At 41.6% G+C, this 144,179-nt stretch overlaps 2 protein-coding genes across 2 annotated transcripts; both read left to right on the top strand.

Annotated features, from left to right (window-relative positions):
- The first annotated feature begins 9,998 nt into the window (after positions 1-9,998).
- Positions 9,999-97,904, top strand: RFX4 (regulatory factor X4). Its single transcript, XM_066183978.1, has 18 exons — positions 9,999-10,065; positions 29,310-29,396; positions 36,132-36,192; positions 42,208-42,331; positions 53,378-53,439; positions 58,819-59,032; positions 59,881-59,958; positions 61,801-61,964; positions 63,953-64,053; positions 65,911-65,969; positions 67,513-67,657; positions 70,943-71,037; positions 72,473-72,590; positions 77,246-77,365; positions 78,634-78,795; positions 84,912-85,074; positions 87,500-87,638; positions 96,519-97,904. The coding sequence occupies exons 1-18, from the start codon at positions 10,023-10,025 to the stop codon at positions 96,789-96,791; spliced, it is 2,208 nt and encodes a 735-aa protein (XP_066040075.1). The 5' UTR covers positions 9,999-10,022; the 3' UTR covers positions 96,792-97,904.
- A 3,226-nt stretch (positions 97,905-101,130) lies between these two features.
- Positions 101,131-133,141, top strand: RIC8B (RIC8 guanine nucleotide exchange factor B). Its single transcript, XM_066183979.1, has 10 exons — positions 101,131-101,263; positions 104,387-104,434; positions 112,099-112,707; positions 115,215-115,309; positions 119,826-119,979; positions 120,301-120,396; positions 122,821-122,965; positions 123,116-123,260; positions 125,053-125,172; positions 132,073-133,141. The coding sequence occupies exons 1-10, from the start codon at positions 101,138-101,140 to the stop codon at positions 132,182-132,184; spliced, it is 1,650 nt and encodes a 549-aa protein (XP_066040076.1). The 5' UTR covers positions 101,131-101,137; the 3' UTR covers positions 132,185-133,141.
- The last annotated feature ends 11,038 nt before the right edge of the window (positions 133,142-144,179 follow it).

Here is a 144,179-nt window from a genome sequence, read left to right on the forward strand (position 1 = left end):
GGACCCTAGAACTTTTTTAAAATACGAAAATAACCAAAGCATTTTAAAAACAAAACAAAACCTATGAAGAACAACAAATCCTTCACTGACAGTGAAGCAGGTTTGAATGACCTGAAAGGATTTAGAAAGGGAATAGCTGGATTTTTTCATGAGGTCTGAAGCCTAGAACTAAAGCAGTGGATGAACTAAGAATCATTTAGTACCCTAAACTAATGAGCTCTTACTCAGCAAAGCATGCAGTTAACTTTTTAAACGAAGGACATCAACACGCGCAGACTTCATCTATCCTTCAGTGAAGAGCAGCACTCTGGGTCAGCAAGGATACAGAACACTGCCTATGGTGTGGAAGTCCTGAGATGCTCTTTGGCTCCTCATATGGCTGAACTTTATGTACTGATCCTGACACTGCTCATGCTGCTGTTCTCTTAGCTCTGAGCACAGATGAGTATCAGCCTGAGTAGATTTCTTTTTAGCCTTCCACAAAATGCTTAAAATAATACTTCTCTGTTTGGGCTTAAAAACCAATCCTGAAGAAATAGATTCTACTTTCCTTCTCTTTTTTTTTCCCCCTTTTTCTTGTAATTGGACTGGTGACAACACGGATGTCAACACAGCACAGCTGGATTAGAAAACCTTTTGAAGCACCTCTTCCAGGATCCAAACAGTTCAGGGTTACTTACAAGAGAGTTTTAAGAGAGTGAGAGAGTGACGTCCTCCACACTGGAGGAAGAGGTTAACCAAAAGCCTCCACCGAATGAACAACCTTTGCTTTGGTGCCTGAGTTGGCCCAGCTGCAGCTCAGGAACACCAGCAGAGGGAGTGAGCCTCTAAGGCTACGGCTGCTGGGGGACACCAAGGAAACCCGCTGAGGATAAGGGTCCTTGCTCCCTAGTTCTCTCCTAGGTGGTCTCCTAGGTTGGGTGGTCAGAGCTGCAGGACATGAAGACTAAGAAATGTGGAAATTGCACACGTGGAAATTGAAGCAGTTACAGGAGAGATGGAGAAGCAACAAAGAATGTGCTCATGAGTAACCTCATTGTGAAAAAAGGTCTGTGTGCAGCCCTCAGGAGGAACCTTGTAGCTCGTTCACCTCAAGCTGATGAAAGCATGGGGAGGAATGAGTTTTTGAGGGTGAAGGATATCCTGTAGTAGCTGAAGTTTAGGAAGGGAGGAGCAGCCTTAAGAATGATGGATCCAGTAAAGCCTAGAAACTAGACATGTCTGGCAGTAAGTGAGGGTCACCCACTATCAGCTGCTCTGGTGATACCTACATCAGCTGTATTTACACATCACTGCTGCCTGTCCTAAGCCTGTGCCTACACTGGAGGCTTATTTGAGTGCAGATCTGGGTTGAAACTCTGATACTTACTTACTGTGTCTCTAAGAGGCTGTCTATGTTCCATCATAATTGACACCTGCAAGTAATCTCTTGGCAATGGAATAAGCATTACAAAACCACCAGCAGAAACAGAACAAATGGCTATGGATTCCTGGAATATGATTGGTCAAAGTGGCAATTCATGGAAGGAATCTTACTGCAGTCAGGAAAAAATTGTCATGCATGGACTGATGAGGTAAAATACAGAACCCCAGAGCTGTCACATTACTTTCCTCTGGTGAGCCTCATCCTTGCAGCTGTTTGAATTATCTTCCCAGACAACCTCCCTTCCCCCCTTTTTATACTGTGAATGCTTTCAGAAAAAAGGTCTTATGTCAGCTCATGGCTGTACTGCTGGAGCTAGTCTTGCCCAGATCAACCCTGCCATCACTATCTAACTGCTGAATTAGATACCATATCCTGAACAACACCTGAGAAAATCTGAAGGCTTTAGCACTAGGAGCTGTGTCTAGAAAACTACCATAAGGTTTTCATTCCATTGCAACTTCTTTATTCTTTGTATATAATGCCCAGGAGAAGCTTTCTAGAATTGCTGTTTGGCAGGAAGGTCTTGAGCATCAGTCCCAGCTGAAGTGCCAGATGCAATCCATTTTCTGATACGAGCTAGACATGTGTGCTGCTGTTGGAAAAGATACCTAACTCCATGTAGTATAAGTTGCCACTTGCTTTGCAGATAAAGGGTTAAGTGCTATGTATCCTGATGAATACTGGACATGTCCAGCCCTACTGTTTGGTTGTGAGAAACAGAATGAAGTCAGGGCTGAGCTGCAGAATGCTATGGGGTAGAGAGCAAAGCACGGGGCTTCTGGCCAGTTCTGGAGCTGAGAGCAACACAGGTCACTAGAGTTCAGAAAACCAGCTTCACTTCAAATCATTTACATAACCCTTACAGGTATTTATTTATTTATTTTTTTAAGTAAATGTATCCAAACATGTAAATAAGAAAAACAAACTATAAAGAAAAATGAAACCAGACTGGCCAATTTTGGCATTCAAAGAGGATATATTATGAAATAAAGCATACTGAGATGTAATAATTTTAAGATGAAAGTAAAGGAAGGGCTCCCACTAAGCAGAATTGGTTTTGTTTGTAATGCCCATATCTCATTAAGGGTTTTCCTTACAAAGAAGCTTCAATGTGCAGCAAAGAGAGCTTTTTAATTCATTGAACTCCTTATTTCTTGTTTAAACAGGGAGGAAAACCATTGAAAAACATAGACTCATGATGATGAGAAATTACTGTGTCTTTTCTTTTGTTTTCTAATGGTAACTAAAAAAAATCTGTGGTTTGTAGCAAAATGGGAGTACATCAAAATTAAAAGCTATAAAGACTGAAGAATATTTCACTGGTTAGTGGTAACAAAGGGCAAACTAATGAAAAGTGCTGTGCACCTGACGAAACCTGAGGGATTTGCAAGCCCTCGTCTGGCCACCTGTAAAGCATGACAGTAACTGGTGTCACACAGCTGCAAAACCAAACCAGAGGGGCTAAAAATCTGTCTGTACTTTGCCCCAAGGCTCTTGAGGATGAGGATGGCCCTAGTGAGGGGGAGCATAGGCCTTGAAACAAGGTTGCTGGCTTGCAGCCCTCCCACAGTGACCCACAGGAGCCCTCCTCAGCCGTGTCTTAGCACAAGCACCTCTGGAGTTGTGGCAGGGAGCTGGCTTAGCACTGCTGAGAGCCCCTCCAGCCGGCCTCTCCTCCCGTTGGAGCTGAGGATTGTTTTACAGCCCTTTGCCATTTCAGCAGGGCCATGGGGCACTTGATGAATTCCCTCTTCGGAAGAGGACGTGACTTGCCCAGGGCCACAGAAAGACTGTGCCAGAACTGGGATCAGGCCTCCACAGTCCCCAGGTGCCAGACACGTGCTTGCCTTAAAACTGAGCACTTCATCAAACCGTAAAATCCAGCCAGATGGTGACTCTTTGCTATTATCTGGACCAGTGCTGGGAGGCTTAACGTGTGCAAGGCACGGTGAGGATCCGGATTCCAGTTTCTGTGTCTAAGGCTTAGAAGCCCAGAAGTGGATCCATGTTTTAGACCTAAATGCTGCTAGAAACTTTGAACCAAGTTCTGACTTCAGTCCATACTTCTCATGAAATATTTCCATCTCAGCATGGGCCCACCAGTTTCAGTAGAGGAGTTCTTTCTTTGGGAAGGGGTAGAAAGGTGCAAGAGTAAAGACAACTGCTTTTGTCATTCTATTCTGCCCTGGATATGTGGCCTTTAGTCAGACTCTCTGCTTTCAGGTAGCCAGGACTGCATGAATCAGTTTTGCCTCTCTGCAATCTTTTAAGAAATCACCTTATGAGCCTGGGAGGCAAATACAGCCCCTCTGCCTTTCTTACGTACAAACTTTCATCCCAAAACACCGGGACTGTCAGTTAAACTCTCCAAACCCAGGTCAGAGCTAATACAGAGAATTTTTTGAGCTTGGCTTTTTAAAAAAAGCAGTCTATATGGCTTTATTCTCTTTTTGTCCCAAAAATCAACAGCAAATATTTTTGTTGTCTACCCAGCAAATAGACTTAGGCCTTTGATCCATCTTCCAAAAAATTCTTCCAAGCTCGTGAGCTACCCACTGCTCTGCATCTCACCGCCGGGAAGAAAAACAACAATATGTATTTCTCCTAACTGCAGTTACCCTTTTATTTCTGTATTTCCTGAGGCAGGTAACTGAGGTGGTTCCAGTGACCATGTATTTTTTCCAATAACTTTGTTGTGCATGTCCTTTTGTCCCCTCCTCCCAGCCAGTATATAAACAGCATGTTAGATCCAAATCAAAAGCAATTCCCTGCTGCTAACTGCAGCAGAGTCTTTGTCTTTCACTAGCCTGAGTTTTGGGGAGCTCCTTGACCTATGCATATGCTTTACCATTCCAGATGGTGCATGGTAGTTATTGTCTACTTGACAGTAAAACATAAACTGAGAAATAGCTCAAGAACTAAGAAAGAAGTTGGTGTGCTTAACAGTGAAGTTCTAATTTCTTGCTAAAATCATGTTCTAATAATGGCAACAGTTTTCCCTTGAACTCCTGGTGAATTGGAAACTTAAACTCTGCATTCAAGCCTCCCCCTGCCAGTCAGAGTCAGGCACTGAAGGTAATTCTCTATGCTCCAGGCAGATCAAAAGAAGCTCATTATCAGTCGATCATCTAAAAGGATATGACAGCTTCACATCCAGTTGTTCGGCAGCTGAGATGCAGTCTGGAATGGATCTTTTCTGTGTCTGTTGTCTATAATAGTTTTTAGGGCTGGCTCTTCTTCCAACACACAGTACAAATCCTCTGGTAACTAGTACCAGCTACACACAACAAAAGCCGGCTAAATCTGGTGTAAGCTCGGAAATCGATGACTGCTTGCCCTTTTCTCAAGCTCAAGTCAGCAAGTGTCTCCCAGGCTGAGCGTTCTGGGCAGCAGCCCTGGGGCCAGTGGGTCGTCTCAACTCCTACAATGATGATACTGCACAGGAGAGTGAATTCCCTTCCTCCATACAGACTGACCAGTGACCAATGTGAACCAGATATTTCCACTGTTCTCTTCTGGCAACACTGTCACTGCACTACTTTATAAGCAGAAGAGAGCTTGGGCTGAGCAAAATTCCTTTCACAGACATTAATAAGAGAAGATCATCTAAGGCTGCTGTGCTCATCTTCAACAAAACTTGGCTTCAGAAATGTCTAGTTAAAGCATGCCAGCTGCAATTCATGTTACTTTTCTTTCCAGCTAAAAGGAAGGTGCCCCCTGCCCCATGTGTGTGCAATCCATCATTTGCATGCCTCTGCTCTTCTGCTCATTTTCTACCTGATACCTGCATCTGTGCCTGCCCTAGCCACTTCGTCGTGGTGCTTGTGTCAATTAAAGGCTTTTGAAGGAATTGGTGCACTTGTTTACCTAGGCAGCCTTTTGATGTTCCTCTCCCAGATCTTGCATCTGTCAGCATCATGTTCCCCAAGCACAGACACAGAGTTGATTCCAGAAGTCATCTGTCAGCTTACTCTATATCCTGTCCTTCACCTATACGTATAGCTTCCTCAGGGGTGTTAATATATGTAAAATAAGGTTAACATTTCCTGTTCTGGTAATAAAGATGAGTAAGTGGGAAAGAGAAGCCAGTACAGAAACAAGATCCTTCTCTGTTTCGTCCATGGGATTTGCCCAGTAGATGAACATAGCAGAAACAGGAATGGAGCTGGGAAGGAGGGTTGACGGAAGCATGGGTTCATACTGAGAGAAGGAGGCTGTGGCTCAGGCAGGAAAATATGGAACCACTCACAGACTGCAGGCCACTGCTAAAATAATGAAGTGTCACTGTGTGTTTGGCTGTTGCCAGCAGTCTTACTGCCTTCACAGAGATACATCCAGAAGGATCCCCTGAGTCACTGAACTCAGATCCCTGGTATTGCAAAGAGCTGTCTCATGTAACTCCTTTCACAAGCAATTTCCATCCATTCCTAAAAGTAATGCAGGCCAGTGTCCCTGATAATCTATGGGAAAAGTTCTGTACAACTTCAGCCTAAAGTTGCCTTTTAGTAGAATTAGCTAAATTAATAGATAACAGTTTATTTTTAGGGGTTGCTTTGCTTTGCTTTGGGGTTTTTTTTTTTCTTTTTCTTTTTTTTTTTTTTTTCCCTGTGCCAGTAGTTTTGTTGAAAATGCTTTTCTTGGAGTTTCCCCCCAAAATATTTGTTAGAGTTCAGTGCAGATGCTCAGAGTGTAGTACCAGCATAAGCAGCATAAGGAGCTTTTTATGTCAAAAAAGGTGTGGTCACAGCCTACTGGCACAGACAGTTGCAGAGTAAAAGACAGTCCTAGAAATGTGTTTTTCTGAAAGATCTCAAAATACCTGGATGATAAGTTGATACAAGCTATCATACTTCCACTCTGCCTCTGTTTTGCTAAACCATCAAAAGAAACTCGTTATCTGTTGGTCACCTAAAATGGTGTGTCAGCTTTGCATCCAGTTGTTCAGCAGCCTGGAATTTGCCTTCTCTTGATGATCTTGCTCTCCCTTCCTGCACCAACAAAAGTTTGTATTCTTTCTTGAATAAAGGTGGCATTCTTTTCACAGTAACAGCAGAATCCCTCTGCACTAAAAATGCATCATCTGATGCAGCGTAGGGTTAATCTCTGTATATTCTATGGCTTGTAGATGATCTGCATAGGCAAGAACTTGGAGTGAAAATTCCCGGTTGTGTATACTTGCATCCTTGCTGAGACCTGTCTACTGTATCAAAACAAAAACTGTAGCTAGTGACTTGTACTTCTTTCATCTGAAAATTGCCAGCCTGTGGCACAGGAGATGCTCTGTGCTTTCAGGAGGATAAAGTACTTCAGTAAGTGTCATGTGGGATATCCAGAAGCATGAGATTCTGTTTAAATACGTAAGCAAAACCCAAACAAGAAATAATAATGGGAGCTATGAAGTACACTGGGGTGATCTGAGATACTTGAGGGAGGATTAGGTGAGAGGGAAAGCAACAGCATTGACATATTCCACAGGAATGTGGGGACAGGAACTAACCTGGAGAGGCAGGGAGGAAACACATTGCAGCAGGTACCTCTGGTCTCTAACAAAAGTGCTGCTGTTGATCCTGCCCACACATCATCCTCCACAGAGAACGTGCACCCTTGCATCCTGTCAAAGAGCAACCCAAGCCTCTAGACATCCAGGCCGTGCTAAATCCCATCCATCCTTCTCATCGCTCCCAGAAGGAGCATATCCCTATGTTCACAAATCCTGTATTTTCATTTTGCTTATCTCTGGAATACCAGCAACACGAGAGCATCTCTGAAGCTTTCCACCGGTGAAGGTGAAATTTCTACAAGCGCGGGGTGCCCGCGATGGATCCCCTGCGGCTGCCACGGCAGGTGTTCCACGTTTCCAGAAGCCAGGCCCTGCCTGCGGGCAGCTCCGCGGAGCGATGGATGGCGAGAGCCCGCGGGCTTGTGCCGGCCCGGAGCCGGGCGCCTCCGCCCCGGGGCTGCCGAGGGCTGTGACCGCCCGCTGGAAGCCGTGCGGGCACCGGGTAACTCGGCGCCAACGGCCGGCGGCATCTCCTGGGTTCTAAAGTTAACGCGGGTTTCAAAACCCCGTGAAGAACGAGCCCTGCTCAGAGACAAAAATGTCCCTGAGGTTTCTGGGGAGCTGTGTCACCCGCACGGGGCCCGGGGCTCTCCCGAAAAGAGCAGACTGGCCCTCAGAAGCCCTCACCCACGGCCTTCCCCCGGGCTCCCCTCAGGGCTTGCATCATGCACGGTAAAGCCCTGAGGAAAAAGAAAGTGGGAAAACCACCATAAAAGGTGGGGAAATGTCACCGTTTTGGCGGTGACAATCAAAACCCACCCGCACGGCCCGCAGGGGCGTTCAGCGGCGGGGCTAAGCGTGTTCCCTCGCTGTGAGCGGGGGACGCTCCCCGATACGGGCGGTGCGGGGAAGGCCAGAGCTCCGCAGGGGCGGCAGCCGGTGGCCGGGCAGCCCCGAGGAGGCCGGGGCGGGGGTGATGGATTCTGTGGGCAAGGCCGGGGCGGCGGCAGCAGCCGCCGGCCGCGCCGTCGAGGGGAGGCGGTGGCACAGAGCCGGCCGTGCCCGCCCCGTCGGGGCCCCGGTGCGGTTGCCGCCCGGAGCAGAGCCAGCCCGGCGGCACCCGCTGTACGGGGAACGGAGAGATGGAAGTTCCTCGTCGGGATTACCATGGCCATCGGGAAAGAGTAGAGCCCTTGCGTTGAGTTGGAGTTGTTTTTTGCTGGGGTAGAGGGCAGAGAGAGAAGCAGCATCAGCCTCCCCGGGCCCTGCTCCCGCCTCGCTGGACACGTCCCCGCGGCGGGCAGAGCCGGCCGGCGTCCCTGCCGTCACCGCGAAGGTTTCTCCGCCGGCTGCAGACTCTGGTTTTGAACTGTGTCTCTTTGGTATTATTTTTACTTCGTGCACACTGGAGGCTCCCCACGCCAAAATTCGGCCTTATGGGGGTGCGCATCAGCCCCCCCGGTGCCCGCCCGGCCCGCAGGGGCCGAGATGCCCCGCCGGCTCCCCTGCCGCCGGCCCGCCTGGAGATGCGAAAGCTCCGCGGAGCTTCCTCTTTAGCAACCTCGCCGCTTGTTTTGCTGTGTGGGGTTGGTGGTTTTGTTGGTTTTTGGTTTTTTGGGGTTTTTTTTTTGTTGTTGTTGTGGTTTTTTTTTTTTTTCCCCGACGGGGAGAGGGAAGGGGGGTAGTCTGTGTGTAGGGAGGGGAGAGGGGGAGAAGAGTGGAAAACGTTGGCTCTGTCCATGGTCAAAGTAATTCAGCTATAATCCCCCTTTCTCTTCCTCTCCTGGAGCTCTATTCATATTCTAATCACAGCTTTTCCTTCCCTAAACCAGCCACTTTTATCAGAGCCCTAGCTTTGCACTTTTACTTCCACTTCCAGCACATACAACCGCATGCAGAATAAGCAACTTTTTCCAACCTCTGTCCTGCCCCACTCTCCCCCCGCAATCCTCTAACCCGTAAAGGGATCCTTGCATCCTCGGACTAAAGCTGGGACGCAAACAGCAGTTCGAAAATGCACCCCGTTTGGTTCTTCATTTCTCTTGGCAATCGGGTTCTCCCACCCCCCTGCTTTCAGCCTGTCCCATGGAAAGCTCTCCGGGTCAGCCGCTCTCCGCTGCCAGACAAGCCGGTGGCGAGCGGCCCCCACCGCCTTGCCCTCTCTCCCCGAGGCCCGGGGAGACGCACGGGAGTCCCTGCCGCAGGTCTGCAGTGCCAGCATCGCTTGCCGAGATACTGGCAACTTCTCTATTCTCACACCCCCCCTTTCCTACCCACACACATCGCCTTTTTTTTTTTTTTCCCCTCTCTCTTTTTTTTTTTTTTTTTTTTTTTTTTTTTTTTTTAATTCTCCAATAAACTAAGCTTACAAGATATTTGGGAAGCTGTGCAACTTCCAATGCCATGTGCCCGCGAAGGATCCCAACCCAGAGCCCACCGGGAGGAGGAGAAAAAGGAGGAGGAGGAGGAGGGGAGCTCGGCCGCGCTGCATGCACACCCGGCAGCCCCAAAGAGCACAACCCCAAACCTACTGCCCGTTTGAAGATCTAAGCCAATTTTGATCTCGGTCTGTAATGAGCCAAGGACCTTGGGTGGGGGCTGGGGGAGGGAAGGGAGGAGTGGAAAGACCGCTGGAACTTTAAATAAGAAAAACGTTTCTAATGCTCTAATAGAAGAGGGAAGTCGAAGTGTTGGGATTGCGTAGATCTAAGGCCCCCCTTTTTGGAGGAAAGCTTTTCTTATTCAAAACAGCATCACAATGGGCTTCACATTGAGCCTTGCCACATCCCCATCTGAGTAGCAGCCATTCATCAGGCTGGCTGGCCTATCAATGACATTTCTCCCATCAGGGCTTCTATAAAATGATGCTTTTTCCCATGAAACATCCGCAAACATTTTGACGGGTCTGGCTTTGCCCTGCTGGATTACGGAGTGTCCCTCTCTCCCGCTCTACACCCCCCTTCCCCAACTATCTGCCTCTGTCCTCTCTCCCTACCCCCTCGCTGCCACCCTGCTCCCTCTCCCCCGCGCATCTCTGAGATAGAGACTCTGCACACCCCGGGACCTTGGGGCTCCCGTCCCGTCCATGGGAAGAGCATGCATTGCGGGTTGCTGGAGGAACCCGATATGGACTCCACAGGTAAGTTTCCCCCCCCCGCAGGCAGCGGGCTCCTTTCGCCCGTCAGGGAGGACTTTTCAACTTGACCGTGGCGGCGGGGGCAGCGCGGGGAGCCGCCGCCGCACCGGCCTCGCAGGCAAATGAGCCCGGGCGTGTGCGGGGGAGCGGGGTGCGGGGGCCGCGGAGGGGGAGCTCTCGCTCCCGGGCTGGAGGAGCCCTACGGTTCCACTTGCAGATACGACAGAGCAGAGGGTGTTTTTTCTTTTTTTTGTTTCTTCTTTTTTTTTTTTTTTTTTTTTTTCGCTCTTCATCATAGGCTACTGGCCAGCAAACTAATTGCCTCTCCGCTTCTAGTTTTAGGCGCTCACTTCGGTTAGAGCAGCAACGAGGCGAGAAAACTAGGTTTACTAGGGAAGATGGTTGGTGGGTTAAGGGCAAACCCAGCAGCGAGGCAATCCTGTCCCTCGGGCAAAGTCGGGGCTGGGCCGATTCGGAGAGAAGGAAGTTTGGGGAAGGGCAGGGTTGGGTCTCTCTCTCCGCACCTCCAAAAGATGCCCTGGCCGGTCCTGTAACCGGTCGGGAGAACGGCGGCCGAAGTACCACCAGCGGGCGCCGCCAGCGGGGAGAAGCCCCGGCGGGAAGGGTCAGGGACGGTGGCAGAGGCGAGGCCGCCCGCCCCGAGAGCCGCAGCCCGCGCACCACCATCCGACGGCGCCTCTGCCGCCCGGCCTGGGGGCGGCGGCGAGGGGCGTGAGGCAGGGCCCAGGCCTAGGTCTTCCCGCTGTCAGCCGGCAGCCTCTCGAAACGGCGGCCCCTGCCCTCCCGCTCCCTCCCGCCGCCCTGCCCGCGCTCCCGCGGTTTCCACCCGCCGCAGCCCCTGCGCTCTGAGCGGAGCGCAGCCCCTGGGCTTCCGGGAGCAGAGGAGGGCGGGCGGCCGCCACAGTCACCTCTGAAATTTTCATTTATTTTATTAGCACATGAGAACTCCCGCTCCCTCTCCCCTCCCTCCCTGCCTGCCCGCCCAGGCGTGCCCTAGGCGGACAGATCGCAGGTTAGGCAGGGCTCAGCCGGGGGACGGCCCCTGATCTGTCCCGTCCCCTCCGGCAGCCGCTGCGCCGGCTGTGACCGCCGTGCCCGGCGGCGAGGTGGCGGCGAAGCTGAGCTGCCCGCAGCGGGATCGGGTCCCCTCCGCGCCTCCCGATGGCTTCGGCGGGCCGCGTTCCTCCGCTCCCTCGGGGCCTCGCACCTCCGTCCCGGCTCCTCCAGGGCTGCCGGCGCTGTGCCCGTGCGGGTGCACACGGGGTAAGGGGCGATAGGGAGAGGCAGTCCCGCCTCGGAACCGCTTCGCTGAGTGCCGCCACAAACCCGCGAAGGTCCTTCTCATCCCTCGTTCCCAATGCGGCCGAAGGGTGTTTTGTAAAATTTAAATATTGATTAAAAACAAGGGAGAAAAGAGAGAAGGGGAGGCGTGTTGCCCGACCCCGCTCGGCTGTTCCTGCCCCGGTCCCGGCGCGGGGCGCTCGATGTATCAGGCTGGCTCCGGCCCTCGCCGGCCACCGGCGACACCGGCCGGGTTTGGGCCACATTTATTGCTGGGTCCCCAGGATAAAACCCAGGCGGGCTTTTCCGGGGAGAAAGATCGTCGGGGAAGGAATCGTTGAGTTCGGGTCAGAGCGTGTGCAGGAGCTAAGAGGGTGTTAGAGAAAGTTGTCTTCCTGTCCGGCAGCACTGCCGAGGCGGGATTGAGGGGACTGCCGGCAACATCTCGTTGTCGAGAGGAACGGGTCTTTAAGGAAAGAAAAAACCCAAACCTAACAAAAAAAGCCCCCCGTTTTCTGTCCCTCCTATAAGAATTGTCTTTTCTTGGACTTGGCCTCCGTACTATTCGTTTCTTATTTTCAGTAAGGCTGTAATAAGTGGCAGCATGATTGATTAAGATAATATTAATCAGAAAACACTTTAGTCTTGCTAAGCAGATGGCAAGAGAAGTGGAGCTTTGCAGTTGTTTCATTCAGACACCTTAACCTCCCTTTCACAGGACTTAATCCAATTAGCTTTTCTCCTGAGTTTCAGTTGTTATGTAAAGATCCCCTTGCATTGTGGAGAAATATGGCTTCATTGAAAAAAATCAGTCATGTTTTAATTCATCTTCAGCAGATTTTCCCTAAACCACCGGGATTAAAAAAAAAAAACCAACAACAAAAAATCACCCGCGATTCAAATTTTAAGGTAGGGGAACGGTTTGGTTCCTTCACCTTCGGCCAACAGTGCCGGGTGCTTCCATCGAGTTTAGTTCCCGTCCCTCTAACCTGTAGAGTGACCCTGGAGAGCTGTCACCAAGGCCAAAGGGCTTCCTGGTCGCCTGGGCTCCCGGAGAGCCCCCAACCGCAGGTGTCCGGCGGGACAGCGGCAACTCACCCGCAGCAGCGCCCAGCCCCGACGGCCCAGCCCAGGCAAGGCGCGGCGGCGCTTGGCGAGGAGCTGCCCTTGGAGTTCTCCCGCCGCCCTCGGGGCTCTCCCGCAGCCGCGGAGTGGGGCACCCACACAGTAGGGCCATACGCCCTTTTCGCTGGACATGCGGGTATCTTTCATCGCGTCGTTTCGCCGCCGCCTTTAACCCCGTCAGGCGGCCGCCCGCCCCCGGGTGTAATTTCTCAAGCTCGTAACTCCCCCGAGCCGGGCCCGGCGCCGTCGAGCCGCCGGGAGAGTGTGCAGCCTCCGCCGGACTCCCCCGCCGCTCCGCTGTGGGACACTAAGGGATGTAAGGGATGATTCCGGGGGGCTGTATCTGGCTTTTGGGGCTTGCCCTTCATCCCTCAGCCCCGCCGGCATCCAACAGCTCCGGGGGACCGGGGACAGCGGCACCGTGCCCCATCTCACCTCGGAGCAGTCGGGGCTGGCGAGAGGGCGGTGGCAGGCCGGGTGCTCGGGGCCAGCGCCCGGGGCCCCCCGAGGGGCGGCTGGGGCGGGCGGGGGAAGCTTTGCGGGCGACCCCGGGCGCTCACAGCGGCTTTCCTCAGCCGCAGCCCCCCCTAGTGACATCGGCGCGGTGAGTACGGGGCGCCGCCGGCGGGGCACAGCCCTCGCCCCGCTGCCCGGTCCCCGTGCCGCCCGCAGGGGCTGTCCCACGCAGGAGGATGCCGCCCGCTCGGGAGCGGCGTGCGGGGACGCGGGGCGCCGTGGATTTCCCGGGGGGCTGCCGAACTCCCTGCCCCGCCGCACCCCCGGGGAAGCCCCCGCCGCTCCGCTCAGGGCGCAGAACACCAAGGAAACAGTGATGCGTTCTTGGAGCGCAACTTTACCGCACAACTCAGTAAATATCCCTCTTCATTTCAGTGTTGGAGCCAGGCAAAACCTCCGCTGGTTTTCAGGCACTAGATAGATGAGATCCTTGGGACTTGAAGCTGAGACTTAGGAGCTGATCCAAAGCCCATTAAAATGAGCAGAAAGCCTTTCAGTGCTGTCAAGGACGTTGGGATTAGGCCCTTAAAGCAGTTTGTTTGAACCACGAAAAGCTGCTTCCACTGCCTGGGTTGAAAACTTTGTGGCAGTGGCCAGATTTTAGTCTATCTTCTTATCAACATAAACAGGTGTTGCAGCAGTGGTGGGTGACCTTTGCTACGAGCTTGCCATTTAAAAAGCATCTAGCATATTAAGCACTGATTGAAGACAATTAATGGCTTTCATATCGTGGTTCAATTAATGAAATTACCAGTATTGATAATAAATACTTGAATGCTAGTTGGGAATGGAGCTGTGATGTTTCAGAATGTATGTGTGATGCTAAAGTGTGCAATCTTAGGTCCCGATCTGTTAAATCCAAACGAATGGTTGATTTTGCTTCTGAAAACTCTTTGTTTTGCTTATTACAACACAGTAAAGAGGAAACTTGCTATTGGCTTTTCCCTCTTACTTTCCTGGAGTATTTTCCATACTTTTTTTATTCCAATAAAGGAAAAAAAGAGTATTGTTTTAGAACTTGTGTTTATAAAGGCTCTAACCTACTGAGCAGTTACGATGATCCTACAATCCTTTTGAATCCTAAATTTGATTTGATATGGAGATGCAGAAGAAATACCACTGGTCCTTTATATAGTTGAACCTGAATATTTGTCCTGTGTAACTTTGTATCTTACAGGATTTTGCAAATGAAAGAAATGGAGCAGGGGAGGGAAAAACAAAAGTTTTCTTTCCTGCGAGCTGCAGAGTTTGTGCGGGCAATGCCTGCACGGCAGGACCCGATTCCTGGCAGCTCCCTCTGCCTTCAGCAGCAGCAGTAGAACAAGGGTCTAAACCCAGTTCCTGTCACTGGAGCGGGTTCATTCCTGAGGGGGGTTTAATAACTTTGTAAAATCTGTTGGGATTTTTTAGAGGTTTTAAAATGTGGTGAAAATTGCCTCGACCTAAGAAGTTAATCTTTTGAGTCTGACTCCGAGAAAATAATGATTTTATTTTTTATTTGTCTGCTAATTAATTAGCTATAAAATTCTTAGGGAGAGGCAATTGTGGTATTTCTCCCTGCTCTGCAATATTTACCTGCAGCTAGGATCTTTAAAAGGATGGAAAGAAAAAAGAACTAAAACAGGGTTTTGCATAAGAAGAGCCATAGAACTGTAGGAAATTGTTTCATTTATTTAAGTTGCAGTTTATGGTTTACAGTCTTCAAGATTTTTTTTTTTTTGTTTGGTTTTGGTTTTGGTTTTTTGTTTGTTTGTTTTTTGGTTTTTTGAGTGCAATCCTCATTACAAAAGGGACTCTGGATTCTGACAGACAAAACTTTTGGATGTGGACGGTAAAGAAACCTGTAGCCTCAACTGATCCATTTCAGGTGCACCTTTACTATAGTAAACATATATTGAGCAAAAGACCCTCTCAAAATTAGAAGGGACCATTTTGTGCTAAGACGCTTGTGATGCTGCTACAGCTGTCCAACAGAAAGTCATGAGAAGAGTATCCTGCTTCCATCAGGGTTGTTGGCTTGCTTGCCTTTAGGGAGTAAGGCTGGTTTTCAGCCGGCAATGCAGGGTCTGTGCAGGCAAGGAAGTTAGTGTAGTTGTAAAATCTGCAGTGTCTCTGAATGTAAACATCTTTGCATTTTGCTAGCTAATTTGCAGCTGGTTTGCAAGTTAGGACAGTCAAAAAGAGGTGCATCCTCTGGAATACTATTTCCATACATAGGATTTCAGCACAGCAAACTAAAGATCAAATCGTGGGATCACTGAAGTCTGTGTGGTGATGATATGTTAGCACCTCTTCAGATCAAGACTTTCGAAGAGGTGGCCTTCAATACAGCTGGGGCTTGATGGTTCATAACAATGCCTTGAGAGCAGTGGTGGGCTGTCATGTAACTAATACAAATATAAGGTCAGTCCTTTGGGGATACTGGATGTGACAATGGAGTCCAAATAATGATCTCACAATTCTGTGGGTGCTGAGGTTTGTGAATTTCTCAAGTTCACCTACTCGTCTGTTCCCCTGCATCTGTGCTGGATTTTCTATTTGTTTCATTGTGTGTGAAAATGAATATCTGGTACGATCCAACCCTGCTGGAGCCCAGAGTCCCGGCAGCCAAGGGGATTTGATTGCTGACATACTGGTTAGGAAGATGGATAGTGTAAAGGATATTTGATGGCTGAGTGATCCCATAGATAACGAGTGTAGGAAGGAAGAGTGTGTGGTGATGATTAAGGCAGTGGAGGCCTGTGTGGGTTTTTTAGGATATCTGGGCCGCTGGCATGTTTACACACATCTTTTAGATCCTGTGGAATTGAGTATATGTGCCAGGGAGTTTCTGGGAACTTTTAGAACTAATACGATTTGCTGTTAAAGATGGGTTCTGATCCTGCAGTGGCTCCACAAGGGAAACACCTGTTGAAGTCCATGTGTGTGCCTGAGAGAGGGCAGATGCTCAGGGTTAACGTGTAATGATCCCTCCCCACAGCTGGAAATGCATAATAACTTAATTGTGGCTATTTTACATGCATAACTAGCACTACTGGCTTGCCTTCATTTATGTTTATTTTCTCTCAGGAGATTTGCAGCAAAAGTAGTTTATTAGCTATTAAATACTAGACAGTGTTAGAAATGGTGCGTAAAGTTGGTATCAGAGTCTTTCTTGCTTACTGCAAGAGCTGTAGTTTCATTCTCTCCATATAAACACATCTTGGATTAAATGTTTTCAATGATTCTTCCCTTTCTGATAAATTTGAAATCAGGAAAAAGTGGAGGGGGTTAAATAGAGCCTTGGCTCTTGACTGCACCCAGTAACAGAAAGCTCATTTGAAGCTTAGTTTGCCTCAAGCCTGAAATGTGAAATGTAGGGCTCGGTGCTGTCTTGTTTCCTTCACTTCAGCTACAGTTAAGCACCTTGTTTTCTTTTATTGGTAATTGAACTTAATTTCTCTGAGATGGAAGTTGTTGCAGGAACGAAGGAGTTGATTCACAGCTATGAACGATGTATTCATAATTAATTGTGCAGGACACCAAATATTATCATCAGAGCAAACAATATATTTTAGATAGCCAGAACATGCTCTGAATGACAGATTGCCTGAAACTTACAGCCCTGGGAATTAGAGGCATTCATTTCAGAGTAGTAGGCTGGGGACAAATGCTGGGATTTCATCTCTCTTGGCTGGATGTAGTCACAGTCGGATGCTGCGATCATCACTCTGATCGACTTCACATTGGAGCTTTGGGTGTTCATGAACCCCATGGCAGGGACTGAAACAATCAAAACCACAAAATCCTCTTCCCTAGGGGCTTTCATTTCCTTGCTGAGATTGTGTCTAGAAAAAAACCTGATATTTGCCTGGAAGAAAGGACTACAAGTTTCAAGCTTTAAAATTACTGCTTTTTTTTTTTTTTTTTTTTTTTTTTTAATTAAGGGATACCGTTGCTAGAAGTTGAAATACTTGTTGTCATTCACCTTCTCTTCTCTCGCTTTTTAAACTTCCATTCCTTAGAATTATACTATCAGACTTGTTTCTTCAGCTGGTTTGGCTACTTGGGGCAAGACTTACAGATGCTCATATTAGTCAGGCAAAATTCATTATATGAAAAAAAGTCTTATACACAAATATAAGTTTGCAAATGAGATCTACAGGTCAAAAAAGAAAAAAAAAAAAGGACAGGAGCTCTCTGTTCTTGTATAGGTCTGTATGTTCCGATCTAGCTTGTGCTATACTTGTAAAGCAGTAAAATACCAGAAATGCAGTGACAAGGGAAGTTTAGAAGTAGTGAGAAAACCCAAAAAGTAGAGGTACCATTAAATGCAATGTTAGAAAGGCTAACACCCTTTTTTTTTTTTTTTTTTTAAATCCCTTCTAGACCACTTTTAATCGCTAAACTATTTCAGAAGTGTTTGGACTACCTCAGTTATAGCTGAGGAAAGGAAATACGGAGGGAGAGCCCCGTTCGTTAGTAGGGTCTCATGAGTGGTCATCCAGTGCTGTGTGGAATCTCCTGTGTTTCAGAGGTGCTTCACCCCCATGGTGGCAGCAATGCACACCTGAATCAAAAGACCCCACAGAACATCCTTTTACAACTAAGGACACTTAAGCACCCTATGACAAAGGTGCAAACTGCTGCAAGAGACCAACAACTGTGTCAGAGGCCAAGTAGGAAAGGCTGTATGCTTTCCTAATATTCTAGGATCTCGCTGAAACAGACCACTTGTTGATTCAAATTCATAGATGGTTGTAGGAAGTAGACAAAATGCTACCCTTCAAAGGGGGAAAAAGTCCTCAACAACTTGACTTGTGTGGTTCTCATCCTCATCTGACATTCAGTTTAACCATGAGCATGTGGCAGGATGTTCTAATTAAGCAAATGAGTACTTGATGTCATTAGCTTCTAGGTACCCTACTCCTGTGTGTTGCCATCTCTGATGCTCAGAGGAAAGTAAAATCCTTCCTGCTCCTTTACTCCTTAAGAAACTTAAGCAACATGGGGAAACAAAAATTCCTTGCTGGTCCTTAAGGTAACAGGGGCCTGATAGACACTGTAAAAAAACAAAACAAAACAAAACAAAAAAAAAGGTGCAAGGCACTATAAAACAGAGACTTGGTCCCAAATGCTGTGTGTCAGGGTGCAGCAGATCTGTGCTGTTCTGTGATGAGAGATGCCTGCTCCTGCAATGTGTTTTCCTGGGTGCACGGGCTTGTGTGATGGTGGAGGGACTCACCCACCCCTCAGCACAGCCCTTCAGCTCCAGGTCTCTGTCTGCCAGACCAGGCTAAGCAGCAGGACAGAGATTTGCTGGCTAACAAGCTTGGCACCTCAGGGCCAGCAGGAAAGGAGCTGTGCCCAGTGCTGTGCGTGAGACAGAGGTCTCACTGGGGGCAACATGATGCAAGAGACAGAGCAGGAATTCCCTGCATGACAGGTCTGAAAAATGTGCCTTGTGTAACCAAAAAGCTGTTTCTTTTGGGTCTCTTGGGGTTAAGGGTAGAATGAGCTATGTTTTTGTTATCCAGGGAAATTTGGCCTGATGAGAGGCAGAGTGCAAATTTGCTAAATGGTGTGTTGTGTTTACACACCAACCTCTGTTCCAGCTTGGTTTCCTGGGTGTTCACTGTGTGACACCAAAATGTCCTACCTCAGAGGAGGAGAGCTTAAGAGACTTCCAAGGTCGATGGCAGAACAAGGCAGCTGCCAGGTGAGATTTACTCCATGTGTTGTGCAGGCTGAAAGCAGGGACTGTTCTCTGCTGGCTGCTGTGCTTCTCTGTAAACTGTGCCTGTGCTTGCTTTTTCCCAAGCAGTGGCAGTAACACATCCTGCTGGTTGGACTGCTGGGCTAGCAAAGGTTTTCCAGAGCTGGAATTCACATTCCTATCCTAAATGTAGAGTCACGGTGACAATACTGATGTAGGGGCCCCTCTAATGCAAACATTTTTTGAAAGTGAGTTGTGGTAGGGGCAGCAAATGGCCTCCATTGTAATGAGGTGGGGAGGACTGCATTTACAGAGCAGTTTAATCACACGGATGGAGCAGTGCGTTCACCTCTCCTCCTTGCTGGGTCATTTCCACTTTGAGCTCTGCAAACAGACCGTCTATTGAGCAGTTAGTATTCAGTGTTGAATATTCAATACTAGACTCTTGTTTTGGTGAGTCTTGGGCAAAAAAAGAAGGAGGAAAGAAGACTTCTCTTTTTTCTCATGTTCCCTCCCTGAGTTTGCTTTGCGTATTGTTCAGAGGAGACTGGAGTCTTCTCAGAAGAGCCAGGCTCCTAGTTTTAAAAGCACTGGTCTACTTTCACAGTACTTTCTAAAGGAAGGGAAGACAGTTTGGAAGGGACTAAATTCATACAAGCTTTACAAATCTGTAAGTCTGGGCACATCAAGACTTAGAGATGTCTTTTTGTCAACCATATTTACACTGTAAAGCCGACAGCATGAAATGCTAGTTCTATATACACAAATTAGTTCTTGGGGGGTTCGAGTCTTTGAGGGTGGGGGAGTGTTACAGTGGTTTGTTAATGTCCTCTCTGCTAGTTTTGGTAGGCAGATACTCTCTGTGTTTATTCTGAGAGAAACTGTGTTCATTTGTTTCTGTCTGGTGTGCCATATTTATCCACAAAATGGGTGTGAATGATACGATGGCTGTGTCCTTTGACAGTAGGGAGCAACATCTAGATTTGGAATAGATATCCATAAAGGGGGGAAAAGGGGCCACCATCTGAGTAGATGTAGTATCTCTATCCTCTGGTGCACGCTCTTTTTCAGTCAAGTGATTGTTTCTTTCCTACTGCTACAATTATGTCCTAACACCTGACTCATGTATTCTGTGCACATTTGGGCCTGTCTTCTCATGTTCTTTCAGCCTGCTCAACTGGATGCTGTTTCTAATGAGAAATATTTACTGTAGCCTCATTCCTTTGGGAGCTGACCTCTTTTCTCCTGATCAAAAAAAAAAAAAAAGTCTCTATAGTTACTTTTCCTTCTATCCTTTATTTCTGATCATGCCCTTTTCTTTCTCATTCATTCTTTTGTTTCCTTTCCCTTTCTTTCTCACCTCCTTTCCAACAACCAGCCTTGTCCCTCCTCTCTCTCCCCCCTGAGCCCCCCAACCAGTGTTTTGTGTATCCCCCACCCATATCTCACATCTTTTCATTTTGTCATCTTTGTGGGCCTGTCTTACTGATGTACTACCATCTCTGTGCCAAATTGGCCTGTCTACTGGATTCATCAGCTTCTGAGGCAGAGGGAAGCATTTCATGGGTACTCGATGCAAATTCTGTTTCTTGAGCCACAGCTCTCCTGCTCAGCCAAATGATTCCAGCCCTGTGTAATAACAAAGCAGAGCTGAACTAAGGATTTGAGGACTCCATGTCTTCTCACACACGCTGGTGAGCCAAGGGGCCATGGCAGCAGCTGGGAATTTCCAATCCAGAAGTTAGGGAGCAGAGACTACTGCAGGGTGTAAGAGATGGGAGAGGTACCCAGAATTTAAGGCTCTATGAGCTCACTTGTGTGTCTCACATTAATTCTAGAACATAAGAAGTTAGTGGAATATGGGGCAAAAAGGGTATGAATAGACTCTGAGCTTTATTCTGGGGAAGAATAGGTCTGGCAATGATCAAGAGGTGTGTGTGTATTTCCTTGGAAGGAAGCATTGCAGTTAAATTGGAGACAACGATAGCCTTTCCACTGAGTCATGCAGCAGACCCTAAAGGACTCAGGAGCCATAACCCATCCCATTGTGGAAGCATGAGGGTACACTTTGCTGCCTGCAGGGTTGGTGCTTGGAAGGCACAGGATGTGGGTGATGGTCTTACTGGTGAAAAGATTGGCTGTATGCAGCACAGCCATGTAAAGTTCAGCCCTGGGGGAGCTGAATTGGTCAGGTACCGGTGTCACTAAGGGGATGTGAGGAAATGTCACCACACTGAAATTGGACCAAGTGAACTTTGCTTTGCTGCTGAAGGAGGAATGGCCTTGATGAAGCAAAAGCCAAGTGGCCATTTAGTGGTCTGGTGAAACTTACTTTTCAAAATGAAACAGTAGATAGCATCTGTGTGTGACTGGGAGAGGGAAAGGGCTACTCCTAATTAACACACATACGGAGTTGGAAATGCAATAGCAGTATGCTATGTGATTCCAGAGAAGGGGGCAGATAGGAGTTCCTTGTCCAATCCAGGATAGAGGTTTCCCTAAACACCAGAATCAATATGCAGATGTATCTTGTATTATAGGGCTTCTGAAGCTGTTTTATACATTTGGGATGCACTTTTTCAACAAGGAATATTGTTGACAGACTACTTAAATGAAAGCATCACATTGAGATGAACTTCTGCACAGTGCACAGCATAAGAACAGCATAAATTCCAGCTTTTCTGCCCAAGTATTCTGGAGGAGTTAAAAAATTATTAACTCTGGTGCTTTTTGTTATTAGTTTAAGCATGACATGTCAATTTTTAATACATTTTATCAAATAGTCTAGTAGAAAATCAATCCTAGGTGTGAAGATCTGGCTAAAAAAACCAAAAGAGCTCTCTCACACTCAAGAGAGCTATTCTTTGCATTCTTATGTTATCATGGTGAATCTTCACAATGGTTTACCAGAATCATGAGTCAAAGAAAAAGAACAAAAACATTCCTGCCAACATCTACAAAGTGCCCTGGACCAATGTCCATTAACCCTGAAGTAGTTCCAATAGAATTGTATGCCAAGAAACGAGAACAAAAGAAAGGACTGCAACAAGAGTGCCTGACATTTCCCCCTGTTGGAAATGAAATAAAAAGTTAGATTAGCAAACAAAACACTGAGGTATCTGGCAGCTTGTCAGGGTAGTGGCTCTGCCATCTGCACCAAGGCCATGTGTCACTGTCATCCCTGAGGAGCAGGTCTCTTGGAAGAACAGAAGATGGCTATGCAGGACCAAAGAGGACACTGGCATGATTTCCTGTGGAGCTTGAGGATGTTCCTGACAGCTCGCACACACTGACTGAAGGGTGTGTGCCTTGCCAGCTCTGAATGAGGCAGCAAGGAGCAAAACCAGGCTCTGTGTGGCAGGTCCTCCACACGGTTAGAGAGAGGCTGGTTTGTGAACTAGGAATGTCTGTGTGCTGAAGCAGTCACAGGGAACAGCAGCTGGACAGTGACCCTTATATGGTCTCACAAACCTTTAAGTTGGCAGTGGAAAGGAGGGACATTTTGATTACATCACCTCTGAAAACCTAAATCTTAGAAAATTGTTGTGTGATTGGCTGTCCCACGTAGCTTGTTCTGCTTGATTTTAGTTAATTTTGGTAAGTTCAATGCCCTCAATGGGAGCCAGTGACTGCCAAGCCCTGTCATGTCTCAGACACAGTTGTTCATAACAATGTTCAGACCCTAAGCAAGGTCTTGTTTATATGTCTTACTTTTGCAGAAGACTGAGGCTTTGTAGAAAAAGTGGGGTTTTTTTTCCTTTCTTTCAAGCAGTGTGGTTCTTCAAAAGCTTTAAATGTGCCAAACCTGTAAACAACCTGCACAGCACTCCTGCAGCATTACACTTCTCAGGTGGCAGATGTGCCTGTAGCCAGCAGTGCTGTGCTGCAAGGTGTGAGAGGGATACAGAACATGAATCCTTGCTTCTACTCAGACCAGATGTTGTATACAGCAGGTACTAGAATAGGTCTCTATTAATTTGATCGTCAGACTTCAGGTTTATCTCCTAATCGTTACTCCTGAGAGAAAGGGATCGTCTCTTTTGCCTCTAAGGGACTGTTCTAAACTAGTAATTTGTCTTACAAGCTGATATGACCAATTGCCCTAAGACATTGAAGTGTTAGTAGTCTTCACTTGCATTCATCAAAATATTACATGCACTGGTTCATTTTTCCTTACCTTCATTCAGATAGCATTTAGAAATTAGATTTGCAGCACTAATTTAGAATCTAAATGTCTAATTTAGAAATTAGATTTGCACGGATTTGCAGCTAAGGGATGGCCAAAGCAGGCAGGCTGCTCAGACATTATGAATTTAACAGCTGTAGAGGTTAAAAGTTGTCTGTTCACAGTAATGGTGTAACATGGAGAGCATGAACAGAGAGTTTTTGGGGTGCTGGCATGTGTCAGGCCATGTTCAGCAACATCAGCTCTGCAGAGAAAAGCTCAGTGGGTTGTGCAAACCTCAGCACTTACTCTGAGACAGACAACAGAAGAAGCTGTCAGGGCAGTGATGGTTTCCTTAATAAGAAAAGACTCTCCTGTTGGTACTATGGGCTTTCAAAATGGAAATGGGAGGTTCCAAGACCTTCAGTCAGCCTCTTGAGCTTTTGAGTTACTGCATTTACCTGCTAAATCGGCTGTTAGAAACCATTTTCTCTTGGCCTCACAGATCAGATGAGCAGCTAGACAGTGTTGCTGGCCAGCTTGGTACTGAGACACTTGGCAAAGAGATGCTGCAGGAAGAGATGAGTAACTCTTCCCCCTGAGAACATTGAACAAATAACTCATAGGGGTGTTAAGACTCCATATGCATGAGAGGAGTTCCTCCTCTGTCACTGGAACTGTAAAATTAAGTCTGTCCTCACTGCTAAATATTCATTTTTCTGGTAGGACCTCTTATAAACCCACTAAAATTTGGTAGTTTCTTTATTATTTGCATTATCTACTTTTAGATAACTTTGCTCACAGTTACTTACAAGTTTGGTTTTTTTTAATTTGCCTTGAGAAGCTGGGCCAAAAAATTACAAGAGCAATCATGAATAAAGATAAGGAGCTGGGCTATTGCAGCTGTGCCATCCAAGTTAGTATGTAGCTCAGGCAGTGGTTTGGGTCCTAGCAAACCTCACATTCCTTTTCCAGTGATAACTCTGTTTCAGTGATGAGCAAACTTATGTGGAAGAAGGGCTGGTCTGTGTGTAGCTCCCAAAGTAAATTGTCATGCTTGTTTGTGACTTTAAAGTTTGAATATGAGAGTCAATCTAGAGCTGAAAGCACGAGAGGGTTTTTCATGAAATTGCTATGGCTTTGGTGAAAGAGATGGTGGTGCAAATATTGTCATTACCAAAGCCTTGGCTATCTCTCTAGGACGTGGGGATTCTCATCTCATACACTTTCACAAAAATAGCGATTGCCAAGATAAGACCTCAGATGGATCAGAGGATATGGCATAACTGTGGAAACCCAGTACTGTTTGTACTGCTGTAGGGAATGAGGTGAGCAAAATGCAGCTCAGATTAGATGACCACAGAGCTTTATTCTGCTCTTAAAACCTCTTAATCTCCCTTCAGGACACACACACACATACTCACAGGGCTGTAGCCAGCAGCTCTGGGTACACTGCGTTCTAAGCTGTGTGGCAGGTCCTCCAGCAGCTGTGGCCACAGTGGCTCACAAAGGCCAGAAGAGGCTGTGATTACAGGTGGTGCTGTTACTGCAGCTACTCTTGACCCTCCTGGCAGGACAGCAGGAACAGAAGCCACTGTGGCTGTGATCAGACCCGTCTCCTCTTCTCTGCAGAGAGGAGCCTGAGTGGCTCTTGCTACAGTACGCCCATGTGTGAGTAATGAGTGCTTTGGGCTGCAAATATACTTAGCTAATAACCATTGCACAAACAGGCAGTAATTATTTCATTAACTGTACTGGCAGCACACAGGCTCCTCTGCTGTATCACCTCAACTTAGGCTCTGGAGGGAGAAGCCTTTCAAAGATGTCTTCTAGAAGCAAGGCTTTCCTTCGGAAGGAGAAAACATGTCAAAATAATTTGTCAAAGTATATTTAAAGCACATTTCTGCTTCTCATTTCTGATAGTTCATGTAAGTTCCTGCCCTTGAACAGCTCTTGTGTGTCTCTGTCTCGGAACTCCCAGGCCTGCCCCCCCAGCTCAATCTTTGAAACACCATGCAAAAAAATTATGCTGCTTGTTGAAAAGAAGTGGCTTGGTCGGGATAGGGTGAAGCTTCACAGGCTCTACCCAGTTTTGAAGACAGGTTCAGTGGAAACTTCTCTTGGTAAAGGTGTAGTGGGCACATGGAATGGAAGTGAAATACTCTGCTGCTTGAGTCTTGGTGTTCGGGATCAAAAAGAGAAGAGGAAAAATTAGGGCCAGAAATAGTTCCATAGATATTTTAAATTCATCTTTCAGCATTTAATTTGGAATTTTTTTTTTTTTTTTTTTTTTTTTTTTTTGTGGTGGTGGTGGTGTAGTAAATTATTCTGTCAGAGAATTTACACTGGAAAAATTATTGTAATTTGAATAATGACCTTCTTTCCCTCATGTAGGAATCCCGCAGCAGATAGAGTGTATTTATATTTAGTGGTATGGAGAATTAGATAACAAAAATTTTAAAGCTGAGGAACACAGTTCTGTCTTTCACTACGGTTCTCTCTCGACCTGTGTGAAATTAAATAGTTGCTATGATATTTGAAAATTAATCTTCAAGATGTCATTAAAAACATTATTTTCTTTCTTTGCGGGTAAGACTATGATAGCTTCTGTACTATGTCACAGTTATGAGTAAGTGACTATACTACATTTTACTACTGGCTGTTCCTAATCTGTTTTTTCGCTTTTTCACTAGTGCTGATCCTTGTTGTTTCAGTACAATTGAGGGTACAGTTTGCTGCAATTCCTGATAGGAAGGAGTCCTAGAGGGGAAGAGGAAATGCCTTAAGACTTGATACACTAAAAACACAGCGAGTAAAAATACAGCCTGTATTAGGATGTAGTTCCTTTTGTTCCCACAATAACTTCCCATTAGAAATTTGGGGGTTCTCATGTTGTGTTAATGATTCAACATTGTTATCAGGCCTGATGTGCTCTTCTGCTTAGTCACTGCCTGAACTCTCCACCATTCTGTGAGTTTTCCTGCTGTGAAATCTTGCCTGTGAAAACTTTGTAAGGTCTAAATGCAATAATTAAACTTTAATCACAAAAGAATTTCCATCCCACATGACTCAATGCATGTTTAGAACAGTGGTGTGATGTGGTTGGTGCCAGCCTTGGGATGGAACCACAGCTTGGAGACACCAGGGGTTCCCCATGGCCCTTTTCTTGCAGCCCTGCCTGGGACAGGCACACCCACGTGTCATGAGAACAAGAGCGCCCAACATGTAGAGGGCTCTACCCAGTGGGTTCCTTAGGCCTGGAACAAGATCTAATGCTATTAACTTTGAAAGAGCTTCTAAAAGTCAAACTAATTTTGACTTTTGACTTTGTTTTCTCTGCCTCTTTCTCCTTTTGTTTTATTTTGGGCAGGTGTTACCATGTCTGGGCTCCGTGGGCTCACGATGAGAATATTTAAAATTTTAGCAAAACTGTAGTTGTGTTTTTTCTTAATATCTGGAGACACTGTTATTAATATTGGGAATTTAAAGCCTTGTAAGAATGTTTTTCTTTATACAAACTGTGGAAAAATAGCTACTTATTAAATGAAGTTACATATTAGAATATTTATTAATTTATTTATACTTGCATAATTTGGTTTATGAGATAATACAACTTTTAAATAGTTAGTTGGTTTTATCACATTTTGACATCTGCCAAAATAATTTGATAAATTTGCCACAAGCTCCCTGATATTTTTGCTCAAAAGAGTTAGTTTTCTTCATTCTTTGCTGCCAGACAGGTCATGTATCTCTTCAGGCCTGAAGAATTTCTATCAGCTATTTAAATGCAAGGCCACAAAGAGAAAGCCAGACTCAGGCTGCAGCAGGCTGAGCCGGGGTGATTCAGGACCAAAGGAGCTGCAGCACATAATTAAACAGTAACTGCACCCTGCTCCAGGCTTTATGTGTGGCAGTGTAAACTGGCTGCTTTTCCCGTCAGAAAGGGGAATGTGCGGTTATCCGAGACACTGCGCGAACAAGGGCGATGAAAATGGTTATTGAGTGACGCTTTAAAAGTTGGAGTTTTTTTCTACTACTTAGGCAGGGAATTTGCCTAAAGATGGCTGCTGCCAGTTCCCTGCTGCCGAGGGAAGAGGATGCATCCCAGCTTCCCAGCTCTCAGTGCCGGCAGGAAAAGAAAGGGCAGAGCTGGGCATCGGTCTCCCCTTGGCGCTAATGGCAGCCGCCTTTGCTTGTACTCCCTGCAGCTGGGCTCAGAGCCAAGGGAATTATATACAGCCATGGCTGTGTGCTGAAAGGAGGAGGAGGATGTAGGGTAATCTTTCCCAGGGCTTCTTGCACCTCTCTCTGATGTTGCCCTCGGCAGAAACTTTCTCTTCACCTGTAAGACAGCTCTCAGTGCTAAAACGGGACTGGAGAGCTCATTTTTAGGGCAGTTAAAGAAATCTGGCACAAAGCAGCCATATCCTTCTCTTGGCCCTTAGACAAGGAGGTGATACATCCCCACCCCATGCAGCTGAGCAGCACAAGCAGGAAAAGCCTCCGAATTGGAGTCACCACCGGCTTGTCGGTTTGTAACTGAGCGGGGGCTGATCTCACAGCACGGGCCCTGCTGGCAGGTTTTACATCGTGGTGTCAGCAGCCTTACAGTGATTTTTAAACAAGGCTGTGTTGAATTTGATGGGAGGAGAAATATCCTTTAAAAATCTACTGCCAACAAGTGGGGTTTTTGATTGTTTTCAGAGAAGTACCTCAAAGGAGCAGGCTGTGTGGCTGTGAGGCTTCTTAGGCACAAGTGTGATGATGATTGAGGAAGATGCACACAGGAACGTACTTATATTGATGAAGACAGCACTGCAGCATGTTCCTACTGTGAATACGTGGGGAGGAGAATAGTCTGGAGCTGCCACAACACTGCCTGAAAACCACAAGCACACCAAGCAACGGTACCTGGAGTCTTGTGGCAGGGCCTGCGAATCAGCTCTGGAGGGCTCTCAGCACATCCTTTCTGAGGTTCTGCATAGGTGCCTTTGCCCTTTTGTTCACATGGCAGTGGAGGGGCTGTGTACAGAGGAATATGCACAAGTTTAGGCAGCTGCCTCGGTCTAAAAAGCGTTTTTCCTGCAGGATGTATTTGGCCATGACTATTCGTTTGTTTATTGGCATCTAGTGCTGAAGTGAAGTCAAACCAACTTTTATCCTCTATAAACCAGAGGGGTACCTTTCCCAAGACACTGGGTTCCTGCTTTCCCTTCAAGCCTGCTGCTTGAAGGGCTTTTGCCCTTTGTGATGGGCTTTTGCTGGCTGGCAGACTTAGCCTGGTGTCTGGTGGGGGGGGCTTATGGAAAGGAATCTGGAGCCATTTCCATGTCTTTGAAGGTGTTTCTGGCTCTGGCAGTTTGCTGACAGCAAGGCCTGTTTCCCCTTATTTCTTGTGCATCTCTTCACTCAGTGGGGTTGTTTCCTGTTGTAACTTGCAGAGCTGCCTTGCAACCTTCCCATCTATCCCTTCCTTTTCTTGCTTTGACCACAGGGAGCTCTCTGATCATAAACTCATTTCTGCACATGTTCACGCCCTTGAAAAATAGTCTTATGGAGGACGTCAGTTTATTGTAGCAATACCCAGGGATTTAGGCAAACTCAAGAACTCATATTTCATACTTTGTCCAAGGAAACACATAAGAAGGTGTAACTTTTGCCCTGAAGACCTGTAACAGTATATTCTGCTGAGCCTGATGCATCCTCTAAAGTCATCAGGGGATGTAAGTTATAGTTTCCAGAGGAACAGGGGATTCAAATCAATGTAATGCTGTAGGTAACTCATCTGACTGGCGGGAATGAATTGAAAACCAGGGAGGAACAGGAGTGGTTGCATTTGCACTGTGGGGTGACAAAGGTTTGAGCAGCTCAGTGGCTGCTGACTTGCTACGTTAGACTTGTACCAGTGAGGAAAAGATCTCAGTAGTGCCTGGGACTCCACCAGTATGAACGAGATTGTAGGACTGGGCTTCACAGCACTGTTTGATCCTCGATTTAACCAAAATTCACATGAATGATTGATTTTATACCCATTAAGATTTCTTCCAAAACCAGCGGGAATACTCGAGGATGTAAGCCTTTGCCAGACTAAGACTTGGAAACTAGTGCAATTTCCATGTTTCACTTGATTTTTATGTTTTAATGTATCGTGTGATGAGGGACAGAATACCCTGAGGACCTTTGTTTTGTACACAGACGTGTTTCAGCCTCTGTAGTTTAAAAGCAATGCCCCCCCACAAAATGAAACAAGAAAGCAACAGTTAAGTTGGAAAGCAAGGAAGGATTTTCTTGCTAAATATCCTCAGACCAAGCACATTTTAATAGAAATGTGAAAGATCACTATCTGTTGATTGCTGGCACTTTAGATTTATCTGTTGCAAGTTTATATTTTATGCAAAGGCAAACAAACAAAAAGGTTTGTGGGTTTTTTGGTTTTTTTTGCAGAGAGTTGGATTGAACGATGTCTCAATGAAAGTGAAAACAAACGTTATTCCAGTCACACCTCTCTGGGGAACGTTTCTAACGATGAAAGTAAGTAACTTGTCATTCATTTAAAGTGAGTGTGAACATGTCCAAGTGCTCATTTCCTGCTGTGTATGTTGCTACAGCTCGATTAAATTTTTAGTACTGTGTATCTTAGAGTCAACTCACTTGACATATTCAATAGTTTTTCAAATTTTTTTTCTGGAATATTTAATTTTTTTTAAAGGAAATAATACTGTTTTTTGGTTAAAACAATCAGAAGAATTTGTGTGTCACTGAGTAAAGTTTGGATGACCACTAAAATGTGCTGTTAGTATCAGCTTAGAAGAAAAACCACCTGTTTTGCTTTTCACTGGCGAACACCATGTGGTCAAACATAGGAAAAATGTGCTGTTTTCCAACACTACTATATCAAAACATAAATGAAAAAAAAACTTTCCTAAAGAATTAAACAATCATGAGATTAAAAAATCACTTACTCATGATATTGCTTTCTTTTTTAGTGAAAGAGAGAAAACAATTATTAATCTGATTTTAAAATAACTTTTTTTTTCTTTTCTAGTGATAGTAATTTTAGAGCTTGATTTTTAACAATAGCAGGAAATCAAAATGACTTCAAAGTAGATTAAAATAATGAACTTGTTTATTTTTTAAATTTCAAGACAATTTCTAGCTTACCATTTAGTTTTCCCTGTTTATGCAATTTCTGTTCTGCTTAATTTGGCTAAAGCAAAATATTCTTTGTGCTACTTTTCCTCTCAGGACTTCATATATTCACATTACAAGACATTAATGCAGATTGAATTCTTTAATTCAGTAACTAGTAATTTACATTTCATAAATATGTGTTTAGAAACTGTATTTTAAATAACTTCAATGCTGCAATTCCCTTTTACATTTTTTCCACTTTAAGAGAATTATTTATTTTGACGTCACGGTAAAATTACATGCCTTGTAGCACAATGTTGTAATGGATCAAGAAATTTGCTGTATTGGGGTCTTACTCTCATTTGTCTAAGGATATATTTTGAGGGAATATTTCTGAAGGAGAAGGAAGATGTTAGTAGAAAATGATATTTATTCATGACTCCCAAGCTAAGAACAGTGGACAAGAACCTTTAAAGATAGACAACAAAACTGGGAGAGGGCTTTTCTGTTTTTAAAAAATAAGGAATAGAAATTAATTTATCTTTAAAAAATTGTAGTGGATTGTAGTGAAAATACAAACAACAGCTTGTTAATTTGAATTTCATGAGAACCTGTGAGATATATAAAGTTCATCTCACTCTGACGCTACTGAGAAAGTGATGGAAGAAGTCTGTAATGAATGAGATGTGTCTTCAGACTCTTAATAGGGTCAGAATTCAGGATTGCTAAATGTGCTTTAAATATGAGCGTGAGGAACTTCCACGTAGCTGGGGCTAGTAAAATGAGGACCTGTGGGGTTAATAGGAGCAGGTGTTTCAGACAGTGGCATTGAGGAGATGGGATGGTGGCTCATTCTGTTTTCTGGTTCTGGAATTAAGGGCCAAGGAATGATAATGAAAGGCAGTGAATTTAGAACGGATAAAACAAATACATAAATGAATTTGTTCCACTATTCGTGTGCAGAAGACATTGTCACAGCATATAATGGAAACCCAAATGAGAGGCAGAGCTGATTTTATCTAGCTTCCTTCTTAATAGCCAGTTCTTCCAGATGCTTCCTTTGCACAGATTACCAGCATTTCTGCAGTGCAGATAAGAGAATTAATCCACCTGAAAAGTCATCCCTGTTCTGAGGGGGAGGTGAGGGAGGGGAGAAGGTGAAGAGCAAGAAGCAGGAAAGCAAAATAAGCCACCGCAATAACCTGTGAAATCCAGAGCAAACTAGAAGTTTCACTGTAGAAATCATTGTCCTCCATGCTCCTTTCTAGACTTCCAGTTCTTTCTAACATTTTTCTATTACTTCCCAAACACCAATGAAGAAATTTCCAAACCACTGTGTCATTCTCTGTCCAGCCTCTGTCATACAGTTACAAACAAAGCAGGAGGCAAAATGTTTTGAGAAAACCCACATAAGCCTATTTGAATTCTTCAGAACGGTGATCAAATTGCTGTTGTCAGTATAGGTCCAATTTTCATCTGCAACCAAAAAAAAAGTTTAATCCACCTTCCTCTTGACTAGCTTTTTGTCTCTACATACATGAGATAGCTGTTGGCTGAACTACCAGAGAAAATGTGGGTCTGGTTTTCAGTTGGGGTGAGCTTTTTTTTGGTCTTGGCTCTACTGAAGATTATGAGAACTTGTGCTGTGAACCGATAAAGTTCTTACTGGGCATAATGCTTGCTCTTGTGACCATTTTTTTTCCTGGATGATTTTAGAGTTCATAGGGTTTTAGGACAGGAATAGTAGTTTTGTTGGTCTCCTTTTCTACAGCTGCAGTATGCTACAGAGCCACACTTGAGGCCACAGGGGTCCTTTGCAATCTTCCATTCTTACCCAGCTATCCTCTTGAACTTGCATTACACTGGGAAAGGAAGTAATGACTCATGTGCACGGATTCACATCATCTCTGTGCTTCCTGGGGTGCTTCTTACCCTTTTGGAACATTTTATGACCTCTTCCAAACCACAACTTTTACATTCTGAGATAAAAATTATCACTAAATTTTATTTCACTTTCCAGCTTTTAAAACGTTTTTCCTGCTGCCACTTCCACATTCCATGTTAGTCGAAAGATTCACAGGAAAAGGGAATGGTACAACCTTGTAGCCAATAATTAAAAAAACCAACTCTGTAACATTTTCTGAGTACTGTGCATTGAACCATATTATCCAAATTGAAATAGAGGTCTGGAAGAACACAAATACACATTTACGAAAGTTTCAACTTCTGTTTCCTGGGGAAGGAGTCATGATGTTTCTTGATGAAGTGGAAGGCTTGCTTGTCCAAATTTTCACGCTTGTTTGGAAATGTGAATGTGTAGACTTCCTATGAAATAAAAGAACATATTCAGACTACTTTTTGTGCTTCAAAAGTGGTGCTCAAAATCCATGTTCATACTGGCTGTAATGGACTTACCCAGCAGCTTTGTTTTTTGTTTGAACTAAACCTCTTATTCTTCAATTTAAAAAAAATGTTTAAAAAAGAGCTACTTGTTTTCACTGAAACTTTCCCTGGAGAAAATTCTTTCTTTTTCAGTCATACCTACTCAGTGAGAATTATGCCCCCATGTTTCTCAGAGGATTTTAAAAAAATTCCACTGTTCTAAAAGGATGGAATACATGCTAATGAGCCTGAATCTCATTTATGGCTACATGTAAGTAAGAGACAAGGTAGCTTTGTACTATAATTTAATTTTGGCTAAGGCCTAGTCACTTCTGAGAACAGTCAGAATCTGACCTGCAGGAGGTACCGAGGAAGAGGATATTCTTCTGAAAAATGTGCAGCTACCTGAACTAAGGGATGGATTTTATCTATATAAAGACACTTACAGCATGTTAGCTCCTCAGTGCTTTTGAGTAACATGCAGACAGCACTGGAACATAGAGGGCTCTCCAAATACCTCCACAGTGGAAAGAAGAACTTAGCTCCATTTTAGTTATGATGAACAGACTAACACCAGCACTTTACAAAAAAGGTGTGTCTTTGCTTTGGGTTGTTCCACTCTCTGTGTTGAAGGCAGCGGGCTCAAAGCTGCTGAGCACAGCTCCTGTTGTCTCCGTGTCTTGCACCAAGAAGTAAGAAATCCCTCAAGCTGTACCTAGAATCAGACAGCAAATATTAGAGGATACCACTGAGAGCTCTGGGAAGATACAAACATGCACAAGATACAAACTGGACTCTACTTGAGTGACTTTGAAACAAAATTTTGGAAGTAAGATGGAGCGGGTAGCAGAGAAACTTCCATGGAGTTTGGGACAAAAGGATTTTCTGATATCTCTGGGAGCCAACAAATACTGTTTTTTTCTAAAACATTGTTAATTCTAGGTTTTATGATGTTTGAATGTGCCTTCTCTGCTGAGAGTTTCACTTGCAGTTGTCTAAGATATTATCTGCATTCAGTTTGGGATGAATACCAGGTTTTCCACCTAACCAGGTACCTTGAAGACCTCTTTCCTTGGAATGCTGGTAGTCCTCCTACTAGCAGCAGAGTGAGCACGCTAGATGGTTTTCTCCCTGAGGTGCTGTGTGGGAACACCTGCAACTGTGAATTAGGAACAAGATTTTTCCTTGTGACTTCAAGCCCTTTTGGATTTGGCACAGTAGAATTGTCATGTCTCTTCTTTGACAGTGCCTCGAAGCAGGACTTCTTTTCAGTGGCTTTATTTACTTTTCCTACAAAATAGGTCGGATTTTAAAAGTACTGAATTTTAAAAGGTATGGCTTTATTTTAATCTACAGTGTTGTTTTGATTTGAATTGATAAAATGACAGGCCAAAAAGTAAAAAATGCTTTTTTCCCTTTCCTCTTTCATTCTAGACAAAGCGATCTGCTCTCAGACCTGAGTCAAGAGTTAAATATTCTCTACTTGATATGGACACCATTAGGTGCCCTGCTGCCAGCTAAAATATAAAGTGTAGGGATATTTAACATTTTCTGCTAGTCAATTATCTGATGAGATTATATTGTTAAAATAGACAAGGTAGAATTAAGAGCTTGTACATGTAATACTGAAAATCTGCATTTCTAGGTCCCATCTATTCCCGTACCATCTGCAATGCTTTCCATCTTTTCAATAGAAAAAGTGAAAGTTTGGCTGGCAGTTGATGCATTGGCACAGAGCAAAGTTGCACTATTTTCTTGTACAGGGATTTGATTTTGGGGTGACAAGCGCTAACTCTGAAAAATTTAGCTTTGTTGAAAATCCAGTTGTTCAATGGAAATTAATGCTTAAAGAAATTTTCCGAGTTACAGTTGAAGTTCGTCCTTCTCCTTTTTGGTTTTAAGGGACAGTTATGGGAGGATGCTGAGGAGTTTTGAAGGATCCCCAGGAAACAAAGATATCTGAGGAAGGAGACATAAATTGCAGTTTATGGCCTAATTGTCAGTTTGTGTTGTTAAAACAATTCCTTAGGTGGGAGGAGCAGAGTAGGGCTGGCGTGAAGTGTGTCTGAGCGCAGGTCAGGTGCAGCACCGGCTCACAGGAGCTCGCTCTTGATGGAAGTGAAAAACAGCCGCGGGGGGGAACGGAAGGGGTGTAGAGAAATTGTGTGACTTCCATATTGACTTGATGTTTGATGTCTGCCACGTATCCAGAGGGGAATTCAGCCACGCTGGCACAGGTGGAAGCCGTGCCGTGACAGGTCCTTGTGCGGGCGGGGCGGCAGCCACGGCCGCTCGGCATTCAGGCTCCGTGTGCTGCACGCCGGCCGCCTGCTTAGGAAAAACAAACGAAACCCACAATTTAGAAGCGATTTGAGATGTGTGTGTTGGTCCTGTGCGCTGAATAAAAGCGGGCCCTGAAAGGCAGGGAGGGAGTGTGCGGCCCAATAATTAGAGGCCCATTGTCATGCAGATGCAGGAGGGGGGCTGCGCTGGGGGTCCGCGGGGAGCAGCGGGATGGGATTTCCTGGCGCTCAGGGGAGCGGCCGCAGGATAAAGGAGGTTCGGCTGGCACAGCTTCCGTGGGTAAGGCAAGAAATCCTGGGGGACGAGGGCTGCACGCAGAGCCGTCCAAGCTGGGACGCGTTATTTGTTATTTATTTGTGTGCGTGGGTTCCCGGGACGGCACAAAAGGCCTCCCAAGAGGGTCTGATGTTCAGAGGAGATAGCCCGGCTCCCGTAAGATCCAGAATTCTAAAGGCTCGCTTAAATAACTTCTGAAAGTTAATTACATGGAGCAATGCGACTTGCAGCGTGGTGTACAGGTTTACCTCATTGTTTAGGTATCAAAGCCATCTATGCTGAATGCTTTCAGCGGGGACAAAGCTGTTAAAATCTCAAAATGTGTTGGATACAACACTGTTTCCCAAAGAATACCCTTCTGGAGCTGCTGACCGTGCTCCACTCAGCTTTCACCCAGGAATGTTCCATATGTTTAACAAAACACGATTTAGTTGGAATTATTCTATAGGTATTTCTAAATTGTTTCAAAAGAATAAATGCAAACTAGAAAGAATCTAATATTTGAAGTTTTATTCTAATTACCTTTTTCTTTATCCATCTTTTATCGAAATTTTTGGAAAGTCAGCAAATCAGAGTTGCATTGGAAGTAGCTAATGGGGAAAATGGTCAGAGAAATCACCTGAAAAGGAATAAAGTATATTACAGGATATACACTTCTTCTCATTCAGAATTAATCTCTGTAAATTTACAAACATCTAATATTTACCTTATGGTAGGATCAAACAATGGGTGCACCCCATTATTTTAAAAGCCTTATCCAATATAAAACTTCTGGAAGGCAACAGTTGCCTTTTAGCGAGTGAAACTGTTTACATGTTCTGGCATGCTGGAAAAGATCTAAAAGTTGCTCTTTTTCTATATTAATTTATCCTTTTTAGTGTCAATAGTCCTAGGCACCATTCTGCTCCTGCTATCAGTGAGATTTGCAGGGTTTAGTGCCTTAAGCAGTGTCTACAGATGGTAGTTTAGGGAACATATTTCCATATTTACCAACATTTCCAAAATTTTGAGAAAGCTTTGGCACTTGAGCACATTTAATTTTTTTAAAAAAATATTTTAATTAGTTTTAAAAAATCTTACCATTCAAAATCATTTCTTTTTATAAAACAGTTTATGAATTCCTGAGCAATTCCTGATGAAATTACATAGCTCTTTTTGTTTGTTTCTTAACAGATGAGGAAAAAGAAAATAATAGAGCATCAAAACCGCATTCAACTCCAGCTACACTGCAATGGTAAGATGCCTTTTAAAAAAATCAAGGAAACCTATTAGCATTTTTTTTCTTATATGTGTTCCAGATGAGGGAATAGACTCTTGGCCACCTTAGAGTTCTAAAGATACTTTCACTGTAAGTGTTTAATGTGCCCGTTTGTACCCTGTACAGCATTTCTCAACAAAGGTCTCACAGGGTTTGTTTGAACAGAGGAAACTTCTGATACAATTTAGAAAATCTACTTAACATATTTATTTGCCACCGTGCCAGCTGATTGTTTTTGGTTTGTCATCATTGTTACATTTACTACAAAAATAAAACTGGTACTGAGGGTTTTCTTTTTCAAGACTCACATTTGTTTCCGTGTCTGATGAAGGTCATCCTTACCAACTGTTTTACTGACACGAGATCTCTGTAATTTAGTGTAGAAGACAAAAAGAAAGAGTTTGAGGTTTGATTAATTTATCAAAATCCCCTTGCTAAGTTAGCGAGGAGAAAAAAAAGGAAGGGTAATTAGAAAGAGAGAGAGGATAGTTTGATGGTTATTCTACAGTGCTATAAAAAATAAACAAGTGCTGTTCCCTGTGATTTGCAGCAGTGTTAGCAGTGTTCCAGTCTGCATGTTCTGTAATGTGTTCCTATAATTCTGACATCCTTTGCTGTAAGTCATCTCTTAGATTTTTGTTGACTTTTGCCTCAGTTAAGGTTTTTAATTCGTCTTTAGATTTCTTAATACTGTAAGTGATCAAGTATCTTTCGAGAGTTTCCGTGTATCTGGCAGAAGACAGCTGTTACAGCAAAGCCTCTGAGCACACTTATCTGAAATCCCATAGTTTTTAGCTTGTCTTAAGCCTTTTTAAAGAAAGGCCTTTACTTTATCCATAAGTACCTGAAGTACTTCTTGTACTTTCTGGATGAAAACATAAGATTATTGGTAAAAAAATGTGACTTTTTAAAAGTAAAATGTTAGCAAACTTCTTTCTCTGCTTCTGTCAGTCTTTTGGGAGATTTCACTGAAAAAAAAAAAAACAGAAGAAAATTCATTCAGTGTGTTTTACTCCATTTTTTCTGCCTGTGAAATGACATGATTCTGTGAAATATACATAAAAATTATTTGGGTTATTTCTTCTATATTTGATTTTTAAAGTTGATTGGTGAGGTTTTTAGACCAAAAAAAATGACCTGGTTTTGAATAGGTTGCTGCCGGTATTCAGAAACTTACATACACTTTCAGTGCAAATAATGAGATGGGCAAATATAAATAAAGGCATTTAGTTTGGAGCTATTGTTTCTTTGAACCTATTTGTATCACGAAAGTCCTGTTTTTCAGAAGTTCAAGAAAAGTGAATGACTTTTCCTTAACAGACACTCAAGAAAGGGAGTAACTACAGATAGAGGGAAAATTATTAAAATAATAATGAAACGTCATAGTGGTATTTTATTATTTTTCATGATTCATTCCCACAGCTTCAATGCAGTTCAAACAGGATAATAAAGAACTATCTAGCTAGAATAAAATAGCAAGTAGGTCTCACCAGTCCCAGATTCAGAGCAGTGTTTATTTTGCAGTGAAGTCAGTTAAGAGCCTTTTCCACGGATCAAATAATGTCGTGGCCAAGAAGCCAGCATTAATTAGAGCATCCAGCGATACTGATCCCAACAGAAAACATGCAAATACAGTAAACAGTCTTTTTTTGCCAAATGCTTTCAAGCTTCATCAGTCATAAAGGTTAGTAAATCCCTAAACTCCTGGGATATTGAGCCCTGCTGGAATGTAGTGTGCACACTAATGCTCATTCAGCAGTGTTTGCAGTAGAATCCTAGAATTTTGGTTCTGAAAAGGCTGCTCCCAACTTCTTCCCTTCTCTCTTACAAGTGTACTAGTTTTCTAGCTGTCTGTTTTATTATGTTTCTTACACGTTGTGGTAGGTCAAATATTCTTCCCTTTGAGTTCTGTGGAGCATTTGCAATTTCCTCCATTCACCTTCCACCCCAAGTGCCATGAGTTAACAGAATGCAGTTTCACGTTTAAACTCTTCAGCTGGTGTCAAATTGAATTATACAGTTGGCTGAATTTATCAACAGGCATGTAGGTAAACGGTTTCCCAGCTTACTAGTCATACCTACAGAACAGTTTTCTGGTAGTTTCTGTATGTTTTTCAACGTATGTGCTGCAGCTTTGAATTGGTATTTCCTGGAGAAATTGATATACTAAATAAAATGAGAAGCTCAAAAGTTAGGGTCAAACTGCTAAAGTAGCAAGCTTATTTTGAGTGAAGATGTGCAGTTTCCAGTGTTCTGGAAAGTCAGACATTAGTGTTGGGTTATTTGTACTGCAGTAGCATCCAGGAACGCAGGGGTTGGTAAACTGTTGTGATCAGCACTGTAGGATTGCTGCACAGAGAACTTCCCGGAGGAAATTCTTTACATGTTGGACATGGCTTTATATGTTAGACAGTTTTGCTTGCTCAGGTGTGGTAGTTAAACTTCAGCCAACAAGTAAGTGCCACACAGCTGCTCACTCCTTCCCCTTCCCTGCTCTCATTGGGATGGGGAGGAGAGTTGGAAAAAGGTAAAATCCACAGGCTGAGATAAGGGCAGATGAATAATTAAAGTAAAATAAGATAATAATAGTAGTAGTGTTAATGAAAAGGTAAAAGAGTAATAAAACCCAGGAAAGAACAAGTGATGCACAGTGCAGCTGCTCACCACCCGCTGACCAAGGCCCAGCCTATCCCTGAGCAGTGATGGGCACCTCACAGCCAACCCAGACTATTTACTGGGTATGATGTCCTGTGGTATGGAATATTCCTTTGGCCTGTTTGGGTCAGCTGCTCTGGTTGTGGGCACCACCAGCTTCTTGTGCAGCTCCTCTCTGGCACAATGTGGGAGTCTGGAGAGTTCTTGACTTGGGGTAAGCACAACTTAGCAACACCTGAAAATGTTATCAACATTATTCTCATACTAAACCCAAAACACAGCACAGTGCCAGCCACTAGGAAAAAAAAACCTCCTTCCCAGACGAAAGCAGAGCATCAGGCCTCACGCCAAGTATTTGCACACTCAGGGAAGACTAAAAAATGTATCTGAGTGTTCCTTGGGCAAGCATGGGTCGTGTCTTCTGGATTCAAGAGGTGGAATTGGTGGGGTGAATTATTGACCAGTTTTGAGGATACAGTGCCAAACTGCCCTTGTTCTAGCAAATGGAAGCCTCACAATTGTCTGCAGCATCTGGTGTTTGCCAGGTTGAAACTGGTCATGTTTTTATTGTTAGATGCTACAACCGTTTAGAGCAAGTGAAGGTGACAGTGTCCAAAAACAGAAACAGAGGAAATGTCAGGTGGTACAAAAAAGAGGAAGAAAGGAGTACAGAAAGCATAGCAAAGACATAAGGGAAATATGTACATTTTGCCACAGGGTTCATATTGCCATCAGCTTTATTAGTTATTCCTTGTCTGGAATCTTGCTGTAAAGAGCAAATTATATCAACCCCATGGGGAGATATCCTTAATGTTTGTGCCTTTCCAAAGCTGAAATGTGTTGAACATTTTAAATGTGGATGATGAAAAATAGCTGAAGAAGCCAAGAATCGTGTCTGGATGACTGTCAGCCTGGCTAAATTGCCTTTTTCTGGAAACAGGAATGATGCTTTTGTTTTGTTTCCTTGATGATACAAAATGAAGTGAAAGGCCTGGTAAATGTAGCTTTACTGCCAAATACATCATAATTGAGGAAACTGCCAAATACATCATAATTTGGGAAACTACACAAGCTTGAATGTAACTGTTAAGGCATGAATATAGCAATACCTGGTATTCTGTGCTTATCCCAAGTTCCTGTGCTCATTATCATCTGTAAAGCTACAGCTTGGCTCTAAAGTGTTCATGTTTATTTCAGTGGTGAACTGGTTGACCAAGGTGTTTATTTTACTTCATTTTGGGGTGTGTGTGTTTACTTCCCCAAACACAGAACTATTCGAAGTACAGACAACCTATCCCATGCAGTTTGCTGGCTTATAGTGTAGGTACTCTGAATAATAGCAGTATTGTGAAGCTGAAGTCAACAAAACTATTCTATTTTCTGCAACATTTATAAAAAGTCTTTAAAAAGAGGAGGGTAAAGCATAGCTAGGGAGTGGATTCTTCCCAGATTCGTACTTCCTTATATGTTGTTATAGTCCATCAAAATTAATCTATTCTAGAATCTTCTAAATGATTAACAGTGGTTACCATCACAGTTGTTCTGTGGTCTTGAGATATAAAAATAAATCTGTAACAACACTACGGCCATGAGTCTGGTATGGAAAAATCTCATTTAATCTAGAACTATGTAAGTGTATATGGAGGGAAGCAGTAATAGGGACAGATAAAATTGTCATTCCTGTCATTCCTGTGGAAGTATTAGGGGCTTTATTCCTATACTGTAGTGGTACAAAAGGTTTCAATGTGAACTACTGGATTTCACATGACTTTATTACAATACTATATAAAATGTTTATATATATATGTATATTTTATAACTGGTAATCATTTGCTAGGTAGGAGACTGCATTCATTATTTTTCTACAATACTGTAGAATGAACCTGGATTCAAAATATGATAAAGTTGTTAAATAAAAGACAGGAAAATAAAAGAAGTGGTGCAAGATGGGGTTTTGATCATTAAAAAAAAAGTTCAGGTATAATGGGGCATTGTTCAGTGTCAGACTAATGACTCTCTGTGAAAGAGAAGAGAAAAAGAGAAAAATTCATCAGATATGAAGAGAAATAATTAACTGCTTTTCTTTCTGTCCTGTCTTGGTCACGGAAGCTGACATTCCAATTAGCAGCTATAGTATACAAACGAACTCTCCAGGTTTTGAAAGGAGGTTTTGTTACAGCACTATGAAATTGAGGAAAGATGCCATGATGATATTTCTGTAGAAATCAGGGAAGAATAGATGTTGCCCATACAAACCAATTCCATTCATCTAGCCAGATATCTTATTAAAATAGTTTGCAATCACAAATGATCACAATAACTGAAATGGGAGGTAGGTAGGTCCTGAAAAAGGCAATGAAGGAGAGAAATAGGATATTTGGAAGGTTTTCTACAGCTATGAAATGGCAGGGGATATTTTGATGTATAACTGGAGTTTTTTGAGAATGCATATTTATTTTTCAATACAATTAAGAAGAAGTTACACCTAACTTCTTCCCTTACCCAGCAAGGCAGACAAGCACACGTGTGACTGTAGATGCTTATGACTGACACCATAAATGACAAGATTAATTATGGTTTAATGTTAAGTGTGTATGTAAATATCTCTTGAGCATTTTTGGGTCAGCAATCATAAAAATGGCATTTCAAAGGAATGTTTCTTCTAATCTACAGATTTATAATGAGACCAGTTTCAAGCTTTAAAGATGAAGCATATACCTGCTCATATATTTGACGTATAATTTAAGATTTTATAGTCGTATATTTCTAAAAGGTAGAAGAGGATGTTATTTCACTGGGGGTTTTTCAGCATTGTATTCAGATTGTGGTTTCTTTTTGTTTTTTCACTTTGCTCATAAACAATAGCAAGAAAATATTGCACAATAAGATTTTGTGGACACTTTTGAGTATTAGCAAATTACTTGCTTTTGCCACACCTGCTTCCTCAAGGTAAGCAATTTTGCAGCTGGACAGGTGTGAATAGAGTGTCAGAAACCAAAGGTGATGTGTTCTGTAAAGGAGAGAATGCTTCCCCTCAGCAAATATTTCTGGTTTCATAGTTGCACATGTATTTGTTCACTGCAGGATGCTATTAGGGTATAACAGATTGCTGGGAACTCACAGCCTGTGATTCTTGTAGCAAGTGTGAACCAAATGAAGCAAGTAAGTATTATGGGAATTAATTGGAAGGAGCACTTAGGAATAATAGCATACAAAATTTCATAGACAAGAGGAATCGGAACATATGGTCTTAAAAGGTGAAGTTTTTTGTACTGTTTACCATGCAGGACATCCAACATACTTGCAGTTCTCTCTGTTTGATATTTGCTTTTTAAGGCTGGAGGAGAACTATGAGATTGCAGAAGGTGTTTGCATTCCTCGAAGTGCTCTCTACATGCATTACTTGGACTTCTGTGAGAAAAATGACACACAACCTGTTAATGCTGCCAGCTTTGGGAAGGTAAGTCTAAACTGCAGTATGACACCTTAAAATGTCACCCGCTTCAGGTGAATTTGTATTATTGAAAATAATTGAATCTTTTACTGTTAGAGCCAGAAGTGTATGAATGAAATCTCTTGTGTATTCAAGTTATTGGACAAAGGCTAAGTTTATAAATATTTTGATGGTTGAAATAATTTCTAAACATGGCTAGGCTCCAGAGTACATCAGTCTCCAGCCTAGCTGATGGTGACATGGTCACCCCAGCTGATGGTACAAAAAACTGACAGTGAAAGTTGAATACAAGTCAGTGTAAACACATCTGCATTATGACCTGCACTGCTTAAACAGATGTATAATTTTTAAAATCAGAAGGGTAAAATTGAATTCTGGAGCATGTCTGTGCCGTTCTTGTAAGCATGATATGGAGATCCCTGAATAAATGATATCAAATGATGTGGCAAATTCACATGGTGGAGTGCAACGCCTCCAGATGTAAAAGGTCCAGAAAACTGCTTTTGTGTGCACTGCAGGTACAAACTACCAAACTATCCAAGTTATCTTTTCACTGTGATTTCTCATGCTTCCCTTTCCAATCCTGTTCCAGTAAGAGCCACTCTGGTTATACCTCCAGATTCACAGTGGAGATGCACTCCGAGCACAGCTGTGCATCATCTGGGAGTGAGCAGCAAAGCTCTGCACTAGTAGCAGATGTTAATAGCTGGCTAGAAGGTTACATAAAGTTCGTATTTTGGATTTGCTGGCCAGGTGATATTTTCCTCTCAGTGAAAAACAGGATGATATTTAAGACTGAAATTTTACCATAGAATGCGACACAGGCCTTTAAAACCTGTAGGCTGTGAAAAAAACTAAGTGTAGAGTTTGCTACTGTTTTTGAAATGCTTGCAAGCATGAATCTGAAGCCCATTGTCCCGCAAGTTGTTCTCTTTTAGTGTTTGCAACATTTGTTCTATAGAAGTTCTGGGTATTTAAAGAAGGAAAAATGTTTCTAGGGTAAGTGCCTGTGTAAAGAGTAGGCGAATGATGTATTTAATGAGGTGGCATTTTCTATAGCCCATCTTTAGTCAGGCAGTTTGGCAAGGAAAATAAAGTGTACTTTGTTGTAACATTATTATGTTTGTTGTGTCTTGAAGACCAGCATAACTCAGTAGATTCTCATCACTCAGTAATGTCAGGTTTCTGTTTAAATACACTGCAGAATTGTGAATGAAGTTGTTCATTGTACATATTATTGCTACCAAGTGATAAGTATAGTGGCAACTTGTAATTTAAGAACAGTGAAAATAAGAAACAGATTTCATGCAGGCTCACACATTTGGAACATGGCTCAAATTTATACAATGCTACTTCTGCTGTCGCTAAAAACTTCTGCTAATTGTAAGGTGTAAATATTCCAGAATTATTCCATCAGAACATAAATTTACCAGGGATTTCACCATTTATCAGTACGTGGCAGTTTTGTTACACTGTTCGATACTTCATTCCCCTTCTCTTCTGCCTCTCATACATAGACTTGTTCATTGGTAGGAGTCTCTTGACCTAGCAGGACAGGTACTATGACTTCCATCCAAAAATCACGGCATCCCAATGTGTTTTTCATGTGCTGTGGTCCAAGTGGTTTCCTCTCTGTAGCAAAAGAGTTCGGAAGGAGTGTTGCATGAAAATTTTTACCTTTATTGTGGAGAGGAAGGAAGCCAAACGCAATCATCATGGTACTGTTTCACACTAGTACTTTGGGTGGTCATAACTTCTGCATCTGGGAACTGGCACTTCTGCACTGGTATGTCCAGAAACTTCAGACAACAGGGGGGCAAATATTGAAGTGAAACCAGCCTCTCCATCTGCAGAACCTGAGCAGGTCTTTCCAGGATTCTTTCCATCCTGTTACTGCTAACTAAATGTACTGCACAGGTATAAAGATCTGCAAGGCACATCTGCATTCTCTCAATAGCTTGCAGTCAGGTCCTCCTTTGGAGCACATACATGTATGAAGTTTTAGCCAACATTTGTTATCATGTGACTTAAATACAATATTGGCAAGGTGAGTTGCATAAATACCTTGGAGGCAGTTGAAGCAGTGAAGTGAAATAGGTTCTCTTTAAGGTGTTCTGCACTGAGCTGCTGCAACAGAGACCCTGGACATGTTTGTCCTCATTGGGAAACATCAGAAGCCCTGCAGCTGTCATCTCCTCCACAGAAAGGAGTTAGTTGTTCTGTGAAATTTTAGACAGTTTGCCTTTCAGTAGACCACATTGAATTTATAATTCATATCTGGACTTCAGCTCTGTGGGTAATGTTAAATATTAAGGCTTTTTCTTTAACAAACTGGTAGTTTTTAGAAAGAGATGTGGAGTTCAGCGCATTAAAACAAACTGTAATAAGTAACAGCATTTTCTGTTAAACTTCTAGAATGTGGACTGGACCTCAGACACTTGGTAATAGTGCATTAATGATACCAGAACTGGTCTGGGGAGTAGGAAGATTATCAGAGAGACAGTAACATGGACTGGTTTTTGAGGAAACCAAGCTAATAGCAATTAAAGGAACAAGAAGAGCAAAGAACGGAAACACTGCACAAATAAACACCTTTAAAAAAGCAACCTGTACTCCTAAGCCACATAAAGAATAAGTAAAATCAGGAATACTCTAACATGGCTATTAATATTATATTTCTTACATGACAAAGGGAGCTATAACTTTGTAAGTCAAGATTTTAGTGTTTTACTCACTCGTTTAACATGCAAAAAATACAGGCAGTTTTATCTATACCAGCATTTGCCAATCTGCTATGCTACCTAGTCTGTCATCACAGTACTTTTTATTGTCTGCTAGAGACAGGACCCAGCATTCTTTTCTATATCTTAATTAAATTGTAATTAGGGAGGGCTCTGTAATTTGCTGGTTAGAGCTCAGCATCAAGTGCAGAGTCCAGCGTTAAACTCCTGCTCTTACTGTAGACAGCCATGCATATTGTATTTTGATTTTGTGCAAAAGTGAGGCAGAAAAGGTAAAGATGTTCCATGGAAGTAATGAGGAGGCAGGGAGGTACAGTGAGGCAGGGCAGGTGTGTCACTGAGTTATTAACAATTACATGTTGCATATGAGAACAAGCTCTCTCACAGGGAACGTGTTTGGACTGTGAATCAGTCTGCAGGCAGAAGGAGTGAAAGCCCTGCTGCTGAGGTCACTTAAAAAGGACGGCAGCCTTGTGCCCCTCGGCCCTGTGCTGCAAATGCCTTGGGCTCTGCTCTGGGACCTGGGGGCTCCTGAGAGCAGTTTAAGGTGTTTCCAGCTGAAAGTTCTGCACTGCCTGCTGCAGGGAAGGTTGTGAAGATGTATGTTTGTTTTGGGTTTTATCTGAGTAACATCTTACCATAAAATGCTGGTGATTGTTAACACACTGCAAAGAATTATGGTGGATGAGGACTCTGACTTCTCATTCTTACTGGGTTGAATTGCAAGAACTAAATCATTCTGTAAAGGCCTTCACCAAATCAAAAAGCAGGAATGTTTTGAGCCTTTCCAAAGCCCCCAGTAGCTATTGTGTGGGGGTGGCTGCCGTAAGGCTCTCCTGGCTCTACCATTCTGCACAGCTGTTAGCTGGGTTGGCAGGTTTTTGAGCTTCTCTTTCACTTTTATTTCCAACACTGATTTTTGTTCTTGTTTCTTTAGTGACTCTGTATGCACACTTTATTTAGTCAGGACCCTAGAAGATGTAGTCTTCCCCATCTGCAGGGATCTCTCCCATCCTCCGTGCCCTCAGTTCCTCGCTTTAAATTTACTGGGCAATGCTAATTCCCGTGCCGTGCCCTGCCATAGCTCTCACCGCAGAAGCGCGGTGAAACCGCTTTGCATCCTCACGAAGCCGAGCCCTTCCCAACTCCCATGTGCCCCCTGGAGGATAAATACTTTCCTCGTCTGGGTGGGTGGTGTGGTTTTTTTGGTGTTTTTAGTTTTGTTTTGTTTTGGTTTTGGGTTTTTTTTTTGGGGGGGGGGAGGTCCCCGTTTTGGGGCTTTCCTCCCATGTCTTTTGACAAGCGATAACAATATTTGAAAAGGAAGGCGAAGGTTGCTGACACTTCTCAGGGTGGTTCTCCCCCAGTCTGAGGACCCTTTACATAATTTTGGCATCTTAAAGAGGTTTAATATGGACGCATGCTCACGCAGATTTTGTTGCTCCCTGGCTGGCTTTGCTGTAAGTGAAAATTATATTCCAGTGAATACATTTCATTAGATAAAGGGCAAAGTCCACAAGAGACTCGGAATATTGGTTAGGAAAGAACGTTTTTTCCCCGGTAGTTTACTTTGCTCCAGGGAAGTACAAGCTGTACCAGCCAGATTCCTTTTTCATCATGATGCACTGTCTCTACACCCAGAAGTTTTGCTTGCAGGACTCTTCCTCCAAGTATGACCAAGATAAACAAGATTTAAAGTTTCTTGCTGTCATATTAAATGATTTTAAAGTTTGAAAAGGGCAGAAAAGACCTTTATTGAAGCCTCTTTGATAACGATATTGTGATGTGATTGCATTCTGATTTGTCTTTGTATTGAAATGCACATATCAGGAAATTGCCTGCTGTTGCTCATAAGGAGATACTTCTCCTGAAGATGTGTTTTTTATTTCTTTACTCTTGATTTGCTCTTAAGTAGCCTCAATAGTAACTGGTATAGCAAAGCCAAATTTACTCTTGGTGCTCTCTTCTGATAAATTAAAACAGCACTTGCTCTTTTATGAGCAATTTCTACAACACTGAATGCAAAAATAGAGCTGGGGAAAAAAATCAACATAAATGTGAGGATGTGGTGACTGTTATTGCACCGAATCAGTCTATCAGTGCTATCTGAGCAGTCTCTGGTTTTCCTTCATCCCTTTTGAACAGCTAGGGTTTCTGACTGAAGAACAGTTACTACCAGTATGAGTGTTCTTTCCAATTCTGAATCTTCTAGGCCAAGTTCCTCTGATGAGACCATAATAACACAAGTCCTGCAGAAGCAAGCAGTCATGCTGGTGTGGGGAATGGTGATCCTGCAGTGTAGCTGGAAAGGTCTTTGGTCCCTTGGCTCTGCTTAGCTGATTCTTGTATTATTGCAGGTTGCTGACTATTGCCTTTTTCTCCTTGAGCTTGAGGAGTAAGAAAACCAGTGAGGACACCTCAGTTTCTCTGGAGTGACTTTTCCTTTCTCAATGCCCTTACAGCTATGGGATTTTTAGTGTCTTTGCCACTTCAAGCATCTGGCTTCCAGTTGGGCCTTAAGCATGGAGTGACCCCAGGGCGGCTTTACCTCACGCCTTGTCTACACATCCCAGAGGCTGTGCTTACAGCACGGGGTCTGCCAGAGTGCAGGGATCCTGGCGCTCAGCCTTTTCCCACAGATAGGCTGGGTGATGGCAGGCAGTGTGCTGGCACCAGTACAGAGCAGGGCGAGTTGTGCAGGGTTTTAGTTCTGCTTGGCTTCAGCAAGTCAGCACCAAAAGTGGCTGCAGCTCAGCTAAGGATCTGAGGGAGAGCACTCAGTGTTTGCAGCTTTGTTGGGATGCAGTAATCTGTTTGATCATGCCTTAGACTGAATTCTATCTGGCCAGAGGAACTGCTGAAGGAGGATGTGGTTTTACAAGGATGAATTTGAGGAGAGGTATCACGAGCTCCATTGCAGTGTCCAGTTCAGTTGGACTCTCTCAAAGAATCTAATCTCCATAGCAGGCAAAGTTGGGCACAGACATTAGAGAAAAGGCCAGCAGGTTTTTCTGCCTTGCTTTGCAGTATCAGTTGAGCCGTATCAGTGCTAGAAACAAGTTCTAATCCTAGAGCTAGGCCATGTCCTATTCCAAAACTTAGGAAAATAAGTGGAAAGAAATGGGAAGGTTATTGAATCTTAACAGACAACAGATCTGCGGTCAAGAGTACTGAGCCTGTACATTGCAGCCTTCCCTCCTGGCCACGCAAGTAAACAAGCAGAGGGTAGAGAAGGTATAGACACAGTCATGCCTCTTCTCCTTTTGTTTACATAGTTTGGGGGATTTGAGAGAGAAAAATGGTGTTTTGGACTGCTTTGATTATGCTCCTTCCTATCAGTGGATGTGTCTTGGTGCAAATTTTCTTGACAATTTTTTCAGGACTGTATGATGTTGAATAAACTCCAAGCCATTTTGAGCTGAAAGGAGCCTCTTAACACAGGTGTTAAGAATAACACCTGTCTCAGAGCAGGGTTCTGAAAATCACTGAAGCAGATGGGGAAACTCTGGAACAACCCAGCTGGAACAGTACTGGGTCAAAGACAAACGAGCCAAAAACCCTTCACGTGTAAGATTGAGGACATCAGTATTGCTTGTGTTTCACAGCCATGAGAATTAGGAAAGCACAGCACTGTGAGAATACAGCTATGTTTGATATCCATGACTTTTTTGCTGCTGCCATGGCAAAGAATATTAAGATTGAAACACCACAATAGAAGTTGGTAAATAAACATACATCTTTTATACCTGACTTCCTAAAAGAAAAGCATGCTGTCTAGATATGGCACCTGAAACCTGAATTGAGAGAAACAGAACCAGGCCCTGTTGTGAAGAATTGTTATGGGAGGAAAGAGAATTTACTCCATAGTATGTAGAAATTCTCCAGATTCTCACAGCGCTAGGGAGTGCAGAGCCTGGAATCCATTTCTCATTCTAGCAGTGTGAAATTGCTGGGTTGAAACCTAATTTCATACTATTTCTCTACTTTGTGAAGTTCTAGAAGCAAGGCTAGAATTATGTCAAATAGAAAGGAACATGAGTAATGAAGAATAACATCCCTCTAGATCAGGTGCACTAACAAAATGATCATGCCTTTTGAAAAGCAGAAATTTAAATTATTCTAGCAAAAAGACTTCTAAAAGCCATCCTCTGCCTCTTGCCCCAGAGGAAAACTCGATATTTTGACAAAGGAGGGAGGAAAAAAGTTACTTCAGAAGTTTCCAGATATCTCTGGTTTCTTCCATCCTTATTTGTTTGCAACAGACACATAACATGGTTTATAAGATTTCTTTTCCCTGGGTAGTTTTGACATATCATAGACGATTTTAGATGGAATAATCAGGAAACACAGACTTCACAGTTTGATAGTGAATGCGATGAGGAGTGATGGGTCACAGCATAGCGGTGAAAGCAGAATGTCCATGCCCATAGCAGAGTGTTTGGAATAAGGTGATCTTTAAGGTCCCTCCCAACTTAAGCCATTCTGTGATTCTGTAATTCCTCATTTTAATGCTGAGCCTGGATCTGCTTTCATTGTAATGTTGCAGTACTGGAAAGAGGCAGCGGCAGAAATGACAGCTGGCAGTAATCAGGTTGAAGGAATGCACCCTTGAAGCCATTTGTGGGTAACAGAGCAGCTCCTGCAGTTAGCAGTGCCTAAGGTTAACAGATTGTGCAGTCTCTAATATAGACACTTACCGAAGAATTTTTCTAGTTGTTGCTTATAAAGTTCCCTGTGTTTTACACAGCTGCTCAAGTAACCCATTTAATTTTTAGAATGACCAAAAATACAAATGACTAGATATTTAATTCAAGTTTATTCAGACACCTCTGCTATGTTAAAAAAGCTGAAGTGGGATAAAAAAAAATCCTATTATCTTCCTAGATGATCTACCTGCACAGACATCCCAAAAACCATTTGTCAGGATCGTCTGCAGCAATATTAAACAAATCCTGACCTGGATATACTAGTCCCCTGAAAATGGTGATCTATATGTTGTTTTATAATGTAATGACTTCTATCTTCATCTTATATATGCAGTAGGCACTCACCAGAAGATAAAGCAGTTCCTAATATTATTGTTTTTAATCAAGAAAGGCATAAAAGATCTTCTGTAGGCAGAAGGCGAGATCATGTCTTTAGCAGAGTACAGAGAAAAGAGAGGGAGAACACACTGAAGTTCAGGAACTGAGAAAGAAATTGCAGGAACTTTTTTATTTCTGAGGCTGACGTAGCAGGAATGGAAGATATTTCCATGTGAAATTTCTGGTCTACATCTGTTTCAAAACCAAAAGGACTGGTAGCCTAAAATAATGCCCAAAGTCAAAAGTGCCATGTAACTTAGGTGAAATTTTACTTGGAAAATGTAAAACCTATACCTTTTTACTCAGCAGATCTCACAGGGCAGCTGGAATTATGGTCACTTTGGAGAAGTGTGAGATGAAATTTTAGCTCCACTGAAGGACAATGGTAAAAGATCCGTTCACTCCAAAATTCCCTTGGATACCACCCATGAGATCTTTTTACCACTGTTTCTGTTGAGAAGCCAGAGCTGCTGTGAGAACAGGGACTTTCCATTCAGAAAGCAGCTCAGACTGCATGGTCTGGTCATGATTCATTTGCTTGTGCAAACCTCACTGCAGTGATGGGAGGAAAATGATCCAACTTGGTTTTCAGATCCAAACCTGGATTTTCATGTCTGACAATTAGAACCCACTTCCCTCCCCGTTGTAAAATTAACACATTTTGTCTATAGGTCTTTAAACATTAATAAACATTAAACCAACTGTGACATATTTGTGCAGCGATTTTTCAGGTTGACAATGATCTAAATTTTTAAAAACCACATATTGGGTTCTCTGCTTTTTCCACTGATTTCAGCACACTGTGAACTCCACTTTGTCCTGCCTGATCTGACGACTTCTCCCCTTTCAGGGTAATCTTCCTGCCTTTACCAGTATCATTGCACAGACATTTGCATAAGCAAATAGCTGAATACAAACATTTATATGAACAGAGAGTTCTTTTAGTACTTGACTTGTTTTATTTCAAACACAGACGTTAAAAACCACGCATACGTGTACAAGCACCTAGGTGTAAGTATACCATGTTATATGTTATATATGCAGCATTAGATTAAAAAGCCCTGACTTTTGTTCCAAAGCTTTTCTTGATTATTCTCTTTTTTTTTGTTATGTTTTGTTTTGTAAATTACCGGGAAATAGTGTTTTAAGTGATGCATACCTTTAAGATACATTCTGAGGGATGTATCTTATTTCAAATGTGCTGCATTTGAAAAAGAAAGAAAGAAAAGAACTGATCAACTGCTTCATTATTATTCTCTTTTCCTGCTCACCTCTGCCCTGGTATGTAGAAATTGGCTGATTTATTTAAATCCCAGTAACTCCCACGGCATATGGTTCATAAAGTAGCATTTACAGTGTGCATTGTAACACTTCACTGCTACTAGAAAGACTTGAAAGTAATATGGTTTGATGCTGTTCCAAAAGGGAAAATAAAGTAAAACTCTCTCTAACATTAAGTCAACTGCTGTAAGAGCAGCTTTTGGAGAGGGATGGTATTTTCTGAATGACAACTGACACAAAAAAACCTCCCATAAAACCAATCGAGAAACGAACACAACCAACCTTAAAAAAAATCCCCTAGCCCAAAAAAACATCCTCAGAAAGTAGTTCTTCAACACTGCCTTTTTTCCCACAGCCTTGTGGAGCCCCCAACCCTGTCTGCAGAAAATGAAAGAGAGAGGGGTGGGATTAATGTGTAATTAAAGGGAATTTGGAAGGCTGAGATGTTGCGGAATGTTAGATCAGTAGCTGGAACAGCATGTGGTGTTCTTTAGGCAGGCTTCATTGAATCCATACAAAAAAAGAAAGAAGGACTGCTTGCCTGTCTGCTCATTTATCAAACAGCTAGGCTGAACTTTCACAGCTCCACAAAAGTGTTTTACTGTTTGCTGAAGTTTTGCTCCAGAAATTAAAGCTGAACAACCTAGCGACTCTGAGTCCTTGCTGCATTTTTGACATCAGCCACGTTGTGCAAAGCTCTTGGAAACCAACACAGGTCAATTTTTACATTATACTGAGGGAAGATGGTTGTACCTTTGCTCACTCCCCCCAAAAAATACAGAAGAAATGGACAAATATGTGACATTGCAATGTCTTTATTTATATAGCACTTTTTGATCTAAATAAGTGTTCCAAAGCTTTCAGTCATCAATCAGGATTAAATATTTATCATGGTGGGAAAATGGCTAACGGAGAAAAAAAAAATCTATATTATTTGATCAATTAAAATTGACTTTGTTCTTAGTTGAACAGTTATAGTCCATCTTGCAGGCTTGTCTTCCTTTAATATTAGTTGGTGTTACCCCCCCAAAGAGGAAGCATTGAGCAATTTATGTAACAAAAACATAATTTAAATGGAGTACAAATTTTAAAAGGAAGTAAGTCCTTCGCAAGTAAATTCCTCGAGGTTTACTGCAGTTTTTGTTGCACGCTTGTTCTCGCAGAAAACTTTTCCTCCTACTGAAGACCCCAGTGAGAATCTGGTTCAATCCTGTGAGGTGCCGAGCATCTCCTTTCTAGCAACAAGAGCAAAACTTTTTCATCAGGATTAGCCTGGTTGATAGAGGCTCTGATGACTTAAGGCACAATCTACATTCATTGATTTATCTCCTTAAATGCAACTAGTGCTGAAGAAATGTTGTTTTAATGTCTGCTGACACACTAGACTTTGGATTCTTTGTGACATCCTGCTGTTTCTGAGATCCACTTATTTTCCATAGAGGATAAATTGATTATGAGGTATCTTTACAAACGCCATGATGAGTTTTCCTTGGTAGAAATGATGCCCCAGTCAAATATCAAGATCTTTTCAGAGAATCATCTTTTAGAAAAAGAAGGGTTTCATGGCAGGTTTGTGAAGGTCTGTAGAGAACTTTGTTGATCCTAAAAAGTGACATAAATAAGTATTTGGTCAATTCTAATCATGGTCCTCCTTAGCTTAAAAGCAGGACTGATCTTAGATTTTTAAAGAAATGTTATACTCCGGTAACTTCCGAAAGTATTTAAATTAATGGTAGTTAATGGAATTATAGTGAAGTTTAAAGTCTCTTTCCCATCTTTCAGTAATGGAAAAATTCAAGAGCTTTGTTTCCAGTTTCTCATATCACGTATTTTATTGACATCACTGTACAGTTTTTCTGCTTTTCTGTCTTATAAGTCCATATTAAATTGGGTGTTGGTAAACGTGCTTTTCCATTTGTCTTAATATCAGTTCTATTTATTTACAGATAATAAGGCAACAGTTTCCACAACTAACAACAAGAAGACTTGGAACCAGAGGCCAATCAAAGTAAGCAGTGTATGGTATTATCATCTCTGACAGGGCCCCATCTGGCTCTGCCTTTACTGAATGGGGAATGAGAACAGGAATGAGAACAATTTGTGCAGTTGGGAACTTAAAAACAGCTTTGATGGAGGTTCTATTGTAGTCTTGACATTATCTTATATATTCAGCAGTGATCCTGCAAAGGTGGTCTAATGGAGCCCCCTTACTGAATTGCTTAGTAAAAACAATATTTTCCATATTGTTTTTCATCTCAACTCACTTTACACTATGTAAAGGACATTCACACACAGGATTGTGTAGAGCTACAGTTGGAGGCTGGGAAATAACAACTGGTTAGCATCATGTTTTAGGCTAGAGAACAAGTGTTAGGATGCTCTTTAGAATTTAGGTAGGAACATGCATTGACCTAAACTGAAACTGTCCACAAACCTGTATTTAACCACCATTTTTCCCATCTAATGAAATCCAACATACCTTTAGGTGATTGAAGAATTCACTTATTGCCTTGCCCAAAAGACAGTATTTTCTGAAAACAGTTCATCCTAATTCCAGACTGAGAAACTGATTTAGAATTAAGTATGTGCTTCCTGGGGTATTTGACATTTTCCTATTGTTGATAAGATGTGATTCTCCCAATTTATGTAGAGGACACAGGGATGTTTTTACACTTTTTTCTGCTTGTGGACTCCAAGAAATTTTTCTGGAGAGCTTTGAAACTTTTTGTGGCAAGCATAAAGCCCCTCACATAATAAAATCTGCTTTTCTTGATTAGCTTTCACAGAATCCTACAGAGTAGCAAAAGTGTAGTGTCTTGGATCACGAGTGAAAAATTGTGGAAGAGGAAACAAAAATGTGAGATGGTGTGTTTGCAAAATTTTGTTGGTAAAGCTTCTCTTTCAAAGCCTGAAAAACACAATATGGCTAAATGCTGAGAATGAAACATGCTATTAGGATTGAACTTACATACTAAAGAATGACCTTAAAAAAAAAAAAAGCTAAAAGTAATGCCATTAAAGACCGATTTACTGTGCTCTTTTAGTAAGTGGTCCATACCAAGCAGTATTTCTTTGATGGGACAAAATGCTCTACCCCCATCTTGATATTTTCTTAGTTTTTATAACTAAGTTTTCTTTTTCTAGAGCAGACATATTTAAGCAGTTATTTGAAGATTTGATTTTGGGAATGGTCCCAAATGCAAATTCAGAGTTGCCATAACATCACTCATCAAAGCCACCAGAAATCTCTCAAGTGGAAATTCTGAGCTAGCCCAACAGTATACTAGGAAAGCATGATAGGACCGTAATCAGAGAGTCAGGATTTGGTTTCGAGTACAAGTTTTGCGAAGGCTCATAAAGATGAGTGAAAGTGTGTTGTAGTGGTTTGAAAGCAAAACCAGTGAGACACTCCAAGTCAGAAATACAATTTAATAGGAAGAGAAAATGAAGAAGTAAAATAAAATAAAATAAATGCAATAATACAAAAGACCGCTGACAGAGTCAGAATACAATCTGACACCCTGTTAGTCAGGGTGTTGGAAACAGTCCAAAAGTAAGCCCTCCTGGAGTGGAAGATGTGGTCCTGTTGGAAGCAGAGATGGTCCTGTAGAGCAAAGGGTCCAGAGATGGGTATAGTCTTCCTTCGGGAGTCCTGTGGGAACACTGGATGTCTGGTGACACTTGTGGCTCCTTTTTTTCTAGGTGGAAATGGTTTGGCTCCTCCTCCCTGGGTAGAGCATCTCACAGTGGGATGATGTAATGTGTCATGTCATTGGTGAGCTTTAATGGCCCATTAACAGAAGATATCCCCACGGAGGGAATGGGAGGGTGAGCAGAGATAAGAAACAATGCCCCACTCGGTTTTAACAGCTGGCTTGGGAGGTAGTGGAAGATTGAACAAAGATAAGAAACAACGCCCCACCCAGTCTTTAACAGCTGGCTTGTTATCAGAGAAGGCGGTTACCCCCTCCCTTCTGGAGTTACAACAAAGAAAAAAACACCTCCCCAGCTGGGTTTCAACAGATGGAATAGGATAAACTTTTTTTTTTTTTTTGGTTACAAAACCCAAGACGTGTACAAGTTGTTTTGTGGAAACATTCACGTGAGTACCCCATATTGGCCACCAAATCATTCTGGCATCAGCTACAACTTTTGTTACTTGTCCTTCCATTTAATGTAAGGGATGAGTGCTGCTTTATTTCCAAACTGGAGCTCCTCTCACTGCTCCAGGAGCCTCTCTTCAGGAGAGGGCAAGATGCTCTTGATCTGCTGACTAGGGGTGTGTTGCACCTCCAAAAGCTGTCTCTTTACTCTCACTGAGACTTAATATTTCTTGCACAATTTCCCTCTAACCTGCCTGCCTGTCCGAGCAGCTTTCAGGTCACATACACCTTTCATGCACTTGTGCAATAGTTCTGCTCCGTATCTAGCAAATAAGGGGTTTCTGTCGTACACACAGAGACTACCTGCATACTTAAGATAAACACACTTCTTGGTAGACCCAACACAGCTGTAACTGAGCTCCGGTTTTGTTTTCAGGAACATCTGACTGCATTCCAGTTAAGTGTTATGTAAAGAAATTACTTCAGGCATTAACACTTCAGTCCCTTTATCACCAACTGTGCTGACCGGTTGCTGGCAGTATTATTTTCGTTCCGCTTCCCTACTACTGCCAAAGGAAATTCAGCCATAGAAGTGGTTAAGATTTTCTGACTTCACACTGTTCTGCCTTCAGTCTTTTTATAGCACGGCTGCCTTGTAGCATTACAAAGTTCAGAGCTACAATGGTGCTGTACTCTTGCTCATCAGTTGTGAGCTTTCTGTTTTGCAGCTGGTTTATTGATGTGAGCATGCAGCTGTTCTCTGTTGCACTGAGCTTAAAAACAGTTCCACCACAGGTGAGCCGTGAGAAGGCAGCTGAACATAAAAGCCAATTTCTTTCTGTACTGTAGTCTGAAACTCTTCGATTTGGTACACAAGGTGTGAATTAAACCAGTGGAAGCTACATGGTGTGAAGGGAATTTTGCTTCTTTCTTTAAAGAAGGGCTGAATATAACAGATCGATGAGAATAAAAAGTATTTCACTTTAACATAAAAACGATTTTGTTGTCTGCATATTATTCTTCAACATATCAAAATTTCAAGCCCTGTTTATTTTGCTAAGTTGATTTTATTTCTGATAGAAATAGAAAAAATAATTGGAAAAGAATCTGTGTAAACTACTCCAGTGAGTTTTTGCCCTTTGGGATAGTAAAATTACTGAAAGAAGAAGCTATGCAGAAAAATTTTGGAGTTAATTTTGCTGCTGCTGTCTATATGATTTTGAAGCTACATAGAAACCTCTTCTATGCATTTTGCTACTATGTGAAATATACCAGGACTTAAGCACTGCACAGTGAAATTCTACTACATTTCCCAGGTTTGCTTTTTTTTTCTTCACTGATTTAAGACAAAACTTGATACAAGGCTGACCCCAAGTTTAAATTATACAAGACCTTTCAATCCTGCTTGCTCTGACTTTTTTCATCTTCCTGCCTTTCCCTGAGCAATTTGTGCTGCTTGCTCCCTCGAGCATTTCCTTTTGGGTTCCCCCACCCCAAGTGTAGCACACAGTTTATGTGTGAGTTTTATGGCTCTTACATGCAGTGCTTGCCTGGCAGCTGCCAAGGACTAAACTGGGCACTAAAACCAAGAGCTGGAGGTGTTACCACTCAAGCTAAAAAAAAAAAAAAAAAGCCAAACATCTACAGCTGGTGTTGTAACCCCTTGCCATTAGTTAACTGTAACAGGTTAGGAACAATCTGGAGCATGGTTTCTTGTATAGAGTGCATATTTTGACCTGAGCTCTGATGGGAAAATTTGGAGCCAATACTATTGCTTTCTCAGGTATTGAAGCTAGGAAATTTCATTCATACCATGTCAGTGTAATGTTTTAAGATATGTCACTCGGATTATTCAATGTTAAGTTCAAGATAGCTTTTATTTTTAATGGAAAATAGGGAATGTCCTCGGTGGGTATGACCAGGAGTCATGTACTAGAAATTTGCCACAACACCCCAGGCCTCCTCTCAGCCCATGTCTGCTGATAGAAAAGTTTGGGCTTCCGGCTCTTTGCCACTATTTTCTGCTGGGGATTATGACACGCACTGGTCTATGGGTGAATGACTGTGAGTGGGAAAAGGGAAAAGTCACTGGTTAGTTTAAACTACCATCACTTACAAGCTACTCTTTAATTAATTTGATTGATGACCTTTGTAAAACTGGCTCAAGTGAATTTGTGTCTATTTGAATGAACACATGTCATGGAGAGCTCTGGAATTGTAACTGGCTGAAGAGTCAAAGAAGCATCCAGAGATGGAAACTTTTTGTGCCATCATAGTGGGATCCAGAAGACAGAGTTTCATGATGATCTGATAGACTTTTGATAGGCTATAAGGAGAGAAGTGGAGGATCATTGAAAAGTCTGTGTAGGATTTGGCTGAAGCAAAAGTATACCAGCAATGCAATCTTGTGATGCCTTTTGTAATCACTGCTAATTTAGCTGATGGGTTGGGTGTCTGCAGCTGAGAAACTGAAATAAAAGTTAGGAAATTACAGAAGGGCTAAGAAAAAATCTCTGCTGCTTTGTTGCAAGAGTTTTTCTTGATAACCAGCACTTCCACCAGCACCTATTATGATGCTGACAGCTTTGAAGAGGGGTAGCACAAACTTGTGCCACAAGGCTACTGATCTATTTCTATGTCACAGCCACACTGTAATTCCCAATGTGGCCTCACAGACAGAGTTAGTGTCCTATCCCTTGCTGAACAAAGCCCAGTGCTGCTGTTAGGGTGTGAAGCAAATAACTGGAACTGTACATTTCCTGTTCTTCATTGCTTTCCAGCACAAGCCTTTTCCTCCCCCTCTTTCCCTTGAAGGGTTTTCAATTTTTGAAACGTTTCTGATCAACTCATTTGCAATAAAGACTTATGCTTTTCAGGGACCAAACCAGCCCTCAACAGCCTGAGAATCAGGGAGCTGAAATAACAACAGTAGGGCCAGTCCAGAGGGTCTGTACCTCTGCTTATTGCTGAACTAAAGGAGCAGCTGCAGAGCAGAGCTCTGCCAACAAGTAGCTTTAGGATTTTTTTTTTTAATTAAGAAGTGGAAGCAGATCATTTTCCTGCCCTACAACAGTCACCTTACTTTTACCACAAGGAATGAAAACTTGAAGTTCAATATATTAAGACAGTATTCTGCTGCTGAATCAATGCTCGTTAATAATGTATAAACTATTGCTCCATTTTGCTGTAGAAATCATTCGCATTATCAGTTTCCTTTGCCTCTCTGTATTTTTCTTTAGATTTAAAACAATCTGCTTTATAAAATATACATCTCTATGTATCAGGTACCATTATTATGGAATTGCAGTGAAAGAAAACTCCCAGTATTATGATGTGATGTATTCTAAAAAAGGAGCAGCCTGGGTCAACGAAACAGGAAAAAAAGAAGTAACCAAACAGACAGTGGCGTATTCACCACGATCCAAACTGGGAACATTGCTGCCAGAGTTTCCAAATGTCAAAGATCTAAATCTGCCAGCCAGTCTGCCAGAGGAGAAGGTAACACTTTGGAAATCTTTTCTCAGCTTGTCTCAGCTTTTTTTTTTTTCCTCTGCTCTGGATGAAAGCTTTGTCTAATATATAAAGACTTTAAACTAGAGTAAGTTTAATAATGCTTTGACTTGATTTATGGGGAGCTGAATTACTTGATCTAGTAGGAAGAAATATCTTCCCTTAAAAAGGGGAGCTGACACTATCAGCTGTACAATATTTCTAATGCCCGTGCACATTTTTGTAGAAGTTACATTACATACAGCAGGGCAGCTTTTCGAATTATGTGATGTTTGAGGGCAACTTTTAAAATATATTACAGCCTTGTAATCTGTGAACACACTTGATGGCAAACTGACAAACAGTTCTAATTCTTTCTTGAGCAGAAAGGGACTTGGTGCATTTCTTGTTCCTCTAGAGCAGAAATTCAGAGAATCCTATCAGCACATATGACAAAAATGCTCTGGCTCCTCTTGGCTGAGCTTGCTAGGTTTCTGGTTCTATTCACATGTGCAGTATCAATGTGAAGGGGACAAAAGAATAGGGTTTTTTAGTTCTTTATGTCCTAATTAGGGCCACATTCTCGTCTTTGATCTCACTGAGGCTTTTTGCTCCTCTTACATTTGAAGAATCCTATTGACAGAAAAATCCATGAATTCAAAGGGAGAATTTACTTTTGGGAAGAAAACTCATTTTACAGCTAATCTGCATACACTTTAACTGATTTCATTATTTTTGCAGTTCTGCATATATAAGATAAGGAAAAAACTTTTTTCTGTGTTCTGTATTCTGATATTTTAGAAGTGGATTTCTTAAAGTAGAATGATCTTTTGTGTGTCTCCCTCATTCTTTTTCAGGTTTCTACCTTTATTATGATGTACAGGACTCACTGTCAGAGGATACTAGACACTGTAATAAGAGCAAACTTTGATGAGGTATGGTTAGAAACTGCAGTTGCAGTTTAATGATATGTAAGGTATCAATGGATTTGAGACCTTATTTCGTACGTTATATTACAGACTTAGGGGTTTGTGGTGCTCAGTGCTTTTCAGGAGCAAGGAACAATAGCTGCACTTGGGTATCTAATATGTGACCGACAGCACTAAATCTCACTTATAACACTGGGTGAGTTGGAGGAACAAAAACAATGAGAATTTTTTGCCCTCTATTCTCCAGCAGGATTAAGGTAGCAATATCCTCTTACAAGAAGTTGGACAATCCAGTTCTTACAACTCGAAAAGTGTGTTCACCACAAGTTTTCAAAGTTTTATGTTGGGACTGAGCTGTCTGAAGGAATTCCTCTGAGTGCTCAGCAGAGCCAGGGCAGGTGTCACAGCAACAACAGTGAGCTCTGCTGGTCTGTTAACAACAATGCAGAGTGGCGGGGGGATTACAGCCTCCCAGATATCCCAGAGAGCCATAGCTAAAGTCTCCAGTTGCTCAGTTGTACTGCAGTGCAGCTAGGAACACACACACTCTGCTCAGCAGTTAATACCATCTCTTAGAGATGGGTAAGGCTTGTACCTGGTCATATCTGACTGAACCTCAGGGATTTCTGGCAGTGCATGCAAACAACTCTACAATTAGAGCTGAAAAATAAAATGTTACTGGAATGTGAGCAGGTTTATATTACATGGGAGGATGGCTTCTTATCTAGGATAACAAATTTGGCTATAGAGATACTGTATGATATTCAGATCCTGAGGGGAAAAAAAATCAAAGGAAATGGGTCTTTTGACTCTGTCTTCTGAACAATGGGAAAAATTCCTTACTTTTCTTCTTCTTACTGTTTAATTCTCACACTCTTCTGGTTTAAAGCTGGTTTTGCACCATTGTATTGAGTCTAGAAGTTTCCATGTGAGAAAAATACCTGACACATCCAGGAAATTTAGCTGGGTGAGTCTCAGAATAGTTTCTTAAGAGCAAGACGCTGTATTTTATCAGGCTTATCAGGATCTATGGTAGGGAAGGGGCTGAGCAGCAACAATATATAAATGGCAAATACTCTTTGGTACATGTGGTGTGGTTGCATACTTCACTACAGATTGCATGCAGAAAGTTATCATTTGTGAGTGCTGGTGCTCTGACCCCTGTGGAACTGATCATGTCATTCTCTGAATTACACCATTATTTCCTACATTTAGATGTTCAGAGGTATATTTTGCTGCATCTGAAATCTCTCCCCTATTTTCTATTTTTTTTTGCCTTTTGGCAATTTTTCTCCATTTTCCTTCATAGTGAAGAAAAGATAAAATCCAAAAGTGTAGTGTTTCTTTCCAAAGCAAAGACAGAAAATGGTATATTGACCCTTGTAAGCCATTTGCTATCCCCTCCCTCCCTCCCTCCCTCCCTCCCTCCCTCCCTCCCTCCCTCCCTCCCTCCCCCAAGGCCTAGATTGTATTCCTTTGTACACAGGGACAGAGTGCAAAGAGAGAGAAAAAGGCTTGACATGTGGAAGCCAAAGAGTTAAACTCATCAGCCACTGATGGAAGGTAAAAATATAGTGATTTCCATGAGCGTCTCTTCTGTAGTGCCACAAAGACTCCCTGTCACCAGCCCCGAGTGTCTCCTCACCCTTTGGTTGATTATCCCACTGTGTGCTGCGTTACAGTACAAGCCTGTCTAGTTAAGGAACATGCCTTGCCTGTGTTGCAACCCATTAGCCCAGCTCTGGGACTAAAACAAATGCTGTGTAAGCAGGATCATTTAAAGAGAATGGTATTTGTGGCCTTTGATTATTTTAATTTTAACATTCCTGCTTCTTCTCGTGATTGCAGGTTCAAAGTTTTCTTCTGCACTTTTGGCAAGGGATGCCTCCTCATATGCTGCCCGTACTGGGCTCTTCAACTGTAGTGAATATAGTGGGAGTTTGTGACTCAATTCTGTACAAGGCAATTTCTGGAGTTTTGATGCCAACGGTACTACAAGCCTTACCTGACAGGTAACTGATCCCCTCTGGCTCTGCTCTCTTTGTTATATTTCTTTTCTTCAAGAATGACACCAGTTCTCAGAGAGATGCTGGCTGCCACCCATTTTCTGACTTTAAATCACAGTGCCATTTGAAAGGAGTTGATGAGCTTACATGCTCCCGAAAGGATGTCCAGATTTTAACAAGACTTGTATTATGAAAAAATTGTAGAGTTGAGGGGTTGTATGTGATGAGGGATACCACCTTCTTCTTGGTTTCTTAAAGTTCAGCTAAACCCAAACTAAATTCACTTTTCCAATCCATGCGGTAAATTTCAGCTGGTCCCTTCCTAGCTGGTGTTCATGTGAGTCCAAGAATTCTTGTTCATACAGGTAAAGCAGGACAGAGATTAACAATCCACAGCAAAAAGTGTAATCACTGAGTGCAGTCAACATGTTTTCCCCTCTGGTTTCACATGCATGCACTTAAGGAAGCCATCTTTTTCTAAAGAGTCTTGTACACCTTTAATATTATTTGACTGATGTGTTCTTGACATTGAGTAATTTGTTAAGAATATTGCTCTAGGAGTTTTTTACTGGTACTAGGTATTTAGCCCTTAAGATTTTAAAGTGTCTCTAATCAAGGCAAATGTCATCACAATGTTGTTGTGCTTTCTTACTTGCTTTTCATGACTGCTAAAGTGAAAGTATTTTACACAAGAAATCAGTATGGGCCGTTCTTGATAAGACATGTACATTTTTACAGGCTTTGCCCCTCATCCCCCCCCCCCCCCCCCCCAATCTATTTCATTGGAAGGATTAAACAGAACAGCAGTCCTTTTCTCAAGCTGCTTAGTTCTTTCATAGCAAATAAGGAGAGACTTGAGTGTGAATATAGACTTTTGTAATGCATATAAAGGGCCAGATTGTGGCTATTAAGCCATAGCCTGCACTGGAGGGGGTGAAGAAGGGTCTCATTGCAATGGAAGCTCCTGAAGGAAATGTTGCTGACTCAGCCAGAATCCTCTGAGATACTTCCTGGGAACAAATTCTGGCTATCCAGAAAAGGCACTTTTTAGTGAGCTCAGCAGTTGTCATCCATCCCCCTGTTCTCTTTGGGTGTTTTTGTGGAGCAGAGCAGGACGATGGCCATATTTATTTTAGCACCTCTGTTGTCCATGCAGTGTGCTAGGAGTACAAACAGAAAAGATTCTTGGGTGAAAGGGGGAAGTTCCTTGTATCTTTTCTCTCTCATTTGTGCACCTCTAGCATTGCTACAGGCAGTGCAGCATTGTCTGTCAGAACCAACTCTTAGGATCCTCTGCACAACCCTTCGCAACTGTTCCTGGGAACTGTCATCTTTTACTGAGGATTCCAACGAGAAGGGCAGAATGAGCTGCCTACTGAGTTTCACAGGAAATGATGGAACCATCAGGAAAGGATAGCAAGCAAGAAAAAAAGAATGGAGAAATTTCACTTGTCTGGGAAAGTTCCAGTCCTGTGCAGAGCTAAGCAGGCAGGTCCTGCTCCACCTCCAGTTCCCCCACCTGTGTGGGCTTGGCCTGAAAATTCCTCCCCACCACCATCATCACTCACTATCTGGCTCTGTCCTGCAGCAGAGTCGGTTGTTGCTCCACTTGAGTATCCCCTTGTACATCTGTATAAATGTGAACACAGCTGAGCTGAAATCTGAAGCTTGATTTATTATCTTCTTTAAATGGTTGTGAATTCATATTTATAGAGAGTGGGAATGATTTTATGTAAAGTAAAAATACTGTTTGTAAGTATCAAAACAATGCCATACTGAGATGTAAGGTTTTGAACATGGTGATTTTGCTCTTCTTGCAAAAGTTGTCAGAAATTTCAGAGGTTTCTCTTCATGCTTACAAACAGAAAGATGTTAGCAACTCTGCATAATAATGAGTTGTAAATAAATGACTCATGGTCTTCACACGTTCACAGCTTTTATAGTACAATTCACAGAGTAAACATGATGCAATGTTGTGATTCCTTTTTTTTCAGTTTGACACAGGTGATCCGAAAGTTTGCAAAGCAACTGGATGAGTGGCTGAAAGTAGCTCTTCATGATTTACCAGAAAACCTACGAAATATCAAATTCGAGTGTATGTATTGCCCAATCTCTCTCCTGTTAAACTGGGATGGACAATGTTTATTGATTACAAATTAATTGGAAGTGAGACTAGTGCTCTTTTACGAATTAAAACCTGTCATCATTGTAAATCTTGCATTCACATAGAATCTCCACTTGTTCATGAGAACCAATCTCATTTAGTGAAATGAGTCACCGCTCAAAATGAGAATTTCTTTTCCTTTCTTGTGGATTCTGATAAGAAATTAATTTTGTTGATAGTAAGCAAACATTAAGGATGATATTAGGCAAAGAAAATTATTAAACAAACCTTTAGGCTAGCAGAATTTGAATACAGCTTGAGGCCCTTTCTCAAAAAAGTGCCAGAGTTAGAAATGAAGGAGATCAAATTACCCTGTCACCACAGGAAAGGGCACTAGTCCTTTTCAGACGTGCTTTGTAGATGCCTGCAGTGCACATCACCTATTGATAAAGCCTGCTTTATTTCACAGCTCTCAATTCTTTGCCTTTCATGAGCACTAAATTCCACACCACAAAGTTAAAGGGAAAAAAAAAACTAATTTAGGAGAAGGATTAACTATTTTGATCAGCGTGGAAAATTAGGTGTATATGTTACTGAGAACAGTCAGGATGGAAGTTGGAACAACTAATTTCAGGGTGGTTTGAATTGTTTACTTATTTATTTTAAAAATTAAAGTCTGAACTGAAAATATGCTTTACCACACCTTTTTTTTCAGTTCAAAAATATCGAGAATCTTCAACAGCAAAATCTTTGCCAATCTTACAGGCAGACAGAAAGAGGTGCACAGTGCGCTCTCTAGTCATTCTCAGTCTATACTTTTTAACTACCTTTATGTACAGTATGGAGGGAAAGCTCATTCTGTGACCACATCTAACATCTCTTTGGATAGATCTGAAAATCTGGTCCTTTTGATATAAGGAAAATATAGTGCGCACCCTGCCTTTTACATGAGCCTTTGTTGCTTCTGCAGCTGTTTCCTCCTCATAAGAATTTGTGATAGGGTACACACCCAGTGGAGGTACTGACAGGAGGAACTGCAAGCTTTGGTCATTTTTGCAGTTCCCAAGTCACTGACTTCAGACAAAAAAAAGAAAAAAAAAAAAGAAAAAAAAAAAGGAGAAAAAAAAGGGAAAAAAAAAGAAAAAAAGCACAATACAACATTTTAAAAGCTCATTTTCCAAGAAAAGGAAATATCTTAATACAAGGGCCATACCACTTGCAAAGAGCTAAACTGGGAACAGACGACTGACGAGAACCTCTTGGACCATTTCAGCCCATAATGCATTAGTATGTCGTGCAATTGCTTTCAGAAACTCTGATCAAATTCTACCTGAAACTGGGTCAGAGTTTAGCCCTTACTAGTCCAGTCACAAGACTCCACCAAAACTTGATTGCACAAAGATTTAGCAACCTTTTCTCATTTCCACACATAATGTAGCTATTGTTATTTTATGCGCACTTATTCTTGCACCAACATTTTTCTTTCTATTAAATAGCTCTTTCCGTTCTCCAGTTCCTTTGTGTAGCAAGAGAAAATTTGCTATGCTGAACAAGCAAAGCTTTTCTATTGTCCTCTGTTTCTCTTGTCATCTCATTATTCACAGCATCTATAAATAATTGCTTGTAATATGCCTCTGTAAAATTGATTGAGCATCCAGATTTAGGGGTTTAGGTCAAGGTTTAAATTAAGTTAGAACTGGGCTATTTGAGTACATTTTATGTAGTGACAATTTTGTATAGGAAACTGGATATAGTTTTTTGTTGTTGTTCTTGTTTAATTTAATACTTTCTGAAGTAATTATCCTTATTTAGCACCATATGTACATCTGTATCTCTTCTTTCCTGCAGTGTCCAGAAGATTCTCACAAATACTGCGGCGACAGACGTCCCTAAATCATCTCTGCCAAGTAAGTATTTTGGTTACCCAAGTTTAATGAATGACATTTTTACTGACTTTTCAAATAATTTTATGAATTGACAGGTTGGACTTTATTCAGAGGAGGAGATCACATTAGCAATTTGTCTCCAATATTTGTTGTGGCCACCTCTACAAAATCAAAAAGTAATCACTGAAAAAAGCTTTTCTAGACAACTGATGACCCCTGATCATTAAATTTAGCAGGGTACTTTCATGAAACAAAATTATTATTTGATTTGAAGAGATGGTTCATTTCCAGGAAATAAATGAGAGACATTCCATTACTTTGATAGCAGTTTGTATTAGGCCAATTGCAAAGCAAGAAAAATTTCTACATGCCCAACAATACATTCCAAGTCTAATTGTATATTATAAATCAAATGCAAATTAGTTTAGATAGAAGTGTTCCTGTAACCATAGCAAGTGAATATAGAAGCTGCTCCAAAGAGTTTGGTTTTCACCAGTTTACATCAGGATTACCTGTAAAAAGTCATGAAGCCAAATTCTGTATAGTATAAAAAGGGAGGAAATGCATTGAATTCATTCACGTTTCATCTTTATGTTGGAGGGGATAGGTTTTTTTCCCTGTCACCTGAAAGCTCCACTTTTGGAAGGTGTATCCAAAATCCCAGGTTAACCCAGTGAGGGGTGAATCCCACAGAAAGAAGCTCTAGGGAAATAAGAAAACACTCCTGTGAGGAATTTTTGGTAGGTTTCTTCATTTCATTCCACCATTATTTTAGTGGTATAGACAGAGATACCTGTGCTACCTTTCCCCAAATACCATAGATCATCACTGTACTCTGGAGGTCCATGGCAATTCAGACAACATCAAGATAAAGAAACCACAACCTTTTGCATCAAACCTGGGATCAAATCTCTTAGGTGAAGGACTCTTTAAGTGCATCACTCCCTTGGGGAAGCTGATAACCTTGGTGTGTGTTATCATCTCTGCTTAACTTACAGAGATCTGTGTACATGACCATGGCCTTGTGTTGCTTCCTTTACTCTCAGTCCATCCCCCCCATTACCAACAGCAGATTCCCATCTCAACCAGCCAAGACACGGATCTGATGAGGAGGCCAAGGAGTTTTAACCTTTTCATGTGGCTGAGGGAAGAATAAGAGTCTTCATAGACTGGGAGAGGGGAGGGTGCAAACCTGAGTGGGGTTTGTTTTTTTGGTGTTGGTTTTTCTTGTTGCTTTTCTGTTCTGAACTGAAGCTTGAAATGAAAACCAGCAGAGCTGTTAGAGATTGAGGGTCTATCAATGGCAGCATCAGATTAGTGTTGCTCCTTAGGGTTTGTGGTGGATGCAGTCAAAATACTTGCAGTTGATTAAAGTAGGCAAACTGACTGAAGAGTTCCCTTGTTAGAGGACCCTGTAATATCCATAAGACATCAAGCTGGTGGGTGGGGGTCCATGAGGAGAATCAGCTTAGTTGAGCCCAGCTAAGGAAGCGTAAAAGGGGATAAAGCCTATTTTTTAACCTAATAAAGCATGAACTAATGAATAGATTGGATTGGATTACAGGCATCAAGAACAGTGATCCACAGTGCAGACATCACATTTCAAATGCTGGAGGACTGGAGGAATGTGGATCTGAATAGCATTACCAAACAAACCCTCTATACTATGGAGGACTCACGGGAGGAACACAGAAAGCTCATCATACAATGTAAGAGCAGAATCTTCAAACAAAGCCAGGTGAACTTGGCTTCCTGCTGCAAACAAAGCTCAGAGAATGTAGTGCTGGTTTAGCAGCCATTGGTTTGCTTGGAGGTTTAAGATAAATACAGAGACATTTACCAAAATGTCAGGCACAGCCCTGTCAAGGTCTTATGTTTGGGGCATAGATCTGGGCACCGTTCCTTGACGCGTTCCTTTCTAGTACCCAGAACAGCCAGTGGCACAAAACTTGCACCCAAATTCAGGAGGATTTTTTCCATGAACCTGAGCAAACTAAATCTGAGTTAACCATTGAATGTGTGAAAGTCCAATCTTTCCTGCTGTAGAATTGCAGAATTGTCTTTTGAATGTCTTTGACACTTAAGCTGCTGTGTATTTGAGTCCCTTTTAAACTCGATTATAAAAAAGCTCCTTTTTACACAGTGCTTTCATGACCAAGAGCATTCGGTGGGATAAACTTTTGCCCTGAACTTTTATGATTAAGTAGAAGTCCCTTATCTGACAAGCTCATTGGCTAATTTAGCTTCTGTCTAGTATAGTGAAAGGTATGGACTTGAAAGGCACTTTGGAGATATTCGCAAATACTATTAAAGATCTTTTGCAAATACAAAATATTCCTTCCACCATCCAGCAAGTATTGCATAGTTATAAGCTCAAGTGTAACCTGAAGCACACTGAGTTTTGTTGTTTTGGGGCAACAGATCTTTGTCTTTAACATCTGTCACATAACCGCACTTCCTGTGAACACACATGTTGTACTGCTATCTCTCTCCTGAGGAGGACCAGTCATCTTTCACCCAGAATCTGCCTGAACAGGGCACAACCCAGGCAACCACCTATGGGAGCCCAGCAAGGGTAGGTTTGATAGTGAGGTAACTCTTTCAGGGAGTGGCTGGGAAGACAAGGGGTGGCACCTTCACATGTACCCTGGACTCTACGAGGTTGACTTTGGCAGTCATCCCACTGTGTTAACACTTGAATTCTTCTGCTCAGTTCAGGGATGGGCCTTGCATTCTCTGCTACCTCTGTTTTCCAGGGAGAGGTTCTTGGTATTCTTTCTTCTCTTTCTTAACCCTTGATTCATTCCATGGCCCTCTTCCCTTTTGAGGAGATAGGAACTCGGCATGGCAGCAAAGGAGGTAGCATACAGTGAGACTGAAGTCCAGAAGCTGAGTGAATCCTTCTGTCATCTGTTACGTTTTCAAGATCTATCCACCATCCTACCACTGGTAAAAAAGAGAGTTTTCAAAGATATACTCCCTAGTTGCAGCAACATTTTTGGCAGCAATTCAGAACATCCTTAATGTTTAAGGAATATTCTTGTGTATGTGCTATTAATGTAATAAAATCAAACAGATTTTTCCTGAATGCTGTTGGATTTGTGCAAGTTTTTCCATATTTTAGGCCTATATAGTCCAATAAGCAGTTAGTCAGAAAGGGTAAGCTAATAGCTCATGAGATGGGATGCCAATGAAGTGTTCAGATACATATAGAGAATATTCTAGAACCTAGATTCCTCCCCCCACCTTTGATGTTTATTCTACTTGACCTAAGATTTTTTCACTATGCCTTGTATGACTTATATGGCATCGATTAAAGGCCCATTTTCATACTCTCGCTACTAATAATCAAGGAAGTACAATTTCAGCTACTATAACTAGAGAAAAAACCCCAAGTTTATAAGCCTATAAACAAACTTAGGGAGAAACAGAGAAAAATCACTGGGTATAAGAGAACCTCTTTCCTGTTCTGCTGGACTACCTATCTCTAACATGATTTCTGCCTTATTCCCTCATTCTCAGATCCTGTTGAGGTATATTTAACAAGATCATTAAAGGCTAAACATCTAATTTTCTCAAATAGGTCATTGTACACAGTTGCATTGCTCCAGCAGCAAAGCAGGCAACTGATTTGTTTTTCTGCTCTTGCTCCCCTCTTTGCACAGCATATGAATTACTTCATCTGTTGTATCAGGCAGTTTTTGTCCAGCCAAATTCTCAGGTAAGGAGACAACATTTAGATTTCTCTGTGATCCTGCTCCGAATAAAGGGAGGTTGCCCATTCAATAAAAGAATAAAAGAAGATAAGGGTGGCCCAATCATCATTTCCCTTCTTCCACAACTAATGTTTCTGGTAACTCAGCCTTTCCAAGTCTCAGTTAAACAAAATTGTAGTGAGGTGTTTAGCAAATGCGTTCCTGCTCATCCTCCTGATATAACAGAATCAGGGAGGTTGTTCTTTGCATTATTTTTGGATAGCCTTTCTGGCTTATTTCCCCAGCTATTATCTCTATGCTTTGCCTCCTCCACCCCCTTCACTGTCTTTCCTATGGAGAGAAATTCCTTCCTTCTGTTATTTATAATTAGTTGTAAATGGAATTGCTTAGCACATTGAAATCATCCTGTAATACAGCAGGTAGAAAGTATCTTTCTTCTTGACCTACTGGGCCTTTTATCTTAACTGAGTTGAAGAATAGTTTGTTGAGGTATCAAAGCACGTGATTCTTTGTCTTCCAGCCATTGATTCTCAAATATAAATGAGACTTGAAGTTTTAAGGCCTGTAGTTGAGAGAATTGATTTCACTTTTTTGTATTAAAATATATATGTGTACTTGGAAAAGATCAAATAGTATGCAGGTTGCTTTTTGCAACTCTTGTTGATAAAAAGAGTATTTCTACACTAATAGCAATTTATTTGGAGGAAGGAGAAGTTTATGGACATTGTTTGTGTGTGTGTGTGTCTGGCATTGCAAATAGATGATTTGCAGCAGTTAAATAATGTTTTGGCAACTAAAGCACTATACAGATGAGCACCCTGTCAACAATACTCATTCACTTGGTGCCTAGAAGGTTCTTTATACATTTCTAAATCAATTTCATGCATGACATTTTTTCATCGCTGATGTCAAGGCCTAGTTTCTCACTCTTCATCTAGTTTCTCACTCTTCATAGAGAACACCATAAACATTTCACTTCTGGGTACACCAGACAACTTAAATAAAAACACTAATTTTAAAAAATAGGTTCTGATTGGTTCACATTAAAACAACACTTTCAATGACTGCATCACCTTCAGCAGAAACAAAATAAGAGACCAAACAAACTTTTTGGGTCAGCACCAAGAAAGATGCATTTGTTTCAGTTAAGCAATCTATTCTAAAAAAGAACACAGTAAATTTGTGATTCTTTTTGTAGCCTTTTGTGATTTGTTTTTCTTTTATTTGAAACAGAATCCAAGTTCTAAGGTGGGCTTTTTTGTTTGTTTTGTGTGCCAGTGTATCAGGAGTTTGATCACCTTTTGGAGGAGCAGTCCCCCATTGAGTCGTACATCGAGTGGCTGGATTCCATGGTGGACAGATGTGTTGTAAAGGTTGGTAAGGAGGAGTGAGTCACTGATGTGCGTTATGAGCTTTATTCAGGTAATACATTTTTAGAAAAAGTAAAAGTAATTACAACAACAACAAAAAGAATGGAGTTTGGTAATGAGCAGGACTAAAGCAGTAATGGGCAAAATCTCACCGGTTTTCATGGAGAATTGCTCGCATTCAGGATTTTGCTTTATTCTGCTCTTTTTATTTTATTCCAAAAGATGGTATTAAAAAATGAACAAGGTTGATGTTTCCAATCAAAGCAATATTTCAGGGATATGGAGAGATTAATTCAGAGTCATCCTAATGGTATAGAGCAAAGAAAAATATAATCTGATCTTTTAAGATTTTAATGAAAAGGATATTTAAGCTAGCAAATTCATTTATATATAACCAAATGTAAAGATGAAAGTCTACATTACCATTCAGTCAAGGACACATTTATGTTCCTTTTGAGCTGATAAGGAATACCAAGGACTTGTGTTTTATATTAAGTGAATGCAGAAACCTACTAACAAAGCTTTAAAACGTATTTTCAAAAGCGATCCAGCATCACCACAATTTTACATTGAGTATGAAAATATATAACCGACTATTTAAACTCCTGTTACTTCTTTGTACTAGGATGCTTTATTAGAATTTCAGCTCTTCATTCCAGTTGTTATACTGCTCAGAAGTAAAACTAAAACAAACCAAAATATTCTGCCTCTCTCTCTGCTGCAAAATAGCCATATAGAAAACAGGTAATTCTCCAGATTACCTGAAATGCTTTGATTGTTTTGGGGAATTCCTCTTCTAGTCAGTGGAATGCAGTTTGAAATTCAGGCCAGAGCTGTTAATTTTAATTAACAACTTGACATGAATTTTAATAGCTGACTGGGTGAATCTAATCCTCTAACTCACAAATGGCTATAATAGACATATTTTTGAAGAGTTAATGCCTAAAGTGTGCTTTCAGGAAAGTATTTTTCCTAGTAAAATGACTAAGTAAAATCACAAAAATAAAAATGAGAAGGAACAAAAAACTCATGTTCAATATTAATCCTCATTTGAAATAGTAATACAAGTTTGCAGAGTAAATCAAACATTATTGATTATAAATTGCCTTCTTGACTAGGAAGCAAGAAGGAACATGTTAGTAATTAGGGTAAAATGAAGATCAGAGCAATTTTTTTGCAGTCTTTTTATCATGTATAAAGGAGATCCAGTCTTGAATACTTATTGTTTCCTCTTTCTGAAGGTTGTCCATGGTTATAAGGTGGTTTTCTGTCTAAGGCCATTTTGAGTTTGGGTTTTCTAATTTGTAGTGTATATTTTAATTAAAGACGGCAGTAAGTAATTTTTCAGTATAAAAAGAGAAGATGGATATAGGCATCATTCAGTATTGCTGGTAGAAATAAAAGTTTCTCCATGTCAGACACATCTCTCTTCTTGCAGGTAGCTGCCAAGAGACAAGGCTCTTTGAAGAAAGTAGCTCAGCAGTTTCTCCTGATGTGGTCCTGTTTTGGCACTCGAGTGATTCGGGACATGACTTTGCACAGCGCACCCAGCTTTGGTACTTGGATTTTGTTGTAATCACTGCATGCCACAGTCAAGAAAAATCTGTATCCTAGCTTGTAATGGACATTTTAAGTGAAAACATAACTGTTTTTCACATGTCCAGTGCTCTATTAAAAATAGGTTGGGGCTATTGACATTTGGAAATAACGCTCAGACAGATGTCTGTCTGCAAGCTGCAGCCAGGGGAGATAAAAACATTGCTACTTCCTTCTGTTTGTATTTAGGAGCTGCAGAGATCAGACTCACGGCAGCTGAGGGAGTCCATTACAGGAGCATTACCTAATGCACTTCAGTGCAAAGTGAGCCTGCTTACCCAAACCCCTCTGGCCACATGTCGAGCCAAGAGAGATGACTTTGTGCTGAAGTGGATGAAAAGCTCTCCAGTGAAACACTTTGCCAGCACTCCTCTTAAAGGACATAGCATTTGAAACTGGTCTTTGCAAAGTGAGTGTTCTTCTATAACCTGGAGAGAGTCTCTTCCATTTCTTAAGAAGTCAGTCAGAATGAAAAAATAAATTTTTACTTTTTAAATGAAAAATCATGTTGCTTTTCCACACTGTTTGAAAGGGGCCTTTGTCCTCAGATACAAGAAATTCAGATTAAAATCAGTTAAAAGCAAGAATGACTCGAATGGTGTGCCACGAGTGTGAACATTCAGTCACTTGGGACCAGACTTTGCATGAGGGATGCTTTTTATAAATGCACATTTGTCTGAATATGTTTCTGGAAAGATAAATAAAGAATGGTTTTATATGGATATTGCATTGAACAACTGCAAGGTTTTCTGCAGGCTGAGCTTTGCTGTCATTTATGCTTTGATAGCCATCTAATAGCATAAATTTGGATACTGTCAGTGAGCTACAATATGATATTTTTAATATGTTTTATATATTTATAATACATGTAATAGGTATTTATATAACATGTTTATATTTTAATCTGAAACTACTTTGATTTCCATTGTAAAAGAGTTTTCCAAACTGGTGTTAATGACATCAGGATAGTGAGCTTCCCCAAGGTGATTACAATTTTCAGCAAAAAAACCACAAACCTGTTCAGGTGCAATGCTAGTGGAGGCAGGATGAGCCCTGAAATTTTGAGTAACAAAACTATATCCTTATCCTATCAGGCAGCAGCTTGGGTTGTCCCTACCCAAGTGTCATAAATTTTATTTAGCCATAGGACACAAATTGATAATAATCTACATTTATGATGCTATTCTTTCGCTGCAAAGCCATTTGACATATTGTTCGTGAATTAGATTTGAGCAAGTTCCAAAAGAATAACCCCTGAATGTAAAAAGCTCAAAGCTGGATGGCAGAAACTTCTCTGCACCTAATTTATACAGCTCTTTCTAGCTTTTCAGATTTATATATCCATTAAATTAGTTCTATGGAGAGAAACAAAGACTGATTTACTGTTCTAAAAATTTACATATATTTACCTTTGTTCTTAACTTAGATAAAAAGTTTTGCATTTTTACTGCACTGGGAACTTTTTCAGTGGACTGATTTTTAATTATTTTTTCCACCTGAAACAATATATACACTCAGATGCTCACAGTGAAACTTTTTTTAGAGTGAAATAATGTGTTAGATGATGGGATTTTTACTATATACAGGACAGTAGATTTTTACCTTTGAAATAGATGATTTCAAAATGTGATTGAAGGAAGTTGTAATACCTGGCACCGGAGTGACTGGCACAAAAATTGTTCTGCAGAGCTTTTAAGCGTGGTGACATGGGCAGGATAAAACAATCTCTGGCAGAAAAAAAAAAAAAAAAAAAAAAAAAAAAAAAAAAAAAAAGCTGCTCTCTCTCTTGCTCTGTCTCTCTTTTTCTCTCTGCCTGCCTCCCTCCCTTCCTGCCTCCTTCTTTCCTGCTTATGCATATCAAAGGCACAGTCAGTGGCAATGTTTGGGTAATGCACCCAGTGTATAAAGTAACTAATTAGTAATAGAAACTCCATTATTTTCTCCAGATTTGGAAATCTCACTGTTGTTTCGCTACTTACACATAGTTGCTGTATCTCTTAATAGATTCTGATACTTACTGTGCCTTAGCCGGGCATAGCCATGATTTCTGTTAACTCCTGAAAATGAGAGCTAAATGCTATTTAGTGTTGCAACTGCAGTCTCTTGAATGACTTCTTACCTTTTCCTAAAGAAGTGATTGATCTGCTGGCTACAACTGGATCCGTTTCTGTACTTAAATATAGGCTTTAAAGAACCCAACAGTTTCATGTGAGAAACAGTAGGCTGCAGACACAGAATAAACTATGGTTCATTGTGCTGAATAGCCACTCTCTGTGAGGCTGAAATGCATGCCCTGGTATCAGTTTCACTCTATAGCTTACATTTAATTCAACTTATTTAAAAATATAAAAATATTGCATTCATTGCATTCAGTACCAAAGCCTTGTTTGTCTGGTGTCTTTCACGCAAATTCTGGGCTCAAAAACTCTATGCAGAGCTTAAAAATACACAGTGGGAGAAATAATAGAAGAGGAAGAGAGAAATTCAAAAGAGTGACAAGGGCACTGGAGTGTTTTTAAATGCTGCATTCAGTATTGCCAACCCCAAGTCTTCAAAATAAAGCATTAGACCCCCCGAAAACAAAGACATTTTTTAAAATAGCAGATCTTAGGTTCTTCTTGTTTCCTTGCTAGCATTACAGTGTTTAGAGTTTGCACTTCCAAATATTTTTATGAAACCACAAGCAGCTTTCCTTTTTCATTAATGAAGGCTGAGTAAGGAGTTTGATAAAAAATAGTTAATACCCTGAGCTTTTTACCATTACATGAAATTTTGCCAGCATTTTAGCTTGTTTTTCTCACCTTAAAGTTACTTACCAGTAGTAACTCCACTAGAGTCAAATGGAAACTTCCCACTGAAAAACTGTAGTCAGGAGAAGATTCAGCATTTTGTGGAGATTCTTGAAAATCTAGGTTTCCACTGGGGAAATCCTAAGTCACCTAACAAGGTGCTCAGCCATATCTGCTCTCTTTATTGCACTGCTAAATCAAATAGGACTTTATTTAACAAGACTTTGAGCCCAAAGGATTTGTAAAAACAAGTTCTCTGCAGTAGTTAAGTGAAGATCCCATCCCCACTTTTTAGCCTGGAAAGTCTGGGGAAACCTGTTACCATTGTGATCTGCTAAGTCATATGAAACAAATGAAGAATTGGATGGATACTTCAGGCTCACCAGCAGCCAGAGACTTCCTCCCCGTAGCAAAGGTGCTGCAGTCAGCTGTGTCCTGTTTCTGTGCTGCCTTGCCCAAGAGCACAGGGGCACATGTTCACCTCCCAGGGTGTGTGCCCAGCTCATATCAGTGACAACAAAACCATGCAGGCATGGAGGGAGAGAATGAAACACAAAGACCATCGGGGTCACAAAGAAAAAGAATGTGCTCGGAGTCACTCTGAAAGCTGAACTGCCAGCTAGAATTGAATTAGGGTTTTGGGTCTTTCAAACCACTTCTGCCCTACAGCAGCATGTTTGAGTACAGAAATTGGAGTAGGGGTAGTTATGCTTCATTGTGATAAAAGTTAATATCTCAAGATAAACTTGACTTTCCTGTGAAGAAATCAGTCATTATGAAATTCAATTGAATTTGAAACTTGTTTGATCTTTTGCCCATGAAAGTATTTCTCCTCAAATGCAATAATGGAATTTCCAATGGAAAACCTCCATTCAAGGTATTTCGGGGAGGAGGGGGGTTTGTCTGACAGTAGTTGAACTCTGTTTCTTTCTCAGATTATTACTTTTCTCTGATTTAAGATAGCTGGTGGATGAGCTATTATTTTACCCTCACCATACTTGTCAATTACTTAGTGATTTAAATGAATACGTGTTAAATACTCTGTGCAAGTCTAAATGAACAAAGAAGCTTTAAAAAAACCAAACCCTCAGTATGATAAAGTCCTGTCTGCAACTATCACAGGTACTTGATGTCATGGAGTCCATTGCATAAATTGAACAAAATCCACCTTGATACTTGTCAGTGTCCCCCTGCAAGATGGGTGTTAGTCCTTTCAGGAGGGCATGGCACAATGTCTCAGCTCTGATGTTTTACTCCTCTTACATTTCCCCCTCAAATGTATCTGTGGTCTCTTCTTACACACCTTTTTTTTCTTGTGATTTGTGATCTAGTGCAAACATTTCTTCACTATCCCTGATATGTATTCTTTATAAATTATGGGAAGCAACTCACTTCCTTTCTGTGCAGGTAGTTCAGAAAATTCATACCAGGATGGACCACTAGGACAGACAATTTGAGATTCTACTTTTGACAGAAAATGATTCGTCCTTTAGACAATAAGAAATAATTCTAGTGTAGTGCAGTTGTCAAAACTGACATTCAGTGCTAATATAGGAGAAGAAGAAGCCTTCAAGTTCCAGCTCTCACCTAGGTAGTCTTCTTGCACCCTAAATCACAACTGCTTGTAGAAGCCCATATAAATCCAGGAATGACCAGTTTGCTACTCCCTGGTTTTACTTTGACCTCTCTTGCCTAGAGTAAGAGCAATATTTCAGTACATGGAGGCGGTTTTATTCAGGGCTGTTTGTGTTGAGTACCGTAATAATTGGTTTAATGAGTGTATTGAGACAATCAATGGCTTTTTTGTTTGTTCACTTTATTACCAGGGTCTTTTCACCTTATACACTTGATGTTCGATGACTATGTATTGTACCTGCTAGAATCACTCCATTGTCAGGAGAAAGCTAATGAGTTAATGAGGGCAATGAAGGGAGAAGGAAGCACAGGTGAGTTTGTTCTTTTATTCATTAGTTGTTGTTTTGTTCCACTGTTTTCTCTAATTTTTATGTTAGGACATATATTTATCCTTATCTAACCTGCTGAGGCTTATCTGGGAGCAAAGCGGTTTTCACTCCTATCATGATGTGAAATAAATCATTTAGGAGGCATCCCTGGTTAACACATTCTGAAAGAGAACTGCCTGCTTCACAACGTCACTCTGGATGTCTGAAACCTCATTCCTAAGCACTCACTTGGTGTTTCAGTAAGAAAATTTTTTACCGAACCTTTTGTCTTAGTTAATCTTCTTAAGCCAGCATTGAATTTCAGTGGACTCAGTGTTAATAAGTTCACTGATACCACTGGATTTCTACCAGTCTAAATAAGCGGAAGAGATGGCAGGAATGAGAAAAGACAAACGGCAAAGCTGTTGTTTCTGGTACTCTTACATTCTGAGTGGCTGTACAGAAGGAGATTCTGAGTCCTGCTCCACTCCACACTGCCTTGTCAGAACAGAAGCACGCAGGGATCGCCTTTGGTTTTTCTACTCTGGGTAACCCCTTGTAATGAGAGGTCCTCAATGATCTTTCTCACTTGCATCTCCCATTAATTTTGGCAAATTAAACGTCTCTGTCACCTTTGAAAGCTTCATTCTCCATTTTAGCTGTGGCTTCATTTATCGCCCTGTAGATTTATGGGAAGAAAAACATTTCAGTGATTAGGGTACTTACTATCTTCTGTATGGTGAAAGACTTGAATTTAATTCATTGCCCTGCCATAGCCTCTTGGGTTTTTGATGAACAAGTTGCTTATTCTTGCATATTTTCCACATACCTTTAGCAGCTAAAACTATCCAGAATATCCTCCTTTTTTAGTCAATAAAGAAAGAATATCATGGCCCAAAGCCACAGGAATGCTCCTGGAGATTCCTGTTTCTTCCTAGAAGGTGCAGGAATGTCTAACCCAGACTGGACTCCTAATTTTAGAAATGTAATAGTACATTATAGGAGTATAACACTTAAGTTGTCCATGCCCCAGTTTCCTGCCTATGCAACAGGGAAAAGAACACTTTCCTTTCAGAGGTCTTCTGAAGGTATGATGAAGGTTGTAATGGTGAATTTTATAGAAGTACTTCTTTCAAAGATTTGTGGTTGCTGCTCTGTATTTCTTGAAATACACTCTACAGAACCTAACTGCTTACATTTTTTTTTAAGTTTCTCAGTGTTCCTTGGCTCTACCTTTAGCTATGTTTAAAGGGTTTTCTCTCATTCTGCAGCAGAAATACGAGAAGAAATTATTCTGAGTGAACCAGTTGCTCCAACTCCCTCCCCAGCGCCGTTCTCCCCAGCTAAATCTGCCACTTCTGTGGAAGTGCCCTCTGCCCCGTCACCCATCAGCAACCAGTCCCCAGAGTATGGTGGCATAACAGCTACTACAGGTAGGTTGGCTCCTGGCAGATAGATCTGCTTGAAGGTGGCTTTTGCACTTGGTCTCCTAAAACTGAGCCTCAGAACACGATGTACTGGCCTGCAAGATATGAGAAGCCTTTCCAAGCCAGAAATCTGTTCTTACTGTATCCACACATGATATGAAATCTACCAGGAAAAAGATCTGATGTTTGGATGTATTATATGCCTGAAGGAAGTGTGCCAAATATTTCAAGTTTAGCGAGGTTTGCAAAATCCCAAATAACTAGTGGTTCAGGAATTCCTAGCTGGTAAAGTGGGAGATGGGTATCTTTCAACATACTTAACAACCAAATATGTTTAAATAGCTGTGCAAGTTTCTCTTGAGAATCTTTTACACATTGCTGATAACTTTTATCAATCAGTGTTAGAGATTAGGAATCACAGGTTTGAAGCCTATTTTCAGTGTTATACTCTATTACAGCAACTGATAAGGTCGTTGTATTTTGGTGGGCCCACAAATTTAAAAAATCTGCACTTAAGGGACAGCTTAAACTTTTGGGTAGGATTGACAGAAAACAATAAGCATAAAACTAGCTCCTTGTTTGGGCTGGATAAATGGCCAACATCCTCTGTGCTCTAGAGCAAAACTCATTACCTTTTGGATGTGGGCAGGACAGTCTGTCCATATGATCAAAAGACAGTGTTCTCTTAATTCATGGAAAGAGAGGCAGAAATGTGAGTGACTTTCAGATGGCATTTCAGCTTTGCAGCTCCTCATTGAATACGACGTATAACCAGAATGTGGAAACTTTCGCTTTTGTGATGTACCAGAAAAGTTACAAAATCTTCTTGAAAGAATGTCATAAAGTGATGATTTACCACACTAGAGAATTTGGCCGTGGCTAAAGAACTAATAAATCTTTCTGAAAAACGTTTTTCATGTTTTCAAAGGCGCCACAGGGAAGCACAATGCATGTTGTGTTGGAAAGAGATTTAAAAATATTTGTCCCTACATAGCAACTTAAGATTTTTCACTGTTGGAGGCAACACAATAGTTAGGAGGGAAATAGGAAATTATTACCCCTCAGGACAGTTAGACAAGAGACAGATGATTCCTAGACAGGGTAGGCTACCACACGGCTTCAGTCCAGGTGACAGTGGAGGTGGTGAAGGTTTTTGACTCTTGTTGAAACATTGATGTTTTGTGGAACTTAACCTGTAGGCATTGTGGGATGGTAGTGATGCCAGAGCCAGAACTTAGTACGATGCAGGGCTGTATGCAGAAATAAAGGACTGAAAAGAAGGGAACTGTGTGTTCTCCAGGGCCATTGACTGGAATGGAGGTCTGAGAGACTTGTATTTGGGCTGCAGATACATTAACTCCTTGTCCTGTCACTGCAGGTCCTTGTAAGAAGTCCCTTTCCATCTTTCTCTTCAGGTACTGAAAGACCACAATTGTTGCCATACTATAACTTTTTAGGCAAGAAAGCCATTTCTGATTATTTTAGTTCTTTTTTTTCTCAGCTTTTCATGTTAGCTTGTTTTAAAGGCTTTGGTTTTAAAGGAATTGGATTTTACTCTTATGGTCTGGTGCAGTCTCACTTTTGATATGTGAAAATCATTTTTGTCTTACACAAGCCAAATTTGTCAATGCAAGTAAAGCTCTGGTTAACGTTAAATATGAATATGTGTCTATTTCTTTTTTCTTAATTTGAGCAATTAGTAATACCTCTGTTTCCCAAATTCATCATGTAGATGGACTAGTTTTAGTTTGCTTTTCAGTTTGCTAGCCATTACACCGTGGAATACAGTGTTTATTCACATAAAGCAACACAATATAACAACTGTGTCTCAGCTAAAGGAAATTGCTACACTTTAAAACAGGAGTGCTGAAGATGTATGGCACACACTCAAACTACTTTACAGATCTGTGGTATTACATAGAATATTTTGAAGCAGGAACATCTTTTCTTGAAAGATCACACTATTAATTTTCTTACTTGTCTTCTATGAGGTAAATGTAAAATTCTACAAATGCCTTGCAGATCTCAAGAACTAGTTCCATTGGTCACCATTAGCTCTAAGTTCCCCAGTTAAGGGCATCATTAACTCTTTCTTGCTTGTGACATTAGCAATAAAAGTTAACTATTAAACTTGCATTTTAACCTTTTTTGCCTTCAGTCAGTGGTTGGTACAAAACCAGCAAAATAAACTGTTGCAATGAAATGATACTGAGCAAAAGAAAGGTAAATCATATGTATCACACTCTGGCATCTGTCATGGCACCAGTAACATTTTATTTAAAACTTTTTGTTAGGTTACTAGACAGTTAAAAGGCTAATTAGCCTCCATCCTTTCTAAATCACAAAGGCCAGATTAATGATTGCTCAAACTGCAACAATATTGTAATAAAAGTGATAGCTATGTGGCTGACTATGCTTTTCTCTCTTAAAGCCCCTCTTAAAGCTCTGATTACTCATTTGCCAATGCAATCATTTTTAGACAACCCAAAATGAACTCTGAATTGTTCGCTCTTAATATACTAGTAAACTATGGAGTTTGTTGTTCAGGTTTAAGAAATCTATGCATGAAGTAAGTCTTCAGGTCAGTAGTGGTCATTAAAAGTCACTGTTCTTCCAAGTCTGGGCTCGGTATTAAAGTTCTGGGAATACTGGTGCAGATCTAGCACCTGTCATATTTGTGTGCATGGGTACAACAAATTTTTGGTTCTTTTCCTGAAGCTTCAGCTCCTGAACTCCAATGAGTATTTGAGAACATCAGCTCTTGCTCAAGAGAGTTTAATTCTCATACCTGCAGAGTGCAAAACTCCGAGGTTTCAATCTCAAAAGGCAATTCTTCCCTTCAAATGGAAGGGCTTGTGTCTGTCTAAAGCTTTATGGGTAAAGTGATCTCTTTGCTGTGTGGGGACAGAATGGGGGTCTGACACCGGATTTCTGACTGCTTGAGATTGACAGTACTGCTGCCGATCAAACATAATGCACAGTGCTGGTGGGAGTGTTTACTGTGTCTTGGTGGTCGTTTGCTCCAGCCTAAAGCAGATATAAAATGCAGCATCATGAAGCGTCTTCTGGGTTTTTTCTGCACTGTGTATGTGTTGGCATCAACAGGGCTGTTGTAGGACTAGTAGCAGTTCCATTTATATTTGGCTCCCCTACAGATCAGATGGCCTCTTGGTTAGTATGCTCAAAATCACTTTTTTTCTTTTTAATAAGAGAAAAGAAAAAAGAGTGATAATAAATGAATTTTCCTATTTTAATCAAACCCTGCATGTTCAGAACACAAAGCAGAGCAGATCGTTGCTCAATCACTATTGTTTTTGCTTATTTCAAAAAAGCAGTTCAGTTGAGTTCAGTCATATCTGAAAGAGACTTCATCTCTTGGAGTTCAATCCTGCAACCAGCTGAGGAAATTAATCATAAAGGACTGGGACCTAGGCAGGTATTAAAAAGCTAACTATGAAAACCTTTCACACTTAACTCATTCCACCACAAGATTGGCAGTATCCTGGTTGACCTCATACATACTTACACACAGTCTGAAAGTCTGTTGTCATTTTCCATCCTTCCTCCCTGTCTTTGTAATTAGGTCACTGAAAATAACAGCATCCCTTCCACAAAGGCAAAGAGAAGTGAGGCAAGTGTAGGTTCCCCAGAACATTCTGGAAAAAAATATTTGCACTGCTTTCTGTCATTCTGTAAATCCAGAGTAAAACCCAACATACTACTTTTGTTTCTAAACCATAACCTGCAAAAGAAAGGGAGTATTCCCTCGAGCAGCTGTGAGGTACTGTCCTGTAGTACCTCAGACAATTGTTGGTTAGGAGAATTAAACAAAGATATTCACAGCTCTCCCAGTGCAAGACCTACTTTCTGCATTTGTTTCTGTGACATCTGGACAAAGCACAAAGATTGTTACTCTCCAACCATTTCTTTTAATGTTGAACTGAGGTGGCTGCCAGTTAGATTTGAATACCAGGAGTGGCATCTCTCATCCAAGGAATTTGACTTCCCACAGGGAGCACATGAAACAACTTGCTGTCCTGGACTCACTCATTTTCATCAGACTATGATAAGATCCCCAGTATTTTTCAAAAAAAGAAAAGGACATTGTCAAAATGTCTGAGGCCAGTCAAATCACTATATTTGATAAAATGCAAAGGGTCTTTAGGCTCTGTTATTACTGCTTCTTATTAGAGCTAGGAAGGTCATGAGATTTTTGGATCAATGGCCAATTTTTTGTTGGAAAAAATAAAATCACGTCAAAGTAAAACTTTTGTTTTACAGTGAAGTGCAAAAGTGGGAAAAAACCCCAAAACAATAATGCTACCTAGATATAAGTATTTGGGAGTTTTCACCCTCTGTTGTCCTTTCTTTTCTCTTTGTTTTTGCCTTTTGCTTTTAGGACTGTTTTGAAAGAAAGTTGCAAATTTTCTTTTGGAAGATAACACTGGGAAAATATGTTGACCTTTTGAAATTGAAATGTTTCATTAAAATATTCTGTAGACAAGTTGTTGATATTTTCAAAACTCTTTTGTTTTCAAATGAACCTATTTGGTAACAGCATAAGTACTACTGGTCCCTTCCACCTAAACTGTATTTTTTAGTAAAAGCAGGTTTCCTTAAACATTTTCCCATCTCAAAGAATCATGAATGTTTATTCATCCATGGCAACAGGAGCGAGCTTTTCTTCTTGGGGTCTTGGGGATCTCAGTGGTCCACTGCATCGGGAAGAGATGAAGACAGAAAATTCAAGTCAGTGGCAGAAAATGCAGGCATGTGAAAACCGACCTATCACAAATACTCTTAGCCATAACACATCCAAGGATTTCTATCGTAAGAGCACCAAATCAAACCCTACTAAAGTATTTCAAGTTGGACTTACCTTGTAAAGCTAAGAATGCCTTCACTCAGTTGTAGATCTAAGCATTTCCCATCAAAAACAAAAAATTGCCTGATTTTCCCAAATAAAATCACACACACCTGAAGAAAATTATGCAAATTTGATACAGGCTTTTCATTTCCCAAAGCCATGGAGTGGACACAGACCTGGGAGTACAATCACTTCCCCCTCTGAATTAAGCCCTTTCATACTACAGGAAGTCCTAGAATCCATACTGAAAAAAAAATTGAGTCACCTCCTGCAATTCCTTTTAGCTGAAGAAAAAGAGTCAAGAGTGCCCAGAGCCCCCCAAGCCAGTGTTCTTACTGGGTTAAATTCAGTGTTCTGGTCCTCATTTGCGGGGTAATCTCAGCCAGTATGGTCATGACCTCCAGCAAGAGCTATGTTATACTGGAACAATAGATCTGTCAGCCTCCTGAGTGAAAGGGGTGTGTGCAAAGGACAAAGGTTTCTCAGCAGCTGGCTCATGAAACTGTAGTTCCTGCCTGGAAGGGATCAGGATGATTAAAAATCTCAGCACCTTCTAAGCAAAATGGAAAACCCACTTCTTTGCTTTGCTCTTCCCACAAATGCTCTACATGACAAAAATAAATTAAGTCCAGTCTCTGCTGCCACTAAAAAAAAAAAAAAAAAAGAAAGAAACATTATTTGCAGGAAGGAAATGACTAGGCTATTTCTGTCTATCTGCTTTCCATAATTTGGGGATCTTTGTAGTGTTGCCACTACAAGGGCTGGTATCTAATTGGGTGGAACAGGTACAAACTGCAAAAGGATTGAAGATCTTTATTTGCATAACACTATTTTTTTTTCTAATCCTTCATTGTTCTGATCATACTTTCTGCCTCAGTCCAGGCCTCAGAGCTGAGCAGGCCAGCAGCCCTCTCCATGTGAGAGAGACCTCAGGCTTTAGAGCATCATGCCTGAGAAATCTTAGCACTGGTGTTCTTCCATTTCTAAGTCCTATCCTAGTGCTTTGTTTTTTTCTGCAAAATTATTTCAACACCACACTGGAAGTCCACAGTGTGAACCATTCCAGATATGTTTCATTCTTCTGGATCCTTGCATCCCAAATGTGTTGATATTTATGCCTGAGATACAGCTGGTCAGTGCACTTTCCATGATCATTGCCTGTTCGGTTGTTTTCCTATAACTGTCTCAAGGCATGGCACCTCTGTGGATGACAGCCTGTGTTAACCGTGTTCCTTTGGCTCCTCTCTGTCTGCAGGGGCTATGCAATCCTATACGTGGTCACTCACCTACACTGTGACAACAGCTGCTGGGTCACCTGCTGAGAATTCCCAACAGCTGCCCTGCATGAGGAGCCCACATGTACCTTCATCGTCCGTCTCACACCGGATACCTGTTTATCCCCACAGAGAAGAACATGGGTAAGGCACTTCCCAGGGTCTTGGGTTTTTCAATGTGTTTTTGGTGGGATCTGGACGAACTTCTGCTTAGGTGGGTTTTTTTGAAATACAGTAAAAGCTGTTTCTTGATGTAATTTTGTATTGCAAAGATGCTGGTATCATAATTCTTTGGCTGTTTTTGATATTCTATAATTATATTATGTCTTAGTTTTATAATCTCATTTAATTCTATTCAAAACCACAGTAGGCCTGGAGGATATTTTCTAAAAGAGAAGGCTTAAGTAGATTTCTTCTCTGATTCCTGTTTTCCTGTGCCATGTTTGAAAAAACTAGATGTGCCTAGAGAACAACCCTACTATGCCATGTGTCAGGAGAGGCGATCCTTCTCTTTTGCTCAGCACTGCTGAGATCAAATCTGGATCCAATTCTGTGCTCCCCAGTACCAGACAGACCCAGGTATACTGGAATAAGTCCAGAAAAGGGCCACTTTGAAGATAATTGTGGGACTGGACTGGCTGTCATACAGAGAGAGGCGCTGAGAGCTGAGGTTATCAGCAGGCAGAGAGGGCTCAGGGAGGGTCTTATCAGTCTGTATAAATACCTGCTGGGGGATGTAAAGAAGAAAAAGACAGGTTCTTTTCAGTGGTATTTAATGAAAGGGTAAGAACAAATAGAAGTACAAGAAATTGCGTTTAAACATAAATGAACAAAAAACTTGTTTTACTGTAAGTGTGATCAAACACTGAGGCAGGTTGCCCAGAAAAGCTATGGAGTCTCCATCCTTGCTGATGTAGACACTCCAGCTGGACACGATCCTGGGCAGGCTGCTCTCATGGACCCTGCTTTGAGCAAGTGGCTTAGACTAGATAAACTCCACAGGTCCCTTCCAACCTCAGTGATTCAATGGCTACTCTTAATCTGCAGATGAAAAAATGTCCACAATTTGAAGATACAGACACATTATCATCATAACATTCTAATATTCTCCATCACCATAATTTCCTCAAGGCTCTCAATTAAAATAATTACAGGTAAAAATGTATGTAACATAATTTCATCTGGAAAAACTTCAGACACTTGCTAAAGCTTTCAGTGCTGTTTTCATTAAGCAACAGCCCTTCTGTGCCATTCTCATGTGATTCAGTGCGTAACTCACAGATATCCATAACTAAAAAACCAATCACAAACTATTTTGGTGAAGAAGGAATAGACAATAATGGCAAGATGAGCAAATGCCCAGGTGCTGCCATGATGCAAGAGGTTCAAAAGGTTTTACTGTGTTCCTCAGTCTTGTTGCAAACTCATTAACTTTGCAGAACTGTTTTCCCAGTGCGAAAGACTCTAAACTATTTGAAAGGGTATCAGTAGGTTAATTTGAACCCTGCACCTTCTTCCATCTTGGATGTGATTAGGTTTAGATATCTGTTTGATTGTCACTGCTAAGCCCTTACTGGGAAAAACTGGATAAGGAGAAAGGGAACATCTCTCTTATCCAGAACTATGACTGTTAGGTGCAAGCAGAAATAGAGCAGACAGAGGTTTGGGAGCTAAGAGTATTCAAGACTTGGAACAGAGCACAGTAAGGCAGTGTCTATGTTATACATATATGTCTGTATATATATGAGAATTTGTCGTTTCTGCAGGAATCTCTTGCCTCTGGTGTTGGATTTTGGTGATTTGAGGAAACATTTTAATCTAGGTGAATCTGCTTTTCTGAAAGACAACAAAGATCAGATGTTCACATGTTCACAAAAATGGGGAGATTGCAGAAAAGTGTCCATGCGTCTTCTGTTAGTGAATGATTCAAACAATGGTGGCCAACAAACACTGACTCAATAGCTAAGGAAACTGCTTCCTCCTTTGCCCCACAATGTCCCTAGACAGGAGGCTGGGATACAACAAAGAAAGTAGACAGGTTCTTCAGCCTCACATCCCACTCCCTTATTGAGTTGGCTGTGCTAAAGCTGAACATTGTATGCTTCAGATTCAAACTAATTCACTTCTGTCCCTCCCAATGAAGGAACATCTGACTGCAGTACAAGGAGACAGTTGAACTCATTGTAGTTCTTCAAGTCAGGGTTTACCATACCTCCTCAGCCTGGACAGCAATTTACTGGGAACATGGCATTAGATAACAATAAAAGGGAAAGGCACCTTCTCCTCAGAAAGTGCAGAGCTGGGTACGCAGTTTAAAATCAGTCACAGAAACATGCTGGGGCTCTTTATTTGATGTTGTGCTGGACACACACTTTCACTAGTGGCATATCCTTCCCATCTGAGCTGGAAAATATCTTTTTCAAAAAGATTGAAAATATCATCCTCCTATTAAAAAAAAAAACAACCAAACCAAAAAAACAAAAACAATGGTATGTTTCACAAAAGTCGTGGAATGATTAGTGGGAATAAATTATTGTGCATACTAAAAGTGGTTTTTGATGTATTTTAGATACACAGGAAGTTACAACTATGGTAGCTACAGTAACCAGCATCCCCATCCAATGCAGAGTCAGTATCCATCCTTACCACATGATACTGCTATTTCTGGACCACTTCACTACTCAGCTTACCACAGAAGCTCTTCACAGGTAATCTGCATTTATTACTTGGTGATAGTTGTTATAACATTTAAAATAATTCAGTTTGTAAATTTATCGGCATACTAGCTGTCTGAATCAATAAGCAGTCTAGATATTGATGACTCCTATTTTTTTAATTTTCTAATATTACCTAGGTATCTTTTAATTTTAGTGGAGGTCATAAGTAGTTTTAGATTGTCAGTATAAAGTATTAACTCTAAAATCCAGCAGTCTGGATCATGGCAAGTGTTTCTGTTTTAAGGAGTAGCTAAAGCAAAAACGAATATAACTACTTGTATGATTTTTAGGTGTTGGGAGCAGGAAGAGATCCCTAAGAAGAAATAAAAGTGTTTTCTTTTAGCTGAAGATGAAGAGGCCATAGTGAATTCTTGTGGGGTCTCTGCTTCTGAGGATACTCATGTTTAGGAATGTGCCAAAGCAGTGAGCTCTGCATACAATTTGAATAACTTTAGGACACCACTGCAGAGGTAGTTTAAGCTGTATCCTATAGTTTCCTCCTACAATGCTGAGAAATTTTATCAGTAACTCTTCCACCTCATGAAACTGAGCCAGTAGGAGCCAGCACAGATTAGATGTGAAGATCAGATCTGGAAAAAGTTCCAAAGTAGTGCCACAGTCGGAGGGCTTTAGTGCCTCCTGCAGCAGGTGCTTCCTCAGTGTGGGCAGCTGCTCTCTGGGCTCTCTGCTGGAAGATTAGCAAGGGGCAGATACAGGGAGGAGGTGATGATGTTGGGGTATTCCACCCACATGGCACCACTTACCCTTTACTGGAAATTTATAGAAGTGTATCAGGGACTGTCACGCTTAACGATCATCACTGGACTGCAACAGTTTCGTACCAGATGCAAAGATGTGAATTTGATAGTGCTTTGAAACTGAGCACACAAAAGCTGCATCTCATTCTGGTCTTTGGAATCAGTCAGCCACATGACCTTAGAGGAGTCATTTCTCCTTTTATGCTTCATTTTCCCTAGCTGTAAGATAAGAATCATGGTATTGATCTGCTTAAAGCTTTTTGACATCTGTACAAACCCAACATGCTCAGCAGTGGCTCCCTGGCTTATGGAAAGAACAAGCTACAACTTCTCACCCATTTGTGTAGAACTTGGTCCATCAGACTACGTGAGACGTCGGCTTTGTCTAAGGGTTTTTGCAGCTGCTCTACCTTCAGCAGGAAAGTGAATGAACATATTAGTGCAGTGTCCTAGGACAGGTTTGTTTTCCTCGATTTTGCAATATGGGTCTTACCCTGCTATCTCAAGAAACAAGGAAAGCAAATCAAGATCAATACATTTATAGTTTACTCTTATCCTGGTTAACAAGCTGTATGCAAACAGTAGTAAACATTGAACTCAGGCAAATATCTTTCATACTGTAGTAGGCTCTCTCTCTACAAGTGCGGATGTCAGATCATTTTTTCCTCTTTTGCTAGTCTTTGAACTGTCCTGAAAACATGTGAAGAACAGCTATGCTTTAATGATCACAATTTAAAGGAAAATTATTTCAATTTCTATGTGGCATGTTCTTTCTCGTGCTGCTTATAAACTGAGATGGAATTGCACAGCAGGACACAGCCAAAAAAACCCTGTTCCTGTTCTGTATTGACAACCTTACTTCTGAAAAATTATCTAGAAGTCTTCAACAGTTTGATATAGAATTTGCTGACAGTCTTTTTAAGGCTAGATTAGCATCTTTAAAATGCCTGTCCTGATAATAAGCCCTTTCTTAGCTACTTTTAACAAAAAAAAAAGTTCATAAAATGTCCCTAATAAGATGTTAGGGAACTTTTCTTTTTCTAGTGGTCTTTGTGAGGGAGAAATGTTGCAAGCAGTTGCAGTAGAACTCATGATGTTGCAAAACAAAAATAAAGAAAGACAAATTTACAATGAATATATCAACAGCTGCTACTATACTGAAACCAAAGGAGCTGCAACGTGCAGAGCTGTGGGAGTATAATCAGCTGGGAAGAGGAGGCATTGACCATAACTTTCAAAAGAACTCTTTGTTATAATCTACATTCTGGCCAAATACAGAACTTTGGCTCAACTTTAGCAACTATTCTACCATGCTCTTTAGGACAGTGTCCAGGGATTAACTCCAATGAAAAACCCCCAAACATCTCTGTGTGTGGTAAATTCTCTACAAACATGGATTCAGGGAGAGCCCTTGTCCCAGACAAGGGTCTGAGCCAAAGCAGGTGATATGTAGTTGCGGTGGAGTTTAAGCTGAGCTATTAATAACTATTTTGGTCTTGAAGAACATCATATTCAACCTCTTTCTGTGGAAGAGAGTGACACATTCCAGGTTTTATCAGCTACTTCAAGAGTTTTGTCATTGGAATCTTTAGAGTGAGGCTGCGCTGGGGAAGAAGTCACATAGACGTACATATTTTACTATTTACTATTTTGCTATTTACTATTAACTATTACTTTATAGCTCTCAAATAGTGCAGAGGGGGGTCTGGCATTATAGGCTAATTCCCACTGATCTTTTTGATGACAGGAACAGTCTGTTCAAACCTTGGTCTTAATCTGAATTTTTTCTTCCCTCACCATCTGTGAATAATTCTCAGAACAGCTCCTTACTTGTTATTCCAGGCCTGATTGCTCATTTCTTGACTTGGCCTACTGGCCAGGAGCCTGGCAGACAAATGAAAAATGATCTACAGATTAATCTGTTACCACCTAATTCTCTAAGCCATAGTGCAGGAGTGCATACAATACTCCAATGCTGCTCCACCATCACATAGCAGGGGACTGTTTAGTATGTGTGTGTGTGTGTACATAAACACATCTATACTGAGACTTTATTTCATCAGCTCTTTATTTCATCTGCTTCTGCAGTTTTAGGTACTGGGTGCCAGGGTAGAAAATAGGCAACAACTCCATCTAAAAGCCTCCGAGAGGTCTCATCAACCTATGTTGAGTTTAGCAGAGAGTTACAACACCTTCACAAAGCGGAACCTGATCCAGCTCCACAGTGTAGGCCTGACTGACTTCTGAGCACAGCTTTTATATGCAATGTTCATCCTGGTTGGACAGGTCTTAATCCTCTTTCAGGCTATCCAAAGTATTTCAATTCACATAGTTTTACCTTTTCCTTAGACACAAACTAAGTCATGCTGCAGCAATTTTTCTTGGTAAATTTCAAGGCTAACACTTTTAGTAGGAAGAAAAGCTAGAGAAATCTGCAGCAGTATACATGTTAACGTATCTGGTAACATACAAAGATGCACCTCTTTAACTATAAGTACCCTAATGTGTAGTTGTAGTTAATCACACTGTAGCTTCAGTTATCCAGGTCTTATCTCTAGCAACAACCAGAAACGTGTGGAGGAAAAAGTCTTAGAAGTAGGGTGAGTAGAAGGGGACCCTTTCACCAGTGTAGCTATGATGACTTTGTCAAGAGCTGACCTAGGGATATCCTGAGTAGGAAGCAGCAGTTGGAATGATGTCTTTTGTTGCAAACCACTCTCCATTACCCTGTCTTTGAGCTTTTTTGTACATACAGACTTTGTCAGGGGTTGCATGAAACACTCATTCTCTTGTTAATTTTATGTCTGTTATCTCATAATTGCATTGGGTGCCCTAAGGTTTTTTGGGTGATGAGGAATAGTGAATATTCATTCCCCGTTTATCTATTCTCACCATTCAAAACATGGTAGATCTTCATCATTCCTTCCTCACCTCCTCCCTCACCATCTCACTTGCAGAATTAAGTGTTATCATCTCTTTAGTTTCTGTTGTGACAGGTGCTCTGTGCACAGGAGTTGTCCAAGGTCTGCAGGGCAGGTGTAGTCTGAGGAGGGTGTGAATGTCCTGTTCTCTTAGTTGTGCTGAGTGGGGAACCTGATGGAGCTGGAGCTCCCCTCCAGCCTTTCTGTGCAAACCTGATCTCAGAGTAGGCAGGAGGGACTCAGTCACGAAGCTGCCAGATCAGCCACCTAGATTGGAGAATCCCTCCTAGATGCCACACTAAACACTAAACAAAGCCTCATTTTACCTTTTCTCCTTTGCCACTTCCAAAATGCAACAACCATCTCCAAACAGTTGATCTCAGGTGACAGAGAGCTATAGAAGTAGCATAGCAATGTTTTGTCCTTTTGTACCATGCAGGTTCTACCTTAAACACATGAATGAATCTATTTATTTATTTATTTGTTTGTTTATGCTGCCTTCAAGCTGCATTTATGAAGATCAGAGTTTATTTCCATGGCCTGGACAGAACAAATCACTCTGGAAAATTCTACAGCAGCACAATCTGCTGTTAAGCAGTAGATCAGATCTGCACTTCTCAGAGGCCCAGAGCACAGTGTTTGGGCCATAGTTAAAGGAAATTTAAGCAGTGTTTGTGTCACCCTGATCTTTTTCAGCCTTCTAATGTTTGCATTTTTGTAGTGGAGTTTCTCACAGATTTTCAGGTAAGCAAAGTGATACTTACATTTCTCTATTGAGGAGGGACAATTAATGGACTTCTAGTTTGACCAGTGGGATTGGAGAGGTGGCAATCTCATTGTCTAATCCCTGGTCATTGTCCAAAATCTATATAAGTCAAAGTTGAAAAATAAACTTCCCTTTTTTTGCCCTGACGACCTGATGGTGTGCGTGTGGTTCGTTTCATGTCTTATAGTGACATGTTTGGTGTCTCACTCTCCTGAACTGCTCTGGGGAGTGCAGTGGTCTCATATAACTTCCCAGGGTGCAGCATGCAGCTCTACTCAGTTTTTTGTAAAATACTGCATGCCACAATTCCACTAAACCATGTCTTCCCTTCATATACCTCTGCAGCAGGATTTGCTAGAAGCAGTGCTGGAAGACAGTAGTAACTCTTTTTGTGGCAGTGGGGGAGCCAAGGAAATCTCTCAGACAGAGCCCATGCTTTCGTGTCCATTCGTGTTGTTTTGGCTCAACTATTTTGGAAAAAAAAAAAAAAAAAAAAAGATGGGAAAAAGTTCTCAATCCTCCAGCACACACACATTATAAACTCATGACTATACCAATGCAGTAAGAATAACACCCTCCCCAATAACCACTCTGTCATCAAACAGCTGGTAATGACAGAAAGACAAAAATACTGCCCAAATCCCACCCATGCAGCAAAAGTCATTGTTCCCAACTGCATGGCTTCATAAGGGCCTTGAGACTGTTAGCATGTAATTGAAGTAATTATGTATTGAATGCAACAGGAAACAGATGTCTAAACTTCTTTTGAGATAATTACAAATAGCATTTTCCAAAGGCTCCAAATGCCACTCCCAAAAGTACCAAAATCACTTAGATGGACTTCAAAGTTTCACTCAGCTTAATTAACAGATTCAATAAGGTTCAGTTTGTGGAGAAAAGGGTCAGATTAAAGGTTATAAAGATGCAATTAATCAATAGTTTCAATTATGTCATTTTATAAGATTTAAGTGAAATTAATTTATGGGCAGCTCTCCACAATTCAGTAGTTTCTGGTGTGTGTTATTTGCAAATCCTAAAGTAGTGGCTAACATGCAACATGAATATAACATCCAGCGAAAGTGGGAACTAATACAATACAAAGTCAGAGCCACATTCATAAGGAAAATATTTTGCTGTTTGGACATTGAAACCTTTCACTTCCATGTATAAGTGGTTGGTGAGTTGAAAATAAGGATAAAGAGATTATTCTCCATCCTTTCGCTGCAGAAACTCAGCCTTCACTTCATAGTATTTTCTTCAACACTGTATTTTCTAAAATAATACTAAAAGAAATTGAATTAATTTTACTTTTTTGGGCAAGGCCTTAACAATAATCTGCTCAAAGTCTCACAGGCTTAAAGGACTTCTTGTCTAGGTCTAATGGCAGCAGTATTAACAAGTGTGAGTCAACCCAGAAAATGGTAATTTCCTGTCAAGGGTCCTCCAACAAATGTCGCTTTTATATCTGGCAAAGATCACTAGGCCCCAGTGTTTTGAGTTCAGCTTAAGCACTCTTCATTGAACCGGATGTAGAGTGTGAAAGGTGATTCAGGCAGCATGGGCAGGCATCCGCCCAGATGGCTCTGCTTTGGACACTCCAACAAGGCTGAATAGATGCTTCACTGGGTGAGTTAATAGTCAGGCAGGGGCCAATGAGTACTTTAAAAATATTGTCTTTCAATAGTCTCTTCACTGTAGGGAAAAAGAAGCCACTGAGTCATTTGTGATTAGCTGACCTACCGTTACAAAACTTTCCATCTTGCATTCAGTCATAACAGAATTTATTGTAAAATACTGGATATTTAGAGTCCATGTTATTTTCAAGCCATTACTCTTTTTACATTCATGACACATTCATAAACACAGCTGCATTGGGTGCAGTTGATGAAAAGGAAAAGCAGCACACTGTATCCTGTCCCCTCATGCACAGCCATTCCCCTGCCTTCTCAGAAAGCCTAAGCATGGCCTCTGGGCTGCACATTGGAGGAGGAAGATCTTTCTTTCCCCAGTGCATCCTGAAGTTCATTCTGGGAGCCAAGATTTCATTCACTCAGTGGCACAAGTTTTGTGGTTCCAAATGACCAAAAAGACAATGTGGCTTCCCCACATGCTGCTGTGTACAACAAGGAGACCCACCACAATATTCCCAGAGTTCCTTCTCTTCTTCTTGATGATAGGTGGATATTTTTGCAGTCTACAGATTTTCAAATAGCAAATTATCCTGGCTGAAGACAGGGATTTCTCTTGGCATTTGTAAGGGATATGAAAGCATGTAATTCCCCTGTTAGAAGTCACAACTTTAGTTTCAAAACCTCAAAGGAAAATTGCACTGAGTCAGGAGGGCAAAGACTTCTGTTATGGTTAACAACAGAATAGATTCATTATCTCACTGGGAAGAAGACAAGAGAGAATCACTGGTGTATTACGGCAGAAGTCTAGGGTAACCCTGGTTTAAGTACACTCTTTAGTACAAGAATCTACAGTGATTTCAAGTACAGATCAATGGGTAATAAAGGCAAAGACCACCATAACTGGTATCAAGCAAAACACTACTGAAGACAAAGAGGAAAGTTTTTAGCTTGGGCGACACATTGCTTCAAAGCTTGAGATTCATCATTGCTGATCATTGAAAGTTCTCGTCTTCAATGAAAGCTTTTGGAAAGCCACCAAGTCTGAAAACCTGATTCTCCTTCAAAGGAATATAAGGCTTTTTACACTCAGTATGTAAGCTCTGCTAAACTTTCCTACTGAAAAAAACTTTCTCTGGGGTGAAAATGGAAATTTAGATAGTGTTGTATAGACCTGTTGTAAGTGTTGCCAGGACAGCTTTTTCTGGCAACTGGATTAGCAGAACAGTGTTGAAATGTCGATGTTCCAGGGTGGTGGTGCAGTTAAACAGCCTGTTTCAGCAGCTGTAATGGCACAGGTAGATTCAGCCTGTGTGGTGATGGGAAGTAGAGGCTAGATAATACCTTTGATGTCTTCCCTCTCGTCTGCCTACTGGCCTGTCTCTCCAGGACACACAGGGATGTGCTAAATCACTAACTACAGTACGTTGGTCAGAAAGTTTTCTTTTTCTCCTCTCTAGACAAGAGTGGCCAGCGTGTAGCTCTGAGCTGCCTGAGGCTCGTGAACTGTTCAAATACGTTTGCCAAGGCTGGGCTGCCTTCCTGGCTGTGGTCTGAAGGGAGACAGCACAAACTCCTCATGGAGACACTCCGGCAATTGCCTTGGGCTTACGTAACAGTTGCTTATGCAACTAATTAACCCCGGGTCTGTCCACAGGGGAGTAATGTAATGAGACCCCTCGGGAATCTCTGCTAACTCCCTCCTAGAAACACCTACTCCAGCTGCTCTCTCCATAAGCCTCCAAAGTATGTGGAAGGGGTTTTGCAGCCATAGAAAGCTTTGGCATGCAGCTTCTAAGGTTTGTAAGCATCAGAAGTGATAGTCCTACTCTGGTGACAGCTTTTTAGTTAAAGAAATACTGCAGTGTCAAACAATCCACGATATGGAAATTTTAAATGTGACACTTTTTGCAGAAAAGGTACAAAGATGTAAATTGTAGAAGCTCTGAAGATACATGGCTGGCCAAGAGTAACAGGGATCCTCACCATCTCTGTGATGCACATTGATAATGGGGATAGGACAGGGAGTTCCTCAGACACAGCACACAGATGATCTGCTCCTGCAGGACAGGCAATAATATAAATACATGCTAAGCAAGGCCTAATTAGCAAAATTTGCTCTCTCTTGCTGGGCAGCCTGTGGCTAGCTACAGAGGGCAAAAGCTGTTCTGTTTTCCTTCCTATCTTGCCCTTCCTTAGTGGAAGCCATTTGTCAAACTTCTTGGATTTCTAGTTTCCAAGTGTCACTGTGAACAGCTGGGGACTAGAAGGATTCTTCTCTTGCCTGCCTCTTTCCATAAGTTCTCCAACTAGCTGCTGGCTCTGGAGTCAGACCACGCCATTTTCCTGCAGAAACTGTCACAATGTCTTGTGAATACTTTAAAGGGAAGGTACCTTCCCAGAAATAGATTCTTTTGCTTCCCTCCCTCCCTCAAAACTCACTTGAGTGAGGAAGTGTAGGGACATTCTGTTTTCTGGTTTTTAGTAAATAGCAAGTTTTTGAGTAAAAGTGGGAGAAAAAAAATTAAATTAAATCAATTTATTTTTCTCCTCCCAGATACACCTAGCACTTTGATAAATAAATTCAGTATTTAAAATCAGTTTCCCTGAAACTTTGGTTTACAGCAGACACTGGTTATCTGATATTTCACCTTCAGTATGATACCTTGTTGTTGGGTAGCTGTTAATTCATATGCTTTTGGCTTTCTTAAACACAGAATTGTGACACCACCAGCCCTTATTTTAAAATGAAGTATGTGGCAGATGATTCTTCCATTTCATTTTTTTTTTAATTGCAGTACCCTTTCAACGGCCCAACATCAAGAATGGAGCCCTGTTTGATGAGTAGTACTCCCAGGCTGCATCCCACACCAGTGACTCCGCGCTGGCCAGAGGTCCCAGCTGCCAACTCCTGCTACACGAGCTCCTCCATGCACTCCACGAGATACGGGAATTCCAGTGACATGTACACTCCCTTGACAACACGCAGGAATTCTGAGTACGAGCACATGCAACACTTTCCCGGCTTTGCCTACATCAATGGGGAAGCCACCACAGGCTGGGCTAAATGAAGGTGACTGGTATCAGCTAAGCCCACACACTCAGAAGAGTTATAAAAACTTCATGCCATGTTGGACTTTTCATGGACATTCTTCAAGGGAGGTGAAAATGGAAAAGATCCCGGGCAGATAAATGTAGTTCCTAAGGTGGGCAGATTGCAGACCAGTATGACTGAATTTTCCTGTAGCCGAAAAATACTTCTGTGCTGTTCTAGACCACTTTTTGGGCTGATCTGTGCCTTTTTAAATTCTGGGCCAACCCTGTGTGCTCTCAGTTTGAGTGGGCCATTTTTACCCCCTCTCTTATTGACAAATGTTAATGAGTCTTACAAGAAAAAGTACTGAAAAAGGACCTATTTATAATTTGAATTAAAGTCAGGAAATTCACCCTCAGCAAAACTCGGTCATCTGTTCTTCTTTTAAACTCCTAATGCATTCCTTAAAAACCATTCTGCCAAGTCATCGCTTACTCATATCAATTCCTCTGTCGGGTTCCTTAAAAGGACACGTGTTGCTGTAGGTTTCAGTTTACACCTAACTTTGTATATTGATGCACCTTTCTGTTGATCCAGTAAGTTTGATCTTTACAAAAGAGAAGAAAAGACATGTAGCAATGAATTATACACTGCCTTAAGTTGACTATTGTTCTTATTATATATGTATTCGTGTTGAGTTTGCACAATCTGGAAAAATATAACTTCTCTGGTCAGTAATGACAAGGTAAGAAGGGACTTGGGGACTGGGAAGATTTTGGATTCAGAGCCACATATGTTAAATACGATGATATGAAGCAATTATATAAAGAAAATGAAAATGCAAACATGATTATTTGCTTAATTATCTATTGACAGGTATGAAACTGTTCTCTCAATTCCTTCACGTGGTGATAATTCTCTATACGTCTACAAAAGCAAAATTCAAAGCTGTGCCTTTGAAGTTATTCTGTACTGTGTATGTGTGGAAAAATGTATTGTATTTTGGGGAGAATTTTTCTTAGACATTTTCCGTCAGATTTGTAGCTATTTGTGAGGTTTTGTTAGTTTTTATTAACATAGTTTTTCTTCTGTATTATAAAACGCACCAAGCAATTATGGTGGACCTATTACCCTATGGGTAAGAAATAAATAAATGGAAATATGACAACAGGCATTTTAGTAATTGTTTTGTAAATAAAATCTTTGATAGCACCCAGTGTGACGATAACCATGTTTATGCCTAAAATGGACATAAATGTTATTTGTACAGTTGTGCAAGATATATGAGGGATTTTCACACCCAAATAAAAAAAGTAAAAGTAAATAAATTCCAGTTAAATTTACTTAAATACAGAAATTCTACAAGCTGCAGACCTGCAAAAAATGTTAGATGTCATTATGCATGTTTTTATCCAAGGAAGGACTCAAGAACAGGTACAATTTGTGGCAAATGGGTGATGCACCTCCACTTGCCTGATGGCCTGGTGATTGTGACCTGCCATGGTCCCTCCAAGGACCTTGGTGAGATGTCTGTGGGTAGAACTGACCAGTAACTCAAAGCTGGGTCTTTGGAAGGATCAGGATGGAGGTGAACCCAAGCACCACTCAAGGGAAGCCAAAAGCACTTCCTCTTTTTTACACTGAATTGTTAAACCAAAAGAAACCTAATCCCCATTGACTGAAAGAGAGGAGAAAATTAGACTATTTTAGCATACAAATATTTCATATCCTTCAACACTTTTGGGGACAACTCTGTTAACCCTGGTTTCAAGAGCTCAGGGAGACTGTTCAGGAAGGAGGAGGGATATTGGACACAGTGTGAGACCCAGAAATAATAAAACCTTTCTGAGGGGAGAACTGCAACATCTTGGGTGTCCTGGAAGAGGGAATTCTGATTAACAGCAGCATCACAAAGCTGCTCATAAAAAAGAGCCAAGAACATCATCAGTCAGACAGGGCTTGGAAAGTCTTTCACAAAAAAAAATCTCCACAGCCTTTCCTATTTTTTTTTTTATCTTCTTTAAAAATTAATTTAGGAAGTTGTGTTGATGCCTCAGGAGTGTGAATGTGCACCTTTGAACTGCTTCCTGATGAGGGCTTTGAAATTTTACGCAGACATTAATGGGGGCAGTACATAGATTGGTGAAACAGAGGCCACCACCTGCATGAGCAGAGCTGCGAGGGAAGGCAGGACTCATCCTGGGCCACTCCAGCTTATTTTTTTCCTATTTTCTTCTTTCTCTTTCTTCTCTTTCCTTTTTTTTTTTTTTTTCTATTTTTTCCTCTTTGCCTTTTCCCTTTTCCTTTTTTTTTTTTTAATTTTTTGCTTACATTCTCTTTTTTCCTAACAACAAATACACAATTTTATAAAGATGTGATGGGGTAAAACACGGGGTAAAACATATAACAAATGATAGATATATAATACATATAGTAGAATAGAAACTAATATTATATATTGCAGCATAACTGACAAAAAAATTTAATATTTTTAAACAGATCTACACACACACAAATGTATACGTGTATGTATGCGTATTAAAATCCACTACAATTCTTCAAGACTTTTCATTACCAGGTAGAAAAAAGACTCAGCAGGGGAAGTGCAGTGAGAACTCCATTCAGTAGCGTGAATCCTGTTTTTGTCAGGCTACCTCTTGCTGCTAAGGTCACCACCCTTTGACAAAAATGGCCTCTGACCTCCCCAGCCCCACAATTCTGTTGTGACTGACCCTGAAACCCATTAAATTCAGGGGCAGACATTGCTTTGGAAGGTTTAGATAAAGCTGACTAACATGGGAAGGGCTCATGGTATGCACCCATCTGAAAAGGTCTGGCAGTTCTTTGGTAGAGGATGCAATTTATTCTGTCCCTCTCTTTCACTGAAGTCCTAATCCTTCATATGCTACATAAAGTGGAAACCAAAATGTGCTGATGATGAATAACAACGTGCCTTTAAAGGGCAGTAACAGTTTCCTAATCTTTATTTTTCAGGTTTTGTAATTAAAAAAAAAAAAAAAAAAGGCTATGTGCAAATAAAATTAGTGTTTTGCTGTGCTGTGAAGTAAGTCTAAGCAAGCTTATACTTTATTATAGAGTTGTAAATCTAACAAGCAAAGTACTCTCTTCACTGGGTTTCTCTCCAAACCTGCATTAGTTTACAGATGGATCTGACTCAGAAGAAATGGCTGCACACCAGATGGCTGGATTTTGTTACTCCTTGCAGTCCAGTGACTGTGCTGTTCTGGATTTATATATCAGTTCTTGTGGCAAGAATTCCTAAGGAGGAAATTCAGGTTGTGGTTCGGGTCTGCATCTTAAACACTGCACACAATGCACCATCACATCCGGCACCTCTGGGCCCACCTGCAGGTGCAACCGTCCTGGCGTTTTCCACACGGTCATTTGTGAAAGGTTTCCCTCTCACGGAAAGGTTTCTCATCCTCACGGATTCCTGAATTGAAGGAATAAAGACTTCAAGCAGAGACCGAGCACAGCTCTGTATGAACGTTATTTGGTTTGGCATTGTTAACTTCAATACATCATTTTCTGCTATCTGGACAATGAATTTCGATTATAGGGCACCTTGAATATGGAAATACAGATACAGAATACACCTTGTGTATCTGCCCGGTGTTGTTTAAACCCACGATCTTGCAAAACCTTTATACAGAGACACGGTTCACCTTTGCCTGACTCTGCCGGTGCGGCCCACATTCCCCTCCTGCCACCTCCCGAACAAAACGGAGAATTTTCGCGTACCACTACTGCTCTGGTGGGTCAGACCTGAGAAAAACGGGGTTGGTTTTGCTGCCAGATGCCGCGCCGAAGCCGCGCTCTAGGGAACACACGCAGGCTTCGCCCGCGGTGGGAGCCCAGTGACCTACAACCTTAAGAAAAAGCGGCCAGCCCTGGTTGTGGCAGCCCTTCGCCTTGGTGTGCACAGGGCAGGCCGCAGAGGGCACACAATGGGGCAAGTCTAAGGAGGAGGAAGGAGGGATGTGCCGGGCAGTGTTCCGTGCCGCCCAGCGCCCCGAGAGCGCGCTACCGCCGCTCTTCCCGGCGGGAGCCCTCAGCGCTGTGGGCACGGACTACCGCACCCATCGTGCCCCGCGGCAACAAAATCCGGCGCGCCGCGCCGCTCGGCATGCTGGGAGATGGAGTCCTCTCTCCGCGCCAGCCGGCCGAGGGGACGGCAGCCAATAGGAGGGCTCGGGCCGCGCGCCGCCGGCCCCTCCAGCCAATGGCGCGCGGGCGCTGCCTGCCAGCCCGGGCCGCATCCGCGGGGAGCGTCGGGCGCGTCAGGGGGCGAGGGGCGCGCGGGCGGGGCGCGGCCGCTGCCGGCGGCGCCGGGCGGGGCGGGCGGGACGGGACGGGACGGGCATGGAGCCGGGCGCGGAGCCGGGCGCGGAGGCGGGCCCGGAGCTGCGCGCCGTGCTGGAGGCCGTGGAGGGGCGCGACGGCGGCGCCGAGGCGGTGGAGCGCGTCCTGGCGCGGTACAACGAGGAGGTAACGGGTCCCATCCCCCTCCCTTCTGCGCCGCCCCGCCCCGCCCCGCCCGCCGTCGGCAGCGCCGCCAGCATCGTCCTCGTCCTCCCCGGGCTGGGCTCTGCGGCGGGTCCGCAGCGCTCTCCGCTTCACCGCCGTGCCCCTGTCCCCCACAGCCCCTCCCGGCGCAGCCTCCGGCCTCCCGCCCGCAGGCCGTGCCGGGCAGAGCCGGGGCGGTGTCGGGAGCCCCGGGGAGCGCGGAGCCCGCGGCCAGGCTCGGCCCCCCCACCTGCGCTCTGCGCGCCCGGTGGGGAGTGTCGGTTAGCGGTGATGGGGCTGTAAAATGAGCTGTTTGATCGCGTACATTTGCCTCCCAAGTCTTTTAGCCTCCGTGTAGCGCTGGGCAGGGGCTGGGCAGAAGAGCACGCTAGTCTCTTGGTACCTGCCCACCTGCACGAGGTGCGGCGCTTTGTCGTGGGGAAGGAGAGAGGAGTTTCCGTGGCCCGGCCCGTGACCGTGTGCAGGGACAGGGCGGTGTGTGAAATGAGCTGACAGGCCTCGCTTCCTTTTTTCCGTGTTTCTGGCCGAGCGAAGGGAAAGGGGAAGACAGCTTAGAGGAGGTTGGGCTTTTAATGCTGGTGGGTGTGAAAAGGTAGTAAGGGTCTGTTGCTGTTGCAGTCTGATACGGGTATGTTCAGTGGAGAAGTGAAGGGTTTCCTGCTGATGTAGGGATGTGAAAATCAGAGTGAAAATATATGTTGGGTGGATTTTACATATCCCCCCCCTTCTGACAGGGACATTTTGAACACTTAGGTTGTAGTAGAGCATTACAGTCCATTCTGAAAGATTACATCTCAGCCCATCAGGTGTCTGCCCTTTGTGTAGGTGCTTTGTGACTGGTACACGAGTCTCTAAAGCCGGTGCTAACTCAGAGCTTGGCTTTGGCTGTAACTGAAATGCAGTCATGTTGAACCAATTATTGACTGAAATTTAGGAATCTTACAGGAACGAACATTCAGGTCTTTAAAGTTTCATGACTTTGTGATGAGGGGAGAAGCCAAATGATTGTGGATGTGATGTGGGTATTCTTCAGCCTCCAAGAGCTGTTTTGAAATTTGCTGTCTTAAGTGCAATATGTTTTGCATCTAACAATGGCAGTGACTCTTTTTTCACTCAGAGTTGGGATTGTAGAAGAACCTTGAGTAACAGTCTTGACATAGGCTGCCTTTGTGCACGTGGAAGTCAAAGGCAGAGATTGATGCAACTGCAGGGCACTTTCCCTGAAGGATTGGTAGATCAGGAGTTCATGAGACACATCTGTTTTAACTTGCTGAAGCACAGAGGAAGGTTTCTGATTGAAGGAATCTTCTTTCTCCATCTTTACTCTTCAAAATGACCCTGTGTTAAATGTGTTCTGTCAAAAAGCATACACAAGCATAATTTCTTAATTTTGCTGTACTGGATTTTATGCCTTCTCAGCAGCTTTCCCAGATGAATTATTTAGGCTTGAATTGAGTTCTCAAGGACAGAGTGAGAGCTCGTGCAATTTCTATTTTGACATTTCAAATATTTGCATGAAGTCTTGGAGTTAAATGCGTAGCTAAATACTTCTTTTGGACTAGGATGAGAAACTTTAATATTGTCCCAGTATGACATTGCTCTTACTGTGCTTCTTGTTCAAACTTTTTAATCATATTTCCTCCATCTCCTTTTTGATCACTTTGTTACTGACACTTTGCCTATGGGCCAGAAAAGGCTGGGCAGAGTACTCCGGGTTCCAGAGCTTTAGGTTTCCTTAGGGTTTTTTTCCAAATAACAAATTAAATAGGTTTTAATTGAAAAGAAAGGATGGATCAAGTGTAGTTCCAAGGTGCAGGTGCCTATAGAATAGCCATAATGAGAGAAATGAAGAGGTCTGTTGGTGCTTCTCTGTGCTGTCCCATTTGCAGTGATTATTCCAGATCTCTGTTCCTCTACTGCTTAGGCTTGTTCTCACTACATTGCTTTTGTATATTTACAAATATGTCCGTGTGCAAACATGAAGGTTGCGTTCTCTTGGTTAATTGCTCATCATTTAATGCTCACCTGCTTTTGATTCGCATCTTGCTGAGCTCCTGTGATCCAGTTGGGAGGCCTGTAAGAGGGAGGAAGAGGATTATGTGCCTACTATTGAGAGAGGAAGGGGATGTTTTCCCTGCCATCCTCAAGGCTCTAACTGACGTTGGTAACCTTTGGTGGTTGGGTAGATGTCCAAGGCCTTTCTGTGTAATTGTGAACTTGGGTCATGAAAGGTAAGAAGGCCCATGAGTGTGCTATGGAAAGTCACTTTTGTTTTCCAGTACTTGCAGGATGTACCAGGTTGCATATTAGAAGCTGAGATTTTTAGTTTTTTGGAAGCTATTCATCATGCTTGATCATTTAGATTGGATGTTTTTAATGTTAAGAGAACTGTCTGGTATTAGTGCCGTTTGCTTTGTCTGGCAGAATAACTTTTGCCATATGAGTAATATTTCACTAATAGCACTCTTCGGGGTACCAACACAGAACTAGACCCAGTTCTATCTGATGCCCAAATGCGATTTGAAGTGCCTAATAAAAAGTAAGGATTTGCTGTTAGACCATGTCTGTCTTGTGTTTAACTGTACTGGAGAAACAAATACCTTGGTAAGGTGTTTTGGAAGCTGCCAGAACACAGAAACTGGTTGTTTTTGTAGCAAGGCCTATTTGATTTGCGCTGCTTGTTTTCTGGGCTAGGTTGTGGTGGTTCTGGTTTGGAACAGTCAGAGCAGTCAAAAGCTTGTGAGCAAGATCTGCTTGGGGAAGAGTCTGGGTAATGAAGTATGTGTAAAACACAAGGCAATCTCTCTCCCTTTTCACCCTGTCAGGTGCCATGTGTGAGGTGGTTGACTCACATCCCACAGCTAAAAGCTTGCTCTGCACCAGTAGTAATTGTGAAACTCTTCATTGGAGTCGCTTACTGAAGCTTTTGCCTTGGGGAGGATGGGAAAAGGATGACATGGTTGTAGCCTCATTATCTGAGCTGGCTTTAACCAGACCCCTGGGATTTCGAATAGTTTTGCAGGTATTACATCTTCAGCAGCTACTGTGCATGTAACAAACACAAACTCTTGTTTTTACTTACAGAATCGGGCCACTTTCAGATTTGACCCTGCAGATGAAGACAAAAGAAAGGTGAGTATAATGGGCTGCTGAGCTGCATACCTCAGTGTAGCTGTATAAAGGAGTAAAGGCAGTCTCTTAACTTAGCTGCCATTGTGAAATGGTGCAAGCAAGGAATATAAAGTTGTGTTTTAATTTTTGTTTCTTCAGTCCAAGAGACATGACTACTATACATTCCTCTTTTTTTTCTGAAAGAGAAATTCCCCTAGCAAAGCCCCCAGTCTTGAATGAAAGTAGCTACAGGAAAGCTTATAAATTACTTTGTTGGGTACAGATTTGAGATGAGGTGGAAGAATAAGGGTAAAGATACTCTTCTGTATCTACTGAGGTAAAAGTTTGCAATTTTTCAATTTTCTCTCTTCTCAGCAGGTGACTATATGACAGATGTATTTCTTGTCTATGTGAGATGCTTAAAGAACACTAGGGATTAAGATGAAGGGATAAGTACAGAAGAAAGCTGTTAAACTGTAAGGAAGACAGGGTTACAGAGGCCTATTATTCCAAAGAGGGCTGGAATCAGTGAGATGTGGTTGGTGCATGTCAGGTGTCAAAGCTGGGGAATGTAACTTGAGCTGTCCAGGTGTGGTAGGGCTTAACGCATCCCTTCAGATCCATCCACAGCCTTGCATTTAAAGCTTGGACATGGAATTTTTTTATTTTTTCCTGTTGTTATTTTTAGGGTGCAATATGTAATAACAATCCCCTTTCTGTTGTGCAGTTAGTTTTGGGGCTGATTTGCATATTTATTCAGAAAACATTGATTAGTGAATGAGTCTGTATGTTTCTGCTATTTCTGGAATAAACTCAAAGCTTGAAGTCAGAATTGCAAGGTTCCAACAAGGATAGCTTGTCTGAAACGGGGCACACATTGTCTCATTCTGCGATCTTGCGCTAAATCTAAGTATTTTAAGGTGTTAGTTTTTTTCTGGTGGAAATGGTTGGGATGATAAGTCTGTCAGTCTTTTGCATTTGCAAATCCATCAGTTGTTTGTACTGTGATCTTCAGTTTCAATTCCTTGTTACACAGGGGACTCAAAGACCTCTTAGCTTTGCTTTGTCTATGGCTTTACTCATAGCTGACACTCAGTGATGTGGTGATGGACTGTGTGTGTCCTTTCTGATCTGTGGAAGAGCTCAGCTAGGATCTGGACTTGGTGTTCTTACCTCTGTTCCCTCACTGTCCCTTTTTACACTGCGAATGAGCAAATGTCTAGTCTGAAAAATTGATTGCCAGCTACAGAACACAGGAAAGGGGAAAAGAGCAGAAGCCAAACTGGCAAAAGCCTAATAAAGACAATGAGTTTGGAGAGGTGAATGTAAATTATGCAGTATAAGGATTTTTTTTAAGCAACCCATACACTCCAGTGACATGCTGAAAATACAACAGGCCTAAACTATGGCTTGACTAGAAACTGGGTCAGTTGGGCTGAGTAAACTGTTCTGTAGTGATATGTGACTATAAAAGCATGATGCTTTTGGGCTATAACCTAACTAAATCAGCAGTGAGTTTGTGATACTAAATTCAGCAGGATAGTAGGTTGTGTACTCTAGAAGACAGGAAGAGAGGTAATGCTATCAGGCTTGTCTGTCTGGACATAGCCACAGGACTGTAATACGTCACAGGGTGATAAAAACACAGGATTGTAATGTGAGCTGTCCTTGTATTTGTCCTGGTTGCTTGTTTAATGATGTATGTGTCTGCCTTGGCCTATCTGTGGTGAGTGTTCTGGATGTTAATCAGATGGCAATCTGTGTTATACTGTAAGATCTACTCAGGTACCAGGCACATCAAGTTAGTGCCAGTCCTTTTTAACTTCTTGTATGCTAATAAAAAAATGTGAATTTTTGGAAGCCTGTTTGCAGTTTCTGTGTGTAAACAGTATAAAAATTGCCAACCAGAAGTAAATGTGTTCTGGAATAGCAGCTGAAATTAAAGCAGTGATGTTGTTCCTGAGGAGCTTAATGAGCTCTTAGAAATCTAAAACATTTGTCTCGAGCAGTCAAGAAGTTGATGATGTTTTGCAGGGGAAGGTTGAGTCTTCAGAACTGCAACACTTCGCAGCACCGTGGCATGGCTGAGACAACCAGTTGGTTCTTTAGGTCTGTCCTGGAATCCACTCCAGAAAAGTAGTATCTATTAACTTGACCAGGCAGTCACATTGGAGAGAGTTGCCAGGTGCAGTGTCTCCCTCTCTGTGCACAGGAGATGCTTCAGCTCAAGCTCACATCCTAATACAAAAAGGAAAGGGCTCTTTGGACCACTTGATCCTTATAAAGTAGCTTTGCTCTCCATGATTTATACTTTGTTGAGGCCAAATACTGCTTCTGAAGTAGCAACACATTTGTGCTGTTCACAGTCTTCAAATGGTAAGAAAATTACAGTACTGTTTGTGCCCTGGAAATGTCTCTCAGCACTGGTAGCCTGGTTGGTCATAGCATTCCACAGCTGGAAGTTGCCACAACACCATTTGCTGTAATATAACAGATGTAAATCTACCCAAGATGGCTAGTAAGGCTTTTTAATTTGGATGAAGGCACTGAGTTTGCAAGAGGAAGGGGAAAAAAGGGAAGCAGTAGCCAAATGTAAGAATATAACTTACAAGCCGTATTCTTACCTGACATGGTTGAACTCTTTCCTCTTCAGCTCCATACCTTTCTGTCTGCTTCATCTTTTGTACTGTTTGCAGCATCTGGTTTCTGCTGTATTAGGTCCAGCTTACTGTGTTGGGTCTCTTAATAGAAATCTTCAGAATGTGAGACCAGCGTTCTTGAGTTATTGTCCAGGTTCAATTTGAACGTAATGATCTAAAAGTCAGTGGGAAGAAAATCGCCAAAACAGTCCTTTCCCCTTGCATCACTGATTGTTTTCAAGGTGTTGAAATAGCTGGTGGTATATTGTATCAAATGTATTGTGGGGCTTTCTCTACCAGTTAAATTCATGATGTGGGGAGATTCCTCAAGTCTGTGGACAGTACCATATTTGAACTCTGGAAGGATGGAAGGGGTGAAGTGTGTTGATGGAGCGAGATGCTATCACGCTCTAAATCTTAGAAGAACCTCATTCCTAGTGCTGTTGATGCTGTGATGTTTCAGGGAGGTCTGAAAGGTTCCTGCAGCCACCAAGGTGCAGTTTTTCTCCTCAGTAAATTTAGGGGCAAGTTTTAAAGTCTATTAGTGAGTGTCCTGTAAAAATATTAAGCTCAGGTTCTCTTGTGGGCACACTGTGATATCATAGTATTAGGTGCTGTTGTTACTGTTCTGACTTCAGCAAAGCCTCTTAAGGGAATACCAGTGTGCAAGAGGAAAAAAGTACTAAGTATCCTTCATTAATACTGAGCATTTGTTCTAATTCCCCGTGGTCCTGCCCATTCCCATTCAGAATTTTTCAGCTTTTTCTGAAACCCATCTCTCCTTTTAACATCCTTCTTTCACCATGGGGTTACAGAGGCTGAAAGGGTTCTCCTTCTCCCTGTCCAGTGAGGTGAGCTGGGCCTGCTGTGAGTGCAGCTATGCAGGATTTCATCTTTCTGTGACTCTGAAGCAAGTGTTTAATCCACCAGTTCTGACAGCAGGGCTTGCTCAGTGTGTTCCTCACCTCACCTGCAGAACTGTTGTGCTCTCACATGTTCAGACCTTCAGCTTGGAGCTGTGCCATGTCAGAGCTGGCAGGCTCCTGCCAAACAGCCAACCTCCCACTGTCACTGCAGGTTCAGCAGTGAGGTACTCAAAATAAAGCAGGCTGAATCCTCAAGGAATGCAAGTATACACCTTTCCTCCCCTCCTACATCTGTCCACAGAGACTAGGCAAAAATTTGGCACGGCCTTCTCAGGGGAGCTTATCTAATTGTCCTGTTATTCAGCATACTTGATGATACATGTTCTGTAAATGTTGTCTTGACTTCCAGAGAAATGAAAGTTGCTGCTAACATTTCAAATATTCTTGGGCTTGCTTTCTCACTGCCATGGATGCTTAGCTCTGAAACCTGCTAGACACTTAAACACAGAAACTGGAGAGTTGTGCTCCCCTTTCCTTCCCCTCCCCCAGCCTAATTAGCCTGTGAACAAAGATAGTGGAAGATAATGGAAGAAATTATGTTGGCCCAAAGCCACACAGCAGGTCTGTGGCTGAGCAAGGGGAGAAACACGTGTCTCTTGTATCTCAGGAGAGGTCTTTCTACTGGGCTGTGTTGCTTCTTAGCATCAAGACTTTATGCTGTCAAGATAAAGGACCAAAATAGGTTGATAGTTTATTTGCCAAAACAAGGTGACAAATGGGTTTTTTCTGGCGTTCCTGTTTTAACACAAGATTTAACGCTACAGCATAGACAAAAGGAACGGTGTGCAATGTTCTGTGTTAGTCTTAGTATTAGCACAAAAGCTGAGAAACCTTGAATTTCAGAGAAATGAATGGATTTTACAATAAAAAAGTTAAAACTAGAAACTGCCTTGAGTCTGTGAAAAAGTATGTGAAAAACATTTCTTGCAACATTTGTTGCATGTTTGATGAAAGTCAAAATACTATCTGCGTGTTGAAAGGATAGAACTCCAAACAAAGAAATGTTAAAATCTTGCAGTGACCTAAATGGTAGCAACAAAGCCCCTGAAACTGGAACAATCATCATACCTGTTGTGGAAGGATGAGGTACCTTCCTGTCTGAATTTTCACTTGCTTTCATTTCCAACCACATAAATGAAATCTGTCCCCCTTAGTTTATGCCATGCTAATGGCCTCCAGGGTGGTAGAGAGAGATGAAAGTAGAAGATGAAAAGCATAATAATGTTGTTGTGGTCACATCTCTTCCTGTTTCTCTTCTCTCTGTACATCATTTCCCTTGTACCATCAAGGCCAAAACAGAAGATGTGAAAATGTGCAGTATGGCATTTAGTTTTAGATGTCTCCAAGGCAATTTCCTAATGGGGTGAATCTTTCCATGGATAGCTCTGCAATTATAATCAGATACTCTAGCTTTTCCTGAGCTGCTGGTGGGTCTTGGGATCAGCCAGCAGTGGTTCGATGTCACAGATATCCTAACTGATTGCTGATTCCTCTAAAATCACTCTTGATGGCACCCTGGGTCTTAACTCCAGAGAACTTTGTCAACAGGTAAGTTGTAAATGGGTTGCCAAATCTCAAAAAAAAAAAAGTTCTATTTAATATCTATCTTTAGTACAACTATTCAGAGTTAAGATTCTTCTGGTGCTGCATTTCACTAAGATTTGAAGCCAAGAGATGATTTTACAATTTTGAACTAAATTGTGTGTCATTTACTGTATGGAGGGAAGGTTAGACTTCCATCTCTCATAGCAAATCCGCAGGAGGTTGGTGCCTTTTGGGATCCCTCCTGCAGTACTTTTGACATTTTGCAGTGACACTTTCATAGCAGCAGGTGGGTAAAGCTTACCGGGGGAAAAAAATTAAGTCAGAATTTGAGGGCCTTCATCTCCTTGTAATCAAATGAGAGTTCAGAATTTGGATAAATTGTTACAGACCACCCTGTAGCAGCTGTTACCAGCAAGGAAGGCAATAACTGCTAAGTCTGGTTGAAAAGCGCTTAAACACAGAATAAACTAGCATTTTTCTGGAGTTCTGTGAACTGACTGTTCAGTTATGTGTTATTCCTCAAAACCACAGACTCCACATTTCAGCTTACAAAGCAGAGTCAATTGTATGGAAAACTCTCAGCAACAGAAAGGTTAGAAAGAAGTCGAGCTGTGACTTATTTGACTGTGGATCTGGACTGGTCATTTTTTGTTTGGGGCATTTTTAAAACCACTTCAAAGATGCCACTTTCCGAAACATTCAGTGTAAGTCTAGCATACCATGCTTAAGTCAGGGAGTTGCGCAGATCTGTGTGCACCATTAGGTTAGTGGTGAAGGATTCTGAGAACTCTGTACTTGAGTGTCTTTTTTCAGCCACAGTAAGTAGCTTTATGCCTGTACAGGTGGTCACATGTGGGGTTTATAGTGTTGTAGTGTCTCTACTATTCTGATATAGATTTCTTATGTTGCCTTTGTGGTTAGAGGTGAGGTTCACGGTTCACTCCTTGTTTCCAAACTCTTACGGGGTTAGTCTAGTCAGGGCTGTGGAAATGCAGTCAAGATCTTGGTTGTCTGGGTGGTGCTTTTGGGTAGGCTTAACCCCACGACAAGCATACTAGAAATCATATTGTGAGTTCCTACTGTTTGACTTTGTTTACGGATTTTCTTTTAACACTGTTGAAGTTAAACAAAGTTGAGGTCTTCTGTTGTTTTCTCCCATATTCTTCTGCAGTGTCTGTTCTAGATGGGCTTTAGACTTAAAGTTTGTTGTTGGTAATTTTTTTTTATTTTGGCTTTAATTGTAAGTCATCACAGTCATAATATTGGCCTAGATGTCCCAAGTGGAACCTTTGTTTTGAACTTTGTGTCAGGGCCTTGGGCTTCTGCGCTCCTCACCCTTTCATTGTGGTGGTGATGATGAAAAGTGGAGACCATTCCCCAAGAACATTTTATACTTTGCTAGTATTCCTATCCTTTTTGTAATCACTTTCTTGACACAGACTGTCTGAGATCACAGTGTGAATTTTGGGTCCTAAGTAGACTTCTTGCACTAGGGCTTTTCCATCAGTGGCTGCTCTGGCTTCTTTGGTAATTTGTTCATGTTGATGGTCAAGACACCAAGCTGCGGAGGAGAGGAGCGTGGAGGGACTGTGTCCTAGGAGGTACAGTGAAGTTTCTGTTGTATTGGGAACTTCTTTGTGACTATACTTCTGACTCTAGTATCCGTGAGTAGTAGTGTTATCTTGAGCGTGAGGCATAAAAACCCATTGGAGTCCTCTCACATCAAGCAATCTCTTCTGGCCTATCTTTTCTCACCTTTGATTAATTGATTGTCCATTTCTGTTTTATAAAAGGTAATACTTCTGTAATTCAGATGTTACAGTTCTGACCTGCAGATTATTGAAGTGTTGTATTTTCTCATGTTGCATTTATGTGATTATTTACCCCTGCAGTCCTGTTGGTATAAGGAGCCCGTGAAGTGTTTTGACATCAATCTGTGTTGATAAAGCAGCAGCTTTGCTGCTTTGGTAAAACTGCTACAGTCTGCCTTCAACTAAAACTGCATTATGTTTCTGTGTCAGAGGTGTTATTTCTGAGAGTTTTACTTAAAATGGGAGAAGTCTGTCAATTAGGTTGAAGTGGCCACACAAATTATAGCTGTTACCAAACGTGGAGTACTAATCCTTGTATTTTAAGTAGCAGTCATTTTGGTTTCTTTTTCTCCCAGCCTCCTGACTGGAACAAACTTAACTTAAAATTCTGCAGGTGCTATTGGTGTGACTTTTGTACTTCGACGTATTTTTAAAAGCCTTCACTTCTCTCTAGCTTTGCCATTCTTCTGGAGTTTTTGGTCCTGGTACTGTATCTGGCAGTGGTGGGTAACAGCTGCCATTTTGGCTTAATGCTCTTGCAAATGTTGATGTATTTGGATTATGTCCATGAGGAAAGCTGCTTTTGGTGCTCTCTGGAAGGCTTTGGTAACAGTTCATATTTTGAAGTGCTAATAAGGGATACCGAGATTCTCATGTCAGATAAAACCTCGGAAGTTGTAGGGAAGCTTAGCAAAGTAATTTCTTACTGCCACCAGTATTTTGACACTAAAACTGCTGCCTTTTTCTTTGTTGTGTCTGCCTAGAAACTGTGTGAGGGAATTCTAAACATCCTTGAAAAAGACACAAAAACTTCATGTCAAGTTGCCTGCCTGGAGGCCCTCCGGATTCTCTCCAGGGACAAGAAGGTTTTAGTGCCTGTGACCACCAAGAGGAACATGCAGATCCTTATGAAGCTAGCAAAGCTGGACACTGTGGAAGATCCTCTGGAGAGAGTATCTGACTTTCCTGTGATAGTCGAAGCCTTAAAATGCCTCTGTAACATAATTTTTAATAGTTCAGTTGCACAGAAGCTCAGTTTGGAACTGAATCTTGCAGCAATGCTCTGCAATCTTCTGCAGGAGTGTAAGGACCAGCCACTGGTTGATGACATTAAATGCTTTGATTTGCGTCTCCTCTTCCTCCTGTCACTGCTGCACACAGATATTAGAGCACAGTTGCGTCAGGAGCTACAAGGAGTGCAAGTTTTGACTCAGGCTTTGGAGAGTTCCCTGAGTGTAAGATGGACAGAAGAATATAAAGTAGCAGAAGATCGTGACAGGCCTCCTCTGTCTTTGCAAGAGACAGATTGTGCCATTGAGGCACTAAAGGCTCTATTTAATGTAACACTTGACAGTTGGAATGTCCACAGCAAGGTAAAGCTTAGGTGAAGTGCTTTTTTTCAATTGATTTTGTTCAGCCTGCAAGAACCAGGGGGTAGATACACAGGAAGCAGTTGTTGTTCCTGTTACTACTTGGGCAGAAAATCTTATCCATACATTTTCTGTGTAATAGGAGAACAGCTTGGCTTGCCTAATGCAAGTTAAAACTGTATGTTTTAGAATACAAAAATGCAAAAAACACTATTTCACAAAGTCTTAGATTTCCAAAAAGCAAAAAATGATGTTCACTAATAATTAGCTGGCTAGGAAAAACTTCTTTATGGAAGTGTACCAGATTGCTGCATCTCTGGAGGTTGTGGACTATGGCAATAGGGCAATAGATTGAGCTGAGAGGACTTTCTGGTTTCTCTGTTGCATGATAAGTACCTTAGCTCTCATTTTTAACAAATAACTCTGATGAAATAGTGCTGCTGTTGTTAATATCTTTGTCCCATCCTCCCAACATCAGCTTTGGACTTAAACATGATCTTTTAAGATGAGATCAAGTAAAAGAACCAAATACACTTTCATTGGTTTGTCTCATGAATAAGGTTTATCTTGGTTTGTTTTCGTTATTAGGTCAGATTTTTTTTTCCATAGATAAATATGCTTTCTATGTGTTGCATCCTTAAATATATAAATAGAAATTACAAGGGTAACTTTGCTGAATAGCCTGAGTCTGTGCTAAAGCAAGAGAATTATATAGGGAACCTTTACTTTTAGTCCACATCATAGTCTCTAGAACAGTGTTATTTACTTTCCGCTAGGCATTGTAAATATGCAGCATATAAAGCTGATCAAAATTTTACAGTAGTTAAAACTTGCAAATAATTGTTTTCTTTAGTACACTGGACTAAACAGCCAATCAGACATTAATTATGACTTTAAGGAATGTGAAACTTGAGCAAAGTTGGAAGTTTGTTCTTTGCTTTAATATCTCAAGGATATGATGAATAAGAAATCCTGAAATTTAAGATTAAGTGTTGGAGGGGTCAGAGAAGCTAATATTTGAGTTTCAAGGAAATATAAAGAAAATGAGGTTTCTTTCTTCTTTTTATATTCCTGACTTAGACCCTTGTTAAAAGTTATCTTTAACTTTGTCGAAGTTGTTTGTATAGACAAATGATTGTTCTGGAGGTAAAAAAGCATGTAACACAGTTATATGGAAAGTTGGAAAAACAAGCTGTGTTACATGTTCACCTCTTGAGAGGTAAGCTGATATCTGGAAGCTGGTTTACTCTTACAGAATACTGAATCTGGAGAGATGTAAAGCCCAGCTCACTGTCTTTTCTTCCTTAATATCCCTAGCATGCATGCAGTCTTTTTTTTTTTTTCTTTTTTTTTAATGAGAGTTTAAGACATCTTGGGACAGGAGAAGTTTATTTGCATTTTGAGATAAAGCTTAGATAATAACTCTTTACTAGAAATTCCTAAAAGCAGAGATTTTAATTTAATTTTTTTAAATTAAAGAACTTTTTAGTGGCTGTTAGCCAGGTATGTTAGGTGACATTCTGCTTAGTGAATATTCCAGTGGCAATTTTTATGGTCTGGAAGAAGAGTGAAAGGCATGTTAATGAAGTGGGTTGAAGATGAAGAATTTGAAGAGGTTCCAAACAGCAGAACACATGGAAAATAAAAGGAGAGCAGACATGAACATGTTGGTGGAAAGCTAAACAAGAGCCATCCTGATGTGGAGAGAAGCTTTTGAAACACCAGTATTTAATGGGTGGAGATGGTTTCAAAGTAGCAAAGTCAGACAAGAGCTGCAGGTGGTACAGTTGGCAGACTTGGATGCTGATGTTACAAAAGATACCTTGGGTGCTTTGCGCCAGGTCAAACACTCCAGAACATATGGTAGATACCAAGAAGAGCTGTTGAAAAAGGGTGAGGACAGTGATGCACAGTTAAATGGTTGCAGTTACTGGTGTACTTCTGTGTGGCTGCTGTCTTGTGGGAAATTGGAAGGGTGGATTGCTTGGAGAGAGGAAAAGGTAGGGCACGTAAGGTTGCTGAGAAGTTATTCATGGAATGGAGGAAAGGTGTCAAGGAAGCAGAAGCAAGGGAATTAGAAAAAGAGACAGACTGGGTGGAGGGAATGAAACTTGACAGCAAAGGGCCTAAATGAGGAGAAGACAAATTAAATGAAGATGCATAATCTAAATGGATGAAGGGGTGGCCTGGTGTAAATACAAGGAGGAAGAGAGTGGTATGTTAGGAATAGTGGGATGGAATTGAGCAAACACTTCTAATGGGCTTTTCTAGTAATGAAGGCTGGTTTAACTGGAAGAACCTCCCCAGTGAGTTTTACAAGGTCAGCTTATGAGACTTATGTAGCATTAAGCATTCAGTGAACACTAAGGTACAGTCCTTTTATTCATAGGGATGGATGTTGTGATCTAATAGGTATTTTCCATCTTTAACTTTTATTATTCTAGTGACCTGAAACTCTCACTTGCAATCTTCAAAATGAAAAAATATCTTCATAATTTATATTTATATAGAATGAATCTCATCAATTTCGTTACATGGCTGCCATCCTTCGACACTGCTTATTAACCATGGGCCCTACTGAAGAAAAAACAGAAGAGTTGCACAGGTTGGTAGAATTGCAGAACCAATCTATGTTAAAAGGTTTTTGTTTGATTGGTTTTCCTAAATAGAAATTACTTTGCCTATAATACAAAGTGGAAATCTGAGAAACAATGAAGACTTAATTTATTTTGAGTTAATATTGTTAATCTTTTTTTGATGAAAGCTGTTTTCCTCAAACATATCCAGTTTTCTGGAGAGAAGGTGGCTGGCAAGATTGTTATTTTCTATGGCTGATAATGAAGCTCACCTTTTTAAAATTTTGTTTTTATGTTCATGTGTGTGTATCTGAGATGAAAATACATATGGAAGTTCTAAGTGTAGTTCAAATTGAAGTGGAATGCATCTTCTGTTGTTCTTCACAGAAGCTGATGGAAACACTACATTTTGAGATTTCTATATATAAATTTTGCAATTCTGATGGCTTGAGGTGGAAGTAACAAGTTGATATTTTATCCCAGTAGTTCTAGGCTGCTTTATTGGAAGTACCAATAATTTTCCTTGGTAATAATATTTTTTTTTCAAAGGTGAGTGAATCATACAGTTTTAGGTGTGTGGTTTGGCCTTTTTCCCCTCAGTCCTGCACCCAGCTATTATGTATTGGCAGCCAGTAATTCAGTCAGAATTCAAGTTATTTGTGGTGAGGTGGTGGTTCTTTGTTTAGTGTTCTTTCTCTATGACACCCTTACTTTTACCAAGCAGGTCAGCTCTTCACTGAGCCTGACAATACAGTAGCTTCCCTCAGCACTGAAATGTTGCCCTTTTCTTCTTCCACGATGTCTGTGTATGGAACTGTGGCATCTTTTGAAGGTCTTGTGAACCAGTCTCTGGGAAGAAGGATGCAGCTTTTCACACCCAGCAATCTTGAAAGTGTTAAATGACCTTGATTAAAATCTTGGAAAGCTCTTAGAGATCAACAGTCTTAGGAGGTGAACACTAAAATCCTACATCAGAGCCCTTCTCAGTTGGTGCAGACTAGTTTGGAATAATTCAGGATACTGCTGCAGTAGTTGCCATGACTGAAGTTAATGCTGTGTCCTATAGGGCAGTTGGTGTTTTCTCTTTGCTGCTGCTTATGGTGGGTGCTTTGTGCTCTCAGCCTCCTTTAAGGGGAGGGACTGGCAGGAATAAAATTCCTACTGCTGGGAGAATTCACCAGTTCTGGATAAAATCAGCCATTACGAGAGAGTTACAAGAATTACTATAAGCTGATGCTCTTCCCAAGGTCTGTTCCCTTGTCCAGCAATCTGACTAGTCTGATCACCCTGTTAAATATATTGCCCTGTAAAATTTAATTGTCTTGTGCTATTGCAAAAGGATGCAAATTATGCAGATCCTTTTGGTCTTAGCTTTTGCAAACACTTGTAGCTGAGATCCAGAAAGGGCTTTACATAAAGAGGTAGGCAGCTGTGAAGATGATGTAGTGTTGGTGTGATTTCTGTCCTTGCTTTTTTCAGTGGCAAGGGAGATTTTTTGTAGCAGTGCTGCCCATCTGGGCCTTACAGAGACGCCAGTCAAAGCAAAGATTCTCCATAATCCTGCAAGGGGGAAGCTGGAAAGAAATGAGGACACCCATCACTACCTGGAATCACTTCAGCTGTTCCCCCTTCTCCAGCAGGCTCAGTGTAGCACTGCATCACTTCCTGCCATGCTGAGAAAACAACCTTGTCCCTCAGTGTAGCTTAAGTTAGCTGAAGAGCAAATAATGCGAGTATAGCATCATTGCTTGTGGTATTGGATCTTGATTTACGTGCTACAAGGGCACCGTGCAGGATTTGACTGCTGCAATTCAAATATTTCAGCCTTTTTGCTGAACCTGAGTTTTGTCTTTGAATGCTAGAAGGATGCAATAAAAGCTAAATAATTGGATACAGTTTTCCACCAAGACAAGACAACTCTGGAATAGAAAAGCTATACTCAGAATTATTGCCCCTGCAGATCCTCAGAGGAATTGGGGCCTGCATCAGAGGGCCTCACTTCAGTCTGTTGATTTATTTGGACAAGAAAATTTTAATTCCTGATAGGAACTGCACTAACAAATGAGTAAATTGTTGTTAGCAGTCTGTAGCTAAAAAAGAGAGGCTGTGTCATCATTTGGGCCATTCAGCATGCTGGACTCTGACTGTGCAATCTTTATTGCTGGAGATGTCGTCTGAGTCAGAGAGCGGAGCACAACTTCCAGCTATGCTTTCCTCCTGGAGCCTATCAGTAAGGCAATTATGAAAACTGTGTTAAAAATAAAATAAAATACAAACAGTATTATACAATCCAGAATATACTTCATGAAGTGTCAAGGAGATATAAATATATTTCTTAATATATTTACTATATATTTAATATAGTATATATTTACTATATATTTAATATATTTACTTGATCACTTTCACTTCCCTGAGTTTGTGAATATGCAGAACCTAAGATGCTTCAGTGAAAGGTTTGGGCAGCCTGTTAAAGCACATCGTTTGAATGCCTGTAAATTGAGGATTTATTTTAGATGAACACTGAATGTTGGATCCATACCCTGAGCCATGATGTACTGATTGTCAGTGTGACTATTTCTAATAAAAAAGCAGAAGTTAGCCATAAAAATATCTTACCTACTTTAGTACCCAGTATTGTCATTGTGGTTCTGTTTCATCATTGCTTAATGTTTGAATATGAACAACTTAAAGTACCACATGTTAGATAGAGTGAGTGTCATTTTTGCCCACTAACAAGGTTTTAATCAAGGCATTCACTGGCTCTAAATAGGCCTTTGATTCTGAATTTGCATATCAGGAGGGGGCTGGGAGTATGAGTGGGTGGATGTCATGTCCCAGTGATTAATGATCTCTAGGAAGCCGAAAAGGGGAGAGTAATATACGCAGTATTTCTACCCCCTGGAGCAGGAATGCAAACACTATTGTGCGTATCTGTGCATAGTCACTGACTTCCTGGTAGCTGGAGAATTTCATACACTCCTCTGCCACAAATAAAACTGTCAGTGGAGTGACAAAGATCAGAAAGCTGGGCTTCATTTATTGAAAAGAATAGCTCAGGCACAGTGATCCAGAAAATTAATTTTGTAGGTGTTTGGGAACTTGGTTGTTTAATAAGAAACTGGTAAAAAGAGAACTTTTGATGAAAGGCCTGAAGCCACCAAATATTTGTTGAATTTCTTCTGTTTTGTTTCTGACTATTCCTGAATTATTGGAGAGGAATAACTTCTGTGATGTAAAAGACGTATCTTGAACAGGGTTTAGAAACAAAACAAAGAGAACAAGCGTTCCCAAAAGTAATAGTGGTCTGAATTTCAATTACTAAAAGAGCAAAAGGGAGATGGCACAGTGTGTAACAGCCACCCAGTCTGATCAAACCAGAACCAGCACATTTGTTAGAAATCCTGCTATGGTCTGATGGCCATGGCTTGCTTTCTCTTTTGCTAATTCGTTGTTAGAATTGTATTAATAACTTAGAAACAGAGAGCAGCTTCTAAGTAGATATTATTAAAAGTCTTAAAATGAAGTTGTTTGAAAAGTTTTCTCCATTCTTGGAACGCTTCACCAGTTCTTGAAACATCAGTGCTCATTTGTTCATTGATAGCTTTGAGATCTGCATGGGTAAACCTGAATAGTTTGGGGCTATTTCTAAATACATCCATTTATAAGTTTAGTTGGATATCAGCAAGTAAATAATGACAGAATTCTAATTTTTCAGCATCTGCGTAATTTCTCCCAGTGTTCAGGAACAGTACAAGCCCAAGTCTGTACAGTGAGAAAAGGGTAGATAGCAAACTCAAGGCATGTGTACCCTGCAAGAGAGCCTTGCAAAGTAAGTCCCACCTTACTCCAGTAAAGAGGAGGGAGGGGCCCTGTGGCCTAATTGAAATCACTTAATGGCTCTTTGGAAATGCTTCTCTTTGTGTTGTAGAATGAGAACACTGCCAGCTACTGAAGGGTAGTGCTTGGTAAATAACCTGAGTCTTTTTTAGGGTGTTGAAAGCCTTCTGTATTTCATATATACTGCAAGCTAAATGAAAATGAAAATATTTCAGTTGACCTAAGAAATGACCACTTTGCCCCCCATCACAGCAGGAGAAAATGTTGTCCATATTGTATTTTGCCGCACTAATGTTGGTAGTGTGGATGCGTGGTAAAATGTTTTTGAGTTTCAAGGAGGAAAAAACTGACTGCTGCAAATCAATGTGAGAGTTCCCCCTGCTGTCCTGCAAGATCAGCTGCTGTAGCTTGCTGCTGGAAGCTGTGCCTTGTCTGTGGGATGGGATACTGTGGGGGCTGGAAGTAATCCTGCACTGCTGCTTTTGGAACTTTTTGTCTTTCTTTTTCCTTGTTTGTTCCAAGAGCCAGCACTAAGGCGATAATGCAGGCCACCTTTTTTAAAACCCAGAGAGGAGAAAATAAGGCATTGTTTGAGTTGTAGGGCCTCTTTTTGATTGCAGTTGTACAAGCAGTTTATGGTGAGTTGTACTCTGTTTTTAATTCTTTCTTCCAAAAGAGTAATGAATTTTTAAAAATTTGTTTCAGCAATGCAATCAACCTCTTAAGCAATGTTCCTGTTTCTTGCTTGGATGTTCTTATTAATCCATCGTCCCAAGAGGAAACAGATATAAAATACAATGGTATGAATATGAGAGCTGTTCAGATTTTACTGGATTTCATGGAGAAGAGGATAGACAAGGTATGGACTGCAGCGATTTTTTACAAAAGGGACCTCTTTCTCTAAAGCAAAAAGTACACATATAAGCTTTGTATAAACCTTTCAGCCAGTACTTAGCACAGATATGGATGTTCTACTAAACTATGAAGCACCTCAAAATAAAGAACAAATTCCTGTGAATATCTGAAGCTATTTTCTTATGTGTGTCTGAGGGTGAGCATTTGGCTCTTTACATAAAGTTCATATTTTGGCTGTATTAGAGAACTTTGTTGAAGTGTTCGTAGAATTTGAAAAGGAAAGTTTGCTTTTAAAATGTTTCATTTGTATTTGGTTTTATTTTAGGGAAGCAGCTATAGAGAAAGTCTGACTCCAGTTCTGAGTTTATTAACTGAATGCTGCCGAACTCACAGGAATATCAGGAAGTTTATCAAAGCTCAGGTAAGTAAGATATTCATTGAAATTTGAATATGAAGCTAATGATGAACTTTGAGGTTTGTACATCACTACAGGACAGTGCTGTAGACATAATTTTTCAGTCATGTAAATCAATAGATATTATGTTTAGCCTGAGTTCCAGGAGACATTCTGTAGCGCTGTTAAATAATAACATCAGGGGTATTGTAAAGCTGTGGTAATGTGAGTCACCATGGATCATGTGAGATGGGTAAAAAACTCAGTAAGGTCTGTTCCTTTACACTCATCAAATAAGAAACATTTCAGTGCAGTTAATTAAACTTTGCAGAGCTGTGTGGTGGCTGGTGAGAATACAGGTGTTTTGATGGGTTCTGCATGAGGTTTAGTTTTCCCTTAGCAGGAGGGAGTTGTTGGGATTAAGACTTATGCATCAGCTGTCCTGTCAGAGTAAAAGTGTCCCTGGACAGAGGCTCACTTAATCACTTTGTCTCTTAAAAGAGTTCTTTATTACAGTATGGACTGTGGCTTTTAACATGGAAAAAGATTTCTGTGCCATGGTTAAAGACCTAAAGGATCTGTGTAGCTCGGTGGTTGAGTGTGGTGTTTTCTCTTTGTTTTGCTGTTTTTCCTGAGGTCAAGTGGAAAGAAGTTAAAAGATGAGAAAGAAATTACTGCTCAGGTTTCTGCTGTCCTTCTCCTGAGCTGCAGTAACTTTTGAGTTGCATCCTAGATACTGCTCCCAGATCAAAGCTGTTCCTGAATTCATAAATGGAATTTAAAATGAAAAAGAGCATAAATTTTCTGCCTCTTTCCTCTCTACCAGAAAAGTGGTTTTGAGGAATTTAAGAAACTTGTTCTTGTTGTTTGTTTTTGCTCACAGCAGTTCGTTTTTAGGATACTTTGCTGATCTGTTAACTTAAAAAAAAAAAAAAAAGTTGCAGAGCCAAGTGTTCAGAAGCTAGAAAATGAAGTTGTCTGCATGTTTTTACGACATGTGGGCATCTCGATGTCAGGATATAATTGCATGCTGACTCCTGCCACAGGACCACTGCCTCATATAGTGCAGAGAATGGATGGATGTTGCTAACTGCATGACTGGATGTTTGATATTTTGAATTGCCCTCATTGTTAAATGCTGGCCTTGGGCTTTATTTATTGTGTGCTATTCAAATTGTGATCTGAAGACAGGATGATTGATTTCCTCATGGACTGTCCTATGGCACTCATCACTGTATTAGTATTAGAGTACTCTAAAAACATTAATTCATTCTTACAACATACTGGGAAATGGCAGTCATGGTACTATCCCCAGTGGGGGGAGTAAGCAGGGACAAAGTAAAATATTTTTACTAATTGGTTGAAAACGTGGTTGGAAAAAGACAGGGTGTGTTTTATCCAAAGCAGTCAATACTGTAGCATTCCTGTAAGGATCAGTTCCCAGTGAGTCCAATTTCAGTAGTAACTGTGCTGTAATTTTGCACAGGACATGACACTTTACATTAGACACCTAGAAGGCAAAGGACTTGCAATCTCTTATGATAATTAGTGGCATACTTGGTTTTATTCCCTGATAAAATACTGAAGATCCATAATTCTTACGAGACTCTTCAGATCATTAAATATGTCATATTATGGCCCAGATTTGTTCGCAGATCATATCATATATCCTTTGAATGTGAAAAAATGCGTATAGATTTTGAGTCTGAAGGCATCCACACTGGGAGGCACAAGTTAGTTTGCCAAAAAAGCCATAATTTGTGCACCACCTGCCTTTTTTTCAGGTTAGAGTTAACAATATTAATGACCTCTAATGAGAAAATAGTGTGTTTGAGGGAATGTTAAATAGTAATTTCTTCACAATATTTCTGAAATTTAGCTTGAGCTTTTAAAAGCGTTTTCTGGTTGAAATATGCGTTTCCATTATATGTAGAGCACATTTTTCAAATTTAGTATTAGAAACTTGTAGTAAAACTTTCAATGGACTTATTTTCATGCTTTTTCATTAAGCACATCATTGTTCTATATAAACTACACAGCATTTTAAGTGTAAGTCTCCTTAAACTGGCATTTCTAATACTTTTACAAGATACATGAGCAAAGCAGAGAACATGAGGTTATGGCTGCCTGTTGACCAACTCTCCTGGGACACCCATTTGTGCTCATAAACTCCTAATGATTGTATTTTTAAAGTCTGACTTTGAGACTGAGTATTTTTCTGCCCAAAATGACAGAACAAGAAACTTAAATATACTAAGATGCCAGAGTGATTACTAATGCAAATGGGCATAGTTGTCTGATTTTATTGCCTTTTTTTTTTTTTTTTTTTTTTTTTTTTTAGGACAGAGTATTTTTTTGTTCTGTTGACTACATTTGTTTTTGTAAATATTGGATTTTGCAAGATATTTCCTTGCATTTCATGCTATTCTTCCCTTTCTTTTGTGCTGCCAGGTACTGCCTCCATTAAGAGATGTCTCAAATCGTCCTGAAGTTGGCACAACAGTGAGGAACAAACTTGTGCGCCTTATGACACACGTTGACCTTGGAGTAAAGCAAATTGCAGCAGAATTCCTTTTTGTTCTTTGTAAAGAGAGAGGTAAAAATTACTTTTTCTTCTCCCTTTTGTATAAGGTCTTGCTGTAATTGGAATATTTGCCTCGCTGTAACTCTCAATTCTTGTAGCACTCTGGTGGGGTTTGTTTTGTAGCTGATTACAGCGGAATTATTTTCTGTTTCCTCTTTGCAGTTGATAGCTTGCTGAAATACACAGGCTATGGTAATGCAGCAGGATTGCTGGCAGCCAGGGGCCTGCTAGCAGGAGGAAGAGGAGATCATTGGTACTCAGATGATGAAGATACAGACACAGAAGAATATAAATCCGCAAAACCAAAGTATAGTATTGTTCTCAATTTCACGTATCCTGTTGCATTTTGGATTCTTTTGACCTAATTTGGGGGGTTTTTTTACCTTTTTCAGAGAGGCCAGTCTTGGAATGATATGTGGTTATATTAACTCCTGTCTTCTGCTGATATCATGGTCTAATTATTGAGAAACCAGCCTCTAATAGTGACCATCATGTAGTCAGATATGGTTGCAAGGAGAAAAAAGTAAAATAAAAAGTTACTATGAGAATGATTTAACATCTGAATAGCTACTTAAAATTCAAGTGTGGAGAGAGATTTTTAAGGAAGTGATAGGAAAAAAAATTAGTAGCAAACTTAGCAAGGATGGGTTTTGTCACAGATTTTTGAAGAACTCACATGAAGTTTGCCAAGCTGCTGATTATTGTTTTTGGGGTATATCTCTGTAATGGAGAAAGCAATGGTGTCGAATATATCTAAAGGTTTTAGCCAGTACTTTGTTAAAACGGAGAAAGCCACTGTGTTTAGTTTCAGTTTTGACTGAATTTCAGATTGCCTGGTACTAAATTTTCCCAAAGAACCAAGTAGGTCACATATGTAAATATGGAAGGAGCAAAATAACTTCCAAGTCATGCAGCAGGAATTCAGTGTATTTGTTCGAAGGATTCAGTGACCACGTAGAAGCTTTGTTGATTTTTATTAGTTGTAATTGATTGGGTGTTAAGGGTTTTAGTTTGTCGTGTTACGTATAAGATTCGATTTTAAAGATGTTCTGAAATCGTTGATAGTGGAGATCTGAAGTATTAACATTATTTTTCTGTTTTACTTTGTTTTCCTTGAACTACACAGATATGGTTAGGTGTATGGTGAGCACTTGTGATTTATTGAAATATTCTTAAGATACGTGAACAAAGGACAGGATTAAATGTATGAGATTTAGGAGTTACGTTGTTTCTATGCTAAGAAATTAACTCCAAACTGGGAGGTTTCTTTTTATTTCTGCACTTCGGGATGTTTTTTTTCTTGCTGTTTTCTCTCTGCTCTACTTTCAAAAGCCTGACATTCAATTATATGCATATAAGTAAAACTATAACATCCATTTAGTTAAAAGCTAACCCGTAAATGAAATGTGCAAGATAACTGTCAGTTGATTTATGCATCTGATTTTCTGTATTGCTGTTAAATGTTTGCAATTAAAACATTTGAAAGGATAATGTGCCCGGACCATTTTCTCTAAAACTACTTCTCTGCTTTTGTTACCATTTATGTATCACCGTTCACTTGTATTAACAGTGTAAACAAAGCTGGCTTTATAAATGCTCAAAGTAAAGTGACTTAATCTGGTTTGAGCAAAAAACCATTATCATGGAAGGGCAACAGTTAACTAATTTAATGGAAAACTGGAACCTGTCTATATTTTTAAAATTAAGCCTGTACAGAATTAGTTTGTGGCATGGATCTGTCATCCAGTTCCCAATTTATGTCATAAGTACTAATGACATTGTCACTGTTACCATCATCATTCCCCTGGCTTCAAACTGTTCCTCTCTGGGTTCCAACAACAAGGACTACCAGCTTGTGCATCTTTGAGCACTGACAAGACATTAATACAGCAGATCCACACGAAGATACAGTCACGATTCATGAGAAAATATGGTATAAATATGAACCTTGTCTATTTATAGCAAAACCTTTCATGTGCAGTTCAGACAGTTTTAGTCTTGATGGTTTCTGTGAGTCCTTCCTGTTTTCTGCTGTTAAGAAGATAAAAAATGTACTTATTCTTGCAGAAAGGTAAACAGTGTTGTTTTTTCACCTCCAGCATTAACCTTATCACTGGTCACTTAGAAGAACCAATGCCCAATCCAATGGATGAAATGACAGAAGAACAAAAAGAATATGAGGCTATGAAGCTTGTCAACATGTTTGATAAACTTTCCAGGTATTGTATTATAGCTGCTTTTGAGAAGCAGCTTGTATCCTGGCTCTTTACTAAGGCCTAGTGCTTCAAAATAGCGCTAGAATCAACTTCTTTGCAGGATTAGGACTGCTTGAAATGCAGAGAAAAATGTTTAGCACTTTAAAGAAAAGAGTGATAGGTTGCAGGACCTCAGAGGAAACCTCTTTTGGAGAGGATTGGACAGAATTGGGAAGATCTGGTGGTGAAGGGACCTGGCTCCTGAATAGATAGGCAGATGGTAATAAAGAGAGTTTCTTCTTTTAAAGTATGGGGCATAATCCAGGCCAAGGCAAGCGTGCTTATTTTCCCCAAGTTAATGAGCAGCATCTCATTGTAACTACTTATGCATGCTGCTTATATGAAGATCGAATCCAGTGTGAAAATTGCTGTTGTCAGAAACAATATATTGTATAATGGAGCAATTAAAAGGGAATTTACAGTATGGACTGGATTACAAATCAGCCTTTGTATTTTGTTTTATGTGACAAAGGTAATGCCGTCGAAGAAATGGGTACTTAGTGTGACATAATGGTGTTACAGTATTGGTACAGAGAGCTGATCTTCAGTTCACAACTTCCTATGTGCAAAAGAACATGGACCTGTGCTGTTATCTGTAGCTTTTTCTCTTTTGCTCAATATGCATAGAATTTACGGGGTTTTCCTTCCCCACACTTCTAGCCATATTGGAGCTATTGTTTGTAGGTGGGTTTTTTTTAAATTCATAAGCAAAATTACATTCTTGCAAAACTTATGTCATATCAATTTGCATTGAACTGAGCTGTGGGAGGTAAATATATATGTGCATCCGTTCTTCAAACATGGAAAAAACTCAGCAGCTAGAAATGTGCTTGTTTTGTGAGAGTCTGTAGATAGTCAATTAACTAGATCTATCGATAGAAATTCAGAAAAACGTGTATTTTTTACATCTCTGTTAAAGATGATGAATATAGCAAAAGATACAGGAGAATCTGGATTTTACATTAGCTGACAAGAACTGAATTACAAGCAGGATTGAAAGCAGGGCAGGAACTTAGAACTGATCTGGGACTGTCAATTAAGTAATTGAATATTTTTTCACATTATTTGCATGGAAAGCAAGTGTAGTATGTCATAGTCTTCTTAGGAAAGAAGAAAATGCAATGCACATGTAATCTTAATTGAACTACTCTGTAAAATGGAATCATTGCTATGTTAAGCTAGAGAATTGAGATGCTGAGCATTAAGAGTACCACAAGAAAATGACTAAATGGTCTAAAACGTTCTTTGAAAGAAAGATTGAGGCTGCAGATAAGCTGAGACTGAAGACAAGTCAGTTGCTGTCACTGCAGCAGTTACACAAAAATTCCCAATGGTTACTGTGGCACAAGAGCCCTTTCAGTTTGGAGGGTCGGAGGCACCTGCTGCAGTGCCTGCCACAGGCTGACAATAACTGAGCAGCTGCTGCCCTGTGTCACCACTTATCCTCTTGGCCAGCAGCATTGCTGTCACCTTGGGCTTTCTGTGCCCCTTACATCCACCTGCAGTTTCTTCTATAGCACTTACTCTGCTTCAGGGCTGGCACTCTTTGTGGTAGGGCTTTTGTTTGTTTGTTTAGTATTGTAGTTACTGTGGGACAGTGTTGTTGATGTGACCCCTTTAGGTGCTGTGATAACGTTAATAAAATCATTTCACTGTTCTTCCCACACTTCTTGTTTTACTTAAAACTGTGGAGGAGGGGAATGCTGGCAGGAAGGAAAAAGAAAGTAAGACTTGGAATGGGAAGGCTGTGGGATGTTTTTCCTGAATGTAATTGAGTGCAACTGTGGGCCCTGCAGATGTTAAACAACATGGGAATTTGCCAGTCTTGCATACACGAAGGAGTCAGTACCATGCTATAGTCGTGGGAGTCTCTCCATGGTTTTGGAGCAGGACACTTGTGCTGCCTCCAGCTTGAGCCCTTCAGTGCTGGGAATGAGCAGACTTAAATCTACATGGAATGCACTTCCTACCCTTGGTTTGCACCCTACAGATGCAAAGCAGAGGTTGCTTGGGTGGAGTTTTTGGTTGATTCTGGGGTTTGAGTCTTCCTTTGAGGCAGAATGCTCATGGCAGGTTTCTTGCTTCTGCTTCTCTCTTGTCATCGTAGGAGGGGAAATGCGCCATGAACAGGTTCAGTTTGATGAACTGATGAACTATAAGCTTTGCTTATAGAGAGGAGGAAGTTGAATAGGAACAGCTTCTCATCTTGAGGAAGTTTATATAACTTAGTGTAACCTGAACAGGAGCTTGTGTGATGTACAGCAAAACAGGTTTGCTTAGTTCACGGGTATTGTCCCAGCAGTGGAAGCTAAGCTTTGAAGAGCTGACACACTTTTACTGGAGAAAAGTATGAAAAAATAAAAAAGTTGAAGGACTGACAGACTTGTCAACTTCTGCCCCTGATTGATGAGGATAATCATGGCAGTTTGTCACTGCAGCACTCCAGATATGGCTTTGACTGGCGGAATATCAGAACTCAGAAAACAAATTTGCCAGGCAGTACTACTTCATTGGGAAACTATAGCCTTCATTAATGGGTGCTGAGTGTTTGCACTGTACCCTTTGTAAAGGTTTATTGAAGCTATAAGTGCAAAGGGACATCTTTTTCCTAGTTCTGTAATATGCCAGTGCATTTTTGCTTTTCGAGTTTCTCTTTATTTTCAGCATTGGCACTGAAAAATTGGAGCTTTTTGAGGTCGTGTAAAACTGATGGATGCTTTTGGTCATTTCAGGTCATAATTCCCAAGCTTTTCTATTCTTTTAGGTTGTTGGTGTTTAGGCCTATTCATGAGGTAATTGACCATCAACAAAGCTAAAATAAAATGAATCACCCAGTTTTGATTTCTCAACATACCTGTAGGAAAGCTGAATATTATTGTGAACCCAGTTCCCCTGTGCCAGTATTTTAACATAGACTTGGATTCTACAAAATTAGTATTTTGATCAAATTTGGCTGAGTGAGATTACTTTTTTTAAATCATTAAGTATATACAAATTATGTAAATTATAAATTTTATACAAAGTATAAATGAATATGAGAAGTCTTGATTATTGCATTTCTTGGGAGAGGTATATGCTACTTAGGCTGATCTTGGATGCCTGAACTTGGCCCTGATGTAACTCTGTGGGTTTTGTCTGCAGTAAGTGTCTTGTTGGTTCTTTGAGAACTGTTTGGTGACTTTAAATCAGTATCCTCTGCACATGATGCCCATCTTTGAGCTTTGAAAAGCTCCCCAGATCTGCAAGGATTTAACTCAGCCTTTCATTTTTTTCTTGCTAAACATCCAGTTAGCCACCCAGAGTCAGTGTCGTGTGATAATTCTGTCTATATAATAGATTATTGGAGATACTTCGTGTTAATTAAAATGTCTGGAAAAAATGCTAACATTTTTTCTATTATAAATCGTAGGTAGAATTGTATATTAATTGACTAATTTAGAATGTCAGAATGCCTTTTCCAAGCCAACCTTGTATTAATAGCAAGAATCCTTTTGCTGATAAAATGGTCTCCCAATTACCACAGCTTGGGTTTTGTTGTACATTGAAGAGAAGTCAACAAAATGAGTAAGAGAACCTGTCTAAACAAGGTACCCTACTCATTAAAAACACAAAGTTAATCATAGGATCAATGAAGAAAGCAATGCTACATCGAGGTGTTTTTTTTTCTTTCCGTTTCTAATCATAGAACAAAATAATGTTCCCTGAAAGGATCGGAACTATTATGTGGCACTCAATTATGAGGAGGTGAATAGGTCCCCAAGATGCTGTTTTATCAAAGGGGCAGGCTGGTGTTTACATGATGGCTGTTTGATTACAGACACCATCATTAATTCTGTGTGGCAGTGCTGCCCTGCAGCACAGACAGCAGACACAGGAGTCACCCTTCAAAACAGGGCAATGATGTTTGAGTCGTTATCAAGCTAAATGACAAAGCAGGAAGGCAGAACTTGTATTATTTGAAGAACTTGTATATTTGAAGAGACTCTTGGGAGATCTGCAAGTGGAAGAAGAGAATGCATTTTACCAACTGTTTAATTACGGTGTGTTTCTAATTACACTTAAATAGAATGTTTTGTTTGCATTAGAAAAATGAGTGTTACAAGGTGCATCTGAGTATGTGGAAGGTCACCTAAGGATGTTCAAACATGCATAAAAATGCATTGTGTGCTTGTATAGAGCTTCATGGATATGGAAGAATTCCCACTGCCATCTACTGGGCTGAGGCCAGTGATGTTCTGCCCTATGGATGTGCTATAAACATCCAGTTTCTGGACAGTGACCTGTTTTCTGAGGCTCTGCCTGTCAGTTCCTGGCACTTCCCTGCCCACCTTGTCTCTCCCCGTGGACACTGAGCACATCCTTAGGTAGCCCAGGGTGTCAAAGCACAGCTGAGGTCTAGATTGTGGTTAGAAATAAAATCGGCTAATCCTTGCTTCTTCTCCTCCTTCTCTCTTTGGTGGCTTGGTATATTTCTGTCTTCAGACAGTTCAGTTTTACTGGGTAGCACTTGCCTGAGGAAGGATGTGTGGAATTCAGCCTCCTAATGCACAGAAGAGCAAACCCCTACCAGCCCTCTTCCATCCTGCTCAGGAACTTGCACAGCAGGAAGCTCAGGCAGGAACAGAAAGGTACTTGATAAACATCCTGGTTATTCTGTGCAGTGTGAGCTCAGCCTGGCTCCTATCGTTAAAGCCTAAGGCTAAAGTGGGATGTGAAAGTGAGGCTGGAAAAGGGAAGCCCCAGAGAAAGAACTTTGCCTTTATAATTGACAAATTATGAGATAGGACTTCTTGACAATATTTAAAGACCTAAGAATTGTTGAGAGGACAGGGAGGTCCCCACATAAAGGGACCTTGAGACCTTGTTTTCCTGTGTTTCTCTTTCCTTTTTCATGAGTAAATTTTTATCCTTTATTAGCCATTGTATTCATTTATTACCAAAAATAAATGGTAAATGACTAGAAAATTATGTGATTCCTTGACTTTTGGCTGCAGTATTAAGTGTTGCAACTTAAGAGTACGCCTTGGTATTTTTAAAACAAAAATCTAGGATCCTTTCAGCTTAAAGGGCAAGCAATGGTGATTTTGTTCTTTGTGGCTATATTTTTGCATTTTAGACAATACTTGTTTTGTGTGATGTTCAAAGTTTGAAAACCAAAAAGACCTTAGATGTATAGGATTTTTTCTGTGTGGAAAAGTTTTTGCTATTAGACACGACTCTAAAGCACTCCAGCTTTGTCTTTGGGGGAACCCAGCATCAGGCAGGGTTCTGGTCCTCTTTGGACACCAGATTTGCAGTCTTCATGTTTTGAGCCCGTTTGAATTTCAAGGGCTCAGAGGTGTCTTTTCCACACATCTCCAAGAGATTCTCTGAGTGCTGACACTTGGGCAGAATCTGCACACTCTGGATTGCATTGCCAGAAGGGAGGGGTCTCACTGGAAGTCCTGAAGTAATGGCAAGCTCTCTCCAGTCTGTTGAAAGATCGATCTTATTCTTCCACACACACTGAGGGAGAGCCTGGCCTGTGCTCTTTGATCTGGTCTTGCAAACCTTTTTCCCTGGCCTCAGGCTTACCACCAGACCTGGTCAGCCAAGCCACAGCAATTGTTTCTCGTGTGGCACTTGTGAGTTAATTGCTGTAGGATCTGATTGTCAAAACGGCACAAACAGCTGCATTTATCTTGCAGGTCTCTTTTTGACACTTGATTGAACTGCATCTTGACTGTAGAGTGTCTGGCATATGCATGCCATGTGACTCAGATGTTGCCTTTCTTGCTGTTCCTGTGAGTGTGTCAGGGTTGGATTGATTGCCAGCTGTGTACAAGGAATTGTTGTCCCTTTTTTCAGTCAAGGTAGTAGTACAGGCCAGGCAGAGAGCTGGTGAGATGCCTCTGCTTCCCCACTGAGTGATGCAGTTTTATTGTCCATGGATTGGGAGGGTGGTAGATGTATGTTAAATTGGCAGTTTTGGGCTGCCTTTCAGCCAAGGGGTAAATTAGCATCAAACCTCTGCTCCTTTATTTAAGGTGACTCCTGAATATTTAGAGGTATTTTCCCTTTTTTTTTTAGTGTAAAATCAAAATGTTATCTTTGCCCTTACATCTTTTGCCATAATCCACATATAAATGAGGTGATAAAAAGTGAGGATTAAATAAATCTTTGCTAATACTTTTTGATTGGCTTAATCAATAATTAATCATCTCTTAGATGAGGCTGTAGCTTGTGGAGTAGATATAATTGGATTAACTCCTGAGCGGCCTTTGGAGCTTTGAAGAGATTAAAATGGCTGTAAATCCAGTAATTAAACTGCCACAAACAAAAGCAATAGTATTAGAATCAGTCAGCTTTCTTTAAATGAATCAGCAAGTCCTTTAAACACCCCTGCTAGTGGTGTAGGCAGAGTCTGTTCTTTTAACTGATTTATTTCCTTCAACAAGATGAATATGCATCAAATTGTTTTAATAGCTTGGGCATCCATTTGCCAGAATGGCAGGTGAAATTTTAGGAAGAACTGGCTGTCAGAGAACTCTCAGAAGAAAAGCTAGTTTGTGTATCCAAAACAGTGAACCTGCTCCTTGTCTTGAGCCTATTAGGCACTGACTTTTCATGGTGTCTTTAATTGGCTAAGTAGGTTTGGCCTACATGAATGAAGTCTTTATCTGGCCTACTCTTCCCCTCCCACCTATTTGGGAAGGTTTTTTGTGCCTTTTTTCTTCAGAACAGAGAGCTTTAGCAGGAATAACTTCCTTTTAGAGGCTCATTATGTCCCGAAGCATATACTGTATGTGACTGTATTATGGGAACACATGGGAGCTGATATGTGTGCACATGCTAATATGGATTCTTTTCTTCAATCTCTCACAGAGATGAGCTCATAAAGCCAATGGGAGTGCGGCCGGATGGGACAATGGCTCCTTTGGAGGAAGCTGTCAGCCAGTACCAGACCAACAAGCAAGAGAGCTCAGATTCGGACTAAGGCATCACCTGCTTCACTCTCAATTCTCCTCTAATCCACACTTCTCTTTAGAGCCTCTTTTATCCACACATTAGCCAGCATCACTTTAACTGTTCTATTACTGGCATATTTAAATGATGGGTCCTGTGCTGTAATGTCTGAATTTTTATTATGTCTGTTTAGAGAACATATCAATTTATTAGTTTATGATCTTTATTAATTTTAAATTAAATGTATTTCAAAAGGATAAAAAGTGAAAGCCTACAGTGTAAAGTCCACTTTCATTTTCCAGAATCCTGTTTTCTGAACTCTGTAGGTTTTCCTATTCTTGATAATCTTTTGTATTGTCTTGCCAGTCTTCCTCTTTATATAATTGTATTAATGAAGTGTGTTTACTTAATGGCATTAGGAGCAGAGAGTGTTTAGACTTAGAAGTCTGATTGACCTTGCGAGGCTGGCATTGAGCAGTGTTTTCAAAGCTCCCATTTTTAAAGTGCCCTGGGGTTTCTTACTGCTACAAACTTCTCCAGTTAAGCTGCTGCTTAAGATTTTAACAATGTGTCAGTGACAGACTGCTTCTAAAACTGCCTTTAAATTGGGAACAAGATGATGTATGTTGTATGTCTTCCCTCCCCCCTCCCCGGTTAAGACCACACCAATATACCCCCTGCTCCCTTCTTTGGTTAAGTAAAAACATCCCAATTGAAAATGGTGTTCAAGTATTGCACTTAACTGTTGCCATGAATGGGTGGGGACTGGAGTGCATGTGCCAGTGTTTGACTGGATTGGGGCCTACTTTTGGAGATGAACTATGCCTCACATAAAGGGAAGTCAAACTAATCAACCAAGAAATATTTCCCATTAGAGAGAACTTAGGAAGCAATGGGATAGAGAATGGGTGGGTGGAAAGGAGAAGAAAGTGTCACTTTCAATTCTGTACTCTTTAAAAACAAAGATTAAAGTTTTAGGCGTGCTGCACTGCTGTTGTTGCCTCTTTCCCTGCTTGGTTTCTATCTGTGTGTTTCTCCCAGCATGAATTACATGAAGAATAATCCATGCCCTAGTTTCTAATTCCATATTTTGTGCAGAAGCTTAAACATGCCATTCACTGGTGAAGATTCAGAGGTTGGTGATGGTTCTCCAGTTTGTCTTTGTCTCCTGTGACTTGACACTGGTTCTCTGAACTAAGGAAGTTGGTGTTCAGAGACCCTGTAAAAGGGAATTTGGTATGAAACTGCACTGTGGTTGCTCATGTGAGGAGCTTCTGCAGATGATCTTAGTCATCCAAAAGAACTGAAAAGAACCAAATAATGCATTGGTGTCCTCTCAGTGGTTCAGTTTGTGTTTTCAGAGGACACTGGCCAGCCACAGCAATGTCTTTCCTGGTACAGAAGTGTTATGTAATGTCCTACCTCATCAATATGACTCCTAAAGTGGAAGGGACACCAGTTGTCCAAGGGCAAGAGATGTGCTTGGCTGCATCTAAGCTGGGTCTCAAAAATGTACTTCAGAGTTTAGCATCATGCATTGACTACTCTGAGCCCAGCACAGGCAAGTATTTTGTCCCCTACAGGTGCAAAGAATTTGTGATCCCTCCCCAAGGAGCAAAAATTCCCCCAGCCCTGTTAGTGAGGAACTGTCTTGGTGTCAGCGGGGGCTGGAGAAGGAGTTGTTTCAGTCATGAACTTCTATAGGGGCTTCTTGCTGTAGAGCACTAAGTACAGAGCATGAAAAAGAGCAAAAGCTCAATTGTTGCTTTACAAGCTGTAGAATATGCTCCTACAATTAGCTGGCTAAAGAGATTAATAAACCAGTAATGGCTCCAGGGACCTTGTTACAACCAGTGTAGTGTGAGGCTCTTGTGCTCTGCCTTCTGTCATTTGCTGTAGGGCAGCAACATTTGCAATAAGTAGTTCTGTTTAGTTTATCTTGGGAAACAGATGCTTGCAGAAGGTTCTACAGCCATGAGATGCTGCTTCAATCAAAAAGAAAAAAGTGAAGACCAAGCATAGGGGATTTTGCCTGAATCCTCCAGCTCAAGAGTGGCTCATAGCTGGGTTGCCTGTAGTGCAGGTTAATGGAGATAAATGAACTTGCACTAGTTCAGTGCCCCAGAGCAGCTCTTGTTCCAAGGGCATAGTTTGTGAAAAGGCTGCTGCAGACTTTTTGATTTATCTTTGCAATGTAACGTAGGTCCAACCTTAGGTGCACTGGCTGGAGGTCTGGGAATATCTTGGGACAAAGGTCCTTCAAATCAGCAGCGCCTCTGCTTCCTTTTGTCCTGGCTGTTTTTTTCAGAGTAACTGAGCACATGGTAGGAATTCTCTTAGATGGGAGTCTGGAGAAAAGTGAGGTTAAAGAAAGGAGCTCCCCGGAATTTTTTGTGTACTGTGAAGTTTTGCTCCTGAATTTATTTTCTAAGTTGAACCTCCAAAACTGGAGGCTTGGGCAGCTGAGTCTGACCTAAACTGGCAAACTGGGAAGTATGGGGAAGGGTCTCTAAGTGAAATATCCCATTTTACTCCCTTCTGAGTAAAATGTCAGTAGGTTTTCTAGTGGTGACTGTAAAGGTGTTACCCAGTGGGTTTTGGGGACATGTACCTTTCACTCTCAAAGTCTTCTACAGTCAGTCCCAAACCCAAGATCTTGTGTTTCAGTCTTTACTTTGGCATCAACAGTTCAAAGCAACACAGTTCTTGCTAAACCTATCAATGATTTGGAATCTTTGCTTCTCTTTGTTTCCCATTAGAGTTATGAAACAAAAGATGATGAGAAATTGCTGAAATTCAGAATACTTTGTTCTTTTGCAAAATAATACAGATATATTTGTTTAAATGTTCATGAAAACTTCCTGGCAGGTATTCCCGAATGCTAATTGAAACCGCATGTGCCCCAAAAGTGGTTTTCAGGAAAAAAGGTTGTTTACAATCTGTTAAAAATGTTGTGAGAAAATTACCAGAACTTTAAAGAAATTTGCCAAAGAGAAAAACCACATTAGCTTTGACGTTTTGAATGTACAACATTGCTGTATGTGTGTGGCCAAAATGGGGTTTTTCCCCTATTTCTTGAGTTTTTCCAAGTACCTGAAAATCTGTAAAGGCTTAAAAAAAAAAAAAAAAAAATAGAATAACTAGGCAATGGCATATTTTTCTTACAGTTCTTCAAATCGTAACTTTCTCCTACCTGGGTGAACAATCAGTTGTCAAAGGTGGCTTCAAGGAAGAGAACATCACTATAAAGCTGTAGCATTAGTGGGTTGCCAAGCACCCTAGTCGGAAAGGGGAAAGTAAACCCCGCAGTACACAAGACCCCAAATCTCCTGAAGGAGCATTCCACAACATTGTACTTCAACTTATTACCACAAAACAGCTAATAAAATCCTGTGCTTTAATAAGGCTGGGTGTAAAAAGACTCCTCCGCTGTTCAAACAGTTGAGAGCCAGACTTTGCTGGTCTTTGAGCAGCAAGTTAAACAGCTGCCCAGGTCAGATTCTTTTCTGGTCAAGCATGGCAAAGCAGTGATTTAGTAGTAGTGCAAAGATGTGGCTCACTTTTAGACAGAAAAAAAAGAGCAGCTATTTAATCCTACAAATGAAAATCCTTCTTACATTAACATCTTAGTTACTTGCATGGGTCTCACTCTTAGGGAAAGTGTCAGGGAACATTTCTTGTTCTCCATGCAGAAGATACATGTCACTCTGGTGATGCAGTATCTAGATCAGGAATTTTGGGGGAAATGGGTGTCCTTTTGGCTTTTCCATGCATCCTCCAGCTGTGCCTAAAAAGCAGCTCCCTCAGCACTGAAGGAAGAGTCTGGGAGGGTGTGCTGGAAGTCCTGCCCAGGCTGTGGTGCCAGCCTGGGGTGAGCAGAGCAGGGAGGCCCAGATGGATATGAGGTGAGGAAAAAGGTGGTGACTGTAGTAAAGCTCAGTGTTTTTCAGGGCTCCTCCTCTCACCACAGCAGTGCAGGTGAGTCCTGTTAATCGTCTGCTTTTCCCTGTTGCTCGGCCCCCTGGAAGGCCGTGCCTGCTGCCCTCAGTTCGAGGCCTCAGGAACGCTGCAGGTCAGTCCCTGGCGTGGGAGCTGCCCTCCTTGAGAGCAAGCCCCTCTCCCTCGCTCTGTGTGAGTGAGGAGGAGGAGGGCGTCCCACGAGAAGGGATCAAACTAATTTCTTGGGACAGAGGTAGGAGCAGGCTTGTCTCCTCTCTATGCAGCATTGGAGCCACTTTCAATTCCACCGTGAGACAACTTCAAGGGCCAGGCTGACCTGCAGCTACTCCCACCCCAGTGGCCTCTGGCCAGGCTTGAGGACAGCAGATGAAGTCTGTCAGCTAGGGAAAAAAAAAACAAATCTGACCATTGCCACAAGCAGTCCCACAGCGTCATCTGACAGCACAATGGGTCAGCTCAGCTCTCTGTCCTGGCTGGGAGCTACAGGGTCCAACAGGAACAGGTAAGTTCCTCGAGCATCCCGGCTTTCTCCAGGGCAGGCGAGAGCACAGACCACTGAGCTGCTGACGTGCCTGGGAATCAATCCCTCCGACAGCATGCCAATCTCTGTGGGGTACCTAGGCAGGCTTTTAGAGGTTGGTGGGGAAGGAATTATTCAGACCACCCATCTTAGCTGGCTAAATTACCCGGGTAGTCTCTTCTAACTCCTTTTCCAGTCACGGATGAGAGGGAGGACAATTCAGAGTAAGGCTAATTTGGGTGCACTGAATGACCCTCTGCAGGAGCTTTGCTTTCCCTCCCTCGACTACAGAGGGAGCCTGGGGAGACCAGCTGGTTACATTTAACTGCTAAATTGGTTGCCAAAAGATGGGTGGTGAGAATTCCTTCCAGTTTCCCCTTTGCCATGGACCACACTCTTCCCACAGCAGGATGCTCGCTTGCTCTCTCCTGCAAATTTGGAAATTGCTCAGTGCAGTGGGATACAGGCCCCCAGGAGCCACCACAAGACAAAAGCTGCATCACACCCCTTGGCAGGTACTGTATAATGCTCTGTGCAGGATTTCATGGGCTTCCTGCTTAAACAGGTTCTTGAAAGCAGCTTTGCTTTTGGGAGCCTGTTAAACAAGTTGCCTTGGTATAAGCCAAGTTTTACAAACGCTCTGAAATTTGAAAAACAAAGTGAAATCTCCAGCAAAAATTGTATCTGGAGAGGGACAAATAACAGAAAAGGCTTCTAAGTTTACTCCAGATGTTACAAATAGACAGGAAGGTGAAGCCGTTCAAAATAAACCCTGCTGAGACTGCCCCTTCCTCTTTGCCTGATAAACCCATTACAAATTAAAAGAAAAGCAGCCAAGATCGTCAGGCTTCAAGATATCCATTAGCCCTCTTTTACATTTTAGAGCTTGTAACAGATGCTGATGGTGGGTGTTAGTCCTTGTCTAATCAAAAAGCCCAATTCTTCACTCTAGAAGCTTAAAATACAAGTTTCTGCCAACAAGAGTTCAAACCTGAACCTAAACTACCAGGATTCTCAGACTTCAGAATTATTTTATGCTTAAGGAGTTTGCCTGGTAAATTATAGTGCTGTGGCACGTCACACTTCCAAAGGCATTTGAAAAAACCATTAGTTTATTAGCATTTTTTTTCCTTTTTGAGAAGAGACTAGTGACTGTCTGGATTCCCTCTTGTTTTCTCAGTCCCCAAATGTTCATAACACCCTGTTGGTGAGGAAAAATTCCCATCCAAGTTGTAAAACACACTTATAAGTAGATGGGAAAAGCATGAACAGAGCTGTAAAGAAAACAAAACGACCAGGAACAAGATCTTATTTTGCATGCTTCTCACTGTTGTATTTTTGCCCCAATTAGCATATTTTAAAGACAAGCCTTTTTTTAAAAAAAAAATTCTGCTATCTGCCTGAACTGTTCTCAAGCTTTGAACTTTTCCATCCTTTCTATTGATTATGGCCAAGTGACCCATATTTAAAAAGCATTTACAATAAAATTATAGCACTTTCTTTTGTGCTGCCGGCTTTCCCAGTGAAAAGCTAAAATGTTTTAAAATTGTCACTTTTTGACAGAGGTAATGGCTGTAATATATTTAGTCTCTTCCCCCTTGTTGTGCTTAAAATGGCTATGCTAATAAAGGGCACAGCTGTCGATACTTTATGGCCTGCTGGGGGGAAGAGGGGGAACGAAGGCAAAAAACAGATTGACTGTGTGTCAACAAATGCAGCTGGGAAAGAAAAAAAGAAGCCCCTTGAAGGCCCCTGCAACTTAAAGTCCAAGATAAATGATGTCCCTATGCTTAAAAAAAAAAAAAAAATGGAGGTTGGAATTCAATAAAGGGGAACTGAAAAGGAAACTGCTTAAAACTGAAAGCCTTTTCTCTGCCTCTAGACAGCTTACAAGAGAAATGAGCAAAACTGACCACAGAAAGAGGGTGAGCGGCCAAGAAAGAAAACAAAAGCCTATCCTGGAAAATATATTGCATCAAAGAATTATCTGAAGTGCACTGCGGCTGGCGGGCGGAGCGCGTACAGTTTAATGGAGACGCAACAACTTTTACACGCCGCTCGCTGACTCTGGGGGAGCGGGCAGCTTTGTGCCAGGGAGGGAAAAGGGGAGCTGGAATCATTCGTATCAAAGCAGTAATAGGGGGACACAAGGGCAGTGGGGTGATGGTGGGTGTCCTTCCCTGGGGAGCTGGGCTGGGCTGTTTCCATGGCTTGTGCTTGGCCACGGAGACTCACGGCTTGGGGCCGCTCCTGAGGCAAGGAGAGAGCAACAGCAGGGCTGGAAGGGGTGCAGGGATGGGCAGCTGGAATTAATGCGGTGAGGAAATGGCAGCATTGGGTGCAAACCTGCGAGAATCTGGCGGTTTTCATTCCCCAGGTCGTGAGGCAGCTGGTTTGCATGGAGGCAAACTCCTAACAAAAGAGCAAGTGGCAGGGAGCCATTTGTTCATTGTCATTTCTTGGACGATTATGGAAGATGAGGACAGTTTTTCCCAGCCTAAGGCAAAACGCCTCTGTAAGTGTGGCTTGTGTTTCCCAGAGATGTCCTGAGAGCATGGCCTGGCTGCACCAGTGGCACCAGAGCTGCTGTATCCACCTGCTGAGAACCAGGGTCCAGGCATTCCTACTGCCTGTTCTGGGCCTGGAAAGAGGCTCCCTGGAAAATAAACCCTTGGCAGCAGGCAAGGCCAGGAGAGCTGGTGAGCCTACAAATTACCTCTGCTTCTGCAGTGGGAGGAGATGCAGTCTGGGATGGGGTATCCTGCTCTGAGAAACTGTCTGCTCTTCTCTCTCACTTTCCCACTTCTGTCATCCTTTACTCCCACCACTTTTTAAAATTTATTTTTCATTCAAGGCCTTTTTTTTTCCTCATGTGTTGCTCCCATTGAAGAACATCTGGAAAAGGAAATCAAATGGAAAGAAAGAGCTCTCTGTTTTACTCAGTTCCTCAATTTTTGCATGTGTGTATGTATTCCCTTTAACCTCTGCAAATTCTTTAAAAATGGGAGGAAGGAAAAATAAGTAACTGAAGACAAGGCAAAATCAGGAAATTGAAAAAAATCCTGAAATGAAATGGAGCAGTCATGTCAAATTTTTACTAAAGCAGCAGGACATTAAAATGGCATAGAAAGTTCTCATTTCCTTCTGTAATTGTTTGAAAGAGTTTTAAAAGGCCATAATTTTTACTATTCTTGCTAGATTTCACTCTATAAAATTTTTGCACCATTAGAGATCAATACCTCCCAGTGATGCTGTGTTTGTGGGATGACCAGTTTGGCTTTGGTTGTCTCCAGACAAGAGTGGAATTCAGCATGGCTGATGTGCAAGAGGAAAAACTGAAAGGTTGCTGTGCCCAAGGACAGCAGAGTTAAGAGATTCCCACACCTATAACTGCGACTGACTTAGGGAAGGTAACCTCCTTGCCTGTGACAGTGTGTCCCACTGCTTCTTTGTAGCTGACAACTGGGAAAAAATGGAGAAAGAGAGAAATACCTGAACTCTGAGCATGTGATACAACTGACGTGTTCACTGGTGTGGGTTGGGGTGATTCCACAGGCAAAGGTTCCCCTGCAGCTGGGCAGATGGGAGCACATGTGCCCTTGTGGACTAAGAGGTCGTGTTATGAGAAATAATGCTCAAGTTGTGTGGCACATGTAGCATGACCGTAAAGTAACTCAGCAGTATCTGAGCTGGAGCTGCTGTTGGAGAACATTCTCCACAGGAAAACGTCCAGTAGGGTTCTGTAAGACCTGTGGCCCCAGGGGACTCGATGTCCCATGTACTCATGATTTGGAAAACACCTGAAGGGGCTGGAGATATCACAGATCTGAGGTGTGATGGTCAAAGCCAACAAGTTATGTAGAGGCTGCACAGTCCCTGCACAGGGAGTATGTGAAAGTGCCACTTGCCACGGGGAGATTGACCCCTCCGTGCAGTGCTGGAGAGACCATGGCTGCGGCCAGCTGCCTGCCTATAACCCACGGATCTGTGGAGGCCTGGAAAACCCAGGGAGATGATTTATGATCGTGCTGCTCAGCACACTCCGGGGAAAGCTGTGTGGGAGCCAGAGCAGATGCGTCTTTGTAACTTATTCCTTGCAGACCAGCACAATTTTCCAGGGGAGATGCAAGCCTGGGATAGTGGCTGTTGAGCTCATTGACTTGCTTTTTTAAATTATCATTTGCAGACTGTTTAATAGGGGCCTGGAGACACCAAGAACCACCAAGAGCCAGAGGTTCTCGACTACCAAATATCTCTGTAGGAAGAAGGTATGTAAAACTTTCATTTATTTAATGGAGCTGAAAAAAGCTCAAAACAGTATTTCATGTGCATAATTGGGCATTGAAGTGACAGACTGTGAGTTCTGGTGGGCTTTGCTATCATCTGAAGCTCTTTGGTTGGTCAACAAACTTTTGAACCAGGGAAGCCCTGCCTGCTGCTGTCATTGGTGTTCCACGTGCTGTGAGGGGTCTGGAGACCCTCAAAATGTCTGTGCTTTGGACCAGCTACTTCTAATGCAGGTTTTCATGTTAAAGCCTTTCACATGTGGTGTCTCCCACAGCCCTTCTAAACAACAACAACAACAAAAAATCTCAGCAAGCAGCAAATGAAACTTTACCTCGTTTTTAATATTTATTTATAATTTCGGGCCCCTTTGGATGTTGTCCTCATTTCTGGGTCTGTCAGTTTTACTGGTTAAGGTTGTCAAGATATTGTATCTCAGCCAGAGCCTGACCTTTGAGACTGGTGTTAGTTCTCTTATTTTCAATCCACGTGGTGTATCGGTGCCTCTGCCTCCCTCCAGGCTCTACTGCTCTCTGCTGGTCTTCTTCCATTGCCTGTGGGTTTCTCAGAGGTGTCAAGTCACCTAAAATTTAACTAAAGGAGCCAGGGACGGGGGGGGGGAAGGTTCAAGTGTGCTCTTTGCCTTTATATGACGGGAAAAAGGGTTTGGGGTCAAGCTGATACCTTCTTATGTGCTATCAGGATCTGGGCACAGATTTGTAGGAAATAGGTTTTGCTTATTCTTGTGTGCAGCAGCGGAGGGTCTTTTTCAACAGTTTCTTTCAGTAATTGTTTTGTCCTTCTCATAACACCAGCACTGTTTGGAGGCACATCCCATCCTTTCCCTGTGTGCCTTCTGGTGGTTTTAAATCTGCTGGCCAGTTTGAAATGCATCTGTCAGCACAGTGAGGGTGTCAGAGATACATCAATCCCGTGTTAATGAAAATCTGTGCTCTAGAAGAAAAGAGAGGTGCAGAATAGACCCCCTCCAAGGGAAAGGCTCCTGTACATGCTTGCAGTTTGCTGGAGAATTTCCCATGCAAATACCTCAGCTCAGCCAGGCCACAGGTCCCCATAAGACAAACATCTGCAGGAGGCCAGATGTTAACCCTTCCAACGCACCACAGCAGGGTTTCTCTGCTTCCACCCTGCTCCTTTTCCTCTCCCTTCTCTCCCACAAACACAGTCACTGGCTTTACCTTGCCAGATGATGTTTAGAGGTGAGTTTATGGATGCTTAGAGGACATCTGGGAGATGTGCTAGAGCTCAGGGCTGCACCTAAGGCAGATGTCTCCTGGATGCTTTGCTCTAGAAAGCAGGTCAGCCCCCCTGGGAAACCTATCCTGGGAGGAATCACTCATCCTGCAGGGCTTTCCATCTCTACACTGACTCCAGAGCAACCTGCAGCAGATCAGAGACCTGTTTTTCTGACAATCAAACCCCCAAGTTTAATTTTAATACTGAGTCTAACTCTGGTAGTTAGATCCCAAGGCCTCCTCCCAGCAGATGGTTTTCCAGGTGAATAAGGAAGGCTGTTCTGCCCTGCAGCAAACCCTGAGCTGCCTGGTGAGGTGTGAGATGCTGCAGCCAAGGAGCCCAGAGGGACTGTGCCACCCTTGCCCACACTGTGACCATGGTCACCTCGTGTTTCCAGCTGGGAAAGGAGCTCCCATACACAGAACCCGAGAGAGATACACGCACACAAATGCACACGTGGGTGCCCAGGTGTATTTTTAGCTCTGCTGCCAACCTTTCAGAACAAGTTATGAGATGGCTAAGGGGGATTTGGTCCAGACTTGTGTCTCTGCCACAATGCCAGGCTCTGAATCAGCACTGGGCAGGTTCTTCCACCCTCAGCTTGCCCTTAGCTGAGGACAGCAGCTGCAGGAGCAATCTGCGGTGTGAGTAACTGCAGCGTGCAGCTCTGAAATACCTTCTGCCTGCAGACCGTTCTATCACCCCAATGGAAGTTGAGCAGATTGCCAAGGGAGGATGTCACAGTGCAGGATCCCAGAACTGTGAAAGGATTTAATCCAAACATTTGAAGGAGTCAGCCAGTTGGATCCGGAAGGAGGGACACTGGTGCAAAGTCCTTGCTGGGTCTCTGATGCTCAGAAATCTTCCTAACAATCCCTGTGTCATGAATGCTTTGGTGAGGAACCATAGAAAAATACCAAAAGTATGTAATGCAATAAGGTGTTTGGGGTCACAGGGGACACCTTGCAAATCTAGAAATTAGGCATTTGCATGTAAAAAACTCCAAAATTAAAAAAAAAGGAAAACATTTGTAGCTTCTTTTAGCTGCAACCTAAACTTTATGCTAAGTTAAATCTCCCAGCCCTGGGCTGATCTCTGTAGCCCCTCCAGGGTTTTCAATGCATCCAACAATGAAAGTGAAATCCAATCCCATCCAATTAGAGGAAAATGAATGGCTCATCTACAATAAATGGGCTCTGAATAACAATAAGCCAACAAGAGAGCAATGAACTGGAGACAGAGTACAATCTTCCTGAATGTTAATCGACAACTAACTCCACAAGCTTCTTAGAGGTGGAAAGAATTGGAGGAAAATAGATTAGGGAGGCTTTAGAGCACATTGCCTCTTAACTGCTTAGGCCTCACATTTTTACCTAAATACAAGAATGTTTCTAATGCTGCCTTTTACAGGGTGAAGGGTGTGTGTATGTGTGATGGGGTGTTTGCTCTCAAAGTTAAATGTTTTCAATTAACTTATAATTTGACATGGTAGGTCCTACTGTATACCTTCTAGCATTATCTCATTGTTTCACTTATTCAGAAGGCCATTTTTAAAATTGCAAAGTAAAATGGCAGAAGCCTTGGAAAATGCTTTCTGTAGATCTGAGGAATGGGGCTGAATGAGTCCAGGAGTTAGCCTGAGACTGAAAATAAGCTGGAGAGGTGAAAGGATAAGGAAAACCCTTCAGTTCAGTGGTTCAAGAGCTGTCTGTACACACAGCTCCCCCGGTGCTGCTTCTTGGTCCCCCCTAGACACCTTTTCACTTATCAAGGCCTGAAATACCTGCAGAGCAGCTCAGCTGCTGCTTTCCACTTCCCTCAGCCCCACAGGTAATTTTGTAAAGACAGGGAAGATGCCAGGTGTCCTGACCCATCACTAAGAAGCTCCCACAGGCACACAGGCTCCATATCCAAGGCAACAAGGTCTCACCCGGCTGAGTTGCATTGCCCATCCTCTCTACTCACCCTATTAAATCCCTAATAACCTTGGGGGTTTTATCCCCTC

Source organism: Chamaea fasciata, unplaced genomic scaffold (genome assembly GCF_029207755.1).
Source record: "Chamaea fasciata isolate MVZ Bird 193981 ecotype frontalis unplaced genomic scaffold, bChaFas1.0.hap1 SCAF_5, whole genome shotgun sequence".
Lineage (NCBI taxonomy): Eukaryota > Metazoa > Chordata > Aves > Passeriformes > Sylviidae > Chamaea > Chamaea fasciata.

Coding starts and splice junctions, on each gene's coding strand:
- RFX4 (XM_066183978.1), top strand. CDS start 10,023: ATGCATTGCGGGTTGCTGGAGGAACCCGATATGGACTCCACAG. Junction 29,397..36,131: donor GAACGTTTCTAACGATGAAA/GTAAGTAACTTG, acceptor GTTTCTTAACAG/ATGAGGAAAAAGAAAATAAT. Junction 72,591..77,245: donor GCACAGCGCACCCAGCTTTG/GTACTTGGATTT, acceptor CTTTATTACCAG/GGTCTTTTCACCTTATACAC.
- RIC8B (XM_066183979.1), top strand. CDS start 101,138: ATGGAGCCGGGCGCGGAGCCGGGCGCGGAGGCGGGCCCGGAGCTGCGC. Junction 104,435..112,098: donor CAGATGAAGACAAAAGAAAG/GTGAGTATAATG, acceptor GTGTCTGCCTAG/AAACTGTGTGAGGGAATTCT. Junction 122,966..123,115: donor TGTTCTTTGTAAAGAGAGAG/GTAAAAATTACT, acceptor TCCTCTTTGCAG/TTGATAGCTTGCTGAAATAC.